We start from the raw sequence: 144,179 nt of genomic DNA on the forward strand, positions 1-144,179 counted from the left end.
TCATTTAGATTTCTCGGCGAAGAGAGAAGCATTTTCTTTTGCAAGCATGTTATGAGACTCTTTCAGTGACTTGAGTACTTGATTCCTATTAAGGAGTTCATCTGATAAATTCTTGTAGTCAACTATAAGGGAATCAAATCGGTTGGAAAGATAATCAATAGTTGAAGAAAAAAATCATGCTCTTTGATCAACTTTTGATTCTTATCCATCTCTTCGACCAATAATCCTTCGGTTTTCCTAAGATTGTTCTCAAGTTTTTCAAGCTCGCCTTGTTGATATTTTGCAATCTTGACCAGTTTAGCATAGGCAATGTATTTGGGAGAATATTCAGTCAAAGATTTACGGTGCTTTGCTGATACCTGATCCTTAGAGATCTTTGCCATGGGTTAGAATGCGATTGGTTCATCATCACTTGAAGCATTGTCATCAGTGCCCGATTCAAGTGATTTCTCAAATGATGCATAAGCAATGAAAGCATTGCTTCTTCCTAACCATTTGTGGAGCTCTTCATCTTCTGATTCTGACTCAAATGTCTCATCTTCAGATGTCATAATCATTTCAGCACATACTCTGTTCAGCTGCAATATTTTCTTCATATTAGAATCAATGGTTCCTTTGGCTTGCACGTCCATGACTGGTCTCGTCAAAGAAGATGAAAAAGATACATTTTTTATTCGAGAGCTTAGTATGGAAATCCATTCGAGTGAATCCATTGCAGTGAAGATACTTTCATCTATTGCTAGGTTTTCCATCCCAGCGAGGACAGTCTGCTAAGAGGTAACTGAATTGTTTGCACTTGAAGCACTTCATTTCTTTTGGATGTAACTTTCTTGAAGATTCAGGCAAGTCAAATTCATCATCATTTACGAGACACAGATTCTGTCTTCTGAGATCACTTAGCCTTTCTGTGAGCATTTCTAGTTCCCTTGTGATAGTGCATTGATTCTCGACATCCTCTTCTTGTGAACTGCCATAGTGTGAAAGAATTTCCCCTTCACTTTCCGAAGAAGGTTCTTGATCTCCATTTTCAAGTTCCATCTCGTCTTCGTGAATAGACAACAATGTCATGACCTCGACGTAGTGAAGTTCTTCATAGTCTAGTATTTGCTTGATTTCAGCTACGATTGGATCGAAGGTTGCATCAAGGCACTACAAAAAAAGACACATCCGTGACATTTTGGGTCAAACGAATTTTTTCTGTCATACATATGACACTTCTATGCCGATAATTGTGACAAAACCTGGTATCATCATAGATGTGGTGGGCTCCTACTTCTATGACAAAAAATCATGACAGAAAATGGGCTTTTCATCCTGGGCGGGCCAGAGACGCAGCTGCATGACATTCTTTGGGCCGTCCATGACGGAAAAAACCATGGTAGAAGCGAGGGGGAGGAAAATTTCGGGGAGTTCCCGGTTACGGTGGGAGGTCGGGGGCCGAGCGATGCGCGTTTCTCTCGTACACGTATGTGCGTGTGTTCGAGGCGTTGGCTCTAACTGAACCCGAGCGATTGCACTGCAGGCTATGCGTTACTGAACCCGAGCGATCGATAGATGGCTGTTAACTGAACCCGATCGAGCGATTCCTTCGCTACTGCTGCTAACTAAAGCCAATCGATTGGATGAACAGTGAGCGTTGCAGGGGGGGGGGGGTTGGATGAACAGTGAGCGGTGGCATTGCCTCTGGATGAATAGGACCCCGTGGTGTGGAGGGCTGGATGAACAGTAGACGGTGGAGGGGTGCCCGTGGAGGGGTGGTTGAACAGGACCCCGTGGTGTGGAGGGCCGGATGAACAGTAGACGGTGGAGGGGTGGTTGAACATTAGCCGGTGGAGTAGCGCGCGGTGGAGGCTGGATGAACAGGAGCCCGTGGAGGCTGGAGGAGGTCGACGGTGGAGATGAACAGTATTCCGTGGAGTCCCGTTTTGCGGTACGCCACACCCTTCCCGATGAACAGGACCCCCGTTTCGACGGTAGGGGGTCCGTTTCATCCGTTTTGCGGTACGCCACACCCCTTCCCGATCAACAGGACCCCCGTTCCAATCGTAGGAGGTCCGTTTCGTCCGTTTTGCGGTACGCCACACCCCTCCCGATCAACAGGACCCCGTTTCGACCGTAGGAGGTCTGTTTCCTCCGTTTTGCGGTACGCCAGGCCTCGTTTCCACCGCCTATTCTGTCCAAGCCCTCCAGATGAACATGACCACGCATTCCGTTCCGACCCAGCCGGTTGGCTCGCACGCGTTCCGTTGCCTCCCGATGAACACGACGCATTTCGTTGCCTCCCCATGAACACGACGCATTCCGTTGCCTCCCCATGAACACGACGCATTCCGTTGCCTCCCCATGAACACGACGACGACGCTGTTTCTCCGTTCCGACCCAGCCATGTACACGAGCCCTGGCCGTACGTATGCGCGAGTAGGCGTTCGAGACCCCGCCCATATGTACACATACGTGGCCGTATTTTCTTTCTTGCACCCTGGCCGTTGTACGTACGTGTACATGCTACGTGCGCGCCTCTACTACGACACGTGCGCGCCTCTACATCCACCAGTATATATGTACGTACACGTTCGTGACCAGAATGACAACGCTACGTACGCTTCGACCAGGTGGGTCCCGACTGTTAGGCACTTCCTTGCGTCAGAAGATGTAGCTGGTGGGTCCCAGCAGTCAAGGAGGAAATGTTTTTTCTGTGGAATATGGTGGCCTGTCCGGTGGGTCCCCGTTGTCAGGTGGAGGAATAATTATTTTGCATGTAATAAGGAGGCACTTCCTTGCTGCGGCCATGGACCCAACTATCAGCCTCTCCATGTACAGTCCACGTCCGATGGAAGCCGTTCCTTGACCACGTTGACCACGCCGCGCCGAGAGCACCAGGGCGGTGGACGACGGCGAGGCCTAGGAAGGGGACGACGCGGAGCCGGGGAAGACGCGGCAGTGGATGCCCACGCGTAGATGAGTAGAATAACAGGGGGTGTGAGGCTAGTTCACTGGTTCGCTGCGGTGTGAGGCTGCTGTTGCCACAGAATAACAAGGGGTGTGGGTGAGTAGAGGGATGGCCTGGCCAGCAGGGGGAGTAGTAGGGGGCGGTGAGGCCTCCGCCGCATCGCAACTGGACATGGGAGGCAGGAGCACGAGGCACGACCGGTGCTGGTTTGGGCGGCTGGAGCAAAAAGACCAGAGGTTGAAGAAGCACTACGGCCGTTGGATGGACATCGTACGGTCAATGGAGCTAGAATCGTGCATATTGACTAAGTTGACAAAGCCCTCTGTCTCCATCAACTTAGTAGGCCCACAAGTCATCTTGCCACTATACTGGGTCCCAGCTAACAGGGGGAGTATTCATTTTTTTGTGCGTAATAAGGAGGCACTTCCTTGCGTGCGAAGATATAGCTGGTGGGTCTGAGCTGTCAGCGACGGTAACATTTTTTTCGTGAAATACAGAGGCCCTTACGGTGGGTCCCTGATGTCAGGTGGAGGAATCATTATTTTGCGCGTAATAAGGAGGCAATTCCTTGCGTGCGGCCGTGGACCCAGCTGTCGGCCTCTCCACGTACAGTCCACTTCAAATGCATGTCGGTCGTTGACCAGGACGCACCGAGAGCACCAGGGCGGTGGATGACGGCGAGGCCTAGGAAGGGAACGACACAGAGGCAGCGAAGACTCGGCAGTTGTTTCCCACGCGGAGGGGAGTACGACTGTACGAGGGTTTACTGGTTCGTCTGCCGTCGCCGGGGAATAACAACAGGTGTGGGTGAGTAGAGGGATGGCTAGGCCAGCGATGGGAGTACGGTGGGGCGGTGAGGCCTGCGCGGCAGCAGAGCCGGCCGCGGGGAGGAGGGAGCAGGCTGTCCCGCCGGCCCTTGTTTGAGCGGCTGGAGCAGGAAGAGCAAAGATTGAAGAAGCACGACAGCCGTTGGATGGCCATCCAAGAGTCACCGCTTGTGCGTCAACCTTTTTTTAGGAAAGCCTCAAATCTGTGGAAAACAGCATACAACCCATCTGCCATTATTTCTAATAATTTACAGCCCATTTGCTAATTATTAAGGTTTTTTGGAGCCCATATTCTTTTTGTTAGCATTACAGCCCATATTGTGGCCATGGTTAAAAAATTATACGAAATTTTGCATATTTCGGTGCGGTCCGAACTGTTTTTAATCCCGAAATTTCGACTCACATTCAAACTGATTTTAAAAATAAATGTATATCAATATAAAATCCAACAAATTCTCCACGCATAAAAATAAATGTAATTTAAAATCCTGAAATGAAAAAAAATATTTGAAACTAATTGCCGGTTTGATGTGTTTAAAAAATGTACAACCCATTTCTCATTACGGATGGGCCATTTTCTCGGCCAGCCGAATGAAAGCTCTCCTCGTCTTGAAAGATTTGCAGCCCAACATGCCTGACAAAGCGACTTACTTGGCATATCACAAAAAAACTGGGCTGTGCCCGTGGACCCAGCTGTCAGCCTCTCCACGTACAATACTCTTTCGATGGAATGTCGTTGACCACGTTGACCACGCCGCACCGAGAGCACCAAGGCAGTGGACGACGGCGAGGCCTAGGAAGGGGACGACGCGGAGCCGGGGAAGACGCGGCAGTGGATGCCCACGCGGAGAGGAGTACGAGGGTTCACTAGTTCGGCTGCGGTGTGAGGCTGCCGTCGCCACAGGGCTTGGCTGGCGGTGGGAGTAGTATGGGGTGATGAGGCCTCAACGGCAGCACAGCCGGCCACTGGAGGCAGGAGCAGGCGGTCTCCCCGGCGCTAGTTTGGGTGGCTGGTGCAAGAAGAGCAGCGATTGAAGAAGTAGCAGGACCGTTCGATTCAAATTCAACGATTACTGCTGCTAGAATCCTTTGTTGACTAAGTTGACAAGCCCTGCGTACGCATCAACTTAGTAGGCCCACAGGCCAGCCTCCCAACCGGTGCGCCCTGATGACCCACAAGTATAGGGGATCTATCGTAGTCCTTTCGATAAGTAAGAGTGTCGAACCCAACGAGGAGCAGAAGGAAATGATAAGCGGTTTCCAGCAAGGTATTCTCTGCAAGTACTGAAATAAGTGGTAACAGGTAGTTTTGTGATAAGATAATTGTAACGAGCAACAAGTAACAAAAGTAAATAAGGTGCAGAAAAGTGGCCCAATCCTTTTTGTAGCAAAGGACAAGCCTGGACAAACTCTTATATGATGTAAAGCGCTCCCGAGGACACATGGGAATATCGTCAAGCTAGTTTTCATCACGCTCATATGATTCACGTTTGGTACTTCAATAATTTGGTATGTGGGTGGACCAGTGCTTGGGTGCTATTCTTACTTGAACAAGCATCCCACTTATGATTAACCTCTATTGCAAGCATCCGCAACTACAACAAAAGTTTTAAGGTAAACCTAACCATAGCATGAAACATATGGATCCAAATCAACCCCTTACAAAGCAACACATAAAGTAGCGTTTAAGTTTCTGTCACTCTAGCAACCCATCATCTACTTATTACTTCCCAATGCCTTCCTCTAGGCCCAAATAATGGTGAAGTGTTATGTAGTCGACGTTCACATAACACCACTAGAGGCTAGACAACATACATCTCATCAAAATATCGAACGAACACCAAATTCACATGACTACTAATAGCAAGACTTCTCCCTTCTCCCCAGGAACAAACGTAACTACTCACAACGCATATTCATATTCATAATCAGAGGGATAATAATATGCATAAAGGATCTGAACATATGATCTTCCACCAATTAAACCAATGAGCATCAACTACAAGGAGTAATTAACACTACTAGCAACCTACTAGCACCAATCCCGGACTCGGAGACAAGAATTGGATATAAGAGATGAACTAGGCTTTTGAGATGAGATGGTGCTGATGAAGATGTTGATGGAGATTGCCCTCTCCCGATGAGAGGAGCGTTGGTGATGACAATGGCGATGATTTCCCCCTCCGGGAGGGAAGTTTCCCCGGCAGAATAGCTCTACCGGAGCCCTAGATTGGTTCCGCCAAGGTTCCGCCTCATGGCGGTGGAGTTTCGTCCCGAAAGGTTGCTTCCAGTTTTTTTCTCGATGAAAGATGGTCATCGGAGAGCCACCAGGGGCCCACGAGGTAGGGGGCGCACCCTAGGGGGGGCGCCCCCCACCCTCGTGGACAAGGTGTGGGCCCGCTGGTCTTCATCTTTGGCGAGGATTTTTCATTATTTATTATAAGGTATTCCGTGGAGTTTCAGGACTTTTGGAGTTGTGCAAAATAGGTCTCTAATATTTGCTCCTTTTCCAGCCCAGAATTCCAGGTGCCGGTATTCTCCCTCCTTATGTAAACCTTATAAAATAACAGAGAATAGCCATAAGTATTGTGACATAATGTGAAATAACAGCCCATAATGCAATAAATATCGATATAAAAGCATGATGCAAAATGGACGTATCAACTCCCCCAAGCTTAGACCTCGCTTGTGCTCAAGCGAAAGCCGATAACAATGAATATGTCCCCATGTTTAGAGGTAGAGGCGTCGATAAAAATAAAATACGGACATGAAGGCATCATGATTATTCTCAAAACAGCAACATATATAGATATTGTCATATGATTACTTATGTTCAAGTGATGATCTATTCACAATGCAAAAGTATGAATCAGAAACCTTATTGAGAACCAACAAACTATAACCTTAGTCATTGAAGCAATTGCAATTTATCATAACATCAGAAAGAGTCTATGTCAGAGCTAAAAAGCAAGTCCACATACTCAACTATCATCTAGTCCTTCATAATTGCTAACACTCGCGCAATACTTGTGGTTACCGAGTTTTAATTGGACACAGAGAAAGATAGGGGCTTATATTTTCGCCCCACAACCTTTTACCTCGAGGGTAATGTCAACAATAATAACTCATGCCCCCTACATCCAATTAGATATATATATATATATATATATATATATATATCAGGTTCTTTCCAACATGCTGGGCTTGCCAAAGGATAAAATGAAAAAGGGAGAGGTGAAGATCACCATGACACTTGCATAAGGTAGAAGATAATAATAAAAGATAGGCCCTTCGCAGAGGGAAGCAGAGGTTGCCATGCGCTTTTATGGTTGGATGCACAAAATCTCAATGCGAAAGAACGTCACTTTATATTGCCCCTTGTGATATGAACCTTTATTATGCAGTCTGTCTCTTTTATTACTTCCACATCACAAGATCGTATAAAGCTTATTTCTCCCACACTAATCATACATATTTAGAGAAATTTTTATTGCTTTGCAGCGATGACAACTTACTTGAAGGATCTTATTCAATCCATAGGTAGATATGGTGGACTCTCATGGAAAAACTGGTTTAAGGGTATTCGGAAGCACAAGTAGTATCTCTACTTGGTGCTGAGAATTTGGCTAGCATGAGGGGGAAAGGCAAGCTCAACATGTTGGATGATCCATGACAACATACTTTATCTCAGATATAAGAAAACATAACCCAATACGTTGTCTTCCTTGTCCAACATCAACTCTTTAGCATGTCATATTTTGATGAGTGCTCCCAATCATGAAAGATGTCAATAATAGTATATTTATATGTGAAACCTCTCTTTCCTTATTACTTCCTATTAATTGCAACGATGACCAAAGCTATGTCTGCCAACTCCCAACAACTTTTAATCGTCACACTCTTTCTATGTGAAGTCATTACTATAAATAAGATCAATATGAACTTTTTTTCTTCTTATTCTTTTTCTCTTTTCTTTTATTCACCCAGGATCATAGCAAGAAAATCAAGCCCTTGACTCAACACTAATCTTTATTATATAGCTCACAGAATCGATTACATAGAGAGATCATAAAGCAAAACTTAAAACTAGATCATGCCATAAACCTTATTCTACTAGATCAAAATACTACTAATAGGATCGAACTAAGGAAAACGGTAAAGATAGGAGTTGTGATTGTGATACGATACCGGGGCACCTCCCCCAAGCTTGGCAGTTTCCAAGGGGAGTGCCCATACCCATGTGATTATATCTCCTTGGTTGGTGAAGAAGGTGGAGGTGTTGTTGATGATGCGGGCTTGTCATCCATCTTCCAAGGCATAGGTTCACCATCATAGAAGGATGATCGAGTCTCCGGAATCCTTGAATCTGCAGCCAACTCATTCTTTTGAATCTATATTCATACTCACAGTCTTGGTTTTGCATGTCATAGATTTGGGCTTGGAGGTGCTCGATCTTCTCATGTAGCTTAAAGATGGCCGCCTCGGTGTTCTTGGCATCCGGCTTATAGTTGTTAGTGAACTCCGCGAGCATCGTGTGGCTAGCGTTGATTCCACGCTCCACCATCCCCTGGCACTTGAAAACTTGTTGCTCCATTGCTTCGAGCCTCGTCTCCATGCTTCCGGTTCCCTTTGGTCCCTCAGCATCGCGGATGTGCAGCAACCCATCACGCATCTCAATGGTTTGAGGGTGCCGCAGCACCTCTGTGAGGTAAGGGTTGATGAACTTCTCGAAGAACTTGTCCTTGGAAGCACTTGGGGACGTCATGATAATCAAGATCTGTCAGAAAAACAGCTCGAAACAAGAACAGAGAATATTTGCATGATACGGGAGTCAAAATCTTCAGGAGAATATATAGTGAATTTTTACCGACAAAAACACGTATCGTGCAAGAAAACGGAGTCCGAAAGGCACACAAGGTGCTCACGAGGTAGGGGGCGCACCTAGGGGGGTAGGGCGCGCCCTCCACCCTCGTGGGGCCCTCGTGTCCTTCCCGGACTGCTACTTAATTTTCTATTTTTCTAAATATTCCAAAACGGAGAAATATTGCCTTGAAAACTGTTTTGGAATTGGTTTACTTACCGTACCACATACCTATTCCTTTCCGGAGTCTGAAGCGTTCTGGAAAGTGTACCATATGTATTCCTCTGGGGTTATGGTTTCAACAATATTGGTTTCAACATTTATGGGATTACCTGAGATATAATGTTTGATTCTTTGACCGTTTACCACCTTTGGATTTGTGCCTTCGAAGTTGTTGATTTTTATGGCACCAGAACGATAGACCTCCTCGATAACATAGGGTCCTTCCCATTTAGAGAGAAGTTTTCCTGCAAAAAATCTTAAATGAGAGTTGTATAGCAATACATAATCACCTACATTAAACTCACGCTTTTGTATCCTTTTGTCATGCCATCTTTTAACCTTTTCTTTAAACAACTTGGCATTTTCATAAGCTTGGGTTCTCCATTCATCAGGTGAGCTAATATCAAATAACCTCTTTTCACCGGCAAGTTTGAAATCATAGTTGAGCTCTTTAATAGCCCAATATGCCTTATGTTCTAGTTCGAGAGGTAAGTGACATGCTTTTCCATACACCATTTTATACGGAGACATACCCATAGGATTTTTATATGCAGTTCCATTGGCCCATAATGCATCATCAAGTTTCTTGGACCAACTCTTTCTAGACCTATTGACAGTCTTTTGCAAAATTAATTTGAGTTCTCTATTACTCAATTCTACTTGACCACTAGACTATGGGTGATACGGAGATGCAATTCTATGATTGATGTTATATTTAGCAAGCATTTTACGGAAACCGCCATGAATAAAATGTGAACCACCATCAGTCATTAAATATCTAGGGACTCCAAACCTCGGAAAAATAACTTCTTTAAGCATTTTAATAGAAGTGTTATGATCAGCACTATTAGTTGGAATAGCTTCTACCCACTTAGTAACGTAATCAACAACAACTAAAATATGTGTATATCCATTAGAGGCAGGAAAAGGTGCCATATAATCAAAGCCCCTAACATCAAACGGTTCAATAACAAGTGAATAATTCATAGGCATTTTTGACGTCTACTAATATTACCAATTCTTTGACATTCATCACAAGATAGGACAAACTTACGGGCATCCTTGAAGAGAGTAGGCCAATAAAAACCGGATTGCAATACCTTATGTGCAGTTCTATCTCCCGCGTGGTGTCCTCCATAAGTTTCAGAGTGGCACTTGCGTAGGATCTGTTCCTGTTCATGCTCAGGTACACAACGTCTTATAACACCATCCACTCCTTCTTTATAAAGACGTGGGTCATCCCAAAAGTAATGTCTCAAATCATAGAAGAACTTTTTCTTTTGTTGGTATGTGAAGCTAGGTGGTATGAATTTAGCAACAATGTAATTAGCATAATCATTATACCAAGGGGTACTACAAGAAGTACTTATGACATTTAATTGTTCATCAGGAAAGCTATCATCAATAGGTAGTGGGTCATCAAGAACATTCTCTAACCTAGATAAGTTGTCTGCAACGGGGTTCTCAGCTCCTTTTCTATCAACAATATGCAAATCAAATTCTTGTAGCAAGAGAACCCATCAAATAAGTCTAGGTTTAGCATCTTTCTTCTCCATAAGATATTTAATAGCAGCATGATTAGTGTGGATAGTTACTTTAGAATCAACAATATAAGATCTGAACTTATCACAAGCAAATACAACTGCTAAAAGTTCTTTTTCAGTAGTAGCATAATTTCTTTGAGCATTGTCTAGAGTCTTACTAGCATAATGGATAACATTTAATTTCTTATCAACTCTTTGCCCTAGAACAACACCTACAGCATAATCGCTAGCATCACACATAATTTCAAAGGGTAAATTCAAATCAGGTGGCTGAACAATAGGTGCAGAGACTAATGCTTTCTTAAGTATTTCGAATGCTTCTACACAATCATCATCAAAGACAAATGGTATATCTTTTTGTAATAAATTAGTCAGAGGTCGAGAAATTTTTGAGAAGTCCTTAATGAACCTCCTAGAAAATCTGGCGTGACCAAGGAAACTTCTTATACCTTTGATGTCCTTGGGACATGGCATATTTTCAATAGCATCAACCTTGACTTTATCAACTTCAATACCTCTTTCAGAAACTTTATGACCCAAGACAATTCTCTCATTAACCATAAAGTGGCACTTTTCCCAATTCAAGACAAGATTAGTTTCTTCACATCTCTGCAAAACTCGATCAAGATTGCTCAAGCAATCATCAAAAGAAGATCCATAGACGGAAAAGTCGTCCATGAAAACCTCACAAATCTTTTCACAAAAGTCAGAGAATATAGCCATCATGCTTCTTTGAAAGGTAGCAGGTGCATTACATAAACCAAAAGGCATACATCTATAAGCAAAAGTACCAAAAGGGCATGTAAAAGTAGTCTTTGATTGATCTTTAGCCGACACAGGTATTTGAGAGAAACCAGAATAACCATCTAGAAAGCAGTAATGTGTATGTTTGCATAATCTTTCTAGCATTTGATCGATAAAAGGTAAGGGGTAATGATCTTTCTTAGTAGCCTTATTTAATTTGCAGAAATCAATTACCATCCTATAACCTGTAATAATTCTTTGTGGAATCAATTCATCTTTATCATTAGGAACAACAGTAATACGTCCCTTCTTAGGGACACAATGAACATGACTTACCCACTGACTATCAGCAACGGGATAAATTATACCTGCCTCCAGAAGCTTTAGTATTTCTTTTTCTTACCCCTTCTTTCATTTTAGGATTCAGACATCATTGAGGATCACGAACTGGTTTGGCATCTACTTCCAAATTTATTTTATGTTGACATAGAGTGGGACTAATGCCCTTAAGATCATCAAGAGTATATCCAATAGCAGCACGGTGCTTCTTCAGAGTTTTCAATAATCTTTCTTCTTCATGCTCTGAAAGGTTAGCACTAATAATAACAGGATATATCTTCTTTTCATCAAGATAAGCATATTTAAGATTATCAGGCAACGGTTTAAGCTCAAACACGAGATCACCCTTAGGTGGAGGGGGATCCCCTAGGATTTCAACAGGAAAATTGTGTTTCAGAATAGGTTCCTGTTTAAAGAATACTTCATCTATTTCCCTTCTTTCATTCATGAACATATCATTCTCATGGTCTAGCAAATATTGTTCTAAATGATCACTAGGAGGTACGGCAATAGAAGCAAGACCAATAATTTCATCCTTACTAGGCAATTCTTCTTCACGGTGTTGTTTAATAAATTTAGAGAAATTAAATTCATGAGTCATATCATCCAAGCCAATAGTAACAACATTCTTTTCGCAGTCTATCTTAGCATTAACAGTGTTCAAGAAAGGTCTACCAAATATAATGGGAAAAAAGCTATCTTGTGGGGAACTAAGAATAAGAAAATCAGCAGGATATTTAGTTTTCCCGCACAAGACTTCAACATATCTAACAATTCCCACTTCTGAAATAATATCTCTATTAACAAGTTTAATTGTGACATCAATATCTTCTAACTCAGCAAGTGCAATTTTATGCTTGATTTCTTTATACAAATCATAAGGTATAACACTAGCACTAGCACCCATATCACATAAGCCATGATAACAATGTTCTCCTATTTTAACAGAAATAACAGGCACGCCTACCACAGGTCTATGTTTATCTTTAGCACAGGGTTTAGCAATTCTAGCAGTTTCACCGCAGAACTGAATAACATGCCCATCAATATTATCAGACAAGAGATCTTTAACAATAGCAATATTAGGTTCTACTTTAACTTGCGCAAGAGGTGTATATGTTTTAATATTGCTTTTGCGAACCACAGTTGAAGCTTTAGCATGATCCTTTATCCTAAAAGGGAAAGGTGGTTTCTCAACATAACAAGTAGGAACAATAGGATCATTATAAGTGACAGTCTTTTCTTCAACATTAATTGGTGCAGCTACTTTTACTTCTATGGGAGGATGATATTTAAACCACTTCTCCTTAGGGAGATCAACATAAGTAGCAAAAGATTCACAGAAAGAGGCTACTATCTCAGAATCAAGTCCATATTTAGTGCTAAATTTACGAAAAATATCGGTATCCATAAAAGATTTAACACAATCAAACTTAGGTGTCATACCTGACTCCTTACCTTTGTCGAGATCCCAATCTTCGGAGTTGCGTTTAATTCTATCCAATAAATCCCATCTAAATCCAATAGTCTTCATCATAAAAGAGCCAGCACAAGAAGTATCGAGCATGCTCGGCTTTCTGATAACAATCGCACCATGCTCCATACTTCTTGTGCTGGCTCTTTTATGATGAAGACTATTGAATTCAGATGGAATTTATTGGATAGAATTAAACGCAACTCTGAAGATTGGGACCTCGACGAAGGTAAGGAGTCAGGTATGACACCTAAGTTTTATTGTGTTAAATCTTTTATGGATACCGATATTTACTGTAAGTTTAGCACTAAATATGGACTTGACTCTGAGATAGTAGCTTCTTTCTGTGAATCTTTTGCTACTTATGTTGATCTCCCTAAGGAGAAGTGGTTTAAATATCATCCTCCCATAGAAGTAAAAGTAGCTGCACCTATTAAAGTTGAAGAAAAGACTGTCACTTATAATTATCCTATTGTTCCTACTTCCTATATTGAGAAACCACCTTTCCCTGTTAGAATAAAGGATCATGCTAAAGCTTCAACTGTTGTTCGTAAAAGCAATATTAGAACTTATACACCTCCTGAGCAAGTTAAAGTAGAACCTAATATTGCTATTGTAAAAGATCTCTTGTCTGATAATATTGATGGGCATGTTATTCAGTTCGAAGGTGAAACTGCTAGAATTGCTAAACCTTGTGATAAAGATAAACATAGACCTGTGGTAGGCGTGCCTGTTATTTCTGTTAAAATAGGAGATAATTGTTATCATGGCTTATGTGATATGGGTGCTAGTGCTAGTGTTATACCTTATGACTTGTACGAAGAAATTAAGAATGAAATTTCACCTACTGAGTTAGAAGATATTGATGTCACAATTAAACTTGCCAATAGAGATACTATTTCACCAATTGGAATTGTTAGAGATGTTGAAGTCTTGTGTGGGAAAATTAAATATCCTGCTGATTTTCTTGTTCTTACTTCTCCGCAAGATAGCTTTTGTCCCATTATATTTGGTAGACCCTTCTTAAATACTGTCAATGCTACCATAGATTGCACTAAGAATGTTGTTACTGTTGGCTTGGATGATATGGTTCATGAGTTTAATTTCTCTAAATTTAGTAAACAACATCGTGAGGAAGAATTATCTAGTAAGGATGAAATTATTTGTCTTGCTTCTATTGTCGTACCTCCTAGTGATCCTTTAGAACACTATTTGCTAGACCATGAAAATGATATGTTCATGAATGAAAGAAGGGAAATAGATGAAGTATTCTTTAAACAGGAACCTATTCTGCATCACAACTTGCCTGTTGAAATCTTAGGGGATCCTCCTCCACCCAAGGGTGATCCCGTGTTTGAGCTGAAACCGTTGCCTGATAATCTTAAATATGCTTATCTTGATGAAAAGAAGATATATCCTATTATTATTAGTGCTAACCTTTCAGAGCATGAAGAAGAAATATTATTGAAAACTCTGAAGAAGCACCGTGCTGCTATTGGATATACTCTTGATGATCTTAAGGGCATTAGTCCCACTCTATGTCAACAAAAAATAAATTTGGAAGCAGATGCCAAACAAGTTCGTGATCCTCAACGACGTCTGAATCCTAAAATGAAAGAAGTGGTAAGAGAAGAAATACTAAAGCTTCTGGAGGTAGGTATAATCTATCCCGTTGCTGATAGTGAGTGGGTAAGTCCTGTCCATTGTGTCCCTAAGAAGGGAGGTATTACTGTTGTCCCTAATGATAAAGATGAATTGATTCCACAAAGAATTATCACAGGTTATGGGATGGTAATTGATTTCCGCAAATTAAATAAAGCTACTAAAAAAGATCATTACCCCTTACCTTTTATTAATCAAATACTAGAAAGATTATGCAAACATACACACTATTGCTTTCTAGATGGTTATTCTGGTTTCTCTCAAATACCTGTGTCGGCTAGAGATCAATCAAAGACTACTTTTACATGCCCTTCTGGTACTTTTGCTTATAGACGTATGCCTTTTGGTTTATGTAATGCACCTACTACCTTTCAAAGATGCATGATGGCTATATTCTCTGACTTTTGTGAAAAGATTTGTGAGATTTTCATGGACGACTTTTCCGTCTATGGTTCCTCTTTTGATGATTGCTTGAGCAATCTTGATCGAGTTTTGCAGAGATGTGAAGAAACTAATCTTGTCTTGAATTGGGAGAAGTGCCACTTTATGGTTAATGAAGGTATTGTCTTGGGGCACAAAGTTTCTAAAAGAGGTATTGAAGTTGATAAAGCCATGGTTGATGCTATTGAAAAGATGCCATGTCCCAAGGACATCAAAGGTATAAGAAGTTTCCTTGGTCACGCCGGATTTTACAGGAGGTTCATTAAGGACTTCTCAAAAATTTCTCGGCCTCTGACCAATTTATTGCAAAAAGATATACCATTTGTCTTTGATGATGATTGTGTAGAAGCATTTGAAATACTTAAGAAAGCATTAGTCACTACACCTATTGTTCAGCCACCTGATTGGAACCTACCCTTTGAAATTATGTGTGATGCTAGTGGTTATGCTGTAGGTGCTGTTCTAGGGCAAAGAGTTGATAAGAAATTAAATGTTATTCATTATGCTAGTAAGACTCTAGACAATGCTCAAAGAAATTATGCTACTGCTGAAAAAGAGCTTTTAGCAGTTGTATTTGCTTGTGATAAGTTCAGATCTTATATTGTTGATTCTAAAGTAACTATTCAAACTGATCATGCTGATATTAAATATCTTATGGAAAAGAAAGATGCTAAGCCTAGACTTATTAGAGGGGTTCTCTTGCTACAAGAATTTGATTTGCATATTGTTGATAGAAAGGGAGCTGAGAACCCCATTGCAGACAACTTGTCTAGGTTAGAAAATATTCTTGATGACCCACTACCTATCAATGATAACTTTCCTGATGAACAATTAAATGTTATAAGTACTTCTCGTAGTACTCCATGGTATGCTGATGATGCTAATTATATTGTTGCTAAGTTTATACCACCTAGCTTCACATACCAACAAAAGAAAAAGTTCTTCTATGATTTGAGACATTACTTTTGGGATGATCCACATCTTTATAAAGAAGGAGTAGATGGTGTCATTAGACGTTGTGTACCTGAGCATCAACAGGAACATATCCTACGCAAGTGTCATTCCGAGTCTTATGGACACTGCTAGGGAAAAGGCTAGCAGCAGCGCGGGTTTTAGGTGTATCAGTAGCGCGCGGACCGGCGCTACTAATAAGGCGCTACAGCTAACACATATCAGTAGCGCGTGCTCACCAGCGCTACTGCTACACAAGTGTAGCAACAGCGCGCTTAGTGGAAGCTCGCTACTGCTAATAGCTATAGCGCGCTTCTTCCGTGCGCGCTGCTGCTACTACCACGCTGTTGCTAACTTTTGTCCACTCGCTACTGCTAATTTTAGTAGTTTTTTGTTTTTTTGGCATATTTGTTTTGTATTTGAACGGGCTTTATAGAAGAATCTTTAGCACATACAAATGTCATCATGATACACATACAAATACCTGCGAGACCACAAATGTAATCATAGCATATACATACAAATAGTCTCATCATAATCATCATCCAGCACAAAGTGGTCTCTCGTCATCATCTCGAAAATAGCGATACAAGTCTCGATTACATGCAAATACATCGCCATCCATCTAAACAATGATATACGCGAGAAGAGCTATCACTTTGAGTACATGAGTTCGTATCCCTCTCTCGCATTAGCGTGAACCTAAACTAACTACTGCCTGTCGCTCGTAAACCGGAAACCGGTACACCTCGGTCTGACACTCCGGCCACTTTTCGTATATATATTCCTGGCGTAGCACTTCTTCGCCATCTATGATCTATGCACCTGCATCGTCACATGAGTCGATGATATGCAACATATATAGTTGAGCAACAGAAAGAGACAGACTTGACAAAAATAGAAACAACATATCATAAGCATAAATAACAAAGTTCATCGTACCCCAAAATGCCCTAACTAGAGTGATTTTCGCTAGTCGAGGAGGTGGACGGTTTAATTACATCACAAATAAAGTTTCACCGTGCATAACTCAAAGTTTTGTCATATAGAAAGTATGGACTAAATGGACACATTGTCATATATCGACAATCACTCCAACATGTCGTTCCATCCATCCAAGTCAGGAGATAGTCCTTGAGCTTAGTGAAAGGCTTCATGTCGAGACGCTGAGAGGCTATCCATGTTCGGACGTCTTCCCGCGACATTTGTCCTTCTCCGTAGAACATCCCTGTTTTTCCGACGACCTCCTTCATGATGATTTGGACAAGTTCGCGTTGGATGTTATAGAACTCAGCTCGAAGTCGATGATCCTCGATATCTCCTATGTCCTTTGCCCATTGCAGAATATGGGCATCGCCGGATCTAGGTGACATGCGAAGGTTCTGGTGATCCCGTCTATACTCCAGCATGTGGTGTCGGACATAGAATCCATAATTAAGAGAATCGTTCGGTTGCTGGATGCAGCAGAAGTCGGTCTTATGGCCGAAGGCGGCCCTGCCGCCCCTTGTCTTCTTGTCCCTGACCTCTCCACCCCTTGCTTGGTAGTAAAACATAGCACTGTCGAGAACATCCTTGATGTGGGTGTAATCCTTTTTGTGAATGTTCTTCGACGTGTCCAAGTAAAGAGCGTGGGAGAATCGGGGGTAGAGGATGATGAGGACGGCGCGCCCGCCGCTGCGCAAAATAAGTACACCTCAAATTAATTAGCCTCCACCGAGCAAATCAATGATTGAAATCGAAGGAAGGATAGCAGCGCGGATGACTTACACGGGATGATAAGGCACAAGAATCGCCTCCTTGTCCTTATTGGCGAGCATGAAAGTGACGATGTAATCCCTCGCGTATTCACGGTGCTTTGCACAGACTCCCAAGAAGCCCTCGTGCATGTAGTACGGGTTAGCGACACAGATATTAGATATCTGCTCAACCCCGATGATGTAGTTCATGTGCAAGGCATAAAGGCGGACAAACGTAAAATCCAGCTTCTTCACGCGAAACATGTCGAATATGTAATCGAATCGGAGGAAGAACTTATTTGCGGGGAAGCTGTCGACGTATGACATTTGCTGCGGAACGTTAACCACGTAGAGTGGGTATCCTGGATCTTTCGAGGTGATGAGGCCTTTCTCTACCCGCAACACATCATCATGAAGTCTCCTTAGATCGCCAAATCTGGCCCGTAGCGCTGTTGCAGGTAGGATTGGTTGACCGGGGATATGCCATTTATCTGCATCGGGGATATCTATACGGTCCTGAAGCCGAGGCTGCTGAGGCAGCTGGATCATAGAATCAGATTTTTTTTTGCCTTTCCTCGCTCTCTTCCTAGACTTCTTTACTACCGGAAGGTCGTCCATAATACGTTGAGACGGCAATTTAGGCACCGACTCATGCCGCTCAAACCCTGAGGAGGCGCCAGTATAGACATACTGTTCAGCGCCATCATCGTCCTCATCCTCATCCATGGCGACGTCATAAGCGACTAATGGAGCCTCCTCGTTACCCCGTCCGCTATCACCCAACCCGACACCCGACGCTAATTGGGTAGGTGGGGTGTTGATGTTCATACCTTGCTGAGGCTGCGTGCTCGTGGGTGTGCTCCCGGCCGCCTCCAGACGAAGCAGACTCTGTGGCCACAACAGCACCCACCCATTGCAACAATCACCAAGCCGCCGCGGTGTCTCGTCGTCATCCCCCGCTAGTATTGGAGGAGGCAAATTCTCGTGGCCCGGTTTGACACTGGCCACGGAAACCTTGAAGACGTTCGGGGGGATCGGCCGACTGTGGAACAATGGTTCCTTCGGCTTCATTATCGCCGCCTTCCCCACGTCCACCTTCTGGTCGCCGATGGTGTACAATATGGTGCATGGGGTTTCGTCAGCCTGCAAAGAAAAGTCTGCGACATGAGACATCCGAAAGGCAACGAAAACGGGAGATTATACATTTATATTGAAGGGGGCCGGTGTGACAGATACCGTGAGGGCGTCGAGCTCAGCCAAAGATGAAGCACCACCGAGCACGTCCGGTGCGGGAGCCGGTGTGGGAGCAGGTGCTGGTGCACCGCTAGTCGAGCTGCTTCCCAAGAAGTCGGTAAGGGGAAAGTCCTCTGCATTTTTTTTCTGGATTTTGCATTGTCCAAGTGATAACGCCCGTCACCAAGGAAGTAGAAAAATCTGCAACCACCTGTTTTGCAGCAGCTACCGCTGTTGCGACTGTTTGAGATGATTTCTTCTCAACCGCAATCTCAACCTTCTTGTCGATGTTTTCTTCAATTAACCTCCGTCCTTCCTTTCTCTCCTCCGTGGTCTCACGGTAGTACTTCTTCCATGTGGTGCTGTCTCCGACACCGTGCACACATCCATACGATGGTCGAGTATCCACCGGTTGTCATTTCAATATGTTCAACGCCCAGTTGAATGGAGTGTCCAACTTGGGCCTCGCCAATGCCTCAGACGGCAAGTCACTTTCGGCCGCAATCCGGTGCTGCTCTCTCTGCAAAAGGCACAAGGATCGTTTACAAATATGACTAACGTGTGCAGTCGAATTGATCAGAAACTAAAATTACCAGCAGTCTCATGAACTCTGTAATGACCGGTGTTGTCTCATAAACCTTGTTCACTGGGTCCCAACGATGCCGGGCCCTGAGGACGTCACGCTCCTGTGGGACGGTGAAATCTGCCAAGGGGTCTGGGAGGCCAAGACTCGGGGCTTCCGGGTCCTCCTTGGCCCATTTGGACCTCTTTCCGCCGTAACCACGGCTTCCGAGGTGGTGGCTCCCAATGTTCCTCTCTTGAAGCCCCTTCATGTACTGAGACTTTTTTTGGCAGCTTCGGCCTCGCAAGCCTCCTTGAATATTTGAAACTGCTCTTCCGAGATTGTCGGATTATCCTTTACAATCTCAGAGTAGGGTTCCTTCTTGTCGATGATCTTTGCTTTCACTCGATTTTTCTAGGCGGCCAACGCGTTGCTAAACTTGGTCATGGCGTGTTTGTTTATCTTCTTCATTGCCGGGTCCTCATCTGGATCTTCATAATCCTTCTCATTCTGGCTTGGGAACAAGAATATCTAGTGAAACTTCTTTAGGAGGGAGCTCCTCATATTTCCTACCTTCGGTAGTTTCTCATCGTTCATGGTGGCGGTTGTTCGTACGATGCAGCCTATTTGATTGCCGTAGCATTGACGCGCTTCCTCGGGCGCCTTTGGCTCAAAATTGCCGTCGTCCACCTCCGTGACCACTAGTCTAGTAGTCTTGAGTTTGTTAGGAAGCTGTTGCCTCTTTGCTTTCTGTTCTACACCGGCCTCGCTCCTCGAGGCAGCGCCGGTCTCAGTCTCAGCACCGTTCTCGATGCCGGTCTGAGTCTCAGCGCCGGTCTCAGTCTCAGCACCGGTCTCAGTCTCAGCGCCGGTCTCGATGCCGGTCTGAGTCTCAGCGCCGGTCTCAGTCTCAGCACCGGTCTGCGTGTCGTTCTCAGTCCCCGATGCCACCGGTCGATCGTCGGCAAGGCTAAAAGATTCGTCTGCCGCCCAGTAGACGTCGTCGCAATCACCAGAACCCTGTCCTTCATCATTGCTAGCCATGTTTCCTATGATTAAATCTGGTAAATTAATTCTAGACCTAATAAAATGAATAATGGCATACAAAAGGCCTATGTTTTGTAGGAACGTTGACTCCTTCCTGGTGCGGCAAATCCCGGGCACTCGATATGTCCTAGTTTGTAGCACAAGTCATGCCGAAATTCACGGAAAATTTCGGCATGACCTTTGCTAAAAAGTGGACAAATCGAGAACCTGAAATTTGCCAGAACGGAAATGAATCAACATTCCGGCAAAACATATATAGGCCACTCAACTTCATTCAAACAACAAAGCCACTTGGGCATAAACAACATGACCACTTCAATGAAAAGATATAATCAACAATAAAATTCTAGGAAGGGATCATCTTTAAAATAAAACTTGCCTAAATAACCTAGATAATTAACCTAATTAAACTTGTTAACCTGACTAGTTCTCTGTCAAAGCCCTAACTAAATTTTTACACTAACCTAGGTAATTAAAATAATTAAACTAGTTAACCTAACTACTTCTCTATCAAAGCCCTAACTAAATTTTTGCCCTAACCTAGATAATTAACATAATTAAACTAGCTAACCTATGCATGAGAGAGAGAGGAGGGGTGGGGGCTTACAGAGGATGGCTCCGGTGGTGGCGAGGGAGGCAGGGGCGTCTCCGGTGATGGCGAGGGAGGCAGTTGTGGCGAGGGAGGATCCGGTGGCGTCGACGGCGGCTCCGGTGGCGTTGATGAGGCCGCGCGGCTCCATGGCGTTGGGGGCGGCTCCGGTGGCGTCGACGGCGCACGGCTCTGGTGGCTCCGGGGGCGTTGACGTCGGCAGGAGACAGCGGCGAAGTGGGGCGACGGCGAATCGAGGAGACGGCGGTGGGGTGGGTCGAGAGATTTGGGGGGCAAGTGGTGGCCGAGGGGGAAACGGTTTTTTGATTAAGTCAAAACTAGCGGTAGCGCGTTTCACAGAACGCGCTATAGCTAAGGTAGCTATAGCGCTTTTTCCAAAACGCGCTACTGCTATACATGTGTAACTTTCTCTCTTTTTTATTTCCTTTTCTGTTTCTATAGCGGGGGTCTTGGAAACGCGTTGCAGTTGCGTTAGCTACAACGCCTCTTACTAACACACGCTACAGCTAAGCCTTTCTCTGTTTTTTCGCTTTTTCATTTATTTTGCTTTACATTTTATTTTTTTTCTTTCTCCTTTTTTTGTTGCTTTCATTTTCATTTACTTTTCTATTTGTTTTTCATTTTATTTTATTTCCATTAGCAGTAGCGCTATTACAGGGAAACGCGCTGCTACTCATGCCCTAGCGGCAGCGCGCTTCCTGCAAGGCCGCTACTGCTATGCGTAGCCCATCGTTCCAGCAATGGGAATATTAGTAGTAGCGCTTTTACGGGCACACTCGCTACTGCTAGGATCGTATCTGCAGCGCGGTTTATTCTGAACCGCTACTGCTATCTAGCACTAACGCCCTTTTTTAACCCGCGATGTTGCTAAATTTCTGTGTATAAGGTTTTCCCTAGTAGTGGGAGGACACCACGCTGGAGATAGAACTGCACATAAGGTATTGCAATCTGGTTTTTATTGGCCTACTCTCTTCAAGGATGCCCGTAAGTTTTTCTTGTCTTGTCATGAATGTCAAAGAATTGGTAATATTAGTAGACGTCAAGAAATGCCTATGAATTATTCTCTTGTTATTGAACCGTTTAATGTTTGGGGCTTCGATTATATGGGACCTTTTCCTGCCTCTAATGGATACACACATATTTTAGTTGCTGTTGATTACGTTACTAAGTGGGTAGAAGCAATTCCAACTAGTAGTGCTGATCATAACACTTCTATTAAAATGCTCAAGGAGGTTATTTTTCCGAGGTTTGGAGTCCCTAGATATTTAATGACTGATGGTGGTTCACACTTTATTCACGGTGCTTTCCGTAAATGCTTGCTAAATATGATGTTAATCATAGAATTGCATCTCCTTATCACCCCCAGTCTAGTGGTCAAGTAGAGTTGAGCAATAGAGAGCTCAAATTAATTTTGCAAAAGACTGTTAATAGGTCTAGAAAGAATTGGTCTAAGAAACTTGATGATGCATTATGGGCTTATAGAACTGCATATAAAAATCCTATGGGTATGTCTCCGTATAAAATGGTTTATGGAAAAGCATGTCACTTACCTCTCGAACTAGAACATAAGGCATATTGGGCTATTAAAGACCTCAACTATGATTTTAAACTTGCCGGTGAGAAGAGGTTATTTGATATTAGCTCACTTGATGAATGGAGAACCCAAGCTTATGAAAATGCCAAGTTGTTTAAAGAAAAAGTTAAAAGATGGCATGACAAAAGGACACAAAAGCGTGAGTTTAATGTAGGTGATTATGTATTGCTATACAACTCTCGTTTAAGATTTTTTGCAGGAAAACTTCTCTCTAAATGGGAAGGCCCCTATGTTATCGAAGAGGTCTATCGTTTCGGTGCCATAAAGATCAACAACTTCGAGGGCATGAATCCGAAAGTGGTAAACGGTCAAAGAATCAAACATTATATCTCAGGTAATCCCATAAATGTTGCAACCAATATTATTGAAACCGTAACCCCGGAGGAATACATAAGGGACACTTTTCGGAACTTTTCAGACTCCGAAAAGGAATAGGTATGTGGTACGGTAAGTAAACCGACTCCAAAACAATTTTTAAGGCAATATTTCTTCGTTTTGGAATATTTAGAAAAATAGAAAAATAAGTAGTAGTCCGGGAAGGACACGAGGGCCCCACGAGGGTGGTGGGCGCGCCCTACCCCCTGGGCGCGCCCCCTACCTCGTGAGCTCCTCTTGTGCCTTCCGGACTCCGTTTTCTTGCACGTTACATCTTTTGGTCGGTAAAAATTCACTATATATTATCCCGAAGATTTTGACTCCCGTATCACGCAATTATCCTCTGTTTTCATTTCGAGCTGTACCGTTGCAGATTAAATCAACATGTCTTCTCGGGATTCGGAAGGAGAAAGCTATGTGGATGATTACTTAGCAAATCCAAAGGTCTATGGAGATGTGGAACACGATGGATGGACCACGGAGGAAGAAGAGGACTATGAACCCAAGGGGAAGGAGGAGACGAGCTCAGATGAAGATGAAGCACCATTACCTCAACTTGGGGACATGCACGTGGAGTTCAAAAAGTCAAGTCTCCCTGATAGGGTAAAGAAACCCAAGTTCGAGTTTATCCCTTTTCGTCTCTTGCAGGAAAGTAAGCAGGACCTATGCAAAAAGATATTAACCCTGGAGTGGGAGATTGATGATCTGAGGGATCAAAATGCCGTCCTCAAGCGCAAATTAAGGGAGAAGCCTAAGCCATCAACTAAGCCAACATCACCACCACCTTGTTCACCGACAAAGGAGATATAATCACATGGGTATGGGCACTCCCCTTGGCAACTGCCAAGCTTGGGGGAGGTTCCCCGGTATCGTATCACAATCACAACTCCTATCTTTACCATTTTTCTTAGTTCGATCCTATTAGTAGTATCTTGATCTAGTAGAATAAAGTTTATGGCATGATCTAGTTTTGAGTTTGCTTTATGATCTCTCTATGTAATCGAGTATGTGAGCTATATATAATAAAGATTAGTGTTGAGTCACGGGCTTGATTATTTTGCCATGATCTTGGGTGAATAAAAGAAAAGAGAAAAAGAATAAAAAGAAACAAAAAGTTCATATTGATCTTATTGATAGTAATGACTTCATATAGAAAGAGTATGATGATTAAAAGTTGTTGGGAGTTGGCAGACATAGCTTTGGTCATTGTTGCAATTAATAGGAAGTAATAAGGAAAGAGAGGTTTTCACATATAGATATATTATCATTGACATCTTTTATGATTGGGAGCACTCATTAAAATATGACATGCTAAAGAGTTGATGTTGGACAAGGAAGACAACGTAATGAGTTATGTCTTTCTTATATCTGAGATAAAGTATGTTGTCATGGATCCTCTAACTTGTTGAGCTTGCCTTTCCCCCTCATGCTAGCCAAATACTCAGCACTAAGTAGAAATACTACTTGTGCTTCCAACATCCCTAAACCAGTTTTGCCATGACAGTCCACCATATCTACCTATGGATTGAGTAAGATCCTTCAAGTAAATTGTCATCGGTGAAAAGCAATAAAAATTGCTCTAAATATGTATGATTGATTGGTGTCGGAGAAATAAGCTTTATACGATCTTGTGATGTGGAAGTAATAAAAGCGACGGACTGCATAATAAAGGTTCATATCAAAATGGGCAATATAAAGTGCCGTTCTTTCGCATTGAGATTTTATATATCCAACCATAAAAGTGCATGGCAGCCTCTGCTTCCCTCTGCGAAGGGCCTATCTTTTATTATTATCTTCTACCTTATGCAAGAGTCATGGTGATCTTCACCTTTTCTTTTTCATTTTATCCTTTGGCAAGCTCAGCATGTTGGAAAGAACATGATATATATATCTAATTGGATGTAGGGGAGCATGAACCATTATTGTTGACATTACCCTTGAGGTAAAAGGTTGTGGGGCAAAATTATAAGCCCCTATCTTTCTTTGTGTCCGATTAAAACTCCGCAACCATAAGTATCATGTGAGTGTTAGCAATTATGGAGGACTAAATGATAGTTGAGTATGTGGACTTGCTTTTTAGCTCTGACATAGACTCTTTTCGATGTTATGATAAATTGCAATTGCTTCAATGACTGAGATTATAGTTTGTCGGAGCCCAATAAGATTTATGATTTATACTTTTGCATTGTGAATAGATCATCACTTGAACATAAGTAATCATATGACAAAATCTATATATGTTGCTGTTATGAGAATAATCATGATGCCTTCATGTCCGTATTTTATTTTTATCGACGCCTCTACCTCTAAACATGAGGACATATTTATTGTTATCGGCTTTTCGCTTGAGGACAAGCGAGGTCTAAGCTTGGGGGAGTTGATACGTCCATTTTGCATCATGCTTTTATATCAATATTTATCGCATTATGGACTGTTATTTCACTTTATATCACAATACTTATGGCTATTCTCTCTTATTTTACAAGGTTTACATAAGGAGGGAGAATGCCTGCAGCTGGAATTCTGGACTGGAAAAGGAGCAAATATTAGAGACTTATTCTACGCAACTCCAAAAGTCCTGAAACTCCACGGAACGTCTTAAAAAAATAAAGAAAAATCCTCGCCAAAGATGAAGGCCAGGGGGTCCACACCCTGCTCACGAGGGTGGGGGGCGCCCCCCCTAGGGCGCGCCCCCTACCTCGTGGGCCCCCTGGTGGCTCTCCGACGCCCATCTTCTCCTATATGAAGTCTTTCGATGAGAAAAAAATAGGAAGGAACTTTTCGGCACAAGACTCCGCCGCCACGAGGCGGAACCTTGGCGGATCCAATCTAGAGCTCCGGCAGAGCTATTCTGCCGGGGATACTTCCCTCAGGGAGGGGGAAATCATCACCATCGTCATCACCAACGCTCCTCTCATCGGGAGAGGGAAATCTCCATCAACATCTTCCCTAGCACCATCTCATCTCCAAACCCTAGTTCATCTCTTGTATCCAATTCTTGTCTCAAAGTCTGGGATTGGTGCTAGTAGGTTGCTAGTAGTGTTGATTACTCCTTGTAGTTGATGCTAGTTGGTTTAATTGGTGGAAGATCATATGTTCAGATCCTATATGCATATTATTACCCCTCTGATTATGAACATGAATATGCTTTGTGAGTAATTACGTTCGTTCCTGAGGACAAGGGAGAAGTCTTGCTATGAGTAGTCATGTGAATTTGGTATTCGTTTGATATATTGATAAGATGTATGTTGTCTAGCCTCTAGTGGTGTTATGCGAACGTCGACTACATAACACTTCACCATTATTTGGGCCTAGAGGAAGGCATTGGGAAGTAATAAGTAGATGATGGGTTGCTAGAGTGACAGAAGCTTAAACCCTAGTTTATGCGTTGCTTCGTAAGGGGCCGATTTGGATCCATATGTTTCATGCTATGGTTAGGTTTACCTTAATACTTTTGTTGTAGTTGCGGATGCTTGCAATAGAGGTTAATCATAAGTGGGATGCTTGTTCAAGTAAGAACAACACCCAAGCACCGGTCCACCCACATATCAAATTATCAAACCCGAATCATATGAACGTGATGAAAACTAGCTTGACGATATTCCCATGTGTCCTCGGGAGCACTTTTCCTATTATAAGAGTTTGTTCCGGCTTGTCCTTTGCTACAAAAGGATTGGGCCACCTTGCGGCACTTTATTTACTTTTGTTACTTGTTGCCCGTTAAAATTATCCTATCACAAAACTATCTGTTACCACTTATTTCAGTACTTGCAGAGAATACCTTGCTGAAAACCGCTTATCATTTCCTTCTGCTCCTCGTTGGGTTCGACACTCTTACTTATCGAAAGGACTACGATAGATCCCCTATACTTGTGGGTCATCAGCCCCCACCCTCGTGGACAGGGTGTGGGCCCCTGGTCTTCATCTTTGGCGAGGATTTTTCATTATTTATTATAAGGTATTCCGTGGAGTTTCAGGATTTTGGAGTTGTGCAGAATAGGTCTCTAATATTTTCTCCTTTTCCAGCCCAGAATTCCAGTTGCCGGCATTCTCCCTCCTTATGTAAACCTTATAAAATAAGAGAGAATAGCCAGAAGTATTGTGACATAGTGTGAAATAACAGCCCATAATGCAATAAATATCGATATAAAAGCATGATGCAAAATGGACGTATCACGCCCAGATGTCAGTGGGAGGAATCATTTTTTTCGCGTAATAAGGAGGCAGTTGATTGCGTGCGGCCAGGCCAGCGGAGGGAGTAGGGTGGGTCGGGGAATCCTGCACGGCATCACAGCGGGCCACAAGAGGAGGGAGCAGGTAGTCCCGTCGGCGCTAGTTTAGGCGGCTGGAGCAAGAAGATTAGAGATTGAAGAAGCACGTCGGCCGTTGGATGGACATCCAACAGTCACTGCTGCTAGAATCGTGTGTTCATTGACAAAGCCTTGCGTAAACAAGTCAGCCTCGAAATTTGTGGCATGTTCAGCCCATTTGCTATTATTTTTATAATTTTACTCATTTTCTAATTCATATGGAATTTATTGCAACCCGTTTTCCATTTTTAGAATTGCTGGCCATTTTCTGGTCAGTACGAGGGTCAAAAAATTAACTAAATATGTGGGAATTTTTGAAAATTCGCAAATTTTTGCTGGGGAACAAAATATTCTTAATCCAAAAATTAATAGCCATACTAAAACAAATTTAAAAATAAATTAGTACTATGTCATGTTAAATCCAATGAAATAGTATAAGATATCAGTGAGGAACAAAAACAAAAAAGAAACTTATATCCCATTTGCTATATTTTTTTGGAATTTTCAACCCTTTTGATATTACTTTTAACAGACATTGACCATACTCTTAAGCCAGGCCGGAATGCATCCCTCCTCGTCTTGAATGATTTGCAGCCTAGTAATTCGGAGAAAACAAATACGCCTAGCTTGGGTATTCTTCAAAAAGAAATACTGGGCTACCTATTTTCCCAAAGAACTGGTGCATGATCATTTAGATTTATTTATTTATTTATTTATGTTTAGGAGACCATGAGCATGTACCTGGGCCGGATTCATGTGAGAGCCTCCCTTCCAGTTAATTATGGGCTTCTCTATTGGCCCTTCATCAGTGGGCTGCATGTTATCAACAAGTGGAAAATGTGTTCCGTACGAAAAAATAGTATGCGCTATGTATGGTACAAGGCACTAATGGATCGAACCGTGCAACGACTTCCAAAACATTGTGTTTGTCATTCTAACAACACATTTATTCAACCAACAGATGAAATATACTACTAATTGTACATTGAAAACAGCAGCAGCAGCAACCAGGGCTGGGGGTGCAACAGAAGCAGTAAGCAGGCCAGAAGAGTGACGACGCAGCTCTCTCTTCCAAACCAAACATCAGCCATCATTACAAAAGGGCTACCAAAAAAGAACTAGTGTATGCATCAAAATAAATAAAGATCCTACTACACCAAGTGTACGCATCTAACTAATTGGCTCAATTAGACGTTACTATTTGTTAAGCTATGGAGATTGGCTGACGGCTTGAACGAGATGGGTGCCTGACGGGGGAAACTCCAGCCAGCAGGTCGAAGTTTGATACTTGCGACCCTCTCTCCTACTTTGGTCTGCAGAGCATGGCGGCACATATCAAGGTATGGTGCATGCAGACATGCATGGTACGCTGTGTACACACAGTTTTGCCGGATGAACGAAACCGCGCTGCCATCATGATCCTTGCCATCGGTTATCTCCTGGTTAATTGGATAATTTAGTCCAACAAACAGAGAGTGTGTACCAAGGCAATTTACCAGCCTCCAGTCAAAAATTCCTGAAGGCCCAGCTGCTCAAAGACCTTGCAGTGACTGTGATTGTATTCCGCGAAACAACACGTCCGGTACGTGCGAACGATCATCAATCTTTCGCCATCGTCTAATCGAGCCAGGAACCACCTGCAACTGCCATGCCGCTTTTCTTTGAAAGGTTCTGGGATTAGGAAGGGTAGGGACACCAGGCGGCCTACAACATCATATCAAGTTGGAGTCAAATAAAAAAGGGCTCTTGATTTAGTCAATCTTAAGAACAGCATGTTATGAGCATGAATATTTTTTGAGCAAATGTTGACAGTAATATAAGAAAGCCATCATGATATCATAGGAAAGTAACATACTGCTGTAACAGCCGTTTGTAGCGATGACTGGAGTAGGCCAGCAATACGTCCAGCCATAGTAGGAGTCGACAGCGTAAATGAAGCCCTTGTGTTCAATGGCATCAGAGAACCATGGAGGATGTATGATCCTGCGATGGATGTGCAGATTTATCCACTTACCACAATGACCTGTCAGATAGGCGAGACTGCGGTTGAAGAACATAATTAGCTTGAAGTCTTTATAATTCACAAATCTTGTTGGCACTTGGCAGATTACAACCTTAAGAAAATCAAACTTGGTATCTTGTTGGCTATTGTAAGATTCCGAGTATTCTGGGCCGCGGTGCCAAAGCAGTGCAGTGTTAATCGAAGGAAGGGGGATTAATCGCCTGGTGTAGACCTCCATGAGCATCCAGCTACCTCGACCATCGACGAGTACCATCCAAGACGTGTTCATGCCGACCTAGTACATACCGTTAATGTAGTTGAGGTTGACGGGGATCGGATCGCAGTCAAGGGGGTTGGTGCTCGCCACCCTACGACCGTTATGCTGCGTGACACGCCGTTTCTGAAGATCAGGCGGCATCAGCAAGCAAGGAGCTAGCTTAAAAAGCTCCGACCTGAGGGCTTTGAGTAAACGGTACAACCCCGACGAGCACGCGTCAAGCGGCATGGTACTGAGATTGTTCACACGCGAAATAATGAGCTTCATTACCTCTATGGGGAGCGAATTCCAACCACTCTTTTGGCGGACGCTGCTCGGTTCTGCCATTGTTAGTGCTTGGGTTTCAGACGAGGGGGGGAGGCGCTTTAGCGGGGATGGAATATTGGACGAGATTATGTGCGGACAAAGATGGAGAAGCGAATATGTGTTGCGGGAAGTGGACAGGTGATGATGACTACAACACGCCGCTTGACTTACGAGACACATACCAGCAGTGTAGGGTCATGTCGATGCCAGGCAACTTCCTTGAGTGATCATAGTACTGGTACTCCCTACAGTGCTATGCCCTAACTTGCTTGAGTAGAGTAGTAGAGTAGGACTCTGCTCTACTACTAGCACCAGAGGAGTAGTATATTCTAATCTAAAATAGTTACAAACTTCAATGTCCGAGCATGGAACTACTATGAACCATGCTCAAAGATCGTGTCTACGTGGTGTTTGGACATGGGTGACAACCTCAACGCCAACGGTGCTGCTCCCGTTGCACCATATGTGTTTTTGTCCTTCCTGTTCGAAATCATGGTAGAATTCATGATTTATTTTGTGCTTATTCGAATTAAATCTCGTAGTAACCTGCTCATATATTCAACTAGCGCAACGTCCCCTACAGCCACTCCCGTTTCATGGACGGCCTGGTCGATGCCTCCAAGGAGCCCTTCGTCCACTGCTATGAGTGCCCGATGCCATTTTGTGGCCCGCCGGCGGACATGGTGCATCACCTCACGGATGCGTGCAGCGTTCACTGTTGGCCCTTGGCGGAGAACATCAAGTACGAGACGTGCTACCCGTTCACCATGCTGGAGTCGCTGGAGGATCACCGCCGCCTGCTAGTCTCGGAGGAGGACGACAGCGTCTTCCTCTTGATCGTGGGCACTGGCGAGGCTCGCGCAGGCCGCCGCCCTATCTCTGTAATGTGCGTCAGGGGCGACGCCACTAACGCTGACACTGACACGAGGCCGATGTACGGGTGCGTGGTCAGTGTTACTACCCCTTCGGGTCGCGTGGGCGGCGACACCGGCCTCATCGAACGGACTTGGACTCTAGGGAGCTGGGACTATCCCGCCAATGTGGACTTGCAAAACCCATGGCATCCTTTACCCGCCGACGCGGTGCACGGGGACTCCAAGGAGGTTCACCTAGACATACACATTATCAATTTAAATGTTGATCATTAGTCTTCGCTCAATGTAATCCGCTGTCTAAGCATGGGGAGACTTCCATGCAGGATCTTGCTCTATTGGAGTATCGCGCATGAATAAAGGTGTATCCGTTTATGGTTTAGTCTAGAATCTTCCATGTATGAATTTTCACTACAGTACTTGTGAAAGACTTACGATGAACCATTTCTTACATCTCCTCTGCCCGCTTGCAAGTCATCCTGATTTAATCCCTCCGTCTAGGTGTATAAGGGCATGGTTAATATTACTTAATAGTATAGCCAACTGTTGACTATAAGAAAGTGCCATGTCATCTATAGCCAACATGTATAACAATCGATACTCAAAAACTAATTCTTAAAGATCATTTCTCGAAAAGCACAATAAGTGTTATTTCTTCACAAGTTTTGGATGCAGGTTGAATAGTTGAACGCTTTTGTTTGCAAAAGATACCTTTTTATCTATTTCACCCGGATGTTTGTGAGCTCTAGAGATGAAATAATATCCGAAGAAACCTATCGATACTCGTTACACATGAGATGACCCCCACATCCTTTGTCAAAATAAACAACTCCCCAATCAATGCATTTCACTCTTCGGTGCAACGCACGGGCACCTTACTACTATAGATTAGTACGACCAAAAATTGAACTACCATTATGTATAGTACGATAAATGCTGATGCATGTCACCTAAAATTATATCATTCAAAACTATGTTCAAATACGAATCCAATGATATAGTTTTTGTTGACATGCGCTAACATTTTGTCTGTTAAATCTTTAGTCAAATTCAATGGGGGACTAATAAACCACGACCGATGTAGTACAAGTGCAGAGGGTGGCGCTGCATGGGAGTCTCACCTCTCACCCCGCTCGTGGCACGGCAGTAAAGCCGTCATATCACAAAACCCAACCACTCCCAATAATAAGTGGCCTGGTTAAATAAACGGACAAGCAACCATCACATCCCTCCGTCTTTTTTGCATTTCATCTCTCTGCATTTACTTTGTTCGGTTCATCTCGCACACTCGATCCCTAGCTACTACTCCTAGGGCCAGTTCTTTTGGCGGCTTCCCCATCTTTTCCCACAAGACTAGTCACAATGGAGAGTAACAATAAGGCGCCTCACTCATTTATTTGGGCTTCTAAACTACTACTCCGTCCTGGTTTATTCCTCACCATTGTAATTTGTGCTAAATTTTGATCAAAGATTTAACTGGTTTATTTCTCACCATTGTAATTCCTCCGTCTAGGTGTGTAAGTCATCTGACGAAAACCAAATAATCCCAAAACACTTAGGCATGGTGCATTAACTTCTAGCTCGTTTCTTGTTTCTTGACATATCAACCAATAAGAGATAAAGAGTGTGCATGCTTTTAATGACTTGAGATATCAAACATGACATGCAGTGGTTAGTTCATTGCATGCAATACTATTAATTAGCAAATAAACATTAACGTTTCTCGTTTTCTCCTCCTCCTTGGTCACGGTGCACAGCCTAAGATGACTTACTCACCTAGATGGATGGAGTAGTGCATGTGACATGCACTAACATTTCATTAGTTAAATTTATGATCAAAATTTGACACAGGTTACAATGGGGACCAATAAAATAGGACGGAGGTAGTAGTTATGGGATTACTAATCTAGAAGCCTAAAAGAACTGGCCCCTGGTCTTGATAACCCACAAGTATAGGGGATCGCAACAGTTTTCGATAAGTAAGAGTGTTGAACCCAAAGAGGAGCTAAAGGTAGAACAAATATTCCCTCAAGTTCTATCGACCACCGATACAACTCTACGCACGCTTGACGTTCGCTTTACCTAGAACAAGTATGAAACTAGAAGTACTTTGTAGGTGTTGTTGGATAGGTTTGCAAGATAATAAAGAGTATGTAAATAAAAAGTAGGGGCTGTTTAGGTTAAGAAACAATAAAGTAAATATATCGAGTGTGGAAAAGTGGTGGTAGGAGTTGCGAAATTTCCCCTAAGCAATTGACTACTTTCCTAGACCGATAGCAAAGTATTATGTGGGAGAGGCCACTGCTAGCATGTCATCCCTGACTTGGAATTCTATGCACTTATGATTAGAACTATTAGCAAGCATCCGCAACTACTAATGTTCATTAAGGTAAAACCCAACCATAGCATTAAGATATATTGGCCCCCCTTCAATCCCGTATGCATCAATTTCTATGCTAGGTTGAAGCTTCTGTCACTCTTGCCCTCAAATACATAGTCCTATCAACATACAACTAAGCCTATGGTGTGATCCACACGCGCAATCATATGATGGGCACCAAAGGACAGCAACATAACCACAAGCAAATTAAATCAATCATAGCAATTCATCAACCACCGATAGGACAACGAAAATCTACTCAGACATCATAGGATGGCAACACATCATTGGATAATAATATGAAGCATAAAGCACCATGTTCAAGTAGAGGGTACAGCGGGTTGCGGGAGAGTGGACCAATGTAGATAGAGGGGGGAAGGTGATGGAGATGTTGGTGAAGATGGCGGAGGTGTTGGTGTAGATCGCGGTGATGATGATGGCCCCGGTGGCACTCCGGTGCCACCGGAAGCGAGGGGGAGAGAGCCCCCCTCCTTCTTCTTCTTCCTTGACCTCCTCCCAAGATGGGAGAAGGGTTTCCTCTGTGGTCCATCATCTCCATGGCGTGGGAGGGGCGAGAGCCCCTCCGAGATTGGATTTGTCTCTCTGTCTCTCTCTGTTTCTGCGTTCTCAGATTCTTCCCTTTCACCGTTTCTTATATTCCCAGAGATCCGTAAGTCCGATTGGGCTGAAATTTTGACATGATCTCTATCCGGATATTAGCTTTCTTGCGGCGAAAGAAGGGCACCAACCGCCTTACAGGTGGCCCACGAGGGCCAGGGGCGCGCCTGGGGGGGGCAGGTGTGCCCTCCTGCCTCGTGGCCACCTCGGGCACCGTTTCACATGGATTTTTCTTCCCAAAAACCATATATATTCCAAAAAAATCTCCGTCGGTTTTTATCCCGTTTGGACTCCGTTTGATATGGATATTCTGCGAAACAAAAAAACATGCAATAAAACAGGAACTGACACTGGGCACTGGATCAATATGTTAGTCCCAAAAATAGTATAAAAAGTTGCCAAAAGTATATGAAAGTTGTAGAATATTGGCATGGAACAATCAAAAATTATAGATACGACGGAGACGTATCAGGTACTCCTACTAGTAGTAGTACTCAAGTTGGAATTCCAATTGCATGGCACAACTTGTTACGCAAAAAATTCGATACAGGGTGTAGGAAGCGGTTTGGGAATTTGCATGCCTTTCCAACCTGTGAGATACTCCATACAAAGTACGACAGCGAAATAACCACAGGGAAGGAAGCTAAAAGTAAACAATCAAACGAGCATTTTTGCATTTGTTTTGCATTGAACCGTTTCACAAGCTTGACTAGTGCTATTTTTCTACTTTTACAAAAAGCGCATCGTAATGTTAAAACATGCATTTGCACATACTAAGTAATAGTAGTACTCCCTCCGTCTAGGTGTATAAGTCTTCCCTCCTTCTTGGTCACGGTGCACAACCAAAGATGACTTATTGACCTGGACAGAGGGAGTAGCACAGTCTGCAAGTATATATCGAGAGAGACGTGTAGTGCGATAGTATATAGTAAAGTTTGTGCTATATGCACGTACTTGCAAAATGCGTCCGAATACACAAGGTTTCCAAACTTTCCCTTTTACATACTTAATTAAGGACGCTAAAAATTCCTGAACGTTCGCGATTTATCTTTTGCGTCCCAAAACTAATGAGATCGCCTTACGAAACAAAAATTATACTTCTCCTAAAAGCCACGGCGCTCGTAGGAGCGCTTCTGGCGCGCCACGAGTGCCCTGTGTTGGGGAATCTAGTAATTTCAAAAAATTAACTACGCACACACAAGATCATGGTGATGCATAGCAACAGGAGAGGAGAGTGTTGTCTACGTACCCTCGTAGACCGAAAGCGGAAGCGTTAGCACAACATGGTTGATGTAGTCGTACGTCTTCACGGCCCGACCGATCAAGCACCGAAACTACGACACCTCCGAGTTCTAGCACACGTTCAGCTCGATGACGATCCCCGGACTCCGATCCAGCAGAATGTCGGGGAAGAGTTCCGTCAGCACGACGGCGTGGTGACGATCTTGATGTTCTACCGTCGGAGGGCTTCGCCTAAGCACCGCTACAATATTATCGAGGATTATGATGGAAGGGGGCACCGCACACGGCTAAGAGATCAAGCATCAATTGTTGTGTCTTTGGGGTGCCCCCTGCACCCGTATATAAAGGAGCAAGGGAGGAGGAGGCCGGCCCTAGGAGGGGGCGCGCCAAGTGTGGAGTCCTACTAGTTGGAGGCCGGCCCTAGTTGGTGTTGTTTTAACCTTCGCAAGGACCGGGCGTAGCCACACTCGGTTCAACTAAATTTGGAGAAACTGACACCCGCCAGCCACCTGTGTGCAAAGCACGTCGGTAGAACCAGTCTCGTGTAAGCGTACGCGTAATGTCGGTCCGGGCCGCTTCATCCAACAATACCGCCGAACAAAAGTATGACATGCTGGTAGGCAGTATGACTTATATCGCCCACAACTCACTTGTGTTCTACTCGTGCATATAACATCAACGCATAAAACCTGGCTCTAATACCACTGTTGGGGAATGTAGTAATTTCAAAAAATTTCCTACGCACACACAAGATCATGGTGATGCATAGCAACGAGAGAGGAGAGAGGATTATGGTGGAAGGGGGCACCGCACACGGCTAAGAGATCAATCATCAATTGTTGTGTCTTTGGGGTGCCCCCCTGCACCCGTATATAAAGGAGCAAGGGAGGAGGAGGTCGGCCCTAGGAGGGGGCGCGCCAAGTGTGGAGCCCTACTAGGACTCCCTACTCCTAGTAGGATTCCACCTCCCATATGGAATAGGAAAAGAGGAAGGGAAAAGGAGAAGGAAGGAAGGGGGCGCCCCCTTCCATAGTCCAATTCGGACTAGACCAAGGGGAGGGGTGCAGCCACCCTTGAGGCCCTTTTCCTTCTTCCCCGTATGGCCCAATAAGGCCCAATACGTATTCCCGTAACTCTTCGGTACTCTGAAAAATACCCGAATCACTCTGAACCTTTCTGATGTCCGAATATAGTCATCCAATATATCGATCTTTACGTCTCGACCATTTTGAGACTCCTCGTCATGTCCCCGATCTCATCCAGGACTCCGAACTCCTTCGGTACATAAAAACTCATAAACTCAAAATATAACTGTCATCGAAACCTTAAGCGTGCGGACCCTACGGGTTCGAGAACAATGTAGACATGACCGAGACACGTCTCCGGTCAATAACCAATAGCGGAACCTGGATGCTCATATTGGCTCCCACATATTCTACGAAGATCTTTATCGGTCAGACTGCATAACAACATACGTTGTTCCCTTTGTCATCGGTATGTTACTTGCCCGAGAATCGATCGTCGGTATCTCAATACCTAGTTCAATCTCGTTACCGGCAAGTCTCTTTACTCATTCCGTAATACATCATCTTGCAACTAACTCATTAGTTGCAATGCTTGCAAGGCTTAAGTGATGTGCATTACCGAGAGGGCCCAGAGATACCTCTCCGACAATCGGAGTGACAAATCCTAATCTCGAAATACGCCAACCCAACAAGTACCTTCGGAGACACCTGTAGAGCACCTTTATAATCACCCAGTTACGTTGTGACGTTTGGTGGCACACAAAGTGTTCCTCCGGTAAACGGGAGTTGCATAATCTCATAGTCATAGGAACATGTATAAGTCATGAAGAAAGCAATAGCAACAAACTAAACGATCAAGTGCTATGCTAACGGAATGGGTCAAGTCAATCACATCATTCTCCTAATGATGTGATCCCGTTAATCAAATGACAAATCATGTCTATGGTTAGGAAACATAACCATCTTTGATCAACGAGCTAGTCAAGTAGAGGCATACTAGTGACACTCTGTTTGTCTATGTATTCACACATGTATTATGTTTCCGGTTAATACAATTCTAGCATGAATAATAAACATTTATCATGATATAAGGAAATAAATAATAACTTTATTATTGCCTCTAGGGCATATTTCCTTCACCCTGGTGCGCAGTCGTTTCCCAGCGCGCCAGCACAACGCCTCTTCCACAGCCTCGCAACTCGCGAGGTGCTGATTGGCGGCTTGCCGGCAGGCGAGCGCGATCTCACCGGTGTGGTGATCCGGCGCCAAAAGGTACTCCTCCTCGCTAGAAGCGTGCACCCGGTCCACGTACCGCCAAGCGTAGATGAGGCGCTTGGGCCCGACTGCACTCAGGGCGTCGGCACGGGCATCCTCCGCCACCCTCACGGCCCTCGCACGAGCCTTCTGCCAAAGAGCCAATTGTCTCACTCTCTCGGACGCGACATAGGCCTCCCAGGCAGCTTGTTCCGCGGTGCGCCTCTCTTCCTCGGCCTTCTTATCTGCCTCTATTTTGGCGTGCTCTGCTGGAGGCAAAGCCTCCCACAAGGCGACATCCATTTCTTTCCAAAGCTCCTCAAGGATGGGGGGCTCGGCGGGCGGCGCGGCGTTCTCCTCGTAGCGGAGAGCCGACGCGTCCTCCGACGCGCGTGCTGGCGAGATTGGGAACGCCGACGCATCCACTATGACGCGTCGCGGCGAGGAGCGGAACGCCGATGTGTCCTCCTCGACTAGTGGCGGCGAGGAACGGAACAGCGACGCGTCGCGTTGTAGCGAGGAGCGGAACACCGACGCGTCCTCCTCGACTAGTGACGGTGAGGAACGGAACGGCGATGCGTCGCGTAGCGGCAAGGAGCGGAACACCGACGCGTCCTCCTTGACTAGTGGCGGCGCGTCACCGTCCGCGCGGTGCAGCGAGGGGCTCCTAGGGCTTGGGAGGGGCGATGCCATGGTGGTCGACGTGAGAGGGAGGGAGAGGAGATAGCGATGAACGTGAACGTGAGGGGGAGGAGATAGCGATATCGTGGGAGGCACAGTATTTATAGAGAGCAATGGCACACCTACATAGATATGGACTGAGCTGCACTGACTTAACTGCAGGTCCAGTTGCGTCACTGACATGTGGGCCAGACCCCTATTGGGCCCATATGTCAGTGACCCAATGCACATGCAGTTAAGTAACAGCTATGTGGGCATATTTGTTGGAGTAAATTACGGGGGAGCGAAGGGGTGGAAATATTGCTGGTCACAACGGATTGGACGAGCGTGGGGGGAGGAGAGTCATGCATGCAGATTTTTTCACACAGGCTTCCTGCAGGTATGGGGAACGGTGCATAATAAGACATCTTGCATGCCGGGCTAGGTATAGTCTCAAGTCATTAAAAAATATACATGCCCCACACATGTTCATATTTCAAGGTGCACTAAATTATTGCATGCGATGATTAAGGCTGGCCATAATGGTGGTATCTTAGCTGGTATCATGCACACGGGAATAGCAAACATGCTGATGTGGCAAAGAATTAAAGAAGAGAGGGGGGTTAGAGTAACTAGTGTTCATGCATGCATTGGTAAACACATTTTTTGTGAAGAACGACATCACTAGTTGAATACTTTTGCAGACTTCAAAAACTATTCCACCGCCTCTACTATCTTGCTAAGAGTAGATGAAAATTTTGAATCGAGCCCTTTAAACTAGAAGGGAGGTAGTGGTACTCTAATAGCTAACCTTGTTGTGATGACAAGATAGGACATGGCACGCACGTGGACGGAGGAACTAGTCTGCATTGTGCATTTAAGTTTTGTCTGAAGTCAATGTACCTCTACTTTCACCAAACTTATAGAAAAATGTGTCAACATTCACAATGTCAAATCAATATCTTTACACTCATTATAAAATGTAGTTCTTATACTCATTATAATCAGTATTGTAGATATTGATATTTTTAGTATAAATTTGGTCATGGGATTTCATTGATGTCTGTCAAAGCGTGGAGGAAGCGGAGCTTAGGACTTGCATTGCCGGTCTCTACATAGGTATTTCTCTTCATAATCCTGTAATTTTAGAGACTGGTTGCGCTTTTGTGTTAGCGTCTCTTGTATCGGGGGACTATGACAGGTCTGCTATGCGTGACCTGAAGATGAAAGCGTTGCGCATCTCGAAGTTGATCAACAATCTTCAATTGTCAAAGATTAGCCGTTCAGCCAATAAGGTGGCACACTTAATCGCTAAGTATAGCTTTGACAATAGATTAGATGGTATTCTTGTAAATAACGTACCGCCCTGTGTGGTGAATATTGTATCGAATGAGTGTACTGGTGTGGCTGGTTAATTAATATAAGGTGGTGTTCAAAAAGAAGTATAAATTTGGTCAAACACTTTGCAAACGGTTGACGGGGCTAAAAAGGACCAGAGGGAGTATCATGCATGCGGAGTAGGCAAAATAATTGCTTGTCTAAAAAAGGCAAAACAAATTGCTCATTTATAGCCGGTCGAAGTCTCAAAGGGCGCGACCGCGCGAGGGAGGCGAAGGTCGTGGGAGGCGCGATGTTTGACGGAATTAAGTGAAGTTACATCCACGCGTCGGCATGGCGTGCGAACAGGCAGAAGCTATACCGCCAGGCCAACGATATGGGTCTAGTAGACATGACATCTAGTGGGTCCCACATAGTTCTTGAGAACTCTTTGGGGGCTTGCAGCCGTTTATCCACCGGGCAAGCCAACAACCCCACGCCGTTCGCACGCCCTACTCGTCCCCGTCTTCTACCTTAGAACAGTTCGCTCCCAGTCGTCATGTCCTTTCACATTAGTTCGCTCCTAGTATTTTTATGGGGTACAACAGTTCAACTTCTCCTAACCCTCCTCCAAAATCCATGGCCTCCCAAATCTCCATGGTCGCCGCTGAGTACCAGGTTAGAGCCATCACCGGCGATCAGTTCATCGTCATCTACACACGTGGATCCGAGACGGTGAAAGCATGGCTTGCTCGTTTCCTACGCATGTTCAACAATTCAACGGATGAGTGGGTCGCTGGGCTAGATGTTGAGTACACCACGGTCCTGGGACGAGAGAAGGATCTAAAGGACGAAGAGAGGAAGAAGCCCGCCGTGATCCAGGTTTGCGTACATAACGTTTGCTTGGTCTACCACATATGCCATGCCGACGTTGAGTGCCAGGATTTTAAGAACTTCCTCAAGGACAAAAGAGTGAAATTCATTACTATAGGCTTTAAGAACGACAGGGATGTCCTGCGTCGGATAGGTCTCGTTGTAGGCCAGCCCTTCGATCTCCAGAAGGCAAGCCTGGTGTCCTCCTCTCAACCTTCAATGCTGACCCTGGCAGCAGCCAAGATTGATCCTTCATACGCTAAACTGAAGAAACCTCATCACGAGTTTCATCATGCATGGAAGTCAAAGAAATTAGATGAAGATCACATCCTGTACGCAGCAACGGATGCGTACCTTTATTTAAATATCTACAAGGGTTGGATGAAGAAGCAGAGCCCAGTGTCCGGTTCAAGCAAAGAAGCGTCGGCGAAGAGGAAGAGGAAGAGGGACGAGGACGAAGTAATGGACATGGACTCGGACTCCGAGTAGGTGGCAGTGCCGTCGCTCATGCTGGTTCTACTGCAGTTTCAAGCGGACTAGTTGCTTAGTTTAATTTCAAGGGTGTGTTGTGCTGAGGCCCCAGCAGAACTATGTTTATGTTCTTTCTCGTTATTTGAACTCCTTAGTACATATAGTAGTACTAGTACTATGTCTTATTACTGTTCTTCTTGCAATTGGTACTACTGCTCGTATCTTCGTGTTCCTACTGTACTTAATACGTTCGTACTAGTAGTATAATTTGGGTCAGTCGATTTTTGAAAGAAGTTCGACGGAGCGAAGGAAGAAGACGACAGAAGAGGTGGAAGAAGCCCTTCTAGCCATCCATGTTGCATCAAACGGCTCACATGAGTCAACTGACCCAAATTGCTCCTTTAGATTACAGGATCCACGTGGCATTCAAGGTCTCGAAGGTAGATTCCGTGTCTGCACCCAGTTTGCGGGCTCGACGCGTGCGCGACCCGCTTCCGCCACAACAGCCACCATGCACGCCTCCTTTGCGCGGGCGGAGACAACAATGACACGCTAGTTCCTCCTCATCGGCGTGTTGGAGCATGCGCTCGTCCTCCTCTTCGTACGCTAAGTGCATAGACACGGCTCCACCAGTTGATCACGTGCTGGGCAAGGCGGCGGCATTGCGAGGAGGGACTACAGACGACGTGAGCGGGCGAGCCTTCAGCTTCATGGCATAGGGATGGCGGCGACACGGCGGTGATGGGCGAGAAATTGTTGGCCTGAGCGGGCGGGCGCCGGCATGCGCAACGGCGGCGGCGGCATATTGATGAGTGCGCGTGTGGGAGCTTACTTTAGTTTTATATATAAGGTTGGTCAAACTTAAAAGAAAACCGTACTAGTGCATGTAAACATTAGACTTAGGCAGCGCTTTTATTAGTTAGTACCACAGCCACGATACGGAATACTGTGCAAGCGCGTGAACCGCGGCCGCGCGGTCGATCGAACGGTGCGTCACCGTGTCGCGCTCGAAGGACATCCACCGAACCTTTTTGTGTGTGTGAAAACAATCCTCGAATATTACTCAACTTTTTTTTCCTGTGAAAGTTCTTGATGCTGCAATATTTCCATATATTTAAATTTAGCTCCAGTTCGTGTTCATTTGGATTTGGACGTTTTAGGTGCGCCCTAGTTTTTTTTAATACTGATTTTGTGTGTGTGACTGAGAGAGAACGTGTGTATGTGTCCATATGTGTGTTGTGGCGGAAGGGCAATGTGGAGACGGTGTGCGTGTGATACAGACATAGAGAGGTGTGAATGTGCAAATGATCATGCATGAGTGAGACATAGACAAATGCTGATACGTTGTGTATACATGAGAGAACGGTCTTCTAGTTTACTTGTGTGTGTGTGTGATAGAGAGAGAGAGGAGCATCCGTAACACAACAACCATCTCTCTCGATTCGTCTATCCCTCGCACGGTCGCATGCAACACATGCATCAACGCGCACATTTTGACACCCTCACCCGGCCCCTGCCCACCTCAAGGCACGCACAATCTCTTCGTGAATACCCATTTCTCTCCTTAGGTTTGTTTTCTCTCAATATCTGACACACACACACTCACACACACAGAGAGAGACACACACGCGGCACAATACACACACACACACTCTCCCGAGCACACAATTTATCCCCATCCAAGGTTATACGGCGACCACTCTCGCTTTTGCTTCTTTGCACCCCAACATGCACAACACCTCAATCTTCAAAGAGGGCATCGAGCAGATCGAAGACGGCGACCACACCGCGCTAGAGAATGCGGGGTCATTTGGAAGCTGGGTGATGTGATGACGGCTGACTGACTCCTCCCCCCACCCTATCTCTCTCTCTCTTTCACAAAATTACCAATCCCTCTCTCCCTCGCACAAAATTGTAAATCCCTCAACCCACGAGATCCTTCCCCTCCCGTCCATGTTTTTCCAGCTCTCTCATCAAACATGTTGTCTCTTCTCCTTCCATGTATACAGAATCCAGATGCACACGCATCTCATGTATATTACATGTATCCATGTTTCTCACATACCTAACTTCTTCCTCTCTCTTTCTCTCTCTATCTCTCTCTCTCTCCGTCTCGTTAGGTTTGTCTCCTACTCTCTCGTCCACATACATACAATCTTTCCCGCCCTATCTGCTCCATCTTCGAAAGCTCTCTCTGCACATTTCATTCACACATTGGGTTATGGTTGATGTAGAGTTATGGTTGATGTAGAGTTATGGTTGTTTTTGTTGCGTCCTACAAAGTAATAACTATGAAATGCATTTAGATTCTCATTTGACTGGGATTATGTGAGTTTGAGCATGTTGTGAAGTACTATAGACCTTGTATACATCTCGGGATTCGGCAATGATTGTAACTATTGAATTGTATAGACCATTACATTCGAAGTCGATAGCCTAATATATTTATTTCACAATTTCAACAAATGATTAGTTCACTACAAACTAAGAAAACAAATGTGTACTCCCTCCGTTTTTATTTAAGTCCGCGTATTAGCATTGGTCAAAGTCAAGTTTTGTAAACTCTCAGAAAGCTTATAACAAAAATATTAACATATACAATAACAAATAAATACCATTAGATTCATTATTGAATGTACTTTCACATCATAAATATTTGTTATGGTAAATGTTTATATTTTTCTATAAACTTGTTCAAACTTTAGGAAGTTTGACTTCGGTCAAACCTAATATGCAGAGTTTACTACTACTCGCTAGTTACTTAGCCGAATCACTCAACACGCCACACGGGGAGTCCAGTGTCACAAAATTTTGAGGTCAGCGGGAAAATATCCCGCGACCCTGATTCGAGCAGTGGGAAGTTACCATCATGGCCTTCAGAACAGGCCTACAGATGACGCTTGGTAGGGGGCTGTTTTCGTAACTTCAGGTTCACCCTACCCAGCCAACCCCACCCCGGCACCTAGAGTAGTACACCTGAATACTCCCCATTTTCTATCCCCACCGCAAAATAGACTTCTCCACAGCACCGCAGCCTTCGTGCTCCTCCCCTTTACATCGGTGCACTTGTCCACCGCATCGCATCTGCCTCATCGACGACCTCATACGCCGCACTGGAGCCGGTCCACCGTCGTCGTCATACATGGAGCCTCTTCCCCGGCATTTTCTTCCACGGTCTCGAATCTGCTTCCCGGAAGCCGACGCCAAGCGCAGAAGTACCACCGTCGTGGACAATGAACTGACTCCCGTTGCCGACCATGCCTCACAGAGGCCGTCGCGACCATCGTTCTCCTCCTCGATTGGTAATGTGTGTATTGAATCACTTAGCAGTACATGTGCAGTTCCAATTTTGTTCATACCTACCCTTCAAATTTCCTGGGTGCTATTGTTCCCGTAAAAGTAATTGGTTATAGCCTCCATTGTCCAACATAATATCAGCTTGTAATTGTGTGTCGCTCCTGTATCGCGCTGTGCTTGGGTAGGTTTTTCATCTGCAACCAGTAGTGTGGCAAATGATGGAAAGGTTTTTAGAACTAGCAAGATGCCCATGCAATGCATGCATAAATATGCATTTCTATGAGTAGTTTATCTTGTGGGAGAAAAGGATGAACGAGGGAAAGCCTTATTTGTAAATCTGGAGAGGGATATGGGTATCTTTTTGCAAAATTCCCATTTGTTTCCTTCCTATCTTTTAGATATAAATCGGACGGCCTATATTGCAAGAAAAAAAGTATAGAGAAAAAACTAGACAGTAAAGGAAGTAGAGATAAATATTAAATATTAAATATTAAATAAATATAACAGTAGAGAAGAGAGTAGAGATAGCATGTTGAGATTTTTAAAGCGCCGCGCGTTGCGATTCTGTTGGAGATGCTCTAACATGGCAGACTAGTGCTTTAATGTTGCCCACAAGATGCGCGAGTATTACTAGTAGTATATTTTTCTTGCCATGTTGAGATTTTAAAACCACGAGTGTGAACATGCAGAGGAGCAGTGAAGACCAAACACGGGATATTCGGGACATCTTCAAGGAGCGTGCTAAGTTAAAGAGGAGCTGCACCGAACCTGTAAAACGAGCTTTGGTAAGTAACACCCTTTCAATTACTTTCGTGTAGCCTCGTGTTCTTTGATGTGTATATGTTGTAGTTTCTGTTTCTTTTAAACGTGGTGTTCTTCAATGTGTAATAAGAAGAGTCTTAATCGTCATCATGCTTTCGTTTTTAGCTTGATGTAGGAAGTGGGTGTTCTCACCTTATAGTCTGTTTTTATTATTTTTCCTTTTGAATTCACTTCTTCGAGTTCTGTTTATCTGGCTTCTACTAAATGGATCTAGGTTGCTCTGAGTATTGATCTAAAAAAGAAGTAACTTCATGTCAGGATGCAGTTCCTGTGAGGAGGGAAGTATGGTCAACCTCGAGATCATGTTTCCAAAATGAGGCTAGATTACACACAAGGTGCTAGTTCCCTAATGATGCTGGATTAGACACAAGGTGCAAATTCCCAGATGCTGCTGCATTACACACAAGCCAGGTGGAGTCATCAGCTGTTCGTGTCCTTGTGGCATTAGTAAAGGCTGAAAGAAAGCGTGCATCAACCCTTGAGAATGTAGCTGAGTTCCTGAAGAAGCGCAAAGAGCAATCAGATGCTCTCTTCACCCAGGCCAAACAAGAGATGGAAGAAGCCAGAAATAAGCTAGCAGAGGTAGAGCAGGCTAGGCATCTCCTCCTATCTAAAATTGTTGTCAATACATAATTTCCTTCATAATAGCTAGGTTCAAATGTTTATCCAGTCAGCATGCCTGTTGTGATGTCCGTGCATCTACTGATGTGGCACAAAATGTTTTTTTTCGGGTCATGTAATAACAGCAATTACTTTCCAAACAATAACAGATGAAGCATTGGACATGGTATAGTTCACGTGCATGCCCGACATTCCAAGTTCAACTTCCACATCAAACTCATGTTCACAGATATCTGCACATTCATACATAATGTCCACAACCATGATTCACTTCAAAGCCAAAAAATGTGAGGAGAGTTATAAATAAAGAAAATCCTCTACTAGTTCCTACTACCAGTGCGAGCACAACAAGTCAAGACCATGCGTAAATTAATTACTCCCTCCTTTCCTTGATATAAGGTGTATAGATTTTTGAGAAAACATCCAAAATATAAGGTGTATTGCGTTGCACCACTTGTTTGGATAACTTGTTTAGGTATTTGATTACATTTCCTTCTATTAGGCAAGCTCCTCTATTTTCTCATGTCAATTAGTCAGGTGTAATCTCGCCCAAAACTTGTGAAATTTACCCTCCACGTGTGTTCTTTAATTTCTGTGCCAAAAACTATACACCCTATATTCAGAAATGGAGGGAGTATATTTTAGTCATTTTTTGTGTTCTAAAATGCCTACCGGCTCGCGAAAGGACGTGTTGCCGGCACACGCGCGGATTCAATGAAGGCAGGCGGGGTAGTCTTAAGCTGGTTGCACGCGGCAAGGAGGCGTGCTCAGCCAGGCCTGCAGCGAGTGCGGCCCTCTTGCCCGGCGCGCCGGTTCAATGCCTGCACTATGAGAGGTCGCGTCTGTGTCAGAGAAATCACTCCCTCTAGTCCTTTTTTGTTTGAGTATAACAAAATATCGTTTTCCATTCACATTTTACAAGTAAAATTCATGGACAAACTTTGACCCAAAGTACGATGGGGACTAGTAAACCAGAATGGAGGTAGTAGCTTTTTTAATCAAAGAAGGGTTTCCCCTTCCGATTTTCATTACTGAAAACCAGCATCTAAATCTAAACCATAGTATTTGCCCTAGAACTACCAGGTTCAACATCTCACAACATAAACCCATACAACCTCCATCGCAAAAAAAACCATAAAACCATACGCCAAGGAGGTACGTAGTACTATGAATTCCATTTTCGCTCCATACCAATCATTCTAAAAACTACTTACTACTTATAACGCGCCATTGAAAATCGGAACTCTTAACCCGGCTGAAAACGATATTTTAAACGTGGCTACTCGATCTGTGGCAACTGGCGAGCCACCGCGTTCCAAGTCGTTCACCTGTGGTCCCGACCATCAACTCCTACGGATCAAATTATCACGCGAGCTGACTATTCCTACAAAGGTGCCCCACCACGTACCCGGTACCCGCGAATGCAGCAATCATGCACCTAGGGTTTTAGGGTTTATTTGTTGACGTCGCCTTTACGTAACACTCATGTGTGCGAGACAGCGAGAGGCCGACTGCATGCGTGCGCCTCTTCTCTTCGTATATGTACTCCACCGTGTGTCTGGTGTCCAAAAAATTATAATAACTACTAGCAATGTGCCAATGCATTGCCACACGATAAAAGTAGATTAATACATATTCACCGATTTGATAGCAAAAAAGTCCACTTTTGAAATACGTATATCACAAAAAATATGTTATGTTTCACTCAAAATATATTCCTTTGGCGGTTTTGATGAGATAAGGGAGGAATGTTGTTGGTTTCAAGATTCGAGAAGTGGTATATGTCTAATTTCTACTCTTACTAGCAAGATGCCCGTGCGTTGCACGGAACATCAAGATCTTGTGGGAGAAAAGGATGAACGAGGGAAGGCCTTATCTACAAATCTGGTGAAGAGTGCGGGTAAATTGCCATATTTTCCTTCCTATCCGTCAGATATAAATCGGACAACCTACATTGCAGGATGGCAGGCCCACCATCATCACCAACTCTATTTTTTATCCCTACTCTTATAAAAAGCATTGTCGGTGATGATCGTGTGCCTGCCATCCTGCAATATAGGCCGTCCGATCTATATCTGACGGGTAGGAAGGAAAGTATGGCAATTTTGCAAAAAGATACCCACACCCCTCTCCACATTTGCAAATAAAGCCTTTCCTCGTTCATCCTTTTCCCCCACAAGATAAACTACTCATACAAATGCATCTTGATGTTCCGTGCAACGCATGGGAATCTTGCTAGTTGTTGCAAAAAGCCCATGTGTGTGTGTGAGAGAGGGAGAGTGGAGGAGGACGGAGTGCATGTGTGACAAAGACACAAGGAGTGTGTGTGCGATAGGTATCAGCTTAAAATGAGGCGATAGTGTGTGTGTGCATAATCGAGAGGGCGTGTCTCAAGAAGGGAAGAAAAATCTACATAGATACAAGGAGCAGGAGAGAGACGATGGTGGAAACACGAGTTTGCGGGTGTATAAACCTATCTAGAGGCTAGCTAGTCGATAAATGTTTGTGAGAGAAATACGAATCGGGGCGCGAAAGCGAGAGTTTTGTGTGTGTGAGAGAGATAAGGTAGTCGGGAAGGGGAGTGGAAGCAGGAGTTGTGTGTGTGTCTGTGAGAGAGAGAGAGAGGAGACGGTAGTAGGGGTTGTCTGATCGGTAAACAAATGAATAATGTCAGTATGGGATGGAGACGAAAAGGAGACTGCAACAAATGTTGTGTCTACAGGAGAGAGAGAGAGAGTAATTTTAGTGGTATGAGTCATATGTAGAGACATATAGGGTGTGTGAGAGAATCCCATAGAGAGAAAGACAAAGTGAAAGATGAGTGGAGACTGTGTGTGTGGCGGTGAAAAAGAAAGCTTAGGTACCGAGTGATACCAGAGAACAGTATAGACGTGAGAGATCAGGAAAACCGTGTAATGTATAATGATAGGGAGAGTGTGACACTTCTCGAGGGAAACGTCGAGTGACCATGTTTGCGAGTATAGGAGAAACATGAAGTGAGCGTGCGGGTGAGCTGGAGAAAAGAGAGTGATAGCTACCTGAAGGAGCATGCATGCGAGAGAGATGGGCGTGAAAGGAGTGAACAAAAAAGGGATTCAAATATTTGAATTCGAGATGATGATACATGTAATCCATACTCGAACCAAAATTGATCTATCAAACATGCATACTCATATGAATTCACGCACATCTATGTTATTTAATATGTAGATATTACTGATCCATACATTTTAGTAGAACATAATTTGGTTAAATTTTTATGAATTCAACCTTAAGATTTCGAGATCATTGTATTTGTAAATCATATTATACATATAAAGGAGCAGAATTCTTTGTTGTGCTTTTGAAAGTATATATAAAAAAATGACGTACATAGAATGTAATTCCAATTGAAAATGGATCCCGCCCGGAAAAAAATACAAATGGGATTCGAATTGAGTTGGCACGGTAAACGTGCACTCTACAAAATTTGAACGAAGCGGGGAAAGTCGCAGTAACCGCCCGAAACCAAAATCTGCGAGATGGAAATCACTACTGCCTATCCCTGCCACGCAAAGCCTATCTGCTGGATTTCTATAGGTTTCGATAGCGGTAGGTTTGTAATTTCACCCAAACGTGACGTAACCGCCTCTCACCTGGATTCATACATGGTGGGTGCCAAAACATAGTGTATCCTCGGCCGAAATCGACTCCCTCCCCGATTCATATTCATACACGGTGGGCGCCAAAAACAAACTCTCGTCGGCAAATATTGGGTGTATGCAAGATTACCGTCCTATCCCCAACCGACTAATGTCGCTATGATGTAGTAGAAATTTGAAATGGGGCTAAGTTTGTAAATTTCCTCACATTTGAGACAAGCGCGCCCTGAATACATGGTTCCCCCCTTCCTCTCTACCTCCCTTTTCCCCATTCGTACTCCGTGGGCGCCAAAACACCCTCTCCACCCCACCCTCCTCTGTTTGCCGCCGTCCGCCACCCCATCCACCGCCGTCCTCCTCCACCATGCCGGAGCTGATACCCCGACACCGCCGTCCATTACAAGAGATCGACCTCTCTCATCCATGGCTTCGGACCGGGATCCTTGCATGTCGTCCTCTCGCTTCACCCCCGTCGTCGTCCACCTTGCCGGCGCCGCTCCTACGACCGTCTCGTCCACCGCGCCCCGCCGCCACCATCTACCCTCCTAGATCTGCTTCCATGCCGCCGACAGCCATCGCTACCGCAGCACCGTCAAATTCTCAGCAGATGCATACACGGCGCCGCACCAAAGGTGGTACTCTTTCGTATCTGCTCAATTTATTTATCGCAGCAAGAAAATAGATCGCCACTTCTTTACTCTGATTTCTTGTCTTGGTTGGGAAGTTGCCTTTGTCCGGTTTGCACCTTCAGATCCGCCATGGCACGCTCAACACTATACTCCCAATGCTTATGGTTTTCCCCTTTTATATTCCACACTAATTAAATCGCAATAGACTAAATTCCAAAATTGTGTTAGTCAATTTTTCAGAGCTCGCCGGAGTTCGCCGGTGCGATCGAAGGGGCTCGGGTGGTTGTGGGGCCTCGCCGAACGAAGAAAACTCGACGCGGGTGGGGGTGGGGGTCCGACCGGCGGCCCGTGTGGTGTTCTGTATGGGAAGAATCAGAGAGGAGGAAGAAGGGTTAGGAGATGTAGGATCTTCATCCAACCGCCTGAAATGGTCGAGAGACAGCTGGGAGTTGCATTCTTAATGCGTTCTGGTTCATCATGTGTGGGCACTGCGCAACCAACATTTTATTATCCAAAATCTGCTTGCTCTTGTTTACCATGTTCCTCTTTCGTTCTTCTTTAATGTGTACTCTCTCCGTTCCTAAATACAAGTCTTTGTATAGATTCCACCATGGACTACATATGGAGAAAAATGAGTGAATCTACACTCTAAAATGTATCTGGATACATCTATATGTGATCCATAGTGGAAATCTCTACCAAGACTTATATTTTGGAACAGAGGGAGTATGATAGTAGTACAATATGTTCCTTGTACTGAAGATGAGCAGGGACATTTGTAGTGTAGAGGTCTGTACGGTCGGTTGTGATGGACATTTTGAGCCTCTTTGATTCGTAGGATCTTGTAAACGTAGGAATAGGATTTGTAGTGGCCTGCCCACTTGAATCCTATAAGAATAGCAAGGAAACGCGGGGAGCTGTGTCGCCTTTGAGAGTTACACTGATATTAACAGTACCGCACCTTCACTTGAAGAGAGCTGGTATCCGAAGCCTTTCTAGCCGTACCGACAATACATATATTCCAGCAAGTTCCACTTTGCTGATTTTACTCTGATGCTTCTGGTTTTCCCGTTATATCTACACTACGATCTGTGTAGCTGCTTTGTGTCGCACTAGCAGCAGTCCACTCTTGAAGCTAAACACTGCAATGACTTACAAAATTGGCACCAAGGCATTGAGTGCCATTCTGGATGCAATGAAACTCATACGCTCCCCACCTGTTGATTCTTGTTCAGAATATGATCCTAATGACTATTCTAACCTCGAGGAGTCAAAGGTAGATGGCCTGTCCTGTTCACCCATCAAGGTGCCTGTTCTAATTTGGCAATGTTTTATTGATTGCGGGTATCTTGCATATGTTGTCTTGCATTTCTTCTACTTTGTTGCACCGCCATCTTCTTAGTTTACTCATCATATATGTCGAGATGCCATGCCCATCCATTATCAATACATATTCCATCTGTCATCATACCATGTTTTTCCACTCAAATGTTGTTCTTATGCATCAGACATCAAAAAGGAAGAGGGTGATTGCCGAACCTGAAGGAGCGCCAGCAAAGTCCTTGAAAAATGTGGTGGTGCCAGAGAAATCAGACAGCACCCCACTTATATTGGTTGTACAACCAGCGACACAAAACGTAGGACCAACTCCAGCAGACTATACCCATACTTCACTGGCCACACCACTAGCCCCAACACACAGGACCTGCACTCCAGCAAAAGGTATACCGATTTCATTTGCCATAGCACCAGCTGTACCACAGAAAAATCCCACTCCGCAAAAAGTACAGCAAGTCCACCGGCCGAAGACCTATCCCAATTGCAGAGATGGCTAATTCTTGCAGATTGGAACCCCATTCCATTTATTCCCAGTTTAAAAGACAATGCATTCAATGTTGTTAGGGACTACGTGCATATATTCCCATCATGGGAAGATTATTGTGAAGACAAACACCATTTTCATATCTTCCTGTCCAACTTACATGTAAGTGCTATTATTCATGGTTATTATTTTCTGTTTTCTGTTGATTGAACACATCAATGATTTACATCACATTGTTGTAACTAGGCAAGGGTCAATCTGGATAGTCATGACGAGCAAAGCTTGCTTGTGCTTTTAAAGGAAGCATTGCAGCAGTATCGGTGTTACCTGAGGAAATCACACTTGGATGGCAAGTCTATAAACGAATTTCAGGTGAAGTCTCATGTGCTAAATTTAGAAGACATTGAATGGAAAAACCTTGTTATGCACTGGTCTCGTTCCCAGGATGAGGTACTGTCTATGAAATCACATGACAATTTGAACTTCTATTTTTCCGCATGTGCCTTACAGATCTTTTTTACAGGAAATATGCTTGAAGAAGAATTCCGGTTTGACAAGAACGACAGGATATCACAAATATGTTACCCGCGGATTTGCTCTTGTTAGTACCTGTTGTCCTGTATCACCGTACTTGCATACATGCCTGGTTCATTATGTGACAGCAGTATGCATGATAGCTTGCTTATCAATTGTTCGCTCCAAATTATCTAATCTGTATGAATGGTTACATTAGTGTAGAATATATCCAATGCCAATGTTTTTTTAGCTCTGTATTGTTCTTGTAAGTACATGTTGTCCTTTATCAGTGTACTTATATTGGCAGGTAGTTGCTCATGTACCATCACTCTGCAGCTTATTTTCCTTTGCCCTCCATTTTCTACACATCAGATCTATATTAACTCTTACCATAAGGTTGGTACTGAAGAAGTTTAGCTGTGCATTGCTCTTGGCTGTAACTTTTGCCTGTGTCGCTGCACTTACATTTATAGCTAATTGGTTACGTAGCATCACTCTTCATCTTATCTTAAATATTCTCCATTTTTTCGTATATTATCACATCTATATTTACTCTTAACAAAATGTAGAATAAAGGCAATGCTTTTGAAGAAGATTCTGTGGTAAACTTCTTGAATTGCCCTCCCCATCAGCATGGACAAGGCCTTTATAGAGCCTGTCTTCACCAATAATGTAAGTTTGTCCATCTCAAGCCTTCAAACTTTGTTGTATATATTTGGTTAGGCATGACTGCAACAGTTGTTTATTTTTGGTGTTTGCATCAAAATGCTTGTTTAAAGTTTATTATGTAATTCATAAGCAAAAGTTTGTCCTTTATCAATTTAAGTTTTCAGTTGTACAACCAAGTTCCTTCTTCATACCATGTAAATTAAACTATACAGAGCAAGTGATCTTCTTTTGCATTGCATGTATGCTTCTGTTCTTCATCCATAATCTAGTGGTGTGGTGAACCTACCCACTACAGCAGAATGTCATATTCTGCAATGTCTTAACTATGAACAATGTCATATCATTCTACTATTATTTAAACCGTCTCTTTATTTGCCAATCTAAAATGGTATAAATTGACAGCACATTAACCATTGATACTTATGAGTTCTTGATCTGTAATCCAGTGGTGCTGTGAAGCTGCCAAATCCTTCACAATGTCATTTCCTGCCATGTCTTGACCTGAACAATACCATATTGTGTTAATGCAATTTTAAACTGTGTCACTTTATTCGTCAGTAAGAAATGTGATGAATTGTCAGCGCTGATACTTTTATGTGCAAAACCTGTCATCTGTCTGCTAGTTTCTCTTTCAGAGTGAGGAAGATATAAGTGTTGAACAAGCGCAGTCTCATCATCTTGCTCAGCTGCTTGCGCTGTAGCTCCCCAACAGGGCTAACCTTTCTTGAACTCTATTGAAGTGCTGTCGGTTTTGTATATTATTTTGTCGGCGTGTTTATTTGCACTTGTGGCGATCTTTGATGCCCAGTGTATGTAATCTTCTATCTGCTTGTGCTTTATTATCATAGTGGTGAACTTTGATGCCGTAATTTCTTTATTGTATAGTCTAGGTTTTTCCTTATTCACGATGCTGCAGTTATTTTACTGTATATATATCATGTCTTCGCAGTAAACCGGCCAAACCGTAAAATTACGGTACATAATTGGGCCGTCATGCAATCACGATGTAGGTTGGGCCTGAAACGTGCCAAACAGCTCACGGGCCGGCAGCAGCCCGAAATGAACCATGGCCCATGATTGTGCGAATCAAATCACGGGCTTTTAACAGACCAAAATTGTCTCGGTCCTTGTTTGGCCCAATCAGATATCGGCTGCGAGCAGGCCGGATGCAAACCGGGCCGTAGTTAGGCCCAACTATATGACGGGCTTTTAACAGGCCGAAATTAATATAGGGCCGAAATGTTAAACGGGCCCTTAACAGGCCAAAACTAATATCAGGCCGAATTACTAAGTGGGCCTTTAGCAAGTGGGCCCAAAAGCATAGTGTCCAGTTGACGGGCCGAATCTGATATGGGCCATAACTGAGCCCAAAGCCTCTTAAAGGGTCGGACCTGATCTGGGCCGTAATTTGGCCCAGAACGTGGTAGGCTTTTAACGGGCCGAATCTCATATGGGCCACTATTAGGCCCGAAGCGTGGCAGGCCATTAATGGACCGGATCAAATATGGGCCGACATTTGGCCCAAAACATGGCAGCCAGTTAATGGGGCGGCCTACTAGGGCCCTCAAAATCTAGTGGGCCTACAGCTGGGCCGGCCCATTAATGTCGGCGAAATCTCATGGGCCTTTAGCTGGGCCGGCCCATTATGATCTATAAGAATCTTGTGGGCCTTTACCTCGGCCGGCCCATTATGGCACACAAAAATCTTGTGGGCCTTTACCTGGGCCGGCCCATTATGGCCCGCAAAATCTTGTGGGCCTTTAGTTGGGCCAGCCCATTATGGTTCGCAAAATCTCGTGGGCCTTTAGCTGGGCTGGCCCATTATGGTCCGCAAAATCTTGTGGGCCTTCAGTTGGGTCGGCCCATTTAAACTTGATGGGCCGGTCCATGTGTTAACATATCATAGGCGTGTCTCGCCCATTGGATGAGTGACACCTGTGCCAACGCGGACCTGACACGTGTCTCCTGCAGCCAATGATGATTTTACACGTGGAAAATCCCCATTGGTCGGGGCTATTAACGGGTTATCGGATCCAAAACCCGACCCGATAGCTTAACGGTGTTCCGCTACGGTGGATGCCACGTGTCTGTCACCCTTGACGAAAGCACTTCTATGACACGCGATTTATCATCATGGAAGTGGACACTTCTGTGATGATAATTTTGGTAATGTCATGGAACACTTCTACGACAGCACAGGTATGACTATCTTGATTCTATCATAAAATCGTCATGGATGTACATGCATGAAAGAAAACGCAACCTACTGTGACAAAAACGTATCATCACGGAAATGTATTTTTTTTGTAGTGAGGGCACTCAATAGCTTGTTGATCACATCTCTATCGGTGATATCTGTTACTCCTCGTTGATGAAGTCTTTCAACAATATTGGTCAGCCGATCAGTGAGGTCATAGTACTTTCCATACAAAGACTTCTGAAACCAGCAAACATAGCACAAAGCATTTCAGTGTGAGGATCTGTTCTGGCAATGAATTCTTCATGAGCATTTTTAATGGCATCCCAGAGTTGCTTTGTAGTGTCAAGCTCTTGGAACCGAATCAAAATGTCTTTCGAGATACTGTTACACATAATATCTTTTGCTTGTGCATTCAACCGCGGTATAGCTTTATCATCAGAATTTGGAGCATCAGGGTGCCAAATGGTGTATCCATTTTCCACAATCTTCTAAAGTTCTTTGTTGATGGCTTGAAGTATTGATTCTCATTCTCTCTTTCCAGTTGATATAGTAATTTCCATCGAAGATAGGAAACCTTTCAGAGTGCGAGGATCTACCTGCATACGACATACTCAAAACTCCAAGGTTGTTAGACCTTTCATAAATAGAGACGGGGAGTACCTTCTCTGATATGAATTGTTAGGACCGAGAGTATATCGACCAGAGGGGGCGAAGGGGAGATTCAAAAATTCTTGTGAATGTTTTGAACTGATCCCAAATATAGCAGAGGAAATAAGGTTCGGTAGAAAAGATCTTAATCCAGCACGTTGTTGATGAACATATATATATCGATGTAGGAAGCAATAACAGTACGATCATAGGATATCACAGGTTTGACAACGGTGATGGTAATGCAACATGCGAACAAATGTAGTAGCATGAGAGAAAAGTAGATATGAACTACGAAAGAAAAACACAAGAAATAACAAAGATGAGGTGAAAGAAATCGACACATGGAAATCACGCTAGTCTTAATAAGGTACGTATGAAGAGAAACTTGTATGACTGGGACAACTAGGCTGAATGATGAGAATACAACAAGATGAGTACCGAACTTGAACAAATGGGAATGACTAAAATGAAAGATATGCAGTAGTCAATGAATGATCAGATGAACTATCGTCACAGAGCACGAATGTAAACTGCTTAAGGTAATGCAGTAAAGTAAAGTGAACTAGTGGTGCTCGATGGCGACAGATGGATTTGGTAGACCAGTTCACCCTTCTGCCGAAGGACTACGTCTGGTTGGAGGGGTTGTGATTTAACACAAAATTAAAACTCTCTTCACCCTATTCTCTTTCAACTCAGAGCTGATTAGATTCTATTTGATTTCACTCGTGGTTGATACTTGTCGGTGATCTCCAAACCTTCGACAGACCTCTTCACGAACCACAATGACTCTTAGTTGCTGAAGATCTTGCTTGGTGAAGACAACGACTCTTCAACACTCGAGCCGACACCTATCCATCTAGAGAGTGCGCAACTCTCAAGAGTAATAGGTACAAGAACTCTAACTCGGAACTACTGTGATGCTCAACCACTGTGTAAGTTTCGGCTCTTGATTTTTCTCTCCGTGGATCTTAAACTCAAATCACACGGAGAGGAGATGCTTAATCAATCTTCTCGGAAATCTTAAGCGGAGCAGCCAATGGGCAACGTTGGAGCGGGTTGGCTATCTATAGCCATAGCCTTCTCTAAAGGGAAAAGACCAAACTAGACATGTGGAGCATCCAATGGCCGAACGACATGAGTCCAACGGTCGGAAATTGAGCACAACAGTAACATTTCTTGCTAAGCAAGTAATGCTAACTCCTCAGTTCGAAAGATATCTCCTGCAGCATGAAGAAAAATGTCTACTGCTGGCAGGTAATCATTCAAAACATAAAGAGATCTCTCTCAGTCTCGCATAGGTTTTGGGCTAAGAATCACAGCGGGTCTAAGCTTCGAGAACCTATACCCCTCTAAATAGTACGGAGGTCCTATGACTCAAATAAATGAAAGAAGAACACCGAAATGAATACTACATCTTCACTTTGTCTTTGACTTCCATTCGCTGCAGTCAAGTTTCTTCAGACCAAATCTCCGAACCAATTGCTTCACGTCAGCAATAAATTTTTGAGGGATTAACTCCTTCACATCGATCTTCTCACCTACATGTCTTCAGCAGATGCAGCTCATTCTTCTCTGCAATACAAATATTCTTCGGTGAAGTTCCTCAAACTTACACTGCAGACATCACTCTCTTTGGTTCTGCATGGACTATTTCTCTCTGTGTGCACTAGCAAACAAATCAGTCTGTGCCTGTTTCTCTAAACAATCTCCAAAACAAAAGAGCGCAAATATTGCACCAACACATTCTTCTTGAAGTTTCCCTTATTTCCCTTGCCTTTCTTGAAACTAGTGGTCTTTTGACCATCAACACTTGTTGCTCCTTCTTGATTTCTACTTCTGTGGCCTTAAGCATTGCAAAAAGCTTAGGGATCATCTTCTCCATCCCTTGCATATTATAGTTCATCACAAAACCCTTGTAGCTTCATGGCAGTGACTAGAGAACCTTGCCAATCACTACTTCACCCAGAAGATTAACTCCCAACCGATTCAAGTGGTTGCAGTACCCACACATTTGAGTACGTGCTCACTAACGGACTTGTTCTCCTCCATCTTGGAGCTAAAGAACTTGTCGGAGGTGTCATACCTCTCAACCCGGGCATGAGCCTGAAATACCAATTTCAGCTCCTAGAACATCTCATATTCTCCGTGGTGCTCAAAATGCCTTTGGATCCCGGTTCTAAGCCGTAAAGCATGGCGCACTGAACTATCGTGTAGTCATCATTTCTTGTCCGCCAGATGTTCATAGTGTCCAGATTTGCGATAGCGGGTGGCTCACCTAGTGGTGCATCAAGGACATAAGCCTTCTGTGTAGCAGTGAGGATAATCCTCAGATTATGGACCCAGTCTGCATAGTTGCTTCCATCATATTTCAACTTTTCTTTCTCCATGAACGCATTAAAATTCAGGGGAGCTACAGCGCGAGCCTTCAATCTACAACATAATTTGCAAAGACATTTAGACTAAGTTCATGATAATTGGTCCGATTAATAAAATTACTAGTGAACTCCCACATAAATCAACATCCCTCAAGTTGTCTAAGTGTTACATGATCCAAATCAACTAACCCATATCTGATCATCACGTGAGATGGGGTGGTCATCAATGTTGAACATCTCCATGTTGATCATATCTACTATATGACTCATGTTCGACATTTTTAGTCCTCCATGTTTCGAGGTCATGTCTGTACATGCTAGGTTCATCAAGTTCCCAAGTATTCTGCATGTGTCAAACTGGCTTACACCCGTTGTATGCGAACGAAGAGTCTATCTCACCCGATCATCACAAGGTGCTTCGAAATGATGAACTTTCACAACGGTGCATACTTAGTGAGAACACCTTTTATCTTGAAATTAAGTGAAGGTACCATCTTATAATGCTACCATCATCCTAAGAAAAATAAGGTACATAAAAGATAAACATCAACCAGCGAGGGATTGACAATCCCTTGTTCACGCTGGATTGCAAGGATTTGTTATTTGTGTGCAAGTGATGCTAAAAAGGTGTTGCGTGGTTCTCCTACTGGATAGATAAACTTGGTTCTTAACTGAGAGAATACTTATCTGTATTGCATCATCCTCTCCTCTTCGGGGAAATCCCAACACAGTTCACAAGTAGCAATGGCGCTCGTATCCACCGGGGTTGGAGGCTCTAGGTGTGTGCCCTCCGCCCTCAACATACACGGTGAGGTATGTCTGCCAAATGCCACCCAAACTCTGGTGTAGAGACATATGAGGGTTATTGGGAGTGGCTTTCCCACCATGCGAGGTTGCGTGGGAGGTGGACGTCCGTCTCGATACCGACATGGCTGTGGCGAAGTCGCACGATGCCTTGGACGACGAAGCCATCTGTGCCTGCATCCCCGAGAAGTGGCAATCGAGGAGCACCTGCGCCCTCGCCCGAGACGAAAAGTGAGTGGTACGTGCCATGGCCGGCCTGCTCTCAAAAGAGGAGAAGGAGGACCATGATGGGTCAAACAGCTTCAGCATTGAGCAGATCTGGCTCGATCCATTTTGCGTCTTCGGTCACCATTTCCGCAACAAAAATGGCAAAGGCGACGACAAATTCAAGGGCATCCATGGATGGTATTTCTCCATAGTTTAGTATGTAGAACATGCCAATTTTTGATAGCCTGATGACATGTATTGATGTAGTAGAGCATTTCAACTTCTTGGTAGTCCGATAGCATGTATCGATTTAAATGGATCAGAAATCCATGCAATTTATTTAAGTGAGTTGGAAAGATTAAAGACATGATGGCATGATGCAATGCACATGATGCAATGATAAATGCAACGAACCAAACAAGTCACACAACGAAAACCCAGAAATCATAGAAGGCATCTGAAGCTCCGGTCTTGGGGCATCACAACACTCCACCACTACGAGAGGATCTCGTCCCGAGATCTAGGATGGCACCGGAGGGAAAAGGAAGAGGAGGATAAGAGGTAAAACAAAGTTTCTTCTTTGACAAACGAGTGAAACCAACAAACCTTGCGAGGTTGAACAAATTGAAAGAAAAAATACAACTAAGATGAACAAAGTTGAACACTCCGTTAGAAAAAGAGGAACGTGGAAGAACAAATTTGGACAGCACTCCAGTTGAGATGAGATGTACAAGGAACGATAAGGATCAATTACGACAACACTCCGGTTAAAACAAGATTGAGAAGGAATAAGAATGATATAATTTGGGCAGCACTCCGACCGTAAATGAAAGGAATTGAACATGCACTTGACATGATGAGAGGAAACTTGAAGAGATGCACAACACACTGCCTCCGGAACTATTGAAAGAATGGCACGAGGTGTAAGAAATATTTCAAACATCACTCTGGTTAAGAAGAGATGCAAGACTTGATAAGATGAGAGAGCTTGAATGAAGGACACGACACTCCGGTTAAAAATGGATAAGAACACGGTCCTCACAACCCGAGATGATGAGTGAAGATAGCAACATCACAATGCCTTCGGAAGAAAGAATAGAAGATAGCTCATTGGAATAAAAGAATGTTGAAAAAATGCCAACTTCTTCCAGAAATGAGCTTGGAGAGCACCCTTCCAAGAAGGTTATAACAGAATTGTTGGAAAAACCAACAACGAAACGAATAAGCTTATAGTGGGCTTATGAAAAACATCTCAAAACTATGAGGTGAAATTCTGCCACTAACGGAAACAATAGACTGGATTGAGGTCAACAAGGAGACGAGAAACTATTTCACCGGGAGGATAAATGAAGAACTTGGGTCATTTGTAAGCACCATAAATAGTAACAATCCTTAGGGAAGGCTTTAGGTGAAATATAACCCAAGATAACTCCAATGAAGAGATTGATGGTTTAAATATCTCATTCTTGTGAATGAAGAATGGTATATTACCACCTCAAAAGATAAGGGAGAACAATTGCACTCCGGATTGCAAGATGAAGAAAACTTGAAGTATAGCTTGGCGGATCATAGTTTCGAGAGATATCTTGAAGAACAATTGAAGAATGAAAAGAATCATTGACAAACCACCATGTAGAGCCTCCATGAAGAACTCCGGTAATAAAAGAATGATCAAACGAAAGGAAAGAGAAGTTGAAAACGCAAGGTGTAGACTTGCAATGATTAGATGGATCTTCATGACGAGAAAATTGAGAGAGCTTGGAACTCCGGGAAAAGAAAGATGAATCAAGTGAAACCGAGAATTTGATGAGCCTCCGGAATAAGGAATTGAGTTTACTCGATGAAACAAGAATAATAATTACATTATGCTTATCCATCATCAATTTAGATTGATGACAAGCACAGATTTGGCATACTACTTATTCTCGTTGAAAAGAATTAAACAGAGATATAGCACCAACTTGGGAAGGTCTTCAACGAACCACCGGTAGGATTTAGAAAGAACGAATGAATTGATATGTTAAAAAAGGAAGAGAACTCTTGAACGAACCACCGTAAGAATTGAAAATGAACGTAGCAAAGGCACAAATCACCGGGTATAATTGGAAAAGCGAATGAAGATGCTTGAGAGAATTAGATACATGAGAACGAAGAGAATCATGAGTTGATTAGAGAATACTTGAATGAAGCACCAGTAAGATTTGGAGAATGAGAGCTGAAAGCTGAGAATGAATAATTCTGAGATGATGGGCTCCGGAGAATCAAACTGAAAAGACTCCTGAATTGCTCCGGATGGGTGAAAATAATTCCCAAAATCAAAAACACTTATGAGAGGATAGCACAAAGCTAGAGCCATGAATCTTGAAGAGAATGGAGCAAGATTTGGAGGAAAACTCTTCTTCGGTCTTCAAATCCGAGAATGAAAATGAAAAACACCACCAAGAAATTGTTGAGAAACTCCGGAATGAAGAAATAGAAAGGTTGACCCAACGATGAAAGAATTTGAAAGATCTTGGAGAAAGACATTTGACTGATGATAATTCATTCTTATGTCAAACTTTGAAAGATTTGAGAATAGCTTCGGGAAAAAATTAGAAGAGTCAGGTAAGATCCTGGGAAAAGACATGTGGGTTAGGGCCCACTCAAGAGAAACACCGTTGAACGATTACTTGAAAAAGGAGATTGCACCGGTTGAGTTAAATAGCTTGAATGAGATAACAACCTCGGAATAGGTCGAACGAATGCAGAGTGGAAACACGAATCTTCTGAGATGTCTTCTCACTCCGTAACAATTGAATAGTAAGCGGGGAATGATTAAGAGGTGCACCGGCATGAGAAAAACATTTGAACCGAGGAAAAGATATGATCGACAAAGCTTGAATTGAATCCACCGAAGAAGAAAAGAATGGAGAATGATGAACTTGGGGCTCCTTTAGAATCTTCATGAGAATCACCGGATACGAACATTGAAAGAAAAGAATGAAGAGACTTCACATGAATAAAATGGATACTTGATTAAGAAATCCGAGTCCTCGAAGAAAAAGGGTGGGAGGGTGGGAAAACAAAGGCAACTTGGGAGAATGAAATGAACATCGTTGAGAAGAACTGATAATTGATCTTGCGGATGTTGACATGGTCGGATCCGCTTGAAGAGAAACACGCCGGTTGAAAAAGAATTGACATGACAATCTTGATGATCATGAAGGATTGGTATTCACATAGGAGTATGAGAACACCACTTAGGAAAGGTATGGAATCAACACTTGACTTCAAAGCAACTCGAATACCACAACTCAAAACAAAACAGAGGATTGACTTGCAGAATAAGCCGGAATAAACATATGATAGAGATTTCGTCCGAAGTTTTCGTGGTGGGGCCCACACGGGCTCGATCGTACAGCACCATCATGTACAAGGCAGTGCACATGACATACGAAGAGTCCCCGAGTCAGCATAGCCAAGGACTCTTTAAGACACAACGAGACCACTGTAAAACCAACCGTGGATAGGCGGACCACTAGACGTTGAACCCCGATCTCATATCATACATCTGTCGGAAAGATATCCTAGGAGCTACTTGAATTCCCACTTATAAACTCCCGAAACTTTCTGGTTATGCAATCAGGTATTGGGGATACAGGGGAAGCATAATATCTCACCCAAAACTAGCAAATCCTACATCCAGATGTATCCATCCTTCAACACATAACCAAGAAACCTTCGGAAATCATTTACCTCAACCTTCGAAAAGCATCCGTTATACGAGTTATGGAAATACCCCCGAACTCCTGCCCCGGTACTGGGTGGCGTCGAGGTTATCTCACCAACAACTGCATAAAGGAGATTTTCGATGTCGGCGAACTCAGGTATTCCAAAACTACAACGATAAAATTGTGATGACAACACCTCGGAGCTGAACTCCCCGGGACACTGCCACAACCCCTAAATTTCAGGAGGCACCAAGAACAATGTTCTCGTCACAAAACCATCGAAACGATTCCAAGATACCCACGTGATCCTTAAAAAATTTAGTGAAATTTGAGAAGAGAAGAGACAAACTCTACGTCAGGAAGCCTCACCAGAGCGACGAAGGGACTGAGGAGTAAAAAGAATCCTACTCTCCGATATATATAGTCCTATAAGACTCAAATAAATTCTAGACTCAACAACGCCAGCGATTCAATCAAGCAGGGGGCTCCTAAGTCAGGGAAGGCTCTGATACCAACTTGTAACACCCACTGAGCGAGTCCTGGATTAGGGGGTCTCCGGACAGCCGGACTATATCCTTTGGCCGGACTATTGGACTATGAAGATACAAGATTGAAGACTTCGTCCCGTGTCCGGATGGGACTCTACTTGCCGTGGAAGGCAAGCTAGGCGATACGGATATGTATATCTCCTCCTTTGTAACCGACCTTGTGTAACCCTAGCCCCCTCCGGTGTCTATATAAACCGGAGGGTTTTAGTCCGTTGGACAACACACAATCATACCATAGGCTAGCTTCTAGGGTTTAGCCTCTCCGATCTCGTGGTAGATCAACTCTTGTACTACTCATATTATCAATAATAATCAAGCTGGACGTAGGGTTTTACCTCCATTAAGAGGGCCCGAACCTGGGTAAAACATCGTGTCCCCTACCTCCTGTTACCATCCGCCTTAGACGCACAGTTCGGGACCCCCTACCCGAGATCGGCCGGTTTTGACACCGACATTGGTGCTTTCATTGAGAGTTCCTCTGTGTCTTCACCATAAGGAAGGATGCCTCGTCTCGTTGTTAAGAACAACATCACCACCGGGGGAGCCCTGGCTGTCGGCCAAACTCTCTAGCTAGGCAGTTTCATCATGACCGCCCGTTCGGCTGCTGCCCCGACGATGACTTCTCGGGTCATCGAAAACAACCTCCACGTCGGCTCGGAATTCGCCGAGCAGATGGATCCAATGGAGCTCTCTTCCCTAAACGAGCTCTTGGATCGCATCGCCGCCTTGGGAGTCTCTACGGACTATGATCGGATTGGGCTTAAACCCGATCAAAGGGAGATTAACTCTCCACCAGTCACCCACCATGTTGCGGTTGTGGAGGAACAATGCGGCGATTCCTCTTCTATCTTGAGGACTAACTATGTCCGGATTCCTGAGCTCTCCGAGCCAGATACCCGTTTACGGGAGGACATCACCCAAGCCTTGAACCTAGAGTCAGGCAGCGGGCCAGACTTATCGGGCAACATACCAGAACCTGAAATTCCAATATTGGAAACACCTCGGCCCGTGGGTCTCAGATTGGGTAGGGGTTGGGACTCAATTCCACCCACCCACCCAGACATAAACGATCTTTCCCACATCAGGCAAGAGCCCCATGAAATAGTACATCATTATTGGGCCAAATTCCTCCTTGTTATGAACAAGGTTAAGGACCGTCGCGAGGAAGATGCATTCTCATTTTTCTGCAATAATTGCACGGACAAGGGAATCCTTAACGCCTTAAGTCGTCGTGACATATCACGCTTCGCTGACTTGGCGTCCATAGTACGAAAGTACTGTGCGATGGAAAGCGCCTGGAAAACCGAAACGAAATTTTGGGATAATCCGGCTAAGAATATACACCCAGTCTGAAGTAAAAGGGTGCATTATCATATGACACCCGAGTTAGTTACAAAGAAACAAAAACCCTCTACATGGCATGGAACCATATTGGAGGGATGGCTTAACGGACCCTGCAAAATTCATAGCACATCGGATACCATACCAACGCACAGCCTTAGAGCATGTTGGATACTCCGGCAGGTGGCCAAAAGTGGTGAGGATCTTCTTATCCCAAATGCCACAGAGCACCATCCCGTGGTTAACAATACGGTATTAACGGTTTTTGAAACCTTTGCATCAAATAATAGGCACAAGCGAACACTCCGCAGCCTCGCCGAAATCTGCCACGTAGCAACAATGAGTCCATGGAGTGACACGGCTATTACCTTCAATGCCAGTGACGAACCTAAATTCCGAACTGCCCGAGCACCAGCTGCACTGGTCCTCAGTCCAATTGTGGACAGCTTTCGACTCACCAGAGTACTCATGGAGGGCGGCAGTGGATTAAACCTCATCTATGAGGAAACCCTTCAAAAAATAGAAATAGACTGGAACCGCATTGAGCAAAGCAGCACAACCTTCAGAGGAATCATCCCCAGTAGGGAAGCACGCTGTGCTGGGAAAATCACACTAGATGTGGTATTCGGCACGCCGGAGAACTATAGGTCCGAAGAAATTACATTCCAAGTGGCCCCGTTCAGTAGTGGATACCACGCCCTTTTAGGATGGGAGGCGTGCACGATCTTCCAGGCCATACTCCATTATGGGTACATGAAGCTCAAAATGCCCGGGCCCAACGGAATCATCACTCTTGCTAGTGATCCGGACACATCACTCCGCGCCGAAAACAAAACAGACGCATTGGCCCTCGAGGCATTATCCGAAGCTCTCTCGGCCGAGGAATTAACTGCGCTATGCTCCACAGTGTACAGGGACGACGTAATACTTGACAAGAGATCCAAGTACACCTCTTTTAAACCAGCGGACGAAATAGTCAAATTCCACGTCCACCCAACGGACCCTACAAAAACAGCCTCCATCGGGGCACAGTTAAACCCCTCCATGGACGCCACACTATGAGAGTTCCCGCGCGAGAATTGGGACATATTCGCCTGGCACCCCTCAAACATGCCAGGAATCCCACGCAGGCTGGCCAAGCACAACCTCAATATCCTAAAGGGATTCAAGCCGGTCAAGCAGGCTCTTCGGCATTTCTCTGAACCTAAGAGACAGGCTATGGGAGAGGAACTAGCCAAGTTATTGGAGGCCGGATTCATTAGAGAAGTAGAACACCCAGACTGGCTAGCAAACCTGGTGATGGTACCAAAGAAGGACAAACCCTGGCGCCTATGTGTCGATTTCAAGGACCTCAACAAGGCTTGCCCAAAGGATCCCTTCCCCCTCCCCCGCATCGATCAAATTATCGATGACACCACAGGACACGAGTCATTGTGTTTCCTCGACGCATACTCCGGCTACCACCAAATCAAGATGGCGGAGTCCGACCAAGCCGCAACGGCATTTATCACACCATACGGCCCTTTCTGTTTCAACACAATGCCTTTTGGGCTCAAAAACACCGGCGCAACATATCAGCGCATGATCCAGACATGTCTGGAGAAACAGATCAGCAAAACAGTAGAGGCATACGTAGATGATGTGGTCGTTAAAATCCGGAAAAATGCGTTTTCGGCGTACCAGCCGGAAAGCTCCTGGGCTTCATTGTCTCTAGTAGAGGAATTGAAGCTAATCAGGCAAAAATCCGAGCTCTGTCACAGCTGGCTATCCCAACGGACCTCAAACAAATCCAAAAACTAATGGGATGTGTGGCGGCTCTAAGCCGCTTTATCTCCCGCTTAGGAGAAAAGGAATTACCCCTTTATCGCCTCCTTCGGCGCACCGAACACTTCGAGTGGACGAACGCTGCCACAGCCGGATTGGAAGAAATAAAAGCCATACTGGCAACCAACCCAATCCTGGCCGCGCCAAACATCGGTGAACCAATGCTGTTGTACATTGCGGCAACTCATCAAGTTGTAAGTGCAGTGCTCGTCGTCAAACGAGAAGCTGACAGACATAAATTCCCTCTTCAAAAGCCAGTATACTATGTATCCACTATCCTCACTCCGTGCAAATCACGGTACGCCGACTTTGTTGCAAACCTCAGCGAGCCATTAAATCGCAAGTACTGGCCGACTTTGTCGCCGAATGGACGGAAGCCGAACTCCCTAAAGAGTACGGCGCATACTCCAATTGGATCATGCACTTCGATGGCTCCAAAATGCTGGACGGTCTGGGGGCTGGCGTTGTCCTGACGTCCCCAACCGGAGATACCATTCAGTTCGTACTGCAGATATTGTATACAGACTCCAACAACGCAGCCGAATACGAAGCCCTGTTGCATGGTCTTCAGATGGCAGTCTCCATGGGCATTCAACGCCTGGAGGTGCGTGGGGATTCGAACCTCTCAATATCCCAAATAAATGGAGACTTTGATGCCAAGGATCCGAAGATGGCGGCCTATCGAAACGCCGTCCTAAAGATGTTAGCTCGGTTCGAGGGGCTCGAATTTCACCATGTGGCTCGGGAAAACAATCAGGCGGCGGATATCCTCGCCCGCATCGGCGCAAAACGCGACGTGGTCCCCCCCCAACATCTTTTTGGAAAGGTTGTTTAAGCCATCTGTGGTATGGGAAGGGGACACCGGTAACAATAGTCCAGACCCGGCTAAAACGCCCGATACCGGACACTCTGACATAATCGGAGGCTCTGCCACCGAAATAACACCTTCAGCCCACGTAATAATGGCCGTCATCGCCCCATGGACAAAACCATTCCTGGCCTACCTAACTAGGCAGGAACTTCCCGAGGATCAAAATGAGGCACGCTGCATAGTGTGGCGATCTAAAGCCTACAGGGTCCATGAGGGAGAGCTGTATAAGAAAAGCACTACCGGAGTCCTTCAAAGGTGCATCTCCGAAGAGGAAGGGCGGAAGCTTTTGGCAGAAATTCACGCCGGACTCGGCGGCCACCACGCCACAGCCCGGGCCCTTGTAAGCAAGGCCTTCCGTACAGGTTTTTATTGGCCGACGGCCCGGGCAGACGCGCAGGACTTGGTCCAACGCTGCGCCAGTTGCCAGCTTTTTGCAAACCAAAGCCATATGCCACCCACCGCCCTCCAAACAATCCCCATTACCTGGCCTTTCGCGGTATGGGCGCTTGACATGGTTGGACCCCTTAAAGGGGGAACCCATAAGAAAAAATACTTATTGGTCATGGTAGATAAATTCACCAAATGGATAGAAGCCAAACCTATTAAAACAGCTGAATCCGGGCCGGTGATAGACTTCATATCCGGGGTTGTACACCGTTATGGCGTCCCCCACAGCATCATCACTGACAACGGCACGAACTTCACAGCCGACAAGGTAAAACTCTGGTGCAGCAACATGGGCATCAAGCTCGATTATGCTTCCGTCTATCACCCACAAACCAACGGCCATGTTGAGCGAGAAAATGGTCTTATCATGAGCGGCATTAAACCCAGATTAGTGTGGTCCTTAAAGGAGTCTAACACGCACTGGTAGAGGAGCTCGACTCCGTACTCTGGGGGTTGCGGACCACACCGAATCGCACTACCGGATATACACCCTTCTTTATGGTGTATGGTGCAGAGGCAGTTTTGCCCTGCGACATAATTCATGACTCACCTCGAGTGTGCATGTACGAAGAAAGAGAAGCCGAGCTCGATCGGCAGGACAGTCTGGACACCCTGGAGGAGCACGACGTGGCTAAAGCCCGTTCCGCATTTTATCAGCAATAGGCTCTCACATACCAAAGCAGAGAAGTACGGGCCAAAACTTATAACGTTGGTGAGTTAGTTCTATGCCTGCCGGAGAAGAAAAAGTCCAAGCTCGAGCCCAAATGGGAAGGTCCCTTCATTATTGACCAAGTTCTGACCGGTGGAGCGTACCGTCTGCGGGATGCATCGAATAATTGACTTGAGCCAAACCCATGGAACGCAGCCAGGCTCCGAAGATTCTACGCCTAGCGCCGGACTCTATGCTCGTCTCCTTCCTCTGTCCATTTTTTACATATACATTATCTGTCTCTTTTCTCTTTCTTTCTTTTACTCTTTCTCTAGGCCTTCAAGGGCCACCTTGTGCCTCGCTTGCACATTATAGATGCGCTAACTGCACTCATTATACCTGGGGGCTTCTTACACAGAAGCTTAATTATCTATCTGGGCTTCGCGCCCCGCACATGTATTATTCTTCCGCATGTACCTTTTCTCTGCCACTATATGCATCGATATGACTTAAGTTTTGGCCAAGCTGGGTTGCCTGGCTCTTGTATTTATGCCCTACGTTCCCGTTAATTCGGCTAGGGCATAAGGGGAGCACCTCTGTGATTGTTACTGCCGGGTCAGCCAGATGTGTACCTCAGACTGGGTGAAGCGGAAAGCTAGCGTTCTTAAGGGAATATTCGGTCGGCGAACAAAAGATGATTTTTATTTATTTATTTTCCATATGTGCCCCCAGATGTTTTTTCCTGCGTTTCCTCTCGCAGTCCGGACATGCACTTTAGGGCATGCGTACCCAGGGAAAGGGACCCTTAACAGAACTATTCTCCCTGGAAGATGTTTCTTACTACCCATGTAATATAACATAACTAGTTGGGCACTTGTCTGTTCAAGCTAAGGATGGCAATTTTATCCATGGACATGGATATCCATGCATATCCGACCCGAATGGATAGGGTTTGGATATGCTTTTGTGTCCATGGGCGGCGCCCAAACCCGACCCGATTGTTCGTGGTTAGGGCATGGATATAATCTTGTACCCATGGATATATCCAAACCCGACCTGATAGTATGACTTAATGGGAAAAAATCTGCCATCCCTGCCCCACGTTCACATGTCCCACGGCAATTTTACACTTTTTTATCTAAAACATGCATAAGAAATTACACAATCCCCATCATAACTTTTATAACTTGACAATCAATCCCCTCTATAACATACTCCAACACTCCTTCCCTTATTTTATATCCTTCTTAAATGACTCGTCATTCTCATCTATTAGAAAAATACTAAATGATCTTAGGTTGTTACTCGATGTTGATTTACCATAAGTGAAGCCTAGCCTGCCATGAGGTGAAGAATGGAAGAGTTTATGTTAATATTGTGTTAAGTCTTATTTATATGTCTCGAGAGGACCCAATGGATATCCAGTGGATATGGATATCCATCGGATTTGGACATGGAAACAATTTTTCACCCATGGATTTTTTCATGGGCGGGCAAAGACTATCTTCATGGATATGGAGATGAATTTGATATTGTTCAACCCGATCCAAACCCGACCCATTGCCATCCTTAGTTCAAGCACTAATGACCCCTACGCCTGGTCTCCACGCATACCCCGATTCTTATATAACTGAGCGGGTATTCGGATACACTCCAGACTATCGGATCCCGAGGTTGAAGCGAAAAGGTCCGCCATGACAAATGATCTACAATCTGGCTAGAAGGCATTATACATGTCACTTTAATTACATAGTCATGTAGACTGACTAAATTCCTCTTCTATATCATCCAACAGGCGGTCTAGCCTACAATCCTATTGGGAATACTTTGCGGCTAATTCTACTTGCCCATAGACTAAGCTAACGGGCATCTCTTTCCCGTCGGGCCCCACGGGTCCGACCTCGGCCATGTGATTTGGGTCAGCCTTGGTATACCGCGTCTTCACCATAGCCCGGGCTTCCCTGGCACCTTGACGGAAGGCAGATATCTTCCATAATCAGAAGCGCCGCCGCGCTCCCTTGAGCTTCTCCACAAGCTCTCCAACGCCTTCTGGCAGGGAGACGGATGGCCACAAGGCCTGGGCAATACCTTGCATCACCTGCCGAACTTGTTCATGCAGTTGTGAGAGCGCGGATAGAAGATCACCCGCAGACCCGGGCATCTCCTCCATGGGACGACCCGTCAGCATACCTGCAGACATAACTCTGTTAGCGGGCTTCTCCGCCGTCCCCTTTATTAAGGGTTTGTTCAAGAACTTACTAAATATGCTGCGTCGAAACCGCTTATTCTCCTTTTCGGAGTCCGCAAGCTGGGCTCGAACATCTTTCATTTCCATGCTCAGCTTGGTATTCGCGTCTTGGAGATTGTTTTTCTCCCGCCTGACCTCAGTCAGCACGCGTTCGCCAGCCTTTAGCTGTCGTACGGTGTGCTGCTCCTCCGGATTCTCTCCGGATTCATCTGCAACATCTATTATTAGATCTGCAGCCATGCCGCACGCTATATGGTACCTATCATTCTTTGAAAGAAATGTCACCAGCTAGGGAATTTTTAGGTTCCTTCAATGTGGCAACAGCGGCCCGAAGTTGGGTCTTGCATTCCTCCAGCTCCTATGACAGTCGACTATTCTTCTCTGTAAGAACCTGCACAATAAGATGATCCTTAAATCAGTTCTGCTAACTGTTTTAAGTCTCAGGGGCTACTGATACATATAAGCGTCAGATTTTCTTACCCATACATCCTTTACATACTGGTATGTGGCTCTGGCTAGACCATTTTGAGCAGCACGGAGGTATGCCTCTCCAGAATTGAAGGCATCAAATGCCTCTGGTGAGAAGCAAGCGTCGCGGAGTACGGCCCGGCGACGCCTATGATTCATGGCACTCTCCACTTCTGAATGTGTAGCGGATAGCCTATCTGCATCCTTTGTAGGGGGACTATCCGGCATCCGCCCCATGTCGACTTCCGCCTCTATGTCCGGTCCTGGAGCCCGACTGGTGGAAGCATGATCGGCAGCCTCACCAGGCATATTCCGGCGAGCGTTTTTTCTGTTAAAGAAACATGGACGTCATTACATTTCAAGAAAGATGACAACCACGGAGCAGGGTTTCTGTCATACCTTTGTGACGGCGTCTCCGTCCTGACCGCCTTCCTTTTTGGCCTGCCCGGCCTCGGTGCCTCTTGTTGGTGAGTTGTTGTGGGTTTGGCATGGCGTCCCGGATGCCTCCCCTGTAAAAACACCATATGTATATGGTAGGCAAAGTGTCTAAAAGGGGATCCTAGTTTTTGGAGTTGGGATTTTTTGTTTTTTCTTACGTGCGACACAGGAAGCAGTCCGGGATAGTCGGCCGTAATGGCCACCATGGCGTCATCACAGCTTAATTGATAGAACTGCCGGTCTATCAGCTCCATGAATATGTCCGGATCTTCTTCGAGTCTGGCATCGAGAGCCCGGTCGGGGTCCTCTGGTTATGGAGATGGGCTGCTGACCTCCCTTATGGCTTTTCGCAGTTCCTGCCGCAAAATGGCAAGGTGAGTACCTACGACAAAGAATGCGGGAAGAACAGGAGTAAGGAGATATAACTCACCCAGCTTGGAGGGTTTTACATGGAGAATCCATCCCGTGGCTTGATGCGGATGAACTCCTCTTCCTCTCCCTTGAACAATTCGGACAGGATTTTTGCTAAAGCGGCAGCGTTTTCCGGACCTTTACGCCCGTAATGGGTGGCGTCATCTTCCCCGTTAAAACACCACAAGGGGTGCCCTTGATATTGAAGTGGTTGCACTCCCCGCATTATGCATATTGACATAACCTCGATTACTGTCAATCCTGATTGAGCCAATGCTTTAATCCGGTTCATCAGGTAAAGGATTTCTCCGTTGTCTTCCTCCTGGGGGCTCCGTGGGCACCAACTTCGGCGTTTCTTCAGAGGAGCATTGCTGAACTCAGGAAGACCCCGCCGAACAGGGTCCGGAAGGGGGACGTCCTCCATATAAAACCATTCCGAAGGCTAGTCTTTGGATGTCTTCTTCGGAGTACCGGACAGGTATCCGGTTTTGGTGATGCGCCATGTTTCGGCTCCGCCCACTTGATAAAGTGACCCCTTCTGTGTGCGAGGGATGAGGCAAAATAACCTTTTCCATAGCTCGAAATGAGCCTCGCAGCCCAGGAATAACTCGCAAAGGGCAACATAGCCGGCGATGTGTAAAATGGAAGCAGGGGTGAAATTATGCAGTTGGAGGCCGTAAAACTCCAGGAGCCCGCGGAGGAATGGATGAATCGGAAATCCAAGTCCCCTCAATAAATAAGGGACAAGGCATACCCGCTCCCCCGTAGAGGGGCTGGGGAAGCTCTCTGCTTGCTCCCCGCCATTGTAGGTGGCGAGCCTGGCTCGGATGGGCACCATATACACCGTAGGGAGAAATCCCTTAGTCTGCAGTTCGACTAATCGACTGTGTGAGACTGAACACCTCTCCCAATCACCGGGCTTAGGGCTACGAGGGCGGGAGGAGGAGCTGCGGAGGTCAGCCATGCTAGAGTGGAACTTTCTGAAGCACGCTCCGATGGATTCTCGCTGGGGGAGGATGGTATGGATTGGATCTAAGAATCCCCATCCCTTTAATAAACAATTTATTTATCTGGCTAGGGGGGCGAATGTAAAAACGCCCTAGCGCCTCGCATTCATTCGACGCGTGGAAGATAGCCCTTATTGGGCGCAGAAGCCAAGAGGTTCAACATTTATGGGATCGGACACTGCTTAACAAACGTTCGAAATTTGGAGAAGAACCCGCCTTGCAGTGCCGAAGACAACACTGCATGCCGGACTCATTGTCATTGAAGCCTGATTCGGGGGCTACTGAGGGAGTCCTGGATTAGGGGGCCTCCGGACAGCCAGACTATATCCTTTGGCCGGACTATTGGACTATGAATATACAAGATTGAAGACTTCGTCCCGTGTCCAGATGGGACTCTACTTGGCATGGAAGGCAAGCTAGGCGATATGGATATGTATATCTCCTCCTTTGTAACCGACCTTGTGTAACCTTAGCCCCCTCCGGTGTCTATATAAACCGGAGGGTTTTAGTCCGTAGGACAACATACAATCATACCATAGGCTAGCTTCTAGGGTTTAGCCTCTCTGATCTCGTGGTAGATCAACTCTTGTACTACTCATATTATCAAGAATAATCAAGCAAAACGCGGGGTTTTACCTCCATCAAGAGGGCCCGAACCTGGGTAAAACATCGCGTCCCCTGCCTCCTGTTACCATCCGCCTTAGACGCACAGTTCGGGACCCCCTACCCGAGATCCGTCGGTTTTGACACCGACACCCACGATGCGGCTATATCTCCCACGTGTCAGAGCACGACTTAGAGGCATAACTGCATAGTAGGCATGTCGCAAGAGGGGTAATCTTTACACATCCCATGTACTGAATAAGAAAGGGATAAAGAGTTGGCTTACAATCGCCACTTCACACAATACATAAGTATAACATTACATCATCCAGATACAATCAAGGTCCGACTACGGAACCGAATAAAGAAAGACAACCCCTAATGCAAAAGATCCCCGATCGCCCCGACTGGGCTCCACTACTGATCGACAGAAACAAAACAAAACAACGAACAAGATCTTCATCGATCTCCCACTTGAGCTCAGTTGCGGCATCTGCACTGGTATCATCGGCACCTGCAAGCTGGTTTTGGAAGTATCTGAGAGTCACGGGGACTCAGCAATCTCACACCCTCGCGATCAAGACTATTTAAGGTTATGGGTAGGAAAAGGTAGTGAGGTGGATCTGCAGCAAGCACTAGCATGTATGGTGGCTAACTTACGCAAATAAGAGCGTGAAGAGAAGCAAAGCAACGGTCGTGAAACTAGAAGTGATCAAGAAGTGATCCTGAAACTACTTACGTTCAAGGATAACACGAGACCGTGTTCTCTTCTCGGACTCCACGGAAAAGAGACCATCATGGCTACACACGCGGTTGATACATTTTAATTAAGTTAAGTGTCAAGTTCTCTACAACCAGATATTAAGAAATTCCCATCTTCCCATAACCGCGGGCATGGCTTTCGAAAGTTCAAAACCCTGCAGGGGTGTCCCAACTTAGCCCATCACAAGATCTCACGGTCAACGAAGGATATTCCTTCTCCCAGGAAGACCCGATCAGACTCGGAATCCTGGTTACAAGACATTTCGACTATGGTAAAACAAGACCAGCAAGACCACCCGTTGTGCCGACAAATCCCGATAGGAGCTGCACATATCTCGTTCTCAGGGCACACCGGATAAGCCAAGCGTACAGGAGCCGACGTAACCCAAGTTGCCAAGGGATGGCCCTGCACGGTGCTCTAGTTTGGACCAACACTCAGAGGAGCACTGGCCCGGGGGTTTAAAATAAAGATGACCCTTGACTTTGCAGAACCCAAGGGAGAAAGGCTTAGGTGGCAAATGGTAAAACCAAGGTTGGGCCTTGCTGGAGGAGTTTTATTCAGGGCGAATTGTCAAGGGGATCCCATTATAACCCAACCGCGTAAGGAATGCAAAATCAAGGACATAACACCGGTATGATGGAAACTAGGGCGGCAAGAGTGGAACAAAACACCTGGCATAAGGCCGATCCTTCCACCCTTTACCAAGTATATAGGTGCATTAATGTAAACAAGATATAATAGTAATGATATCCCAACAATTATCATGTTCCAACAAGGAACAAACTCCATCTTCACCTGCAACTAGCAACACTATAAGAGGGGCTGAGCAAAAGCGATAACTTAGCCAAACAACGGTTTGCTAGGAAAGGTGGGTTAGAGCAAATGGGAGGCTTGACATGGCAATATGGGAGGCATGATATAGAAAATGGTAGGTATCGCGGCATAGCAAAAGAGCGAGCAACTAGAAAGCAAAGATACAAGTGATTTCGAGGGTATGGTCATCTTGCCTGAGATCCCGCAAGGAAGAATAAAGAGTCCATGAAGAAGACAAACCGACGTAGCCGAACGGATCCTCACAACTCCGAAACGGAACCGAAGCTAACGAGAGAGGCAACCCGGAAAGAAGCAAGCAACAAAGTAAACAACCATCACATAATCATGCCATGATGCACAACCAAGTATGATGCATGTCCGGTTTAAAGAGGCATGGCATGGCAAAGTGCACAAACAATACTACAAATTAAGTGGAGCTCAATATGCAATGAGTTGCATATTGACGAAACACCACACCAATTATTTAGTTCTCTCTCGTTTAGGAACCTAGCAATATTAAATGTTGTTAAACATGGCAAGAGACGAAGCATAAGAAAAATTATCTATTTAGGCAAGTTTAAATGAGGCCGGAATGCCAAACAACAATTCCGGTAAAACCCCATATACATTTAGAAAATTAATGCAAACAACAATTTAAACACTCTTGATGTTGTTATCATGATGCGGATGACACTTGCAAGTTTTATGCAATTTGAAAAGTTGACAAGAGTATGATATGAAGCATTTGTCATCGTGGCGGAAACGAAAAGGGTGCCACGGCAACGAATCTGAAAATGATGCCACAGCAACATTCCGGTTCTGGTAACTCGATTGAGATGCCGGTGCAAAAGGAAAAGTGCTGGGGCTGTGTCATGCAAGGATGGTGGGGTGCTCCCAGATACCGGGTCCCCACAGGTTAGCGGCAAAAGAGGAGGACTGAGCAAGTGACAACTCAGACACGGTGCAGACAATGGGTGCATCTCATACAACACATGCAAACGTTCTTGGACGGTCGTCTCGGGGTTATACCTTCGAAGCGTGCGTTTCGGGCGGAACGAATTCGTAGAGGAAGGAGGCGTTCACGGGTCGTCGAGGGAAGTAGTGGTACTATCAGTCATCGGTGATCAACGGGATGATAGTGGATGTAGAGGTACACGACGTCTTGTCGAAAATCACGGCGGCGGTAGTTGTACCCATGTTGTCGTCGAACTTGATGGAACCAATGTCCACGACAGTAGTCGTGGGAATTAGTCGTACTCGTGAACTTGTCGGATCCACGGCGACGGTAGTTGTTCATAGCGCTTGTGACTCGCGGTTCTTCGGGCAACGGTAGTCGTACGCGTCTGTAGATGTTCGGGGTCGCGACATGGTACTTGACGTCCACGGGGTCTTCGAGGGTCGACAGTAGTGGTACTCAGGTCGTCAGCGACGGTAGTTGTTCTATGCATCAGGCATCAAGGTACTTGTCGTTCTTAGCGATTCCGAAGACGGCGGTAGTGGTACACTTTTGAAAAAGGAACTTGACGCATCTGATGTTCCCGGGGGTGACGGTAGTTATGCACAATCGTTGTTGGACTTGATGGGTCCGAGGTCTCCGGGTGTACTGGTACTTGGCGTCTCGTCGTGTAGTCCTTTGTCGTAGTCGGACTTGACAAAAATGCACACCGGCTGTAGTCATGGTACTTGGCAGCAGAAAACACACAACGTGGGCAAACGAACTTGCCGTAGGTAAGTTCTCCGGGGACGGCCTTCGAGTTTGACGGCGTGTGAAGCAGGGAAAGCAGCGGCAGCGGCAGGACATGGCAGCAAGGCGAGGCGGCGCTGCTGATGGGGGGTTCGGCGAGATGGGACCTGCAGGCACGGGAAACAACGGGGATCCACCGGATCTGACGAGGGGATCCGGTCCCCGATGGTGCGAGTTGAATAGGACGACGACAGGGCCTTCGAAGCTTCACTAGAGGCGTGCGGGCGCGGCGACGCTACCGAAGAAGATGCAAGCGACGAGGAGGGTTCGAGATGGGGATGCCTACGTGGCGAGGAGCGCTCGGGCTGCGGCTTGCTCGCCGGCAATGACTGGAGGCGGAAGTCACCGGCACAGGGAGGTGAGGTAGCAGGCCGGTGGCGTGGTGGTTGAGCACCTAGAGAGAGAAAAATCATAGGAGAAAAAAGAGAGAGGGAAGGAGAGAGACAACAGGAGGCGGGCGGAGGAGTTGCGGCCTCTTGAGGTCGAGGTCGCCAGCAGCGCCTGGAGTCGAGGAGGGTGAAGCCAACGCAGGAGGAAGGAGGCGCGTGGAGGAGGAGCTGCGGGCGCCTGGGCGACGCGGGTAGCCTCTGGCGGCACCGGATCGAGGTGGAGGAGGTAGCAGGATGCTGGATCTAGAGGCGGGGCGGCGACGTGGTGTAGGGTCGGGCAAGGTGCAAACGCTGCTCTATCCCTGTCTCTCTCTGACGGCACACGCACAGGAGGGAGGAATGGATCGAGCGGGAGGCCTCCCCTGGTGCTAGGGTTCGAGAGGGAGTGGGCCGGCTGGAAGTGGATGGGCCGGACTGCTAGGATGCCTAAGTGGCCAGCTGTGCAGGCCGCCTCTCTCTATCTCTATTTTTCTCATTTAAAACAAAACAGAAAAGGAGAAAGAAAAGAAAGAGAAGGTAGTGGTGGAATCTGGGCATGGGGATAATTTTCACGGACTCACAAGAATGTGCTCGTTCCGAGAAAATAGAAATGGCCAAGATTGAAAGATTAAATTCAAACTCATTTGATTTAAATTCAAATGATTTGAATAGGAAGTGAGGTTTGGGAAGGTCCAAAAATGTTCGGAATTTTGGTAGAGCTCCGGAAAGTGGTAAAAGAAATATTGGCAAGGCTAGAGAGTCAAAACTTGAAGAAGGAAAAGGCCAAGGGATTTAATATGCAAGTGGGTTCATGGGTGATTCCAAAACAATGGAATTTTTGAATATAGCTCCCTAATAATAGTAGGAGACTTTTATATGTTATAATGAGAACTTCACCATGTGAACTCCCTCGATTTAAATGGATCAGAAATCCATGTAATTTATTTAAGTGAGTTGGAAATATTAAAGACATGATGGCATGATGCAATGCACATGATGCAATGATGAATGCAACGAACCAAACAAGTCACACAACGAAAACCCAGAAATGATGGAAGGCATCTGAAGCTCCGGTCTTGGGGCGTTGTTGTGACGCCCCGAGACCGTTGCGCCAGGTGTCTCCCAGTTGTTCGCCATCATTGCTATGTAATTTGCTCGCGTGTTGCTTCTTGCCATGTCATCATGTGCATTGCATCATCATGTTTTCAAAACATGCATCTGTCCCGGTCTCCCAGTTGCTTCTGTGTCCGTTCTGAGCCCAAACACACTTGCACGCGCCCGCGGCATGTCCGAAATAGTGTTTTATAAGTGGCCGGAAAAATGTTCTCGGAATGGTTTGAAAGTTGGCATGTGGTGTTGTTGTGTTGTCAGTTGGCCGCCTGCCAAGTTTCATCGCATTCGGAGTCCGTTTGACGCCCCAATGAATAACTATAGCGGCAGTATAGCTGGTCTTTTTGACGGACGTTTTCGATCTCCGGAAACAGTCGTCGGGTCTCCCTTTCTCTCTATTTTCTCTCCTCTCAGCCCGAGGCCTTCTACACAGCCCACCTAGTCCATCTACTTATCCCCTCCGCTTCGGACCGTCGGATCGAGATCCGATGCCCGAAAACGGAAGAAAACCCCTCCTAATCCCCCCTAACCCTAAACCTTCCCTATATATAGACCCCTCCTGCCATTTTTGGGCAGCCTAGCCCCTCCACCTACCTCCAGCCACCAATCATCCTCATTTTCCGCACCTGCCCGCTCCGCCGCCACCACTTGTCGCGGCTAGCTCCTCCCCAGCTGTCGTCCCGCCACTTGGCACCGTCTGCTTGGCCACGCCGCCATCTGAGGAGTCACCCCGGCCTATCGGGTGCCTCCACGTCACCTCCGCGCGTCCTCCCCGTGCCTCCCACTGTGCAGGGCCCGCCGAAGCCCATCGCGAGCCCGTCGCGGGCCAAATTTGGCCCGATGCCACCCTGCAGGCGACCGAGCCGTCCCGCTCCTCCCACCTCCCGCACCCTCTCACTCGATCCCGATGGGATCGGGAGCGCTCGCCGCCGCCCACTGGATGGAGCCATCTGCCGCCACCATCGCCGGGGATGAGTCCAGGCCAGTGCCTCGTGCCCTTCTCCTTCTTCCTCCCATCTCTCTTTTTCCTTGCTCTCTAATCTCTCCAGCCCTCTCTCTGCTAACAGGAGCGATGCATGGAGCTTGTCCATGGTGCCCGAAGCATGGAGCTCTGCTTCGTTCGCTGGATCCGTCCACCGCTGCCCCGATCTGAACCCCCACGTCTAGATCCGACGCTGCCCACCGTCTTCGACCTCCCTGCCGCGTCGCCCGCCGGATCCGCTGTTTGTGTCGCCAAGCCCGGCCGCAACCATCGACATGTGCAACCCCTGCTTCGTGAACGAGACCAGGCCGCGTTGACCTGTTCCTCTGCCCGCGTGGAAGAGAACCACGTCGCCACACAGGGCCTCCTCTTGCCTCGCCAAGGCTTGGCCTGCCTCCATCAACTGGGCCAGGCCCGCTGGGTGAGATGCCTTCCCCAGCACCTGTTCCTGATGGGCCAACCAGATCCGGCCCGTATCGTGTGTTTTTTCATAGAACTTTTTCCTATTTTAACCAGGGGTTTGCAATTTTACAGAAAACCCCTTGCACAACATGCATATAATAACTCACAAACGGTGCATCATATTAAAACAAACTTTAAATGAAATATGACTAGAACTTCATCTAGTTTCATAATATGCCACTTTCATGGATGTTTAAAATGTTGTTTGTCTAAAATTTGCTCTAATTACATGCTAAAATGATTTAATTCATATCTAATAAATCGTAGGTCGGTTTTAAATAAATTATATATGTAAATGGGGTAGAAAAATGCCTAGTTTAACATGGTGGCATCTTCTTGCATGTTTAACAACTCTAAAATATGCTTTAGGGAAGAACAGTACCAAATCTAATATATGCTCATGAGGATTTTTCCGGACTTGTTGCTTGTTGTTCCGGCCTCATTTAAACTTGCCTAGATAGGTAGTTTTCATATGCTTCACCTCTTGCCATGCTAACCAACATTTAATATTGTTGAGTACTTAAACTGGAGAGAACTAAATAATTAAATGTGGTGTTTCGTCAGTATGCAACTCATTGCATATTGAGCTCCACTTAACTTGTAGCTTTGTCTATGCTTTTTGCCATGCCATGCATATTTAAACCGGACATGCATCATACTTGGTTGTGCATCATGCCATGTTTATGTGATGGCTGTTTACTATGTTGCTTGCTTCTTTCCGGGTTGCTTCTCTCGTTAGCTTCGGTTTCATTCTGGAGTTGTGAGGATCCGCTTGACTACGTCTCTTTGTCTTCTTCATGGACTCATTCTTCTTCCTTGTGGGATCTCAGGCAAGATGACCATACCCTCGAAATCACTTCTATCTTTGCTTGCTAGTTGCACGCTCTATTGCTATGTCGCGATACCTATTGCTACCTCTTTTAGCATTGCATTGGTTTTCCCCGAAGAGGAAGGGATGATGCAGCAAAGTAGCGTAAGTATTTCCCTTAGTTTTTGAGAACCAAGGTATCAATCCAGTGGGAGGCTATGCGCGAGTCCCTCGCACCTGCACAAAACAAATAAATCCTCGCAACCAACACAAATAGGGGTTGTAAATCCCTATAGGGCCACTTACGAGAGTGAGATCTGATAGATATGATAAGATAATACTTTTGGTATTTTTATGATAAAGATGCAAAGTAAAATAAAGGCAGAGTAAATAGCAAAGTAAATAACTAAGTAGTAGGAGATTGATATGATAAAGATAGACCTAGGGGCCATAAGTTTCACTAGTGTCCTCTCTCGAGAGCATAAGTATTCTACGGTGGGTGAACAAATTACTGTTGAGCAATTGACAGAATTGAGCATAGTTATGAGAATATCTAGGTATGATCGTGTATATAGGCATCACGTCCGAGACAAGTAGACCGACTCCTGCCTGCATCTACTACTATTACTCCACTCATCGACCGCTATCCAGCATGCATCTAGAGTATTAAGTTAAAAACAGAGTAACACCTTAAGCAAGATGACATGATGTAGGGGGATAGACTCATGCAATATGAAGAGAACCCCATCTTGTTATCCTCGATGGCAACAATACAATACGTGCCTTGCTGCCCTTACTGTCACCGGGAAAGGACACCGCAAGATTGAACCCAAAGCTAAGCACTTCTCCCATTGCAAGAAAGATCAATCTAGTAGGCCAAACCAAACTGATAATTCGAAGAGACTTGCAAATATAACCAATCATACATAAAAGAATTCAGAGAAGATTCAAATATTATTCATAGATAGACTTGATCATAAACCCACAATTCATCGGTCTCAACAAACACACCGCAAAAAGAAGATTACATCGAATAGATCTCCACAAGAGCGGGGGAGAACATTGTATTGAGATCCAAAAAGAGAGAAGAAGCCATCTAGCTACTAACTATGGACCCATAGGTCTGAGGTAAACTACTCACACTTCATCAGAGAGGCTATGGTGTTGATGTAGAAGCCTTCCGTGATCGATGCCCCCTCCGGCGGAGCTCCGGAACAGGCCCCAAGATGGGATCTCATGGATACAGAAAGTTGCGGCGGTGGAATTAGGGTTTTGGCTCCGTATCTGATCATTTGGGGGTACGTGGGTATATATAGGAGGAAGAAGTACATCGGTGGAGCAAGAGGGGGCCCATGAGGGTGGAGGGCGTGCTGGGGGGTAGGCGCACCCCCTACCTCGTGGCCTCCTGTTACGTGTCTTGACGTAGGGTCCAAGTCACCTAAGTTGTATTCGATGAGAAAATCACGTTCCCGAAGGTTTCATTCCGTTTGGACTCCGTTTGATATTCCTTTTCTTTGAAACCCTAAAACAGGTAAAAAAACAGCAATTCTGGGCTGGGCCTCTGGTTAATAGGTTAGTCCCAAAAATAATATAAAAGTGGATAATAAAGCCCAATAATGTCCAAAACAGTAGATAATATAGCATGGAGCAATCAAAAATTATAGATACGTTGGAGACGTATCAAGCATCCCCAAGCTTAATTCCTGCTCGTCCTTGAGTAGGTAAATGATAAAAACAGAATTTTTGATGCGGAGTGCTAGTTGGCATAATTTTAATGTAATTCTTCTTAATTGTGGTATGAATATTCAGATCCGAAAGATTCAAGACAAAATTTCATATTGACATAAAAATGATAATACTTCAAGCATACTAACAAAGCAATTATGTCTTCTCAAAATAACATGGCTAAAGAAAGTTATCCCTACAAAATCATATAGTCTGGCTATGCTCTATATTCACCACACAAAATATTTAAATCATGCACAACCCCGATGACAAGCCAAGCAATTGTTTCATACTTTTGACATTCTCAAAAAAATTCAATCTTCACGCAATACATGAGCGTGAGCCATGGATATAGCACTATGGTGGAATGGAGTGGTGGTTGTGGAGAAGACAAAAAGGAGAAGATAGTCTCACATCAACTAGGCGTATCAACGGGCTATGGAGGTGCCCATCAATAGATATCAATGTGAGTGAGAAGGGATTGCCATGCAACGGATGCACTAGATCTATAAGTATATGAAAGCTCAAAAAGAAACTAAGTGGGTGTGCATCCAACTTGCTTGCCCATGAAGACGTAGGGAATTTTGAGAAAGCCCATCATTGGAATATACAAGCCAAGTTCCATAATGTAAAATTCCCACTAGTATATGAAAGTGATAACATGAGAGACTCTCTACTATGAAGATCATGGTGCTACTTTGAAGCACAAGTGTGGTAAAAGGATAGTAACATTGTCCCTTCTCTCTTTTTCTCTCATTTTTTTCTTTTTTTTATTTGGGCCTTTTCTCTTTTTTTATGACCTCTTTTCTTTCTCTTTTTTTTCGTCCAGAATCTCATCCCGACTTGTGGGGGAATCATAGTCTCCATCATCCTTTCCTCACTGGGACAATGCTCTAATAATGATGATGATCACACTTATATTTTTCTTACAACTCAACAATTACAACTCAATACTTAGAACAAAATATGACTCTATATGAATGCCTCCGGCAGTGTACCGGGATATGCAATGATGCATGAGTGAAAAGTATGAAATAATTATGAACGGTGGCTTTGCCACAAATACTATGTCAACTACATGATCATGCTAAGCAATATGAAAATGATGGAGTGTATCATAAACGGAACGGTGGAAAGTTGCATGGCAATATATCTCGGAATGGCTATGGAAATGCCATAATAGATAGGTATGGTGGTTGTTTTGAGGAAGGTATATGGTGGGTGTATGATACCGGCGAAAGGTGCGCGGTATTAGAGAGGCTAGCAAAGGTGGAAGGGTGAGAGTGCGTATAATCCATGGACTCAACATTAGTCATAAAGAACTCATATATTTATTGCAAAAATCTACAAGTTATCAAAGCAAAGTATTACGTGCATGCTCCTAGGGGGATAGATTGGTAGGAAAAGACCATCGCTCGTCCCCGACCGCCACTCATAAGAAGGACAATCAATAAATAAATCATGCTTCGACTTCATCACATAACGGTTCACCATACGTGCATGCTACGGGAATCACAAGCTTCAACACAAGTGTTTCTCAAATTCACAACTACTCAACTAGCATGACTTTAATATCACCATCTCCATATCTCAAAACAATTATCAAGTATCAAACTTATCATAGTATTCAACACACTCATAAGAGAGTTTTATTATTAATCTTGCATACCAAGCATATTAGGATTTTAAGCAAATTACCATGCTATTAAGACTCTCAAAATAATCTAAGTGAATCATGAGGGATCAATAGTTTCTATAAAACAAATCCACCACCGTGCTCCAAAAGATATAAGTGAAGCACTAGAGCAAAATTATATAACTCAAAAGATATAAGCGAAGCACATAGAGTATTCTAACAAATTCCAAATCATATATGGCTCTCTCAAAAGGTGTGTACAGCAAAGATTATTGTGGTAAAATAACAAGCAAAGACTCAAATCATACAAGACGCTCCAAGCAAAACACATATCATGTGGTAAATAAAAATATAGCTCCAAGTAAAGTTACCGATAGAAGTAGACGAAAGAGGGGATGCCTTCCGGGGCATCCCCAAGCTTTGGATTTTAGGTGTCCTTAGATTATCTTGGGGGTGCCATGGGCATCCCCAAGCTTAGTCTCTTGCCACTCCTTGTTCCATAATCCATCAAATCTTTACCCAAAACTTGAAAACTTCACAACACAAAACTTAAAGTAGAAAATCTCGTGAGCTCCGTTAGTGAAAGAAAACAAAAGACCACTTCAAGGTACTGTAATGAAATCATTCTTTATTTATATTGGTGTTATACCTACTGTATTCAAACTTCTCTATGGTTTATAAACTATTTTACTAGCCATAGATTCATCAAAATAAGCAAACAACACACGAAAAACAGAATCTGTCAAAAACAGAACAGTCTGCAGTAATCTGTAGCTAGCGCAAGATCTGGAACCCCACTAATTATAAAATAAATTTATGGACGTGAGGAATTTATCTATTAATCATCTCAAAAAGAATTAACTAAATATCACTTTCCAAATAAAAATGACAGCAGTTCTCATGAGCGCTAAAGTTTCTGTTTTTTACAGCAAGTTCAACAAGACTTTCCCCAAGTCTTTCCAACGGTTCTACTTGGCACAAACACTAATTAAACACAAAAAACACAACCAAAACATAGGCTACATAAATTATTTATTACTAAACAGGATCAAAAATTAAGGAATAAAAATAAAATTGAGTTGCCTCCCAACAAGCGCTATCGTTTAACGCCCCTAGCTAGGCATAACAAGCAAGAATAGATCTAGGTATTGCCATCTTTGGCAGGCAATCCATAAGTGGCTCTCATAACAGATTCATAAGGTAATTTAATTTTATTTCTAGGAAAGTGTTCCATGCCTTTCCTTAATGGAAATTGGAATCTAATATTTCCTTCCTTCATATTAATAATTGCACCAATCGTTCTAAGGAAAGGTCTACCAAGAATAATAGGACATGAAGGATTGCAATCTATGTCAAGAACAATAAAATCTACGGGCACATAATTCCTATTTGCAACAATAAGAACATCATTAATTCTTACCATAGTGTCGTGGATTTGTCACGGCAGATGTCCTCGTGAAAGGACTTAGTTGTGGAGCCATTGTAACGGGTTAGCTTAAAGGGGTTAAACCGGACAAGGGGACACGGGAGTTTATACTAGTTCGGCCCCTTCGATAAAGGTAAAAGCCTACGTCTAGTTGTGATTGGTATTGCTAGGGTTTCGAAGGCCAGGGAGCGAATCCGCTTTGTCTGGCTTTCGAGTTGTTGTTATCTATCCCTAAAACACGGCCGGGTCGTCCCTTTATATACATAGGTTGACGTCCGCCGGGCTACAGAGTCCCGAAGCCGGTTTATAAACGTATTCGGTTCGGCCTCTCTCTTTCTATCTTACTATACAAGTTACATGACTAGGCCGGTGTCGGAGTAATGGGCCACGGGTGGCCAACCCAAGCCCCATGACCTTTCAAGACATCGGGGCAGGCTGCGCCCCTCAAGACCACAGAGCGAAGAGCCGCCTCCTGGGGAGTCTACGGCAAGGCGGCCGACTGCCCGCTCACGGCCGAGTCCCAGGGACAACTTCCAGAGAAGCCGGCTTTGGGAGTCGGCTGGCGACTCCAGCAAACCATGACCTCATCAAGGGGGACGGGGCAGGGGCGTGGCTACAATGAAGCCCACTCCCCGCCCCTTACCAAGGGCAGGCATGGCTACAGCGCGCCGTACCTGGGAAGATCTCCCCGCGGCAAGGCACTGTTGCCCAGCCGGCCCTGACATCAGCACCACTGTACCTGGTCCTGCAGCCACGACGGCTTGTCTGTACGGCCTGGAGGCAGCAGGGCCCACCAGCCAGCGAGACCTCGGGAGACGGCGGGGGCACCGCCAGTCAGACCCAACGGGAGTCGGCCTGGGGGAGTCGGCCGAGCCCTCCCCCGGGCCCACGCGCCATTAATCAAGAAGAGACGGGGAGTGGCCACAGTGATCACCCGCCAGGCGGCGTGGCTGTTGCCACGACCCCATGACCAAGATTGCATCATCAGGAGCACAGCTACAGTAATCAGCTGCCGGCAAGACCCGCCCACGGCAGACGCGGCCTGTCGGCTCCGTACCAGACCAGTCGGCGCGCCCCAGCAGCCGGCGGAGAAGTCGGAGGTCGGAGACACTGATGGCTGGGCCCGCGCCCAGTCACATTACCATTGTACCCCTGGGGGGTAGGCCTATATAAACCCCCCAGGGCACCCATGCAAAGGGTTGGATCCTAGTAGTTCTATACCTCACCAGATAGAGGGAGAGAGCTAGCCTTGCCCTCTCCTACCACCATACACAGCTCAAGGAGCAACCGTGTAAACCCTTGACGATAGTGATCATGCGGAGACCCCGCAGAGCAGCAGTAGGGGTATTATCTCCCCGGAGAGCCCCGAAGCTGGGTAAGATTCGCCGGCGTGCATGTCTTTGCCTCATCCCATTTCCAGGCACCAGCAACATTCTACTTGCCCCCACCATGATAAGCCATCCGTTGGCATATGTCGCACCAAACCCCCGACATTTGGCGCCCACCTTGGGGCATGGTGCACCGCCGTCCGGAGATCTGTTCTGGACGGGAACCCTTTTCCTCCCTGGCGAGCGCAGCCAGCCAGGCACGCCGGATGAAGTTTGCGTCGACGCGCTGCGCGGCGTTGAGATCGCCTGCGCAGCTAGCTCCTTGGCCGAACTTGTCGGCGAGGTCCGCCTCTCCGACGAACCTGCGTCCGACGCAGGCGTAGGTGGCCCCAAAAACCTCCTCGCGGGCCTCCTCGATCAACTCCATGTTTTCGGCGAGCCTGCCGTAGACTTGGAGTCCGTAGGCTCCACCGACCCGATGCTGATCGACTCCGACACTGCGTCGGTCGACGCCTTCCCCTCCAACGTGGTGGTCTACGACGAACCTCTCCCCCACGCGGAGAGCGATGGGAGCACCGTCATTGAGGTGCTGGTCATCAGTCATGATGAGTTCCCTGGTGGAAGGGCGCCCGACTCACTCGGCGCGGCGCTGCAAGACCTAGCCGCGCCCATTCCAGAAGATGCTGACGCAGAGACGTTAGAAGCGCGCCGCCTTCAGCTTGTTGAAGGCGCGAAGAAGCTAGCCAGCATGAGACGCTTGTCAGAAGCTTACCAGCGGGAGATGGATCGCGCTGTTGGCGGCTCGCCGGCTCCGGCAGGGCCCAGTCGCCTTGGCGCGGTTCAGCAGCGCGGCGTAGCCATCGCCAACCTGTTCGGGGCTAGCCGCCCCGTGTATGCCACGCCAGGAGAGAACATCCGAGCCGCCCAGGCAGCGGCAGATGAGCTGGACAATTTCGAGGGCGAAGAGCGCCGCCTCATGATGGAGCGAGTCCAGCGGCTCCTCGACGCGGCCGCCGCGCAGAACGAGGCCGGCTGCCACACGGAGGTGCTGCAGCGGCCAAACAACGACCCGCACCGAGATCAAGGTGCGACGTCTCGGACGCCGACTGGCGGAGCCCGAGGAAGAAAGGACAAGGAGCCGGCTGTCAGCCACAGTCGGACTCGGATTACCATAGAGCGCGACCGAGACGGCTGCCCAAGAGTAGGGGAACGATGGGACGACTGTCCGCCCCCCCTCCCCGCAAGGAGAGGCGAGTCTCCCTGCCGCCTGTTGACCATCCGACTCTCGGTGACCGCCTTGGCCGCCGAGAGGGGGTCGGAGAGAATGACGCCCGCCACCGGATCGACCGACTTCACCGGTCCCTGGCGTTGGAAGAAGAAGACGAGCTGGGTCCGCCTTGTTTCGGGCCCCGCATTCGGGACGAGCCCTTTCCCAGAGGGTTCACGCTCCCAAGAGACACCCCCAAGTATACCGGCTCCATGAAGCCGGAAGACTGGCTAGTCGACTACTCCACGGCTGTCAGCATAGCAAACGGCAACAAGCGTGTCGCCGTAAAGTACGTTCCGCTCATGCTCTAGGGCACGGCCCGGACATGGCTGAACAGCCTAAAGCCCCGCAGCATCAAAAGCTGGGTTGACTTCACCGAAGCATTCATTCGCAACTTCACCAGCATGTACAAGCGTCCTCCCAAGCCTCGCCAGCTCTCCCTATGCGTGCAAGGTCCTGATGAGTCGACTCGCGACTACCTCATGCGTTGGGCCAAGCTCCGGAACTCCTGTGAGGGCGTGCAAGAGGTGCAGGCCATCGAGTACTTCATAGCCGGGTGCCGAGAAGGCACCCTCCTCAAGCACAAGCTCCTCTGCGACGAGCCAGAAACCCTCGACGAGCTGTTGATCATAGCGGACAAGTACGCTACGGCCGACTCCTCCATGAAGACGGAGATTCAAATTAGCACGACTGGCAAGGTAGCTCCTCAGGCTCCAAGAACTCTGGCAGCAGATGCCGGCCGGCGACAACAGCAGGGCGACCACAAGCGCAAGGCCCCGCAGCCGGCTTCCAGCAGCCGGCAGGTCGCGACCCTCGAAGCCCAGTAGCCAGAAGAGTAGCCTCCGCCCAAGCGATAGAAAGGCAGCAAGCCGAACTGGTTGCCGGCCTTGTCCTACGAGCAGACCTTGGATGGACCTTGCAAGTTCCACAGCGGCGCGAAGCCGTCGAATCACACCACCCGGAAGTGCCACTGGCTCACCAGGATCGCAAAGGGAGACGGCCTCCTGCCACCCCTGCCTGCTGGGCAGCCGCCTCCGCCTCCGCCCCAGCAGTCGGCAGTCAGGCCAGTCGGTGCAGTACAAGACGAGTACCCTGAAGAGCATGGAGCCTACGTGGTGTTCACAAGTGTGGCTGATGATCGACGCAGCAGGCGGCTGCAGCGACAAGAGGTGAACGCAGTAGCCTCAGAGATGCCAGAGTTCATGCACTGGTCAGAGAGGCCCATCAGCTGGAGCAGGGCTGACCACCCAGAAGTGATGCCTTGGTCCTGGACGCCACCTTTGCCACGGACAAACGGGTCGCGCGTTTCTCGCGAGTCCTGATAGATGGGGGCAGCAGCATCAACATCCTGTACAAGGACACCATGGAGAAGTTAGGAATCAAGCAGAGACAGCTTCAGAACAGCCGGACTGTGTTCCACGGCATTGTTCCTGGGCTTTCCTATTCACCAATCGGCAAGATCCTGATTGACGTCCTCTTTAGGGACAAAGATCACTTCCGAAGAGAGTCTGTTTGGTTTGAGGTGGTGGACCTTGAGAGCCCGTACCATGCGCTGCTTGGCCGGCCCGCCTTGGCCAAGTTCATGGCGGTCCCCCACTACGCCTAACTCAAGATGAAGATGCCCAGTTCCAGGGGAATTCTGACTATGGTCGGCGACTACCGGAAGTCGTCCGCCTGCGCGACCGAGAGCAGTCGGCTGGCCGAGTCCCTGGTGATTGCGGCTGAGAAGCGAATCCTTGAGCGAGCCGTGGCGATGGCCAGCAAGCAGCCGGAGATATCGCCCGACCTGAAGGAGTTGGAAGCCGAAGGTTCGTTCAAGCCGGCCAAAGAGACAAAGAAGATACCCTTGGATCCGGAGCACCCAGAGAGGTACGCTGTCATAGGTGGAAACCTCGACAGCAAATAGGAAGGAGAGCTCGTCAATTTCCTCCGTGAGAATCGGGACATCTTCGCATGGTCTCCCAAAGACATGCCAGGTGTGCCGACGGAATTCACCGAGCACAAGTTACACATCCGATCTGATGCAAAGCCGGTCAGGCAGCCCCTGCGTCGCTTATCAGAAGAGAAGAGAAGAGTTGTCGGAGAAGAGATAGCCCGACTCCTAGCAGCCGGCTTCATTATGGAAGTTTTCTTCCCAGAGTGGCTGGCGAATCAGGTCCTGGTGCTAAAGAAGAACAAGCAATGGCGAATGTGTATTGACTACACGAGCCTCAACAAGGCTTGCCCCAAGGACCCGTTTGCTCTGCCAAGAATTGATCAGGTGATAGACTCCACAGCCGGATGCGAGCTGTTGAGTTTCTTGGATGCGTACTCAGGATATCACCAGATCAAGCTGAACCCGGCTGACAGATTGAAGACCGCCTTCATCACGCCGTTTGGAGCATTCTGCTACCTCACCATGACGTTCGGCTTGAGAAATGCCGGCGCCACCTTTCAGCATTGCATGCAGAAGTGCCTCCTCAGGCAGCTCGGCAGGAACGCCCACGTTTACGTGGACGACGTGGTGGTGAAGATGGAAAAGCGAGGAACATTGCTGGAAGACCTCAAGGAGACCTTTGAGAACCTGCGACGGTTCCAGATCAAGATCAACCCTGAGAAGTGTGTCTTCGGAGTACCAGCCGGCCAGCTGCTAGGTTTCCTGGTCTCTGAACGCGGCATAGAATGCAACCCAGTAAAATCAAGGCCATCGAGAGAATGGAGGTACCTAGCCGACTGCTGGATGTGCAGAAGTTCACCGGCTGCTTGGCGTCCATCAGCCGATTCATCAGTCGGCTGGGCGAGAAAACTCTCCCCTTATACCAGCTCATGAAGAAGACCACTTTTTTCAAGTGGAAACATAAGGCGGACGAAGCTTTTCACCAGTTGAAGAAGATGCTGACTACTCCACCCGTCCTGGCGGCTCCAACTCCCAAGGAACCTATGCTCCTGTACATCGCCGCCACCAGCCGAGTAGTCAGCACAGTCATTGTAGTAGATCGCAAGGAGGAAGGCAAGGCGCTACCGGTCCAGAGACCAGTATATTACCTGAGCAAGGTACTGTCGACCTCCAAGCAGAACTACCCCCACTACCAGAAGATGTGCTATGGCGTGCACTTTGCCGCCAAGAAATTGAAGCCTTACTTTCAAGAACCTCCAATCACGGTGGTCTGCACGGCTCCACTTGCCGAGATCATCGGCAGCCGTGATGCCTCTGGTCGAGTGGCCAAGTGGGCCATAGAGCTGGCTCCTTACACCATCTACTACCAGCCCCGCATCGCTATCAAATCACAAGCACTGGCCGACTTCCTCGTCGACTGGGCCGAGACCCACTACCTGCCTCTAGCGCCTGACTCCACCCATTGGCGGATGCACTTCGACGGCTCCAAGATGCGCACCGGCTTGGGAGCCGGCGTCGTCCTCACCTCTCCCAAAGGCGACAAGCTCAAATATGCACTGCAAATCCATTTTGCCGCCTCCAACAACGTGGCCGAGTACGAGGCGCTCATTCACGGGCTCCGGCTTGCCAAAGAACTTGGCATCCGTCGGATCTTGTGTTATGGCGACTCGGACTTAGTGGTCCAGCAGTCGTCTGGCGATTGGAACGCAAAAGATGCAAACATGGCGAGCTACCGTTTCCCCGTGCAGCAACTTAGCGGGTATTTCGAAGGGTGCGAGTTCCTCCATGTGCCAAGAAACGACAACGACCAAGCAAACGCCTTGGCATGAATCGGCTGTACCCGCCAAGCAATACCATCTGGCATCGCCCTTCAACGCCTCCTCAAGCCGTCTGTCAAGCCTTCACCAGAATCAGACTCCATCTTTGTGCCGGCTCCTCCCGAAGACGGCGGATCCGACTCCAGAGCTCCGGCAGTCGGAACGGGGACTTTGGCGGGCGACTCCAAAGCTGCCACAGTCGAACCCGGCCCGGGGACTGCGATGACGAACTTGAAGATTCCAGAACTCGGCCCAAGGACCGAGCCAGTCGGCCTGGGGACTTCATCAGCCCAACAAGCAGTTGTTGACTCCAGCCCGCCGCCTCCCAGCCCAGCCGCCCTCGTCCAAGTCACAGTTCTGATAGTCGACGAAATAGCAGCACCCTCATGGGCCCAGCCCATCCTCAAATTTCTAGTGAACAAAGAGCTACCAACTGATGAGACCTCAGCTCGGCAAGTACAACGCCGGGCAGCAGCCTATACCATAATCAACAGAGAGCTGGTCAGGCGCAGCGTCACTGGTGTCTACCAGCGCTGCCTAGAGCCAAAGCAAGGCCAGGCAATCCTCAAAGACATCCATCAAGGCGAATGTGGCCACCATGCGGCTTCAAGAGCACTCGTCGCCAAAGCCTTTCGGCACGGTTTCTTTTGGCCGAATGCCTTGGAAGAGGCCAAGGAGTTGGTCCAAAAATGCAAAGGGTGCCAGAAGTTCAGCTCCAAGCCGCACCAGCCGGCTTCCGCGCTCAAGACCATCCCCATTGCTTGGCCTTTCGCAGTTTGGGGCCTAGACATGGTGGGACCATTCAAAACAGCACGAGGTGGTCTGACTCACCTACTTGTCGCAGTGGACAAGTTCACCAAGTGGGTGGAAGTAAAGCCAATTAAGAAACTGAACGGTCCGACTGTCGTGACCTTCATCACCGATATCACAATTCGGTACGGCATACCACACAGCATCATCACCGACAACGGCACAAATTTTGCCAAAGGCGCCTTGGCCCGTTTCTGTGCAACACAGGGCATCCGACTGGACCTAGCGTCCGTCGCCCACCCGCAGTCAAACGCCCAAGTAGAGCGAGCAAACGGCCTCATCCTGTCCGGCATCAAGCCTCGGTTGATCGAGCCTCTGGAGCGCTCGGCTGGCTGCTGGCTCGACGAGCTGCCAGCCGTCCTCTGGAGTCTGCGCACGACTCCAAACAAGTCAACCGGCTTCACGCCCTTCTTCCTCGTCTACGGTGCCGAAGCCGTCATCCCAACGGACATAGAGTTCGACTCCCCACGAGTCACCATGTACACCAAGGAGGAAGCAGAAAAAGCACGACAAGACGGCGTTGATCTGCTGGAAGAGGGCCGGCTGCTGGCACTCAGCCGGTCCGGCATCTACCAGCAGAGCCTGCACCGATACCACAACAGGAAGGTCAGGCCAAGATCTTTCCAAGAAGGAGACCTTGTGCTCCGGCTGATCCAGCGAACAGCCGGCCAGCACAAGCTGTCGCCACCTTGGGAGGGCCCTTTCATCATCAGCAAAGTACTAGGCAACAACTCCTACTACCTGATCGACGCTCAGAAGCCCCGAGCACGCAAGAAGGATGACTCCGGCAAGGAGACAGAGTGGCCATGGAATGCATATCTTCTCCAAAGATTTTACAGTTGATGCAGTATGTACCATGCTACCTTTTGTATTAAAGTACCAAGACTTCGGGCCCCCTGAGACGAGTTCGGGGACTGCCCTCTTTTGTCTGTATGATAAAAATTATGCCTACAAGTATGATTACTCTTTGTCATACCGCGTGGCACCGGGCTCGACAAGTCAGCTCGAGGACTTGCCACCTTGCACTATGAAATGCTTCCTGCAGCCGGACAAGTAGTGTGTAGCATCTAAGCCGTCTTCTGTCAGAAGCCGCAGCTCGCAGAGCGACTGTACGGTGGGCAGAGGTAAGGTAGAATGGGTGCTCGCACGAAAAATGGCTAAGGACTCAAAGCATAAAACATAGCTCAAGACGGCTTCCAGCCTTTCTCGCAAACCGATTCTCGGATAGTCAGATTATCGTTTTCTATCCAACTTGCTCAAAGAATCTTGAATCGGCTAAGTACTTGCTTTCCCAAAGTAGCCTAGCACTTGATCCAGCAACAGTCTGCAGAGCGGTTGTCCGATTGGCAAGGCAGGTGTAGGATCGAAAGTATGTCTAGAGGGGGGGTGATTAGACTACTTGACCAAATAAAAACTTAACCTTTTCCCAATTTTAGTTCTTGGCAGATTTTAGCTATTGTAGGACAAGTCAAGCAATCATCACACAATTCAAGCAAGCATGCAAAGAGTATATTGGCAGCGGAAAGTAAAGCATGCAACTTGCAAGAATGTAAAGGGAAGGGTTTGGAGAATTCAAACGCAATTGGAGACACGGATGTTTTTCCCGTGGTTCGGATAGGTGGTGCTATCCTACATCCACGCTGATGGAGACTTCAACCCACGAAGGGTAACGGTCGCGCGAGTCCACAGAGGGCTCCACCCATGAAGGGTCCACGAAGTAGCAACCTTGTCTATCCCACCATGGCCATCGCCCACGAAGGACTTGCCTCACTAGCGGTAGATCTTCACGAAGTAGGCGATCTCCTTGCCCTTACAAACTCCTTGGTTCAACTCCACAATCTTATCGGAGGCTCCCAAGTGACACCTAGCCAATCTAGGAGACACCACTCTCCAAGAAGTAACAAATGGTGTGTTGATCATGAACTCCTTGCTCTTGTGCTTCAAATGATAGTCTCCCCAACACTCAACTCTCTCTCATAGGATTTGGATTTTGTGGAAAGAAGATTTGAGTGGAAAGCAACTTGGGGAAGGCTAGAGATCAAGATTCATATGGTAGGAATGGAATATCTTGGTCTCAACACATGAGTAGGTGGTTCTCTCTCAGAATATATGAGTTGGAATTGTGTATGTGTTCTGATGGCTCTCTCCACGAATGAAGAGGAGGTGGAGGGGTATATATATCCTCCACACAAAATCCAACCGTTACACACAGTTTTCCAATCTCGGTGGGACCGAATCAACAAACTCGGTCAGACCGAAAAGGTAAACCTAGTGACCGTTAGAGATTTTCGGTGGGACTGACATGCAACTCAGTAGGACCGATATGGTTAGGGTTTGGGCATAACGTAATCTCGGTGAGACCGATTACACAAACTCGGTGAGACCGAGTTTGGTAATAAGCTAACCAGAGAGTTGGTTTTCGGTGAGACCGAAAAGTTACAAAAAGGAAATGGAGAGTTTACACTGCAATCTCGGTGGGACCGATTCGCTCTTTCGGTGAGACCGAAAAGTTACGAAAGGGAAACAAAGAGTTTGCAATCCCATCTCGGTGAGACCGAGATCCCTATCGGTAGAACCGAATTGCTAGGGTTTGGCAGTGGCTTATGACAAGTGAAACTCGGTGGCGCCGGATAGAAAGAATCGGTAGGACCGAGTTTGGCTTAGGGTTTAGGTCATATGTGGATATGGGAAAGTAGTTGAGGGTTTTGGAGCATATCACTAAGCACATGAAGCAAGAGGCTCATTAAGCAACACCTCATCCCTCCTTGATAGTATTGGCTTTTCCTAAAGACTCAATGTGATCTTGGATCACTAAAATATAAAATGAAGAGTCTTGAGCTTTTGAGCTTGAGCCAATCCTTTGTCCTTAGCATTTTGAGGGTTCCACTTTCACATCCATGCCATGCCAATCATTGAGCTTTCCTGAAATAGTCATCTTGGAATAGCATTAGCTCAATGAGCTATATGTTGTTATGAATTACCAAAACCACCTAGGGATAGTTGCACTTTCAATCTCCCCCTTTTTGGTAATTGATGACAACATATAGATCAAAGCTTCGACAAATGATAATAAGCATGAAATATATCGTCGCTTTGAGAAGTATGTGACAAGTAAGAGCTCCCCCTAAATTTGTGCATATTTAAAATTTGCTTTGGACTGCAAATGCACAAAGAGTTAGAGTCATGGGTTACTCTTCCATGTCACATACATCTTGGTGGAGCGCTTAAAATGATAAGAATGAAATACATGCACTCATCACCAAGAATAGTGAATGATCACATAAGATAGATAAGATGATAATATTAAGCAAACATTAAGTGTAGCTTATGATCAAACACATGATCATCAATGTCTCACGAGCAATGACATAGTATCTCACACAAAAGCAAACAAAGTTCGAAAAACCACCAAATAAAACAAGAGAGAATAAAAGCAACACTCTCTCTCGAAGCCTATGATCTATACATTTTCTCCCCCTTTGGCAACAAGTTACCAAAAAGTTCCTAGAAAATGCATAGTGCTAAGTCGACACTCAGGCTTGATCTTCAGGTGGTGGTGGAGTCCGGAGCACTCCAAGGACGAAGCCTTCTGTAGACGTGGTCGGAGTCGAGGCTGAAGTGGACGCTGGAGCTGGTGGAACTGAGGCTGTAGCTGGTGCAGACGTGGTGGCTCTGGGGTCAGCAACTGGCACTGCAGACGACCTCGAACCTCGTGGCACTCTGGCAAAGGCATCAGTTGTAGTCTTGCCTCTCCTCTCCTGCATGTCATCCTGGAGCTGCTCCACTGCAGTCTGAATCTCTGTCACTTTGACATCCAAGTCATAGAACTTTTGTTCCATGATCCTCTCTAAGCTTGCCTGGTTCTGAGTTAGGGTGGCTAGTCCTTGCTCAATCCGCAGGGTGGATGCAATCAAGTAACCAAGCTGCTCTTGTTTGGTTTTCAGGAAATATTCAGATGCCTCCTCTTGAGTAAGCATCTTGGCAGTTTTCTCCTTCCTCGCCTTCTCCTTCTTGGCTTGTGCTTGGGCAGATGATGGCTCATTCTCAGTCATGACCACTTGATTATCTTCAAAGTCTGGACGGATGGGCAGGTGTTCCTTGTCCAATAAGTATATGCCCATGCCCATCTTAGAGTTGATGAGTTCCTGAATCTGTGGGGCATATCCACAGCTCCTCTTCTGGTCTGCTGCTGTCCTCTTGATTGTTTCAATCATAAGGCTCATGACTTTGAATTTCTGTGGCACGTCAAAGATATGAAGCAAGTTGATCGTGTGGCCCCTGATCATCTTGTGATCTCCAGACTTGGGCAATAGGGTGTGCCTAAGAATCCAGTTGATGGTTGGCAGCCCTGACAGAAGATAGTGTACTAAGCCAAACTTGAACGTATCAAGTGCTTCATTTGGAATCTCCTTGTACATGTTTGACATTGAGTTGTGGTCCATCTTCTTCTTGGCATAAATGTCCAAGTCATCGTCATGCTCTTCTGGGGCATTAATCAGCTGAGCCCATTCAGCAACTGTAGACTGGTACCTCGTACCCTCTGACATCCATACAATCCTGCCATCTGGATAGAAATGGGCTGTGGAGTAGAACTGCATGATGAGTTCCTCGTTCCACTTTGTGAGCTTCTGCCCAACAAAGTCCTCTACTCCACATGCCTTGAAGCTGTCCTGCACTCCAGGGTAGTACTCTTCGTTGTCCTTGATGTATTGCCAATCAACCAATCTCATATCACAGACAATTGGCTTCTTGTCTAGCAGCACTGTCTCATAAAAGTCTTGCTGCTCCTTGGTGTGAAACCTATAGTCAACTGCAGTCCTTCTCCTTGAAGCATACGGGTCTACTTCTCTCCACTTCCGGAGCCCTGAATCTCTCCTGAGTTTCATATCCTCAGCCACAGGATGAGCATCGTTGTGGTCTGGGATCTTGGGCTTGAGCTTTCTAAGAACATTCTCTTCTTCTTCTGCAGCTTCAGGCACTGGGGCCTTGTTCTTCTCAGTAGCTGGGATGCTTCTTGTGTTCTTCTTTGGCTTTGGCTTTGGAGCTGGCTTGGCCTTGGAAGCAGCTGCCCCTGTTCTTATGGCATCACCCATCAGCTTGGGTGCCTTAGGTGCTAGTGCAGCTACCTCTTCTTCTTCCTCCTCATCTTCCATGATGGAAGCCTTGCCAAGCACTCTGGCTACAGTTTTCTTCACCCTTTCTTTCCTCTTCTTGCCTTCAGCAGCAATTGGCTCAATGGGAGTGGGCTTCTCAGTTGAAGCTCTGGCCTTTGACATAGGCTGCCTGCCTGCTGGCCTTTTGATCTTCATCCCTGGTTTTATGCCCTGTGCTGGCTCAACTCTCTTGGAAGTTGCTTCCTCTTCTGCCACATAATCCTCATCTTCTGAGTCTGAGGTTCTCTTCCTTCTCTGTCTTGTGGCAGCTTTAGGCAGATTGCTAGGGGTGCTCCTGCTGCCATCATCTGAGGAACTTGAGGGACTAGTGCCCTCACTCATCTGCACTTGCTGCTCTAACAAGTTCTGGCTATCACTTTGGTCTGACATGATGCAAACTCTGACTGCTGACCCTGTGAATAGGTTATAGATGAGATAGAGTGGATAAGCATCACAAAATGCAGAGATTTTTGCAAAAGAATAATTCAAAAACTTAGTTTTAGTTTCCCACTGAAAGCATCTCGAATCTACCGATTTCTAAACTCGGTGATACCAAAGCAGTTTTGGCACCTAAACTACTGAACTCGGTCAGACCGAGTCATAGTTCGGTGGCACCGAGACTGCTAGGGTTTCACAGAGTTCCAAAATCGGTCACAGTGATAAGTAATTCTCGGTCAGACCGAGTCTCACTTGTGCAATGGCATAAGCCAAATCAGTGGGACCGAGTTTTTCAACTCGGTGGGTCCGAGATGGTTTCGGCGGGAACCTAACCCTAAAATTTCCGAATTAAACCTAATCTATGAGTTCATTGACTAGATAGAAGTTTAACAAACGTGGCAAGAATCATGATGATCACAATGTGCTAAGAATCGGATTGGGGAATAGCACAAAGATCGAGTCCATACCCTAGTTCGGTGGAGACTCGCTACGGCGGCAACGGCAGGGTTGAATTTCCGTTGACGGCGACGGAGACCAGCGACTGGAGGCGGCTGGCGGCGAGGAGACGATCCGGAGACCAATTTGGCAGAGCAGGCTATCGCGCGGGCGAAGGGGTTCGGAGAAATTTCCAAATTTTTGCCCATGACTGTATATAGCCCGACCCTGCCGGTGTGACCGAATGGTTCAAATCGGTTGCACCGAGATCGAAAACCTAGATCAACTTAATGATCTCGGTAGGACCGAAAGTAGGGTATCGGTCAGACCGAGAATCACAAAGAGGTTTTGGAAGTTTAAGTCTATGACGAATCGGGGACTCCGAGCGCTCCTCACACAGAGTGGTTTGAATCTGACTTGATCAAATTTTGTGATGTAGCATGAATAGAGTTTGAGACGAGAAAGGCATAGATAGCTAGAGGAGGTTCTTAGGCATTCTTGTCCATCCACTTGGCAAAAGGAAATAAAACCAAACAATCAAAACAACAAGTGGATGTCCTCGAATGAGTAAAATATGCAACCAGCATGCTCACACAATAAGATGGCAAATGAAATATGTGACAAGGCATGCACAACCAATTCTAGCATCTATCATGCAATTTGCGATGACAAGGTCATCTATATATGAGTATATTGACTTAGGAGTCAAGTGAGAACACTTGATCATAGGTCATACTCATCGTTTAAGCTCAAGTGGGGTTACCACTTTTACATAAAGCATTGTTGTGTTCACATCTTTAGAGTTGCTTTAGCTCAAGTCTTAGAGTAAAGCTCCCCCTAGATGTGATATCCCCCCTTAGAGGGATGAACTAACCTCGGGTTTTGTCGATGATGACTTCATGTAGATTTTGAAGATGTGGATGCTCAATGTTGATGTAGATCACTTGGAGCTATCCATTTGAGTGAATTGCACTTTCAATACCTACATGGGTTAGTCCCACAAGGAACAAACAAGGATATCCATAGACATAGAGTGATGCACACACAAGATGATGTCCATGAAAACTTTTAGGTTACCTTGTCCCTTGTCTTACCAACAAGAGGGTTTGTGACTCCTTGAACTAGTGCAAGATGTGGAAGTTGATTGCACTTGTTCTTGCCAAAATGATAAGAGTGAAGTATGTTGGCGGAGTCACCCTCAAGAACTCTCTAGTTCTTCTTCTTTTGGATCCACACCATCTTGATGGGAATCCTTGGAGTTGTAGTCGTACTTGATGAAGTGGAACTTGAAGTAGTCTTAGGAATCCACTTGACTAAGGTCTTAGGAGCTTCTTCAAATGCATCAATTTCCTCTTGAAGCTTGTCCTTGCCTTTTTGCTTGTAGTCTTGTGGTGGAAGATCATCTTGAGCTTGTGTCCCCTTGAAAGAAGTATCATACTTCTCTTGTTGAGGAACAAACTTTGTCTTGGGGTATTGATCTTCTTCCCACTCAACTCCATTGGCATTGAACTTTCGTTCAAAACCAACACCTTGATTCTTCCAGTGCATTCCTTGCTTGCGCACAATTTCCTCGAATTGCTTACTCCCGGCAAGGCTTTTGTACACTCCTTTCTCTATAATTCCCTTCAATAAGCTATTTTCTTGCTCAAGTGTAACTTGGCTAAGAGAATCATTAGTGGAATCAAGAGAACTACTAGAAGCAACAATATTGGATTTAGCATGATCATTGTTACTGCTAGAGGAAGAATCTTTCTTGTTCTTGTTACTAGACTTGACTTGAGGCATGTAAGTGGATAAGAGTAAACGCTTGGCAATGTAAGAAGAACTTTTCTTGTGGAGATCATCATTGATTGCTTTTAAGAACTCATGCTCTTGCTCAAGATTGAGCTTTTCAAAGCGTAATTTCTCATGAGCTCTTAAAAGTTCTCGATGATCTTCGAAGATAGTTTCATGAGCTAACTTAAGAGTGTTTAGTTCTTTAGTTAGAGCCTCAATCTTCTCCTTATCATTGTCATTCGTTTTATCTTGATTAGCATGATTAATTGACGTTTCATCATAGTATTCATCACTAGAGTTGTCAACAAGCAAATCATCACCTAACAAGTCATCTTCATCACTATTGAAATCAACATACTCGGGGTGTGTTACCTTAGGACCTTTGGCCATGAAGCATTTTCCAATTCCTTCATTTGGTGAGTCAAATATGTCGTAGGAGTTGGTTGATACAAGTGCTAGACCGGCAACACCTTCATCTTGAGTATCTTTGGAGTCGGAGTGATAACTTCTCTCGGAGTGGCTGTCGGAGTCGGAGCCGGATACCCATTCACCAACATGAGCTTGATGTCTTCGCTTTGTGTAGCTCCTTGATGATTTTTCCTTCCTTTTCGAATCCTTGCTTCTCTGTGAGTATCTTCGTTCATAACGATCATCTCTACTCCTTCTCTCTCTTGGTGGTGATTCTTTGCTTCTTCTTTTTGGAGAATCTTCTCTTCAATTGTAGGGAGCCGTACACTCATTGGAATAGTGTCCGGGAGGGCGGCCTCCATCTACTCCGCCTCCCTCTGCGACTTCGCGAGCAGCCCCTTCTGCTCTGCCAACTGAGTGGTCAGCAGATCGCGCTCCGTGGCGAGCAGGGCGGAGTTGGCTTCGCTCAGCTGCTGTTGAAGAGCAGCGTTGGCCCCTGAAGGAAAGAAAGAAAGACAGCAGTCATCAATAAAGTAGGTCGTCGAGGAGATCCGGCCTGACTGCTCACCAGTCAGCCCGAATCTCGGGGACAACAGCCCGCAGGTGCCCTAGCGCGCCCCCGCAGAGAAGAGAAAAAGGAGAAGAACTTACTCCGGCTCTCCGCCAAGTCGGCGGTCCGCTTGCCCAACTCTTCAACGTTACGGTTGAAGGTGGTGACGCGGAGGTTGTGGTAGTCCTGCAACAAGCATTTCAGACAAAGTTAGTACCCAGAAGCTCATCAAATTGGAGTTCCGGACCGCCTGCTCAGCAGCCAACCCAAAACTCGGGGACTACACCCAGTGGGTGCGCTGGCGCGCCCCCACAGAGAGGAACAAGAAAAATAAAGGCCCAAAGAAAAGACATACCCGGACGGCCGCCCGCGATGCCAGGTTCGCCTTGGTGCAGCTCTGGAGGGCATCACCCTCGGCGCGGAGCTTCGCCTGGACGTCCAGGAGCGCCCGGTTCAGCGGCCCTGTGCCGCCTCCCCGCACCCACCCAATGGGTGCGGCGCTCGTCGCCTCGCCGTCTAGAGCCGCCGAGCTGGCGCTGCCGGCTTCCAGGGGGCGGGGTGCCGAAGTCGCCTTCTCCCGAAGACGGCGCACTGGCGAGCTGACCTGGAGAAGCAGCCTTGCCACGGCCTCTTCTTCGGTCGGCGGCACCGGAGGGTCCGCTGGCTGCTCGCCTCGCACGCCTTCAGACGGCAGCGGAGGCGGTGGCGGAGCGTTCGCGCCCGGAGTTGAGGGCTCGCCGCCTTCCCTCCCCTCGACGAGGTTCTCCCCGCCGGCTCCTCTAGTCTGCCCCGTGAACTCCGGCGGCGGCGGCGCAGAGTTTAGCGGGGTAACAAGCAAGGCCGCCTGGCGGCGTGCGGCTTCCTCAGCATGCTGCTTCGCCGCGGCAGCGGCTTCGGCCTCCGCTAGTTTTTTTTGGCGGAGGCCTCCGCCCTGTCGGCCTCCGCCTTCTCCAGGCGGAGGGCTTCTTCTTCATTGCGCTTCTCCTGCACATTCCGCTCCGTCGCCTCCCGGAGGTCGGCTGCGGGGTCTATCCGCTGAGTGGTGGCGGGCGTCTTTGCTGACCCCATGACGGAGGCGGCGGCGACCCGCTCAAGAGAGAGGGGAGCCCTGAAGAAAGAAGGACGAGCAGAGACTCAGACAAAACACGAAGAAATAATAAACTTTGAAGTCAGAATACTTATGCAGGGACCAACGATGGCTTCTTCACTTCCTTACGGAAGCGGATGGCCTTCGCGGCCGCCTCATCCCGCCGGGTCGCCGCAGCCGAGCCCTTGGGCTTCTTTGGCCGGCTGCCGAACAAAGTCGGCGTAACCCGGCGCTTCTTCCCGCCGCCTGGAGCGCCCGGCGTGGCAGAAGAGCCCGCGCCCGGCTGGCTTTCCCCTGGCCGATGGCGAGGGGTGACTCCTTCCTTGGCGTCGTCTTCAGGCCAATCAGCAAAGGTGGCCGAGGGCCTGAAGTCACCTGTCGTCCCTCCTCCTCCCTCGGCGTCGTCTTCCAGAGCAGCCGCCCCTAGATCGGGGTCGTCGACGGGGTCGTCGACGTTGCTCTCCGCCCGGTCGGCGGCGACCTCACGGGCCGGCCCCGAGGTGCCAGCTGGTGGGTGAAGAAGGGGATTCTAACCAAAAAGCAGACTGATTAGAACAAGACTCGGCAAGAAGAAGACAATCTAAATAAAAGGCGACTCACCACGGGCGGGGGGTTGGCGCGGGAGTATGGCTCCTTGCCGAATCGCCAGTCCTCCGGGAGCCTGCTATCCGAGAGGTAGTTCACCATTAGGGCCACCTCTTCATGAGGCATGTCCTTGGTGCACATCCGACTCGGGTCGCGGCCCCCGCTCATATGGCACATCAGGTGAGGGCGGCCTTCGAGTGGGAGAACTCGGCGCGAGACGAAGGCGGCCAGTAGGTCCGGGCCAGTCAGACCCTCCGACTGCATCAGCACTCGGAGTCGCGCGATGGCGCCGGCTCCCGCAGGCGTCAGCGACCTGGCCCGGTACGACCAGTTGGGCAGTCTGCCAGCCGGCGGGCCGGCTTCGAAAGCCGGCAGATTGACCCAGTCGCCCCGCGTGGCGATGTTCCTGACGTAGAAGTAGGACCGCTGCCACATCTTCACCGACTTCAGCAGCGCGATGGAGGGGAAGTGGTTGTCGGCTCCTGTCCTTCGCATGGCGATGAAGGCGCCGCACTGAGCCGGCACGCCCGCGGCCTGGGTGCCGAGCTTGGAGAAGAAGAACTCCCCCCAAAGCTCGAGGGTGGGGAGGACTCCCAAGAAGCCCTCGCACAGAGCCACGAAGGAGGACAGCAGAACCACTGTGTTGGGGGTGAGGTGGTGCGGCTGAAGTCCGTAGAACTCCATGAAAGACCGGAAGAAGCTGCTCGTCGGCAGCCCCAGCCCGTGCAGGCAGTGCGAGCGGAAGATGACCCGCTCTCCCTCTTGTGGGGCGGGGGAAATCTCCCCCTCCGGCGCAAGGCGCACCTGCACGCGATCCTTGCCGGGAAGACTAGGGTCTGTCGAAGGAACTTGATATGGTCTTCATGGATCTCAGAGCCGTCCCAGGTACCGGAGCGTACCGGGGGAGGTGCGGCAACAGAGGAAGAGCTCATCGTCGCGAGCTGTCACCGCAGCGCGCGCCGGAACTTGGGCGTGCGGCGGAGCGAGCGAGAGAGAGAGAGAGAAGAAAGAGGAAGCAGGAGCTGCGAGGAGGAAGAAAGCAAGGGGCAGTAGGAAGGAGGGGCGCACGTGCTCCCCTCTTCCCCCTACTTATAGCCCTCGGGGCTGCGAAGCCGAGGGGGCGGGCGTGGGGATTTACAACGCCCACGCCCCCACGCCCCCACGATCCCTGCAAAGTTACTGCGCGCAGTAACTCCACAGGAATCCTAACCGTCCACCGGGGCCACAGCGGATCCGCTCGGGCGCCGAGGCGCGGTAGTGGCGGGCCCCGCCTACGGGCCTGTCCCGTCGCGCGCGTGGGCTGGCAGGACGGCCTAGCCACGTGCCCCCGCGTGGCAGGCCAAGAACGGGCGGCGGCCTGGAAGCTTAGCTAGCGCGCCACTTGAAATCCCGCCGCGACGTTCGAACTACTGAGCAAGTCGGAATAGAGTGAGCCCGAGTCAGGCGAGTCCGACTCCGTCTAGTCGGCCCGGCGGAAGTCAATCAAGACCATGTGACGAGCATCCGGAGAAAGAAACTGCCGAGGCTTCTCGGCCGATCGTCCGTGGCGCCTCACCAGCTTCGGGGACTACTGTTGGAGTAATGGGCCACGGGTAGGCCAACCCGAGCCCCATGACCTTTCAAGACATCGGGGCAGGTTGCGCCCCTCAAGACCACAGGGCGAAGAGCCACCTCCTGGGGAGTCTACGGCAACGCGGCCGACTGCCCGCTCACGGCCGAGTCCCAGGGACGACTTCCAGAGAAGCCGGCTTTGGGAGTCGGCCAGCGACTCCAGCAAACCATGACCTCATCAAGGGGGACGGGGCAGGGGCGTGGCTACAATGAAGCCCACTCCCCGCCCCTTACCAAGGGCAGGCATGGCTACAGCGCACCGTACCTGGGAAGATCTCCCCGCGGCGTGGCACTGTTGCCCAGCCGGCCCTGACATCAGCACCACTGTACCTGGTCCTGCACCCACGACGGCTTGTCTGTACGGCCTGGAGGCAGCAAGGCCCACCAGCCTGCGAGACCTCGGGAGACGACGGGGGCACCGCCAGTCGGACCCAACGGGAGTCGGCCGAGCCCTCCCCCGGGCCCACGCGCCATTAATCAAGAAGAGATGGGGAGTGGCCATAGTGATCGCCCGCCAGGCGGCGGGCTTGTTGCCACGACCCCATGACCAAGCTTGCATCATCAGGAGCACAGCTACAGTAATTGGCAGCCGGCAAGACCCGCCCGCGGTGGACGCGGCCTGTCGGCTCCGTATCAGACCAGTCGGCGGGCCCCAGCAGCCGGCGGAGAAGTCGGAGGTCGGAGACACTGACGGCTGGGCCCGCGCCCAGTCACATTACCATTGTACCCCTGGGGGGTAGGCCTATATAAACCCCCTAGGGCACCCATGCAAAGGGTTGGATCCTAGTAGTTCTATACCTCACCAGATAGAGGGAGAGAGCTAGCCTTGCCCTCTCCTACCACCATACACAGCTCAAGGAGCAACCGTGTAAACCCTTGACGATAGTGATCATGCGGAGACCCCGCAGAGCAGCAGTAGGGGTATTATCTCCCCGGGGAGCCCCGAAGCTGGGTAAGATTCGCCGGCGTGCATGTCTTTGCCTCATCCCGTTTCCAGGCACCGGCGACGTTCTACTCGCCCCCACCATGATAAGCCATCCGTTGGCATATGTCGCACCAAACCCCCGACAGCCGGTTTACATTTACATACTGTAACTCGCCTTTGGGCCCTCCGTAAAGCGCTAGCATCTTTACATCTTCATGGGCTTCTAATCTTCAAAGAGTCAACCCGGCTACATAAGGCCGGTTTACCTCCAGTAGTAATATCCCCAACATTAGGCCCCAGATTGGTTTGAACTTGTTCATGTCAATCTTCCACACTTTAGAAAAAATCTTCTCTCTTATCTTCATTTTTGATCTTGTAAACCGCCGTGACGTCATACTTCAAAATTGCGATAAACCGTCCTGGCGTCATCCATCCGTTGATATCGGAGACTTCCTTCATTTAATATATATCCAGTTATCGAGGCGACACCTTTATTAACTTATCCATTTTTTGGACTCCTCAATTCCCGCACTTGCCATTTTTCACTTCGCCTTATAAGTAGGACCGAGGGGTCATTTTCACCGTTTCCCCCCCCCCCGTGCCTCTTCGCATCGTCTTCCTCGCGCCGCTCAGCCTCTGGAATTCCGCCGCCACCGTCGACCGTCATTTCTGCTCCGACCTCGGCCGCTGCATCGCCCTGAATGCACCAGAGAACTGTGGCGCCATTCCGCTTCCTCACTAGCTCCGGTAAGTTCTTTGCTTTTTTCACCATAGATCTGTTCTAGGGTTTCGATATTCCTCGCAGTTCTTCCGAAGTTCATCAGTGCTATTCTTCCATGTTCTTCCTTTAATAGATGGACACTTCATGCTTGATACATCTCTTACCGTAGCTTACCTACCATGATCATCACAAATCTTTATGCGCAAAGAACTGATCTGTCTATCAAAAATTGCTTCAGTTCTGCACCCCTTCAAGATCCAATTATTTTTGCTTTTCTGTCTTATCTCTAGATCCGAAAGTTTTATACATCACTATGAGATCTGTTTCTCCTCGCACCAATATAAGCGATTTGACATTGGATAAATAGTCTATGCCATTAGCCCTCTGATAAACCGGAAGAGCATGTTACCTTCATAATTACACTCCGGTTTAACAGTGTCTGATCAATCATGTGCTAGCATTACCTTCTTTCTCATTATACTAGTCTCCGGGTTGTACCATTTATTATATCAGTACGTTTCTTACTCCCTTGTCTCTTGTGTATGATCATGCATAATTTATAAACCGGCCTCTCATTTTCAGTTTGTTCGCTTTGCAATGGCCAAACAATTCACTGCCTGCAACTGGGCTCGTTCCCGGGTTACTGGGGCTCAACTGGATGAGATGGTTAGCATCGGCTCTCTGCCTAAGAAAACTGAGATCAAATGGCGAGCCCCAGGAACTGAGAATCCCCCAACCCAAGACAAGGCGAAGTGGTAATCTTTGTTGACCATATAGGACGTGGTTCCAAACCGTCAGGGTCAAAATTTTATCGAGATGTGCTTGCCAGCTTCCAACTGCATCCACAAGATATTGGTCCCAATTCAGTCTCCAACTTATGCAATTTCCAAGTCTTCTGTGAAGCCTATTTACAGGAAGAACCAACTGCAGAATTGTTTCGGGATTTCTTTCACTTAAACCTGCGCACAGAGTTTGTGAATGGCCCAAATACAGAGCTTGGTGGTGTCTCGATTCAAAAGCGGAAAGAAGTGGAATTTCCTCATGCCAAACACCATAGCCACTCAAAGGAATGCAACCAAACATGGTTCTATTGCAGAGACACTTCGCCTGAAGATGAGAATCCCCTCCCCGGCTTCCGAGATCATAGATTATCCAATACTCACCCAATGCCACAACGCCTGAGCTCCTCAGAAAGGGCAAAATACGCTCCTCAAATCGCCAAGCTCCGGGCCTTTATGGCAAACGGTTTAATAGGTGTGGATTTTGTACGCTGTTGGATATCCTGGAGTATCTTGCCGCTAAGCCGGCGTCCCGGTTTAATGTGCGAATATATCGGTGAGGTTGACGATCCTCAACGCCACTGCAACATCCAACTATCTGAGGAAGAAGTTACTGAAGGGGTAAAGAAAATTCTGAACGAATCGGAACTGGTCTGTAGTCAAACCGGTCTGAATCCCTTCTACACCAAGAACAAACCGCCTGCTGTAAGCATTACACTTCCTCTTCTCTAATATCTTTGACTTATACAAGCTGTAACCCTTCTTCTTTATATGTATAGGGTGATGACCCTTTATGGAAACGAAAATCCATAGAGAAAGCGGCAAAGCCAACTGGAGATAAAGTGGCCAAACCAACCCGCCTGAAGACCAAAGCCGTAAAACGGACATCAAAGCGGAAAACGGCTGACCGGATTTCTATGGAACTTGATGATGATACTGATGACCCAGAAGCTGAGGTAGAACTTGACTCACTTGGCTCTCTTTTTATGCATCTTGTTAACAATGATCTTCCTCAGGAGGAGGCCGAAGCTAGTCAGGCTGAGGACGTAGAGGTAATTACCCTTTCCTCCGATTCAGACTCTATGCCAACACAAAAAACTCGCCAAACAATCCGGAAAGTAAGCTTTTCTCATCCTCTTGCTCACTTGGATCCAACATTTATTTTGAAGACTCAACAGCATGAGGCTCGCCGAACAACTCGGCACAGTGGCCAACAGGTCACCTCTACCGGTTTACGTGATACTCCAGTTTGGAAGCGTCGGTCTGAGGTCTCTCCTACTTCTGACCATTCTTACCCCAAGGCAGGTTATTTCAGACAGCCTCTTAATCCGTCCGATTCAAATTATCAGGTGACACCTCCTTCCTCATCTGGTGAATCGACAGCAACTCAACTCCCCCCTTTGAAAACTGTGGCTGGGTGAGTTATGAAAAACATTTTCTTTCAATGCGCCCTACATCTTTTGAACAGGATGTTAACCCTTTTTATTCTGTTTGTAGGGCCAAAGCCAGACCCAGCCAGAAAGCTCGGGTCACCAATCCGCCAGAAGATCCTGTTGCTGAAGAAGAAGAACCAAGAGGTGAACCAGAGCAAACAGGTGAACCGGAAGGCCTCCATCCTGAAACAACTTTTGATGATCCGCCCCTTGACGGCCAACATACTGACGAATCCACAGATGTTGAGCCTGCCGCCCCTGATGCTGAACCGGCAGAACCAAACCGGGCTAATCCAATGAAAGACACTAAAATTCCATCATCATCCGCCCAAAATCCTGAAGGCCAAGGCGATGACGTTATTATTACTGGAGCAGGCCACAGTTCTCCTGGTCATCCCGTCATTTTGGCTCAGCATAGTGCCAACGAAGAGCAAATTGCTAGGGATAAAGTTAAATGGAGCAGCGACTTATCAAACTATGCTCATCTTAACGCTGATGAGCTTCATTCCTGCTTCTTGAACCGTCTGCACTCAAACCGGGATTATGAAGCCAGTTTGGTGAATTTGACGAAAGAACGATACGAGGTAAATTATTCTCCCTTGCACACTGATTTATAGCTGAAATACTATTCCAAGTAGCCCCCAAGAGCCGTTTTATGATTGTCAATTATAAACCGGGTCTTTGTAACACTTTAAGCATCCCATCATTAATCCTTGCCAAGGCGTGTCTTCAATCATAGATAAAACTCATGTTTGAAAAATTAGATAACGTTCTGTAGCATAGCCCCCAAAGGCCGGTTTAATTTGGCAAGTTAATCCGGTTTTTAATCCACACCGCCCGTTTAGAACAAACGTACATTAGCCCCCAAGTGTCAAGGATAATGCTTGCATTGTTCTGGAGACTTGCATAGAAGGTAGTATTTGAGAGCAAATAAGCATTAGCCCGCAAGTATGAAGTGGATAACTTGTTATATGCTTTATACTTAGTGCATACATATGTTGTTTTGTTGAAGATACCTTCAATGTTGTAGGCTGAACTGAGAAGCAAAGATGCCAAAAACTCTGACTTGCAAGAAAATGTGAGGTCAGAACAAGACGAAGCTGCAAAAACCAAAGAGGAGCTGACCCAGGCCCTGGCCGAAATGGAAAAATTGAAAGAATCCTTCAATCAAGATCGTGCTGCATGGGAAACCGAAAAAGCCGGTTTGACCAAAAGAGCCGTAGATGCCGAGGAAGCCCTGAAACCGGTGGCTGAAGAACTAGCCGGTTTGAAGCACCAAATCAACGCTATGACCTCTACTATCTTTGGTAAGTATCTGCTTATGTATGTTGCATCAGCCAATGAATCTTAAAACTGATCACGATGTTGAAAAAAAAAATCTTTGGCAGGAACTCGGATCACTCATCTTGGTGCAGATATGCGAATGAAGCTCAAAGCGGCATACACATTGGTTGAGCGGCTATACTCTGGATCTTAGCGAGCCATTAGTACAGCAGCTTATAACAAACCGGTGCCAACATTGATTAAGGAAACCCTTGAGAAGCTGGGCATGTTACCGGCGCGTATTGCCGAGTTGAAAAGAGCCGCTGCAAGAGCCGGAGCATTAACTACCCTTATTTGAGCCAAGGCCTGGATTCCTGATCTTGAAGCGGAGGATATCATTAAAGGGTATCCAGGCGTTAAAGAAGATGGTTCAAACTTTGACAATGATGATCTTCGGCGGTTGACCAAACAGATGCGGCCAGCGGCCAGCAAATTAGCTGAAGACACTGATTTGTCCCATTTTCAGCCGTTTTATGATGCAGAAGGGAAAAGACAGCCGGCCGAGATCCATGAAGTCGAAGAACTTGTGCCTCCGATTCGTAAGCACACTTATGCCCCTGATATTAACCCTTCTGATCTTATCCATGAAGAAGCAGTATTCCAAGCTTTAACCGGAATCGATTGGTCAACGGCTGATTTCCAGTGGCTGGGGAGGGATGAAGAAGTGCGTACACCAACTGATCCGCAACCGTCAAACCGTCATGATGAAGAGTCCTGATCTGGTCACCAGTTTTTATGGCTACTGTGAAAAACAATGGCATTGTTGAGCCGCTTTAAAGCTTCATGTAATAGGATAGCTGAAACTTTGTTTATCTGCCATGCCATCGAGCATGCTTCATAGCCCTTTGTGACAATCTGTGCCGCCCTTCAGGATATATTTTATGCATAGTCTATGATGACTTGCCTTCCTCATTGAGTGAGCAAACGTGTATACAGCAAAGGTGTTTAACACCAACCCGATACGTTTGATAATCTCATCTTCATAATGCTGGTCTATCTATTAAACCGGACCGGTATACCTACCGGATTTTCTTCATAACATTGGTGATTTAGTCAAACCATACCGGGTCAGTGACCACCGGTTTATAACTGATCATGAGCCAATAGCTGGTGGTTGGAAAGCAAGCCGGATCAAGGATGCCAGTTTATCAAAAAATACTTATGATTGTCAACAAACAAAATTCAAATAGGAACATATGCGAGGCTTTTTACGAGCTGCCAGGCTCCAAATCGAGGCTTTTCATGGGCTGCCAGGCCTCTAAGTTAAACCATTTAACAAAGCCTTTTAAGATGGGCCTCCAATTAACCTATCACCGTTTTAACTATGACAAGTTCAGGGTCTGTAAAAGATTGACTTGTCAAACGTTCGATGGGTCATGCCAGGATTACCTGGATAGGAGTGGCTTACTTGATGAAGGCAGGTTAACCCGGGGTTTTAGGTGAATACACCAGGCTTCCAAGCCGTGGCTTGATAGCCAATTACGAGGGTCCTTTCAAACTCTTTGTTGCTTTGCAAAAAAGAGCCCCCAAGTAACTATGTGAGCGATGCTCAGCGTGTGCCTATGTTTGAGTTTGTACAGTGTACAATATTCTCTTTGGCTCCACAAATTTTTCCTTGTGTGGCTGAAATGCCTATCAAGAGGTGTAGCTGTGGTTCAAACATGACCAAGCCCCCTAGTGATTTTCTTTATATTTATGCAGTTGCTAAATCCGGTTTAACAAAGACTCTGCTTTGACCGTTAACTTGTAAAAGCACACATATGATATAAGAAAGAACAGATACCCCGCTTATAACGGAGGCTCCGGTTTATTATATGGTATATACACTATCATAAATATGTACATGTGAAAAAGCCTATGGCTTCAAGTATAGTAAGGCCGAAGGAGAGCTATGTTCCATGGCCGCTTTGTCTCCTCCGATTGACGTGAGTCTTCATGCTCGCGAACATCAATGAGGTAGTAGGATCCGTTGTGCAGATTTTTGCTGACCACAAAGGGTCCTTCCCAAGGGGGGGATAACTTATGCATATCAGTCTGATCCTCGATGAGCCGGAGCACCAAATCACCTTCTTGAAAGGTTCTAGTTTTAACCCGGCGGCTGTGATAACATCGAAGATCTTGTTGATAAATCGCCGAACGCGATGCTGCAAGATCCCGCTCTTCATCCAACAGGTCCAGAGAATCCTGACGTGCCTTCTCATTATCAGCTTCAACATAAGCTGCCACACGAGGCGAATCGTGACGGATGTCACTAGGAAGAACCGCCTCTGCTCCATAAACCATGAAGAAAGGTGTGTAACCCGTAGACCTATTGGGTGTGGTGTTGATGCTCCATAACATAGAAGGTAGCTCCTCGACCCAACAACCCGGCGTCCGCTTTAAGGGAACCATAAGCCTTGGTTTGATACCCCGCAGAATTTCTTGATTTGCCCTTTCCACTTGACCATTAGATGTTGGAAATATGCCCTAGAGGCAATAATAAATTAGTTATTATTATATTTCCTTGTTCATGATAATCGTTTATTATCCATGCTATAATTGTATTGATAGGAAACTCAGATACATGTGTGGATACATAGACAACACCATGTCCCTAGTGAGCCTCTAGTTGACTAGCTCGTTGATCAATAGATGGTTACAGTTTCCTAACCATGGACATTGGATGTCGTTGATAACGGGATCACATCATTAGGAGAATGATGTGATGGACAAGACCCAATCCTAAGCATAGCACTAGATCGTGTAGTTCGTATGCTAAAGCTTTTCTAATGTCAAGTATCATTTCCTTAGACCATGAGATTGTGCAACTCCCGGATACCGTAGGAGTGCTTTGGGTGTATCAAACGTCACAACGTAACTGGGTGATTATAAAGGTGCATTATAGTTATCTCCGAAAGTGTCTGTTGGGTTGGCACGAATCGAGACTGGGATTTGTCACTCCGTGTAAGCGGAGAGGTATCTCTGGGCCCACTCGGTAGGACATCATCATATGCGCAATGTGACCAAGGAGTTGATCACGGGATGATGTGTTACGGAACGAGTAAAGAGACTTGCCGGTAACGAGATTGAACTAGGTATTGGATACCGACGATCGAATCTCGGGCAAGTAACATACCGATAGACAAAGGGAATTGTATACGGGATTGATTAAGTCCTTGACATCGTGGTTCATCCGATGAGATCATCGTGGAACATGTGGGAGCCATCATGGGTATCCAGATCCTGCTGTTGGTTATTGACAGGAGAACGTCTCGGTCATGTCTGCATGTCTCCCGAACCCGTAGGGTCTACACACTTAAGGTTCGGTGACGCTAGGGTTATGAAGATATGTGTGTGCAGTAACCCGAATATTGTTCGGAGTCCCGGATGAGATCCCGGACGTCACGAGGAGTTCCGGAATGGTCTGGAGGTAAAGATTTATATATAAGAAGTCCTGTTTCGGCCATCGGGACAAGTTTCGGGGTCATCGGTATTGTACCGGGACCACCGGAAGGGTCCCGGGGGCCCACCGGGTGGGGCCACCTATCCCGGAGGGTCCCATGGGCTGAAGTGGAAGGGATCCAGCCCAAAGTGGGCTGGGGCGCCACTTCCCTTATGGCCCATGCGCCTAGGGTGAAGGAGGAAACCCTAAGGAAGAGTCCCAAGGAGGGAAGGCACCTCCTAGGTGCCTTGGGGGGGGAGGACTCCTCCCCTGGCCGCCGCCCCCTTGGAGATTGGATCTCCTAGGGGATGGCGCACCCCCCCCCCTTGGGATTCCTATATATAGTGGGGTAGGAGGGCCTCTCAAACATACCTTTTGCCTTTGGTGCAGCCCCTCCCTCTCTCCCCGTTACGTCTCTCTCTTGTAGTATAGGCGAAGCCCTGCTACTGTGACGCCCTGCATCCACCACCACGCCGTCGTGCTGCTGAATCTTCATCAACCTCTCCCTCTCTCCTTGCTGGATCAAGGCGTGGGAGACGTCATCGGGCTGTACGTGTGTTGAACGCGGAGGTGCCGTCCGTTCGGCACTAGGATCATCAGTGATCTGAATCATGACAAGTACGACTCCATCAACCCCGTTCACTTGAACGCTTCCGCTTAGCGATCTACAAGGGTATGTAGATGCACTCTCCTTCCCCTCGTTGCTGGTTTCTCCATAGATAGATCTTGGTGATACGTAGGAAAATTTTGAATTTATGCTACGTTCCCCAACAGTGGCATCATGAGCTAGGTCTATTGCGTAGATTCTATGCACGAGTAGAACACAAAGTAGTTGTGTGCGTTGATTTTGTTCAATATGCTTGCCGTTACTAGTCTTATCTTGATTCGGCGGCATCGTGGGATGAAGCGGCCCGGACCAACCTTACACGTATGCTTACGTGAGACAGGTTCCACCGACTGACATGCACTAGTTGCATAAGGTGGCTAGCGGGTGTCTGTCTCTCCCACTTTAGTCGGATCGGATTCGATGAAAAGGGTCCTTATGAAGGGTAAATAGCAATTGGCATATCACGTTGTGGTTTTGCGTAGGTAAGAAACGTTCTTGCTAGAAACCCATAGCAGCCACGTAAAACATGCAAACAACAATTAGAGGACGTCTAACTTGTTTTTGCTGGGTATGCTATGTGATGTGATATGGCCAAAAGGATGTGATAAATGATATATGTAATGTATGAGATTGATCATGTTCTTGTAATAGATGATCATGGAGCCCCAAGATGGAGATCAAAGGAGCTATATGATATTGGCCATATCATGTCACTATTATTTGATTGCATATGATGTTTATCATGTTTATACATCTTATTTGCTTAGAACGACGGTAGTAAATAAGATGATCCCTTACAACAATTTCAAGAAGTGTTCTCCCCTAACTGTGCACCGTTGCTACAGTTCGTCGCTTCGAAGCATCACGTGTTAATCGGGTGTGATAGATCCTTTCGTTCACATACAACGGGTGTAAGCAAGATTTACACATGCAAAAACACTTAGGGTTAACTTGACGAGCCTAGCATGTGAAGACATGGCCTCGGAACACAGAGACCGAAAGGTCGAACACGAGTCGTATGGAAGATACGATCAACATGGAGATGTTCACCGACGATGACTAGTCCGTCTCACGTGTTAATCGGACACGGCTTAGTCGACTTGGATCATGTAATCACTTAGATGACTAGAGGGATGTCTATCTAAGTGGGAGTTCATAAGATGAACTTAATTATCCTGAACATAGTCAAAAGGTCTTCGCAAATTATGTCGTAGCTCACGCTATAGTTCTACTGTTTAGATATGTTCCTAGAGAAAAATTAGTTGAAAGTTGATAGTAGCAATTATGCGGACTAGGTCCGTGAACTGAGGATTGTCCTCATTGCTTCATAGAAGGCTTATGTCCTTAATGCACCGCTCGGTGTGTTGAACCTCGAACGTCGTCTGTGGATGTTGCGAACATCTGACATACACGTTTTGATAACTACATGATAGTTCAGTTAAACGGTTTAGAGTTGAGGCACCAAAGACGTTTTTGAAACGTCACGAAACATATGAGATGTTTTGAGGGCTGAAATTGGAATTTCAGGCTCGTGCCCACGTCAAAAGGTATAAGACCTCCGACGATTTCTTAGCCTACATACTAAGGGAGAAAAGCTCAATTGTTGAGCTTGTGCTCAGATTGTCTGAGTACAACAATCGCTTGAATCAAGTGGGAGTTGATCTTCCAGATGAGATAGTGATGTTTCTCCGAAGTCATTACCACCAAGCTGCTAGAGCTTCGTGATGAACTATAATATATCAGGGACATATATGATGATCCTTGAGATATTCGCGATGTTAGACACCACAAAAGTAGAAATCAAGAAGGAGCATCAATTGTTGATGGTTTGTGAAACATCTAGTTTCAAGAAGGGCAAGGGCAAGAAGGGATACTTCGTGAAACGGCAATTCAGCTGCTGCTCTAGTGAAGAAACCCAAGGTTGAACCCAAACCCGAGACTAAGTGCTTCTGTAATAAGGGGAACAACCACTGGAGCAGAATTACCCTAGATACTTGGTAGATTAGAAGGCTGGCAAGGTCGATAGAAGTATATTGGATATACATTGTGTTGATGTGTACTTTACTAGTACTCCTAGTAGCACCAGGGTATTAGATACCGGTTCGGTTGCTAAGTGTTAGTAACTCGAAATATAAGCTACGGAATAAACGGAGACTAGCTAAAGGTGAGCTGACGATACGTGTTGGAAGTGTTCCCAATGTTGATATGATCAAGCATCGCACGCTCCCTCTACCATCGAGATTGGTGTTTGCGTTGAGCATAGACATGATTGGATTATGTCTATCGCAATACGGTTATTCATTTAAGGAGAATAATGGTTACTCTGTTTATTTGAATAATACCTTCAAATGGTCTTACACCTGAAATGAATGGTTTATTGAATCTCGATCGTAGTGATACACATGTTCATGCCAAAAGATAGTAATGATAGTACCACCTACTTGTGGCATTGCCACGTAAGTCATATCGGTATAAAACGCATGAAGAGGCTCCATGTTGATGGATCTTTGGGCTCACTCGTTTTTGAAAGGTTTGAGACATGCGAACCATGTCTATTGGTAGATATGCATGAAGAAACTCTATACAAATGGACCATTTTGTACTCGCTTGATTTTGAATCACTTGAGACATGCAAATCATACCACATGGGCAAGATGACTGAAAGCCTCGGTTTCAGTAAAATGGAACTAGAAAGCAACTTGTTGGAAGTAATACATTTTGATGTGTGCAGTCCAATGAGTGCTGAGGCATGTAGTGGATATCGTTATATTCTTACTTCACAGATGATTTGAGTAGATGTTGAGTATATTTACTTGATGAATCACGAGTCTGAATTATTGAAAGGTTCAAGTAATTTCAGTGTGAAGTTGAAAGATCGTCGTGGTAAGAGGATAAAAATATCTATGATATGATCATAGAGATGAATATCTGAATTACGAGTTTGGCACAGAATTAAGACATTGTGGAAATTGTTTCACAACTAATACAGCCTGGAACACCATAGTGTGATGGTGTGTCCGAACATCATAACTGCACCCTATTGGATATGATGCATACCATGATGTCTCTTATCAAATTACCACAATAGTTTATGGGTTAGGCATTAGAGACAACCACATTCACTTTAAATAGGGCACCACGTAATTCCGATGAGATGACACCGTATGAACTATGGTTTAGAGAAACCTAAGCTGTCATTTCTTAAAAGTTTGGGACTGCGACGCTTATGTGAAAAAGTTTCAGGCCGATAAGCTCGAACCCAAAGCGGATAAATGCATCTTCATAGGACAACCCAAAAACAGTTGGGTATACCTCCTGTCTCAGATCCGAAAGCAATAAAGGATTGTTTCTAGAATCGGGTCCTTTCACGAGGAAAAGTTTCTCTCGAAAGAATTGAGTGGGAGGATGGTGGAGACTTGATGAGGTTATTGAACCGTTACTTCAACTAGTGTATAGCAGGGCACAAAGAGTTGTTCCTGCGGCACCTACACCAATTGAAGTGGAAGCTTATGATAGTGATCATGAAACTTCAGATCAAGTCACTACCAAACCTCGTAGGATGACAAGGGTGCGTACTACTTCAGAGTGGTACGTAATCCTGTCTTGGAAGTCATGTTGCTAGACAACAATGAACCTACGAGCTATGGAGAAGCGATGGTGGGCCTGGATTCCGATAAATGGCTCGAGGCCATAAAATCCGAGAGAGGATCCATGTATGGAAACAAAGTATAGACTTCGGCAGAGCAGCTCGATGGTCGTAAGGCTGTTGAGTGCAGATGGATTTTAAAAGGAAGACGGACAATGAAGGTAAGTATCACCATTAAGAAAGCTCGACTTGTCGTTAAGAAGTTTCCGACAAGTTCAAGGAGTTGACTACGGTGAGACTTCCTCACTCGTAGCGATGCTAAGAGTCTGTTGGAATTATATTAGCGATTACTGCATTATTTATGAAATCTTGCAGATAGGATGTCAAAACATAGTTTCCTCGACTATTTTCTGAGGAAAGGTTGTATATGATACAACCGGAAGTTTTTGTCAATCCTGAAAGATGCTAATAAGTATGCAAAGCTCCAGCAATCCTTCTAAGGACTGGAGTAAGCATCTCGGAGTTGGAATGTATGCTTTGATAAGATGATCAAAGATTTTGGGTGTATACAAAGTTTATGAGAAACTGGTATTTCCAAAGAAGTGAGTGGGAGCACTATAGAATTTCTGATGAGTATATGTTTTAACATATTGTTGATCAGAAATGATGTAGAATTTCTGGAAGGCATATAGGGTTATTTGAAAGGTGTTTTTCAATGTAAAACCTGGATTAAGCTACTTGAACATTGAGCGTCAAGATCTATGAGGATAGATCAAAAGGCTTAAAAGTACTTTCAAATGAGCACATACCTTGACATGATCTTGAAGGTGTTCAAGATGGATCAATCAAAAAGGGAGTTCTTGCCTGAGTTGTAAGGTATGAAGTTAAGACTTAAAGCTCGACCACGGCAAAATAGAGAGAAAGGACGAAGGTCGTCCCCTATGCTTAAGACATAGGCTCTACAGTATGCTATGCTGTGTACCGCACCTAAAGTGTGCCTTGCCATGAGTCAGTCAAGGGGTACAAGAGTGATCCAAGAATGGATCACAGTACATCGGTCAAAGTTATCCTTAGTAACTAGTGGACTAAGGAATTTTCTCGGTTATGGAGGTGGTAAAAAGAGTTCGTCGTAAAGGGTTACGTCGATGCAAGCTTAACACCTATCCGGATAGCTCTGAGTAGAGATACCGGATGAATATAATGGAGCAACAATTTAGAATAGCTCCAAGTAGATCAGTTATTTGGAATAGCTCCAAATAGAGCGTGGTAGCTACATCTAGGAGATGACATAGGGATTTGTAAAGCACACACGGATCTGAAAGGTTCGGACCCATTGACTAAAACCTCTCTCACAAGCAACATGATCAAACCTAAAACTCATTGAGTGTTAATCACATAGTGATGTGAACTAGACTACTGACTCTAGTAAACTCTTGGGTGTTGGTCACATGGCGATGTGACCTGTGAGTGTTAATCACATGGCGATGTGAACTAGATTATTGACTCTAGTGCAAGTGGGAGACTGTTGGAAATATGCCCTAGAGGCAATAATAAATTAGTTATTATTATATTTCCTTGTTCATGATAATCGTTTATTATCCATGCTATAATTGTATTGATAGGAAACTCAGATACATGTGTGGATACATAGACAACACCATGTCCCTAGTGAGCCTCTAGTTGACTAGCTCGTTGATCAATAGATGGTTACAGTTTCCTAACCATGGACATTGGATGTCGTTGATAACGGGATCACATCATTAGGAGAATGATGTGATGGACAAGACCCAATCCTAAGCATAGCACTAGATCGTGTAGTTCGTATGCTAAAGCTTTTCTAATGTCAAGTATCATTTCCTTAGACCATGAGATTGTGCAACTCCCGGATACCGTAGGAGTGCTTTGGGTGTATCAAACGTCACAACGTAATTGGGTGATTATAAAGGTGCATTACAGATATCTCCGAAAGTGTCTGTTGGGTTGGCACGAATCGAGACTGGGATTTGTCACTCCGTGTAAGCGGAGAGGTATCTCTGGGCCCACTCGGTAGGACATCATCATATGCGCAATGTGACCAAGGAGTTGATCACGGGATGATGTGTTACGGAACGAGTAAAGAGACTTGCCGGTAACGAGATTGAACTAGGTATTGGATACCGACGATCGAATCTCGGGCAAGTAACATACCGATAGACAAAGGGAATTGTATACGGGATTGATTAAGTCCTTGACATCGTGGTTCATCCGATGAGATCATCATGGAACATGTGGGAGCCATCATGGGTATCCAGATCCCGCTGTTGGTTATTGATAGGAGAACGTCTCAGTCATGTCTGCATGTCTCCCGAACCCGTAGGGTCTACACACTTAAGGTTCGGTGACGCTAGGGTTATGAAGATATGTGTGTGCAGTAACCCAAATATTGTTCGGAGTCCCGGATGAGATCCCGGACGTCACGAGGGGTTCCGGAATGGTCTGGAGGTAAAGATTTATATATAGGAAGTCCTGTTTCGGCCATCGGGACAAGTTTCGGGGTCATCGGTATTGTACCGGGACCACCGGGTGGGGCCACCTATCCCGGAGGGTCCCATGGGCTGAAGTGGAAGGGATCCAGCCTAAAGTGGGCTGGGGCGCCACTTCCCTTATGGCCCATGCGCCTAGGGTGAAGGAGGAAACCCTAAGGAAGAGTCCCAAGGAGGGAAGGCACCTCCTAGGTGCCTTGGGGGGGAGGACTCCTCCCCTGGCCGCCGCCCCCTTGGAGATTGGATCTCCTAGGGGCTTGCGCACCCCCCCTTGGGATTCCTATATATAGTGGGGTAGGAGGGCCTCTCAAACATACCTTTTGCCTTTGGTGCAGCCCCTCCCTCTCTCCCCGTTACGTCTCTCTCTCGTAGTATAGGCGAAGCCCTGCTACTGTGACGCCCTGCATCCACCACCACGCCATCGTGCTGCTGAATCTTCATCAACCTCTCCCTCTCTCCTTGCTGGATCAAGGCGTGGGAGACGTCATCAGGCTGTACATGTGTTGAACGCGGAGGTGCCGTCCGTTCGGCACTAGGATCATCGGTGATCTGAATCACGACGAGTACGACTCCATCAACCCCGTTCACTTGAACGCTTCCGCTTAGCGATCTACAAGGGTATGTAGATGCACTCTCCTTCCCCTCGTTGCTGGTTTCTCCATAGATAGATCTTGGTGATACGTAGGAAAATTTTGAATTTATGCTACGTTCCCCAACATTAGATTGGGGGTGAGCCACTGATGCTAGATCAAGCCGGATGTGCTCACGTTGACAGAATTCTTCCATCTCTCCTTTTGACAAGTTAGTGCCATTATATGCTATAATGCTATGTGGAAAGCCAAACCGGAATATCACCTTTTTGATGAATTGAACCGTTGTGGCTGCATCACACTTGCTGACTGGCTCTACCTCTACCCATTTAGTGAATTTATCAACTGCTACTAACAGATGGGTCTTATTGTCCTTGGAGCGCTTGAAGGGTCCAACCATATCCAGCCCCCAAGTGGCAAACGGCCACGTAATTGGAATCATCCGCAACTCTTGAGCTAGAACGTGCGCACGGCGGGCAAACTTTTGACATCCATCACATCTTTTGACTAAATCCTCCGCAAAATCTCACAACCTTCTTGAGGAGAAACGCATCGTTGAATCGCTCCTGAAACACTGTAATGATGTAACTCCCCGCTGAGTATGGTCATGGACTTGGAACGCCGGATTATCTGTCGAGCCAACGTTTCCTCAGCTCGTAACTTGCCTCGGATCATGTAATCCAGATATGGGATCGTCCAATCCGGTACGGCATGCAAAGCTGCCACCAATTGAGCCTCCGGATCAGGAACAGCCAAATCTTCTTCGGTTGGTATTTTGACTGAAGGATTGCGCAACACATCAAGAAAGACATTGGGCGAAACCGGTTTACGTTGGGAACCAAGACGACTTAAAGCGTCCGCTGCTTCATTCTTCCGCCGGTCTATATGGTCCACCTGATAACCTTTAAAGTGACCAGCCACTGTGTCCACCTCTCGCCGATATGTAGCCATGAGTGGCTCCTTAGAATCCCAAGTGCCAGACACTTGCTGAGCCACTAGATCTGAATCGCCGAAGCACTTAACCCGGCTCAAATTCATCTATTTAGCCATCCAAAGACCGTGGAGTAAAGCCTCATATTCAGTTGCATTGTTAGTACAAGGGAACATTAAACGGAGAACATAACAAAACTTATCACCTCATGGGGAAGTTAATACGACTCCAGCCCCCGAACCCTCCAGCTGTCTGGACCCATCAAAATGAATAGTCTAATATGTATTATCTGGTTTCTCCTCAGGTGCCTGTAACTCCGTCCAATCGTTGATGAAATCTACGAGTGCCTGGGACTTGATCGCCGTGCGGGGTATATATCTGAGCCCGTGGGGTCCAAGCTCAATGGCCCACTTGGCAATCCGGCCAGTTGCCTCTCTATTTTGAATGATGTCACCCAGAGGAGCTGAACTGACTACTGTGATAGGATGGCCCTGAAAATAGTGTTTGAGCATCCGGCTTGCCATAAACACCCCATACACCAGTTTCTGCCAATGCGGATACCTCTGCTTTGACTCAATGAGCACCTCACTGATATAATAAACCGGCTGTTGAACCGGATACTCTTTGCCAGGCTCTTTGCGCTCTACCACAATGGCTACGCTGACAGCCCGGGCATTAGCAGCCACATATAATAATAAGGGCTCTTTATCGATCGGTGCTGCCAGCACGGGCGGTTCCACGAGCTGTTTCTTCAGATCTTCAAACACCTTATCAGTTACTTCACTCCAGACAAAGTTATCCGTTTTCTTGAGCATCTGATATAAGGGAATGGCCTTCTCTCCAAGGCGGCTGATAAACCGGCTCAAGGCTGTAATCCGGCCGGCCAGACGTTGCACATCGTTAATACACGCCGGTTTAGCCAAGGACGTAATCGCTGCAATCTTTTCCGGATTAGCCTCAATGCCTCTGTTTGAAACCAGAAAGCCTAAGAGCTTGCCTGCTGGGACACCGAAAACACACTTCTCCGGATTGCGCATCATCTTGTAGACCCGGAGATTGTCAAAAGTTTCCTGTAGATCATCTATCAAAGTCTCCTCCTTTCTGGATTTGACCACAATATCATCTACATACGCATGGACATTGCGCCCAATTTGCTTATGAAGGCAATTCTGAACACATCGCTGGTAAGTTGCGTGGGCACTCTTGAGTCCAAAGGGCATGGAAACATAGCAGAAGGCTCCAAAGGGAGTTATAAAGGCTGTCTTCTCCTGGTCCTTAACTACCATTTTGATCTGATGATAACCAGAGTAAGCATCCAAAAAACACAAACGGTCACAACCCGCTGTAGCATCAATTATCTGATCAATGCGAGGGAGAGCAAAGGGGTCTGCAGGGCAAGCCTTGTTTAAATCTGTGTAGTCCACACACATGCGCCAAGTGTCGTTTTTCTTAAGAACCAGCACCGGATTGGCTAACCACTCTGGATGGAAAACTTCAACAATAAACCCAACAGCCAACAAATGGGTGACCCCTTCACCTATAGCCTTGCGCCTTTCCTCGTTGAAGCGGCAGAGGAACTGTCGGACCGGTTTGAATTTCGGATCAATGTTGAGTGTGTGCTCAGCGAGTTCTCTTGGTACACCTGGCATGTCAGAAGGTTTCCATGCAAAGATGTCCCGATTCTCACGGATGAACTCGATGAGCGCGCTTTCCTATTTGGGATCCAGGTTAGCGCTGATGCTGAACTATTTGGATGAATCGCTAGGGACAAAGTCAACCATCTTAGTGTCTGTAGCTGATTTGAACTTCAATGTTGGATCATGTTCCGTGGTTGGCTTTTTTAAGGAGGTCATGTCTGCCGGATCAACTTGCTCCTTATAGAATGTTAACTCCTCCATGGCACAAACTGACTCAGCATAAGCCGCATTGCCTTCTTCACACTCCAAAGCAATCTTTCTACTTCCATGTACTATGATAGTCCCCTTATGACTGGCATTTTAAGCTGCAGGTAAACATAACATGGCCTTGCCATAAACTTAGCATAAACCGGCCGCCCAAACAGAGCGTGGTACGGAATTTTGATCTTCACCACCTCAAATGTCACTGCTTCTGACCTTGAATCGTAGTCATCTCCAAAAGCTACCTCCAAAGCTATCTTACCAACAGGATACGCAGACTTACCAGGAACCACACCATGAAATACCGTATTCGACGGTTTAAGATCCTTATCTATCAACCCCATACGGCGGAATGTATCATAATACAAAATATTGATACTACTTCCCCCATCCATGAGCACTTTAGTGAACTTGTATCCCCCAACTTGAGGGGCTACCACCAAGGCCAAATGACCTGGATTATCAACCCGGGGCGGGTGATCCTCTCTGCTCCACAAAATAGGTTGCTCCGACCAGCGTAAATACTGAGGTACTACCGGCTCAACAGAGTTGACTACCCTTTTGTGAAGCTTCTAATCACGTTTGCACAAACTAGTAGTGAAGACATGATATTGCCCGCTGTTCAGCTGTTTGGGATTGCTCTGATAACCCGACTGCTGCTGCTGCTGCTGACTCCCCTGATGGTTGTAACCTCCCTGGTTGCCTTGGTGTCCTTGATTAATGCGTCCGGTTTGATTGCCTAGAAACCCTGAACCGGAACCACCGCCTCCGTAACCCGGCCCGTGAAAACCTCCTCCTGAACCGGCGGGCGGGCCGTTGTCATATTGGAACATATTGGAATTCTTGAAATCCCACATGATATAACAATCTTTCCAGAGATGTGATGTCGGTTTCTCCTTTGATCCATGCTTTGGACAGGGCTGATTTAACAAACGCTCCAAATTGTTGCCTGGACCTCCACCCCTCTGGGGCTGCTTGCCTTTACGGCGCTGGCCATTCTCCTGCGCGTTGGTATTTGCGACAAAGTCCAAACCACTGTCGGCCTTGCGCTTACCAGCGTTTCCATGGCCTGCCGGATTGTGTTGTTGGCCTTTGGCATTACCGGTCTTCTTACCCTTCTCCGATTTGTCCTCCTCCGAATCCGGATCCTTGGTATTATCTGAATCGGCGTATTTAACCAAAGCAGCCATGAGTGTTGACATGTCGTTGCAGTGACGTTTGAGCCTTCCCAACTTCTGTTTCAACGGTTTGAAACGGCAATTACCCTCTAACGTTAACACTGCGGTGTCTGCGTTGATACGATCTGACGAATGCAAAATTGCCGAGACACGTTTGACCCAATGGGTCATGGACTCCCCTTCCTCTTGGACACAAGCGGCCAGATCTACAATTGACATCGGCTGCTTACACGTATCCTTGAAGTTCTGGATAAACCGGTGCTCCAATCCGGCCCATGATCCAATAGAGTTGGTCGGCAAGCTCTTCAACCAAGTGCGAGTTGTTCCTTCCAACATCATGGTGAAATATTTAGCACACACCGCCTCATCCACATCTAACATCTCCATTGCCATCTCATAGCTCTCCACCCACGCCTCTGGCTGCAAATCGGCGGTATAATTTGGTACCTTAAAAGGTCCCTTGAAATCCTTGGGTAGTCGCACATTACGCAAAGCAGGAGATAAACACGGTACCCCTAAGGAACTGAACATCGCCCCTGGCTCCACGGAGGCAGTGGGGTGAACCGGAGTATGCTGTCGTGCCTCGTGTCGAGGTGTCAACTCGGCCTCTCGACGTGCGCGGCCATGATCCACAACATCTTGCGCATTAGCACCTCCCCAGCCGGGTTGTTCCCTCGTGGCGAATTTCGGCGGCGTGCACTACTGGACACGGCCAGTTCGTCTTCCACGTGTCTGCTATAACTCCGGCTTGGGCGGGGAGTGGAGTGAATCCTCTCACGGCTGTGTGAATATGCTTGCTGTTGATTTAGTGCTGTCTGAAGGAGATCCCTGGCCCGACGTGCTTCCACTACAACTGGTGACTCGCCGTCGGTTGGGAGGGCCGCCAGGCGTGACGCAGCGGCCACAATGTTGTCCAACGGGTTGGAATAATGCCCGGGCGGCGTTGATGGTACAATGTTGTTCTGGCGAGGCAGGTCCGTCGTGCGCGGCTGAACCGGCGCTCCTGCTCCCAGCGCCCCCGCCTGGTTTAGTGTGGGTTGATTACCAGCTCCTGCACCTGGCGTGTTGAAAAGATTCTGCAGCTCATAAATCAATGGGAGACGTAATCGGTACCTTCTTCTCATGACTTCCTCTGAAGCCTTCTGATCCAGTCTAATCCGGTAAGCCTGCGCTTCCAACTCGGCCCGCTCCGTAGCCATCCTAGCGTTCTCTGCTGCCAGGTCCGCCTTGGCCTGGGCTATCTGATCTTTCACCTTTGCAATCTCCGCATCGTGCTGATCCCTGGCTGTTGCGTCTACCTCCGTGGACATCAATGTTGCCACAGCGTCGAACAAATTAGATAAGACTTGGGCCGGAGGTGGCGCCGAGCTTCCTGCCCCTGCTGGTGTGGCCGTTGTTGAACCGGAGAGCATTGCTGCGGCGGTAGATGAATGAGGCGCCGATTGTGTGCCGGTCATGAAGATGGCGGCCCGGTTTGGCAGACCGGGGGAATCCGGAATACTGTTGCCCTCGGATCCTCCCTCAATCCGGCCGTCCTACAACTGGTAAAGCGATTCGGTTTCTCCAGAAGACTCGTCATCAGAGCAGACTACGGTTTCTCCTTCGGACACCGGTCCGTCCTCGTGCGCTGATCCGTGGACGACACCTACGAAAACATGCCTTGCCTCGGGCTGAACCGGCGAAGGACTTGCACGCCGAGCCGTTTCGATGATGTCGGTGCAGATGTCCGGCTCGGGGGCCGGTTCACCGATCTTGCCGATGAAGACGTGAATCCCACCAAAGGGGACCCGGTACCCGTATTCGATTGAATCGGCCTCGGGACCCCATCCTGCGTTGTCAATGTAGAGCTTGCCGCGGCGACTCTTCGTCATCCGGCCCACAGCGTATCCCTTAAGTCCATCGAAGCTGCCCTTCAAGAACTCGAAACCATCGTGCGATAGCCCCACGGTGGGCGCCAACTGTCGTGGGTTTGTCACGGCAGATGTCCTCATGAAAGGACTTAGTTGTGGAGCCATCGCAACGGGTTAGCTTAAAGCGGTTAAACCGGACAAGGGGACACGGGAGTTTATACTACTTCGGCCCCTTCAATGAAGGTAAAAGCCTACGTCTAGTTGTGATTGGTATTGCTAGGGTTTCGAAGGCCAGGGAGCGAATCCGCTTTGTCTGGCTTTCGAGTTGTTGTTGTCTGTCCCTAAACCGCGGTCGGGTCGTCCCTTTATATACATAGGTTGATGCCCGCCGAGCTATAGATTCCTGAAGCCGGTTTATAAACGTATCTTGTTCGGCCTCTCTCTTTCTATCTTACTATACAAGTTACATGACTAGGCCGATTTACATTTACATACTGTAACTCGCCTTTGGGCCCTCCGTAAAGCGCTAGCATCTTTACATCTTCATGGTCTTCTAATCTTCAAAAGAGTCAACCCGGCTACATAAGGCCGGTTTACCTCTAGTAGTAATACCCCCAACACATAGGTTTCTTAATAGTGGAATCCGCAAGGTGCAAGTTTAGAGAGCAATCATCAAAATCACGGAAACCTAACAAATCACACAAAGTCTTTGGAATCGTGGAAACACTAGCACCCAAATCACATAAAGCATAGCATTCATCATCTTTAATTTTAGTTTTAATAGTTTGTTCCCACTCATCATAAAGTTTTCTAGGGATAGAAACTTCCAATTCAAGTTTTTCTTCATAAGATTGCATCAAGGCATCAACGATATGTTTAGTAAACGCTTTATTTTGACTATAAGCGTGAGGAGAATTTAGCACGGATTGCAACAAGGAAATACAATCAATCAAAGAGCAATTTTCATAGTTAAATTCCTTGAAATCCATAATAGTGGGTTTAGCAACATCTAGGGTTTTAATTTCTTCAATCCCACTTTTATCAAATTTAGCATCAAGATCAAAAGATTCAGAATTCTTGGAACGCCTTCTAGGTAAAGGTGGATCATATTCGGTCCCATCATTATCAAGATTCATATTGCGAAACAAAGATTTAATAGGGGACACATAAATAACTTTTAGATCTTCATCATTATTTTCATAGGAACTAGAAGAACACACTTTTATAAAGGCATATTTCTTAGCACGCATCCTATTGGTTCTTTCTTTGCACTCATCAATGGAAATTCTCATGGATTTGAGAGATTCATTGATATCATGCTTAGGTGGAATAGATCTAACTTTTAAAGAATCAACATCAAGAGAAATTATATCAACGTTCCTAGCCAAATCATCAATCTTGAGTGATTTTTCTTCAATCATAGCATTAAAATTCTTTTGTGAAGTAAAAAATTCTTTAATATTGGAATCAAAATCAGAGGGCATCTTATTATAATTTCCATAAGAATTGTTGTAGGAATTACCATAATTATTAGAGGGATTACTAGGACAAGGCATGGGATTGAAATTTCCTCTATACGCGTTGTTACCAAAATTGTTCCTACCAACAAAATTCACATACATAGATTCATTATTATTCTCAATCAAAGTAGACAGGGGCATATCGTTAGGATCAGAAGAAACACTCCTATTGGCAAATAATTTCATAAGTTCATCCTGTTGGAAATATGCCCTAGAGGCAATAATAAAATGGTTATTATTATATTTCTCTGTTCATGATAATTGTCTATTATTCATGCTCTAATTGTGTTATCCGGAAATCGTAATACATGTGTGAATACATAGACCACAACACGTCCCTAGTGAGCCTCTAGTTGACTAGCTTGTTGATCAAAAGATAGTCATGGTTTCCTGACTATGGACATTGGATGTCATTGATAACGGGATCACATCATTAGGAGAATGATGTGATGGACAAGACCCAATCCTAAGCATAGCTCAAAGATCGTGTAGTTCGTTTGCTATAGCTTTTCCGAATGTCAAGTATCATTTCCTTAGACCATGAGATTGTGCAACTCCCGGATACCGTAGGAGTGCTTTGGGTGTGCCAAACGTCACAACGAAACTGGGTGACTATAAAGGTACACTACGGGTATCTCTGAAAGTGTCTGTTGGGTTGGCATGAATCGAGACTGGGATTTGTCACTCCGTATGACGGAGAGGTATCTCTGGGCCCACTCGGTAATGCATCATCATAATGAGCTCATTGTGACCAAGTGGTTGATCACGGGATCATGCATTATGGTACGAGTAAAGTGACTTGCTGGCAACGAGATTGAACAAGGTATTGGGATACCGACGATCGAGTCTCGGGCAAGTAACGTACTGATTGACAAAGGGAATTGTATACGGGATTGATCGAATCCTCGACATCGTGGTTCATCCGATGAGATCATCGAGGAGCATGTGGGAGCCAACATGGGTATCCAGATCCCGCTGTTGGTTATTGACCGGAGAGTCGTCTCGGTCATGTCTGCGTGTCTCCCGAACCCGTAGGGTCTACACACTTAAGGTTCGGTGACGCTAGGGTTGTTGAGATATTAGTATACGATAACCCGAAAGTTGTTCGGAGTCTCGGATGAGATCCCGGATGTCACGAGGAGTTCCGGAATGGTCCGGAGGTGAAAATTTATATACAGTAAGTCAAGTTTTGGCCATCGGGAAAGTTTCGGGGGTAATCGGTATTGTACGGGACCATCGGAAGGGTCCCGGGGGTCCACCGGGTGGGGCCACCTATCCCGGAGCGCCCCATGGGCTGAAGTGGGAGGGGAACCAGCCCCTACTGGGCTGGTGCGCCCCCCATAGGCCTCCCATGCGCCTAGGGTTGGAAACCCTAGGGTGGGGGCGCCCCACTTGGCTTGGGGGCCACTCCACCCCCCTTGGCCACCGCCCCCCCTTGGAGATTCAATCTCCTAGGGCCGGCGCCCCCCCCCTTGGGGTCCTATATATAGTGGGGGGGTGGAGGGCAGCCGCACCCTAGCCCCTGGTGCCTCCCTCTCCCTCCCGTGACACTCCTCCCTCTCCCTGAGCTTGGCGAAGCCCTGCCGAGATCACTGTTGCTTCCACCACCACGCCGTCGTGCTGCTGGATCTTCATCAACCTCTCCTTCCCCCTTGCTGGATCAAGTTGGAGGAGACTTCTTCCCAACCGTACGTGTGTTGAACGCGGAGGTGTCGTTCGTTCGGCGCTAGGTTATCGGTGATTTGGATCACGACGAGTACGACTCCATCAACCTCGTTCTCTTGAACGCTTCCGCACGCGATCTACAAGGGTATGTAGATGCACTCCTCTCTCCCTCGTTGCTAGATGACTCCATAGATTGATCTTGGTGATGCATAGAAAATTTTAAAATTCTGCTATGTTCCCCAACAGTGGCATCATGAGCTAGGTCTATGCGTAGTTTCTATGCACGAGTAGAACACAAAGCAGTTGTGGGCGTGGATATTGTTAATTTGCTTGCCGTTACTAGTCTTATCTTGATTCGGCGGCATCATGGGATGAAGCGGCCCAGACCGACCTTACACGTACGCTTACGTTAGACTGGTTCCACCGATTGACATGCACTAGTTGCATAAGGTGGCCAGCGGGTGTCTGTCTCTCCCACTTTAGTCGGATCGGATTCGATGAAAAGGGTCCTTATGAAGGGTAAATAGAAATTGTCATATCACATTGTGGTTCTGGCGTAGGTAAGAAACGTTCTTGCTAGAAACCTATAGCAGCCACGTAAAAACTTGCAACAACAATTAGAGGACGTCTAACTTGTTTTTGCAGCATGTGCCGTGTGATGTGATATGGCCAAAAGGATGTGATGAATGATATATGTGATGTATGAGATTGATCATGTTCTTGTAACAGAAATCATGACTTGCATGTCGATGAGTATGACAACCGGCAGGAGCCATAGGAGTTGTCTTAATTTATTTATGACATGCGTGTCAACATAAACGTCATGTAATTACTTTACTTTATTGCTAAAGCGTTAGCCATAGTAGTAGAAGTAATAGATGACGAGACAACTTCAAGAAGACACGATGATGGAGATCATGATGATGGAGATCATGGTGTCATGCCGGTGACAACGATGATCATGAAGCCCCGAAGATGGAGATCAAAAGGAGCAAATGATATTGGCCATATCATGTCACTATTTGATTGTATGTGATGTTTATCATGTTTTGCATCTTATTTGCTTAGAACGACGGTAGCTTAAATAAGATGATCCCTCATAATAATTTCAAGAAAGTGTTCCCCCTAACTGTGCACCGTGGCGAAGGTTCGTTGTTTTGAAGCACCACGTGATGATCGGGTGTGATAGATTCCAACGTTCACATACAACGGGTGTAAGCCAGATTTACACACGCAATACACTTAGGTTGACTTGACGAGCCTAGCATGTACAGACATGGCCTCGGAACACGGAAGACCGAAAGGTCGAGCATGATTCGTATAGAAGATACGATCAACATGAAGATGTTCACCGATGTTGACTAGTCCGTCTCACGTGATGATCGGACACGGCCTAGTTGACTCGGATCATGTTTCACTTAGATGACTAGAGGGATGTCTATCTGAGTGGGAGTTCATTGAATAATTTTATTAGATGAACTTAATTATCATGAACTTAGTCTAAAATCTTTACACTATGTCTTGTAGATCAAATGGCCCACGCTAATGTTGCCCTCAACTTCAACGCGTTACTAGAGAAAACCAAGCTGAAAGATGATGGCAGCAACTATACGGACTGGGTCCGGAACTTGAGGATCATCCTCATAGCTGCCAAGAAAGATTATGTCCTAGAAGCACCGCTAGGTGACGCACCCATCCCAGAGAACCAAGACGTTATGAACGCTTGGCAGTCACGTGCTGATGATTACTCCCTCGTTCAGTGCGGCATGCTTTACAGCTTAGAACCGGGGCTCCAAAAGCGTTTTGAGAGACATGGAGCATATGAGATGTTCGAAGAGCTAAAAATGGTTTTCCAAGCTCATGCCCGGGTCGAGAGATATGAAGTCTCTGACAAGTTCTTCAGTTGTAAGATGGAGGAAAATAGTTCTGTCAGTGAGCACATACTCAAAATGTCTGGGTTGCATAACCGCTTGACTCAGCTGGGAGTTAATCTCCCGGATGACGCGGTCATTGACAGAATCCTTCAGTCGCTTCCACCGAGCTACAAGAGCTTTGTGATGAACTTCAATATGCAGGGGATGGAAAAGACCATTCCTGAGGTATATTCAATGCTGAAATCAGCAGAGGTAGAAGTCAAAAAGGAACATCAAGTGTTGATGGTGAATAAAACCACTAAGTTCAAGAAAGGCAAGGGTAAAAAGAACTTCAAGAAGGACGGCAAGAGAGTTGCCGCGCCCGGCAAGCAAGCTGTCAGGAAGAAGCCAAAGAATGGACCCAAGCCCGAGACTGAGTGCTTTTATTGCAAGGGAAGTGGTCACTGGAAGCGGAACTGCCCCAAATACTTAGCGGACAAGAAGGCCGGCAAAACAAAAGGTATATATGATATACATGTAATTGATGTGTACCTTACTAGTACCCGTAGTAGCTCCTGGGTATTTGATACCGGTGCGGTTGCTCACATTTGTAACTCAAAGCAGGGGCTGCGGAATAAGCGGAGACTGGCAAAGGACGAGGTGACGATGCGCGTCGGGAATGGTTCCAATGTCAATGTGATCGCCGTCGGCACGCTACCTCTACATTTACCTTCGGGATTAGTTTTAAACCTTAATAATTGTTATTTAGTGCCAGCTTTGAGCATGAACATTGTATCGGGATCTCGTTTAATTCGAGATGGCTACTCATTTAAATCCGAGAATAATGGTTGTTCTATTTATATGAGAGATATGTTTTATGGTCATGCTCCTATGGTGAATGGTTTATTCTTAATGAATCTCGAGCGTAATGCTACACATATTCACAGTGTGAGTACCAAAAGATGTAAAGTTGATAATGATAGTCCCACATACTTGTGGCACTGCCGCCTTGGTCACATAGGTGTCAAACGCATGAAGAAGCTCCATGCAGATGGACTTTTAGAGTCTCTTGATTACGAATCATTTGACACGTGCGAACCATGCCTCATGGGTAAGATGACCAAGACTCCGTTCTCAGGAACAATGGAGCGTGCAACCAACTTATTGGAAATCATACATACTGATGTGTGCGGTCCAATGAGTGTTGAGGCTCGCGGTGGCTATCGTTATGTTCTCACCCTCACTGATGATTTAAGTAGATATGGGCATATCTACTTAATGAAACACAAGTCTGAAACCTTTGAAAAGTTCAAGGAATTTCAGAGTGAGGTTGAGAATCAACGTGACAGGAAAATCAAGTTTTTACGATCAGATCGTGGAGGAGAATACTTGAGTCACGAATTTGGCACACTTAAGAAAATGTGGAATAGTTTCACAACTCACGCCGCCTGGAACACCTCAGCGTAATGGTGTGTCCGAACATCGTAATCGCACTCTATTAGGTATGGTGCGATCTATGATGTCTCTTGCCGATTTACCGTTATCTTTTTGGGGCTATGCTTTAGAGACTGCCGCATTCACTTTAAATAGGGCTCCGTCGAAATCCGTTGAAACGACACCGTATGAATTATGGTTTGGGAAGAAACCTAAGCTGTCGTTTCTAAAAGTTTGGGGATGCGATGCTTATGTCAAGAAACTTCAACCTGAAAAGCTCGAACCCAAGTCGGAAAAATGCATCTTCATAGGATACCCTAAAGAAACTGTTGGGTATACCTTCTACCTCAGATCCGAAGGCAAGATCTTTGTTGCCAAGAATGGATCCTTTCTAGAGAAAGAGTTTCTCTCGAAAGAAATAAGTGGGAGGAAAGTAGAACTTGATGAAGTATTACCTCTTGAACCGGAGAGTGGCGCAGCTCAGGAAATTGTTCCTGAGGTGCCTGCACCGACTAGAGAGGAAGTTAATGATGATGATCATGAAACTTCAGATCAAGTTGCTACTAAACTTCGTAGGTCCACAAGGACACGTTCCGCACCAGAGTGGTATGGCAACCCAGTCTTGGAAATCATGTTGTTAGACAACGGTGAACCTTCGAACTATGAAGAAGTGATGGCGGGCCCGGATTCCAACAAATGGCTGGAAGCCATGAAATCCGAGATAGGATCCATGTATGAAAACGAAGTATGGACTTTGACTGACTTGCCCGATGATCGGCGAGCCATAGAAAATAAATGGATCTTTAAGAAGAAGACAGACACGGATGGTAATGTAACCATCTATAAAGCTTGGCTTGTCACTAAGGGTTATCGACAAGTTCAAGGGGTTGACTACGATGAGACTTTCTCACCCGTAGCGAAGCTGAAGTTCGTCCGAATCATGTTAGCAATTGCCGCATTCTATGATTATGAGATATGGAAAATGGACGTCAAAACGGCATTCCTTAATGGTTTCCTTAAGGAAGAATTGTATATGATGCAGCCGGAAGGTTTTGTCGATCCTAAGTATGCTGACAAGGTGTGCAAGCTCCAACGCTCGATTTATGGGCTGGTGCACGCATCTCGGAGTTGGAACATTCGCTTTGATGAGATGATCAAAGCGTTTGGGTTTACACAGACTTATGGAGAAGCCTGCGTTTACAAGAAAGTGAGTGGGAGCTCTGTAGCATTTCTCATATTATATGTAGATGACATACTTTTGATGGGAAATGATATAGAGCTTTTGGACAGCATCAAGGCCTACTTGAATAAGAGTTTTTCAATGAAGGACCTTGGAGAAGCTGCTTATATATTAGGCATCAATATCTATAGAGACAGATCAAGACGCCTCATAGGTCTTTCGCAAAGCACATACCTTGATAAGATATTGAAGAAGTTCAATATGGATCAGTCTAAGAAGGGGTTCTTGCCTGTGTTGCAAGGTGTGAAATTGAGCTCGGCTCAATGTCTGACCACGGCAGAAGATATAAAAGAGATGAGTGTCATCCCCTATGCCTCGGCCATAGGTTCTATTATGTATGCCATGCTGTGTACCAGACCTGATGTAAACCTTGCCGTAAGTTTGGTAGGAAGGTACCAAAGTAATCCCGGCAAGGAACACTGGACAGCGGTCAAGAATATCTTGAAGTACCTGAAAAGGACTAAGGAAATGTTTCTCGTTTATGGAGGTGACGAAGAGCTCATCATAAAGGGTTACGTCGACGCTAGCTTAGACATAAATCTGGATGACTCTAAGTCACAAACCGGATACGTGTATATTTTGAATGGTGGGGCAGTAAGCTGGTGCAGTTGCAAGCAGAGCATCGTGGCGGGATCTACATGTGAAGCGGAGTACATGGCAGCCTCGGAGGCAGCGCATGAAGCAATTTGGGTGAAGGAGTTCATTACCGACCTAGGAGTCATACCCAATGCGTCGGGGCCGATCAAGCTCTTCTGTGACAACACTGGAGCTATTGCTCTTTCCAAGGAGCCCAGGTTTCACAAGAAGACAAGGCACATCAAGCGTCGCTTCAACTCCATTCGTGAAAATTTTCAAGATGGAGACATAGAGATTTGTAAAGTGCACACGGACCTGAATGTAGCAGATCCGTTGACTAAACCTCTCCCTAGAGCAAAACATGATCAACACCAGAATTCCATGGGTGTTCGATTCATCACAATGTAACTAGATTATCGACTCTAGTGCAAGTGGGAGACTGTTGGAAATATGCCCTAGAGGCAATAATAAAAGCTTTATTATTATATTTCCTTGTTCATGATAATTTTCTTTATTCATGCTATAATTGTGTTATCCGGAAATCGTAATACATGTGTGAATAATAGACACCAACATGTCCCTAGTAAGCCTCTAGTTGACTAGCTCGTTGATCAACAGATAGTCATGGTTTCCTGACCATGGACATTGGATGTCATTGATAACGAGATCACATCATTAGGAGAATGATGTGATGGACAAGACCCAATCCTAAACATAGCATAAGATCGTATAGTTCGTTTGCTAGAGTTTTCCAATGTCAAGTATCTTTTCCTTAGACCATGAGATCGTGTAACTCCCGGATACCGTAGGAGTGCTTTGGGTGTACCAAACGTCACAACGTAACTGGGTGACTATAAAGGTATACTATGGGTATCTCCGAAAGTGTCTGTTGGGTTGACACGGATCAAGACTGGGATTTGTCACTCCGTATGATGGAGAGGTATCGCTGGGCCCACTCGGTAATGCATCATCATAATGAGCTCAAAGTGACCAAGTGTCTGGTCACGAGATCATGCATTACGGTACGAGTAAAGTGACTTGCCGGTAACGAGATTGAACGAGGTATTGGGATACCGACGATCGGATCTCGGGCAAGTAACATATCGATTGACAAAGGGAATTGCATACGGGGTTGCTTGAATCCTCGACATCGTGGTTCATCCGATGAGATCATTGTGGAGCATGTGGGAGCCAACATGGGTATCCAGATCCCACTGTTGGTTATTGACCGGAGAGTCGTCTCGGTCATGTCTGCATGTCTCCCGAACCCGTAGGGTCTACACACTTAAGGTTCGGTGACGCTAGGGTTGTAGGGATATGTATATGCAGTAACCCGAATGTTGTTCGGAGTCCTGGATGAGATCCCGGACGTCACGAGGAGTTCCGGAATGGTCCGGAGGTAAAGATTTATATATGGGAAGTCCTGTTTCGGCCATCGGGACAAGTTTCGGGGTCATCGGTATTGTACCGGGACCACCGGAAGGGTCCCGGGGGTCCACCGGGTGGGGCCACCTGCCCCGGGGGGCCACATGGGCTGTAGGGGGTGCGCCTTGGCCTACATGGGCCAAGGGCACCAGCCCCAAGAGGCCCATGCGCCTAGGGTTCACAAAAGGGAAGAGTCCCACTAGTGGAAGGCACCTCCTAGGTGCCTTGGGGGGGAGGGAAACCTCCCTTGGCCGCCGCCCCCCTAGGAGATTGGATCTACTAGGGCCGGTGCCCCCCCTTGGCCCTCCTATATATAGTGGGGGAAGGAGGGCTTTTCATCCACGCCTTTGGTTGCCTCCTCCCTCTCCAACACCTCCTCCTCCTCCATAGCGCTTGGCGAAGCCCTGACGGAGTACTGCAGCTCCATCACCACCACGCCGTCGTGCTGCTGCTGGAGCCATCTTCCTCAACCTCTCCTTCCCTCTTGCTGGATCAAGAAGAAGGAGACGTTACGCTGACCGTACGTGTGTTGAACGCGGAGGTGCCGTCCGTTCGGTGCTAGGATCTCCGGTGATTTGGATCACGTCGTGTTCGACTACCTCATCCCCGTTCTTTGAACGCTTCCGCTCGCGATCTACAAAGGTATGTAGATGCATCCGATCACTCGTTGCTAGATGAACTCATAGATGGATCTTGGTGAAACTGTAGGAAAATTTTTGTTTTCTGCAACGTTCCCCAACAAAGGTATCTCTGGGGCCCACTTGGTAATGCATCATCATAATGTGCTCATTGTGACCAAGTGGTTGATCACGGGATCATGCATTACGGTACGAGTAAAGTGACTTGCCGGCAACGAGATTGAACAAGGTATTGGGATATCGACGATCGAGTCTCGGGCAAGTAACGTACCGATTGACAAAGGGAATTGTATACGGGATTGATCGAATCCTCGACATCGTAGTTCATCCGATGAGATCATCAAGGAGAATGTGGGAGCCAACATGGGTATCCAGATCCCGCTGTTGGTTATTGACCGAAGAGTCGTCTCGGTCATGTCTGCATGTCTCCCAAACCCGTAGGGTCTACACACTTAAGGTTCGGTGACGCTAGGGTTGTTGAGATATTAGTATACGGTAACCCGAAAGTTGTTCGGAGTCTCGGATGAGATCCCGGACGTCACGAGGAGTTCCGGAATGGTCCGGAGGTGAAGATTTATATATAGGAAGTCAAGTTTCGGCCATCGGGAAAGTTTCTGGGGTAATGGTATTGTACCAGGACCACCGGAAGGGTCCCGGGGGTCCACCGGGTGGGGCCACCTATCCCGGAGGGCCCCATGGGCTGAAGTGGGAGGGGAACCAGCCCCTAGTGGGCTGGTGCGCCCCCCCCCCATGGGCCTCCCCTGCGCCTAGGGATGGAAACCCTAGGGGTGGGGGCGCCCCACTTGGCTTGGGGGCACTCCACCCCCCTTGGCCGCCGCCCCCCTTGGAGATTCAATCTCCTAGGGCCGGCGCCCCCCTTACGGTCCTATATATAGTGGGGGGAGGGAGGGCAGCCGCACCCTAGCCCCTGGTGCCTCCCTCTCCCTCCCGTGACACTCCTCCCTCTCCCTAAGCTTGGCGAAGCCCTGCCGAGATCACCGTTGCTTCCACCACCACGCCGTCGTGCTGCTGGATCTTCATCAACCTCTCCTTCCCCCTTGCTAGATCAAGTTGGAGGAGACGTCTTCCCAACCATACGTGTGTTGAACGCGGAGGTGCCGTCCGTTCGGCGCTAGGTCATCGGTGATTTGGATCACGACGAGTACGACTCCATCAACCCCTTCTCTTGAACGCTTCCGCGCGCGATCTACAAGGGTATGTAGATGCACTCCTCTCTCCCTCGTTGCTATATGACTCCATAGATTGATCTTGGTGATGCGTAGAAAATTTTAAAATTTTGCTATGTTCCCCAACACATCCATCTTTCCACTCAAAACATTAATTTCTTCTATCGCATGCACCTTTTTATTAGTAGATCTTTCAGTATGCCATTGAGAATAATTAACCATAATATTATCTAGGAGTTTAGTAGCTTCTCCTGAAGTGATTTCCATAAAAGTGCCTCCCGCGGCCGAATCTAAAAGATTTCTAGAAGCAAAATTCAATCCGGCATAAAAAATTTGTATAATCATCCATAAATTTAAACCATTAGTAGGGCAATTACGTATCATTAATTTCATTCTCTCCCAAGATTGTGCAACATGTTCCTGATCAAGTTGCTTAAAATTCATAATATCATTTCTAAGAGAGATGATCTTAGCGGGAGGAAAATACTTAGAGATAAAAGCATCTTTGCACTTGTTCCATGAATCAATACTATTTTTAGGCAAAGACGAAAACCAAGCTTTAGCACGATCTCTAAGCGAAAAAGGAAATAGCATCAATTTAACAATATCATTATCCACATGTTTCTTCTTTTGCATGTCACACAAATCAACGAAGCTATTTAGATGGGTAGCGGCATCTTCACTAGGAAGGCCAGAGAACGGATTTTTCATAACAAGATTCAGCAAAGCAGCATTAATTTCACAATATTCAGCATCGGTAAGAGGAGTAATCGGAGTGCTAATAAAATCATTGTTGTTGGTATTGGTGAAGTCACACAATTTAGTATTATCTTGAGCAATCGTGACAAGCAAGAAAACTAACACACAAGCAAACAAAAAGCAAGTGGGCAAAAAGAGGCAAATAAAGGGAGGATAGAGAGAGGGGGCAAATAAAACGGCTAGGGTGAAGTGGGGGAGAGGAAAACGAGAGGAAAATGGCAAATAATGTAATGCGGGAGATAAGGGTATGTGATGGGTACTTGGTATATTGACTTTTAAGTAGACCTCCCCGGCAACGGCGCCAGAAATCCTTCTTGCTACCTCTTTTAGCACTGCGTTGGTTTTCCTCAAAGAGGAAGGGACGATGCAGCAAAGTAGCGTAAGTATTTCCCTCAGTTTTTTAGAACCAAGGTATCAATCCAGTATGAGGCTACGCGCGAGTCCCTCGCACCTGCACAAAACAAATAAATCCTCGCAACCAACGCAAATAGGGGTTGTCAATCCCTATAGGGCCACTTACGAGAGTGAGATTTGATAGATATGATAAGATAATATTTTTGGTATTTTTATGATAAAGATGCAAAGTAAAATAAAGGCAAAGTAAATAGCAAAGTAAATAACTAAGTAGTAGGAGATTGATATGATAAAGATAGACCCGGGGGCCATAGGTTTCACTAGTGGCTTCTCCCGAGAGCATAAGTATTCTACGGTGGGTGAACAAATTACTGTTGAGCAATTGACATAATTGAGCATAGTTATGAGAATATCTAGGTATGATCATGTATATAGGAATCAAGTCCGAGACAAGTAGACCGACTCCTGCCTGCATCTACTACTATTACTCCACTCATCGACCGCTATCCAGTATGCATCTAGAGTATTAAGTTAAAAACAGAGTAACGCCTTAAGCAAGATGACATGATGTAGGGGGATAGACTCATGCAATATGAAGAAAACCCCATCTTGTTATCCTCAATGGCAACAATACAATACGTGCCTTGCTGCCCTTACTGTCACCGAGAAAGGACACCGCAAGATTGAACCCAAAGCTAAGCACTTCTCCCATTGCAAGAAAGATCAATCTAGTAGGCCAAACCAAACTGATAATTCGAAGAGACTTGCAAAGATAACCAATCATACATAAAAGAATTCAGAGAAGATTCAAATATTATTCATAGATAGACTTGATCATAAACCCACAATTCATCGGTCTCAACAAACACACTGCAAAAAGAAGATTACATCGAATAGATCTCCACAAGAGAGGGGAAGAACATTGTATTGAGATCCAAAAAGAGAGAAGAAGCCATCTAGCTACTAACTATGGACCCGTAGGTCTGAGGTAAACTACTCACACTTCATCGAAGAGGCTATGGTGTTGATGTAGAAGCCCTCCGTGATCGATGCCCCCTCCGGTGGAGCTCCGGAACAGGCCCCGAGATGGGATCTCATGGACACAGAAAGTTGCGGCGGTGGAATTAGGGTTTTGGCTCCGTATCTGATCGTTTGGGGGTACGTGGGTATATATAGGAGGAAGAAGTACGTCGGCGGAGCAACAGGGGGCCCACGAGGGTGGAGGGCGCGCCTGGGGAGTAGGCGCGCCCCCCTACCTCGTGGCCTCCTGTTACGTGTCTTGACGTAGGGTCCAAGTATCCTGAGTTGTATTCGATGAGAAAATCACGTTCCCGAAGGTTTCATTTCGTTTGGACTCCGTTTGATATTCCATTTCTTCGAAACCCTAAAACAGGTAAAAACGGCAATTCTAGGCTGGGCCTCCGATTAATAGGTTAGTCCCAAAAAATAATATAAAAGTGGATAATAAAGCCCAATAATGTCCAAAACAGTAGATAATATAGCATGGAGCAATCAAAAATTATAGATACATTGGAGACGTATCACCTACCAATTGCTTTATCATGCCTCCCATATTGCCATGTCAAGCCGCTAATCCACCTTTCCTAGCAAACCGTTGATTGGCTATGTTACCGCTTTGCTCAGACCCTCTTATAGCGTTGCTAGTTGCAGGTGAAGATGAAGTTTGTTCCATGTTGGAACATCAATTTTTGTTGGGATATCACAATATCTCTTATTTTAATTAATGCATCTATATACTTGGTAAAGGGTGGAAGGCTCGGCCTTATGCCTGGTGTTTTTTTCCACTCTTGCCGCCCTAGTTTCCGTCATACCGGTGTTATGTTCCTTGATTTTGCGTTCCTTACACAGTTGGGTGTTATGGGAACCCCTTGACAGTTCGCTTTGAATAAAACTCCTCCAGCAAGGCCCAACCTTGGTTTTACATTTTCCTCACCTAGCTTTTTTCCCTTGGGTTTTCGGAGCCCGAGGGTCATCTTTATTTTAACCCCCCCCCCCCCCGGGGCCAGTGCTTCTCTAAGTGTTGGTCCAACCTGAGCGATGTCCGGCCCCCCCTGGGCAACCAGGGTCTATGCCAACCCGACGTCTTGCTCATCTGGCGTGCCCTGAGAACGAGATATGTGCAGCTCCTATCGGGATTTGTCGGCACATTTGGGCGGTTTTGCTGGTCTTGTTTTACCATTGTCGAAATGTCTTGTAACCGGGATTCCGAGTCTGATCGGGTCTTCCTGGGAGAAGGAATATCCTTCATTGACCGTCAGAGCTTGTGATGGGCTAAGTTGGGACACCCCTGCAGGGTTTTGAACTTTCTAAAGCCGTGCCCGCGGTTATGGGCAGATGGGAATTTGTTAATATCCGGTTGTAGAGAACTTGACACTTAACTTAATTAAAATGCATCAACCGCGTGTGTAGCCGTGATGGTCTCTTTCCGGCGGAGTCTGGGAAGTGAACACGGTTTCGTGTTATGCTTGAACGTAAGTAGTTTCAGGATCACTTCTTGATCATTTTAGCCTCTTGACCGTGCTTTGCTTCTCTTCTCGCTCTCATTTGCATAACTTAGCCATCATATATGCTAGTGCTTGTTGCAGTTCCACCTCACTCCCCTTTCCTACCCATAAGCTTAAATAGTCTTGATCTCACAGGTGTGAGATTGCTGAGTCCTCGTGGCTCACAGATACTTCTAAACAGTTGCAGGTGCCGATGATACCAGTGCAGGTGACGCAATCCAGCTCAAGTGGAGCTCGATGAAGATCGTGTTTGTTGTGTTGTTTCGTTTCGTTTTGATCAGTAGTGGAGCCCAGTCGGGGCGATCGGGGATCTAGAATTTGGGGTTGTCTTCTTTTATTTTGGTTCCGTAGTCGGACCTTGATTGTATTCTGGATGATGTAATGCTATATTTATGTATTGTGTGAAGTGGCGATTGTAACCCAACTCTTTATCCCTTTCTTATTTAGTACATGGGATGTGTAAAGATTACCCCTCTTGCGACATGCCTACTATGCGGTAATGCCTCTAAGTCATGCTCCGACACGTGGGAGATATAGCTGCATCGTGGGTGTTACAAGTTGGTATCAGAGCCTTCCCCGACTTAGGAGCCCCCTGCTTGATCGAATCGCTGGTGTTGTTGAGTCTAGAAAAATGTTTTGAGTCTTTTAGGATTATATATATCGGAGATTAGGATTCTTTTTACTCCTCAGTCCCTTCGTCGCTCTGGTGAGGCCTCCTGGCGTAGAGTTTTGACTCTTCTTTCCTCAAATTTCACAAAAAAAATTAGGATCACGCGGGTATCTTGGAATCGTTCCGATGGTTTTGTGACGAGAACATTGTTCTTGGTGCCTCCTGACATTTAGGGGTTGTGGCAGTGTCCCGGGGAGTTGAGCTCCGAGGTGTTGTCGTCACAATTTTATCGTTGCAGTTCTGGAATACCTAAGTTCGCCGGCATCGAAAATCTCTTTTATGCAGTTGTTGGTGAGATAACCTCGACGCCACCCAGTACTGGGGTGGGAGTTCGGGAGTATTGTCATAACTCGTATAACGGATGCTTTTCGAAGGTTGAGGTAAATGATTTCCGAAGGTTTCTTGGTTATGTGTTGAAGGATGGATACAGTTGGATGTAGGATTTGTTAGTTTGGGTGAGATATTATGCTTTGCATGTATCCCCAACACCTGATTGCATAACCAGAAAGTTTCGGGAGTTTATAAGTGGGAATTCAAGTATCACGTAGGATATCTTTCCAACAGACACATGATACGATATGGGATCTATCATATGTTTGTTTCCGGCTTATCCTGCAAGCCAATCCTTTGTTTTGTTTTGAGCTATGGTATTCGAGTTGCTTCGAAGTCAAGTGTTGATTCCATACCTTCCCTAAGCAGTGTTTTCACATTTCTATGTGAATGCCAATCCTTCATGATAATTGAGATTGTCATGTCAATCCTTTTCAACCGGCATGTTCCTCTTCAAGTGGATCTGATCATTTCAATATCCGCAAGATCAACTCTAAGTTTTCTCGATGGTACCCTTTTTCATCCGTCTCCAAGTTGTCTTTGTTTTCCCGCCCTCCCACCCTTTTTCTTCAAGGACTCAAATATCATAATCAAGTATCCATTTTATTCATGTGAAGTATCTTCATTCTTTTCAATCAATGTTTTTACCCGGTGATTCTCATGAAGATGCTCTTCAAGCTTATGACTCTTCACTCATTTTCTTCTCCGGTGGATTCAATTCAAGTTTTCAGTGTTGATCATATTCCTTTCCTTGTTTCAAATATTTTATCATGCCGGTGCACCTCTTAATCATCCACTCCTCGTTATTCATTTGTTCCGGAGTGCTGAAGATATCTCAGAAGATTTGCGTCTCCATTATGAATCCGTTCAAGAATATCTCGAGGTTGTTATCTCTTTTGAGCCATTTAATTCAACCGGCGCTATCTTTCTTTTAAATCGTACGGTGCTGTATCTTTTGAGTGGGCCCTAACCCACGGGTCTTTTTCCAGGATCTTACCTGACTCTTATAATTTTCCCGGAGTTATCCTCAAATTCTTTTCGAAGTTTGACGTATGAATGAATTATAATCAGTCAGTTGGTTTCTCCAAGATCTTATAACCCTTTTCATTGTTGGCTCAACCGAAGACTTTTCATTCTCCCGGAGTATCTCAACAATTCATGGTGGTGTTTTCTTATCATCATTCTCAACATTTGAAGACCGAAGAAGAGTTTTCCCTCCAAATCATATCTGTTCTCTTGAAGATTCGTGGTTCTAGCTTGATGCCATCCTCTCATAATTGTTTTTGATTGTGAGAATTATTTTCACCCATCCAAAGCAATTCAAGAGTCTTTTCAGTTTGATTCTCCGGAGCCCATCATCTCAGAATTATTCATTCTTAGCTTTCAGCTCTCATTCTCGAAATCTTACCGGTGCATCGTTCAAATATCCTCTAATCAGTTCATGATCTCTTCGTTCTCATGTATTTAAATCCTAGCAAGCATCTTCGTTCATTTGCTAATTCTTCCCGGTGTTTCTTTATCTTTTCTTCATTCATTTTCAATCCTTATGGTGGTTCGTTCAAGAGTTCTCTTTCTTGGTTATCATATCAATTTATTCGTTGTTTCAATCCTACCGGTGGTTCATCGAAGGCCTCTTCAAGTTGGCGCCATATCTATCTTAATC

The sequence above is a fragment of the Triticum urartu genome, chromosome 3A (genome assembly GCF_056163025.1).
Source record: "Triticum urartu cultivar PI428250 chromosome 3A, HENAU_Tu73, whole genome shotgun sequence".
NCBI lineage: Eukaryota > Viridiplantae > Streptophyta > Magnoliopsida > Poales > Poaceae > Triticum > Triticum urartu.